The sequence below is a fragment of the Urocitellus parryii genome, chromosome X, assembly GCF_045843805.1.
Source record: "Urocitellus parryii isolate mUroPar1 chromosome X, mUroPar1.hap1, whole genome shotgun sequence".
Classification (NCBI taxonomy): Eukaryota; Metazoa; Chordata; class Mammalia; order Rodentia; family Sciuridae; genus Urocitellus; species Urocitellus parryii.
In genome coordinates, this window is record NC_135547.1 from 30,846,102 (window position 1) to 30,959,164 (window position 113,063).

The 113,063-nt window shown below is 42.1% G+C and overlaps 3 protein-coding genes across 5 annotated transcripts; 2 read left to right on the forward strand and 1 right to left on the reverse strand.

Annotated features, from left to right (window-relative positions):
• The first annotated feature begins 3,411 nt into the window (after nt 1-3,411).
• Nucleotides 3,412-75,662, forward strand: Septin6 (septin 6). 3 transcript variants are annotated; one of them, XM_077793575.1, is made up of 11 exons: nt 3,412-3,503; nt 19,040-19,154; nt 27,834-28,029; nt 42,273-42,459; nt 45,321-45,482; nt 55,036-55,132; nt 59,164-59,332; nt 62,580-62,712; nt 66,295-66,485; nt 69,483-69,527; nt 72,818-74,429. In XM_077793575.1, exons 1-10 carry the CDS (start codon nt 3,474-3,476, stop codon nt 69,484-69,486), a joined length of 1,284 nt encoding a protein of 427 aa, XP_077649701.1. In that variant the 5' UTR covers nt 3,412-3,473; the 3' UTR covers nt 69,487-69,527; nt 72,818-74,429. The 3 variants fall into 3 exon arrangements, with proteins under 3 accessions (XP_077649701.1, XP_026264857.1, XP_026264856.1); XM_026409072.2 differs by lacking the exons at nt 69,483-69,527; nt 72,818-74,429 and adding an exon at nt 74,680-75,662; XM_026409071.2 differs by lacking the exon at nt 69,483-69,527.
• A 6,773-nt stretch (nt 75,663-82,435) lies between these two features.
• Nkrf (NFKB repressing factor) lies at nt 82,436-97,946 on the forward strand. Its single transcript, XM_026409080.2, has 3 exons — nt 82,436-83,102; nt 93,573-93,703; nt 94,988-97,946. The coding sequence occupies exons 1-3, from the start codon at nt 82,837-82,839 to the stop codon at nt 96,946-96,948; spliced, it is 2,358 nt and encodes a 785-aa protein (XP_026264865.1). The 5' UTR covers nt 82,436-82,836; the 3' UTR covers nt 96,949-97,946.
• Nucleotides 97,947-100,626: 2,680 nt separating this feature from the next.
• Nucleotides 100,627-110,258, reverse strand: Ube2a (ubiquitin conjugating enzyme E2 A). The gene is made up of 6 exons (XM_026409070.2): nt 110,020-110,258; nt 109,795-109,875; nt 109,364-109,389; nt 103,358-103,447; nt 102,240-102,328; nt 100,627-101,872 (listed from the first exon to the last, which is right to left on the reverse strand). Exons 1-6 carry the CDS (start codon nt 110,061-110,063, stop codon nt 101,744-101,746), a joined length of 459 nt encoding a protein of 152 aa, XP_026264855.1. The 5' UTR covers nt 110,064-110,258; the 3' UTR covers nt 100,627-101,743.
• Nucleotides 110,259-113,063: the final 2,805 nt, after the last annotated feature.

Here is a 113,063-nt window from a genome sequence, read left to right on the forward strand (position 1 = left end):
CTCTACCACTGAGCCACAGCCCCAAAACCCACACAAGCTTTTATTTATTTATTTTGCACCAGGGATTGAACCCAGAGGTACTTAAACACTGAGCAACATCCCTGGCCCATTTTATTTAGAGACAGGGTCTTGTTAAGTTGCTTAGGGCCTCACTAACTTGCTGAGGCTGGCTTTGAACTCATGATCCTCCTTCCTCAACATCCTGAGCCACTGGAATTACAGGCATATGCCATGACGCCTGGTTCACACAAGCCTTCATATACATACCAGCACAAATAAAAAATACACACTGACACAATTGAAATACACAAATGTACCAACTTACATACATATTTGCATATGCCCACACCTACCCTCTCACATGGTAGACCTACACCAACAAATACACACATATATGAATAAGCACATGCCAACACACACACACATTGATACACAGATGAACACAGACACAGCTGACACTGACAAAGCACACCAATACATACACTGACATATATAAATGCACACCTACTCACACATCAACACCAACACACATATTGTTCCACACCCCATGGAAACTGGGAGGCCCAGGAAGCCCTTGCATAGCAGACAGCCAGTCTTGGAGGAACCAAATATATATATATATATATATATATATATATATATATATATATGTGTGTGTGTGTTATTGATTGACCTTTATTTTTATTTATTTATTCATTTATTTATTTATTTGTAGTGCAGAGAATCAAATCCAGTGTTTCACACGTGCTAAGCAAGTGCTCTACCACTGAGCCACAACCCCAACTCCCAGTTTTGAAGGAGACTTCAATATTACATTTGGGAGCTGGGGTTGTGGCTCAGTGGTAGAGTGCTTGCCTAGCAAGCACTAGGTTCAATCCTCAGCACTACATAAAAATAAATAAATAAAATAAAGTTATTGTGTTCATCTACAACTAAAAATAAATTTTAAAAAATTAAAAAAAAATACATTTGGATTCAGTCTGCCAGATCCAGACTTTGGCAAGGTTCTGATCATCTCTAGTGACACGTGGATTGAGTGGGGCACCTAGGATTCTGTGTTTTGGTGTCTCCAGTTCTAGGAGGGAAAGTACCAGGCTTCAGTAGGCTGGGAGTGCAAAGGAGCTCAGGGCACAGTGTGCTGCACTGTTGGGAGGCAGGGCAGGCAGAATACCAAGGAAGTGCCACAGCTCAGTGGCCACTTCCAGCTCTGCCCTCCCAGTAGTAGCTCTCCTCCCACCCCCAACCAAACCCCAGGCCCAGATCAGAACTAATGGCCTGTGATCCTTTCCCATTTACTTACATACCAGCTTTTGCCAGGGAAGACTCCTCTCCCTAATAGTTGCCCAGCTTGGAAGCAGCCAGTCACCTCTGACTTCCCACCCCCATCTGGTTGGGGCACAAGCCTTACAGCAGTTCCTCAAACTTTGCTCTGCTCCCTGGTATCACAGGCATCCCAATCTAGGGCCAAGCCCCATCCCCCAGGCCCTACCTCTGTGCTCCAGAGGGTCTCTGATACTCCATCTGCCCCTTTTCCTTGTCACCACCATCTGTGGGCCTGTGCCATCTGTCTCACAGAACTTCCCTGTACTAGTCCCTGATAGTGCCAAGCTCTTCTCTTTAGGTCACTCTCGGGTCTCCAGAACAATGATGGAGCACAGTGGGCATCTCCTGGATACTTGGCTTATATATACTATCCCTTCTTTCTTCCATCCCCTTTGCTTCACTTCTGAATGTTCTTCCGACTGTTCAGAAAACACTTAATCCAGTATCTTATGGATGTCAGGCCCTGCACTAAGCACTGGGGATGCATTTTGCAGATTTGTTGTTGCAGAGGTATAGGAGGTACATAAAGAGCTCTGAGAGAGTGTGAGAGCACTACCCAGTGGAGTCAAGTGTCAGGAAAGCTCTTCCTGTGGCCACTCCATTTCCTTGCCTCCCCTCCTTCTCCTAGATCTCCACTTCTGAGTCGGTTCCCTTCTTCCTCTCCCTGAATCCATCGACTCTTCTTTCTCCTACCTCTCAGCTGCATGAGCCTTGAGTGTCTTCAGGTTTATCTCCGCACTGCACAGGGCCCCCTGTATCCAGGGTTTCCTCCACTAGGCCTGCCCTCCATCCTGGGTCACTCTTTGTGATCAGGGATCCTATCTTTTTGAGGAGTGAAGTACAGTGTCCTGCCTTCCCGGGCTTTGGGCATGCCAAATTTGCCCCGGTTCTCGGGTCACAGGGAGCTACCAAGGGGCCAATCACAGGAGAGACGGAAGGACTTCAGGGCTGGAGAGATGCAGAATCAAAGGAGAGGAACCGGTAGCGGCAGCTGGCCAGGAGGAAAAGGAGTGAAGGCAGGCAAAGTCCCTGCCTTCGGGGATTTTATCCCCTACACAACGTCGGGCACCTTGTCCCAGGATAAATTAGAATTAAAGGGGGAATCAGGGGCGGGACAGAGCGACTAGGGAAATCTCCCCTTCACCTGCCCCTCCAGCCCACGCCACAGAGTTAGGGACCTTCTGCTCCTCCCATGAGACTCCTTTGTGGCCCCTGACACAAGAAGCTTGGGTAGTTTAATAAGCCTCTTCTTAAGCGTCTGGATAGAGCTGGGTGGGAAAGAGAGGCGTGAGGTCCACTGGTATTAAGCACCCAGGTGGTGAGCTCGGCTCCACGAAACTACAACCCCCGAGGCTTGGGAACCCCAGGGGAGGAGGGGTGCCTCAGGACCCTGGGCTCAGACTCCACAAGTCACAGCTCAGTTGCCGGGCCGCAGTGCGGCTGCCCCTAACCGCCCTCTCTCTGGGCTCCAATGTGGAGCTGCAGGTGCCGCAGCCACCCTTCCCTCAGCCTCAGCAAAGGTCCTGGGTCGTGGAGGGGGGTGGACGACAGTGGAGCGTTGAGACTCGAGCGGCCGGAGCTCCCATCCAAGCACCCTGGGATCTCTGTGCAGAGCAAGAGGGGAGACAGGGGTCCGGGAGGAGGGAGAGGAGGACTACGGAGCTCAGCTGCTGTGCTGAGCGCAGGAGGGGGGGAGGGGCGGGGGCTCCCTTCCAGTCAACAGGGTCTGGGGACTAGGGGATGTAAGGGAGAGCAGGGGGGTGTGACAATTCAGCAGAGGTCGGGACGTACCACGGAGCCCAGTGGCGGGGGGGGGGCAGAGGACGTGGTCACCGAGGGGAGCCCCCGCCCCCCTTCGCAGAGGCCTATGGCTAGGGTTGCAGGGAGAGCTGGAACTGGGCTAGCGGTAGGGGGAAGCGGCGCGTTAAATCTGCCCCCTCCCCATACCCTACTTCCGAAGGGGTGGGCGATAGAGGGGAGGTTGGGGTTGGAGCAGCAGCGAGGGGGCCCCTCCCTTGCGCCTCCCCCCCACCGGACTTGGTCGCGCCCGAAGTGTAACACTTTCTCTTTGTCGGAGGAGCTCTTCTGTTTCCTGTGCAGTAGCTCCCGTTGCGGCGGCGCCCGTGGCAGCCCTGGCGGACGCAGGAGCGATGGCAGCGACCGATATAGCTCGCCAGGTGGTGAGTGCCGGACTTGGGTGCCAGCGCTGGGGCCGGGGACCGAGGGTCTGGGGAGGGCCGAGGAGACTTGGCCGCCGCCACCTCCACCTCGAGGAGGGCAGTGGGCAGCATCCAGGAGCCGAGGCATGGCGGGACTTTTGCTCCCGAGGTCAGCGGCTTAGTTCCCTAGCCTGTCCTGCAGAACGGTGGTGGCGGGAGCCTGGCGGGGGGCGGGGGGCTGGCAAAGCCTGCGGGCGGGCCCCTGAACTTGCATGTCCAGAGAGCTGCGGTAAGCACCGCCGCCTCCCTCGCCGCAGCTGCGGCCCCGCGGCTGGGGCGTTGCCGAATGAATGGCCGCACCAGCCACAGAGTCCTCGGGGTCCCTGGCCCCCTGGCCTTGCTGCGCCCCAGCACTCAGCCGCCTGCTGGGACTCCGGCTAGCTCTGGAAGAGGGGCGCCGGGCTGGGGTTAGCCTGGGGCACTAGGCGGAGTGAGAGGGGGGCGGGGAGGTGACTGGCTGGAGTAGGGTTTCTCCATATGCATTACATATGTGACTGCGTCTGTGTGTGTATCGGTGTGTGCGGCGTGTGTGTGCACGCGCGCGCCCTCGTGCCTTCTCTGGGCAGGCGGCAGTGGCGCCCGGGGTTCTGTCTGTGACCCCAGATGAGTCTGCCTGTTTCTGTGAGTGTGCTCACCTCTATGGTGTGCGTCCATGCGTCCAGAATGCCTCAGTGTCTGCTTGCTCTGTGTGCCTCTGGGTCCCACTTCTGCGTCTGTGTGGGGTGCAGTTCGCTGGCCTGTAGGTGGCTGGCTGCGTATTTTGGCATGTTTCTCAGCGGGCCTCTGGGGGTCTGTCTCGGGTGCCTGTTCAGTGTAACTGGGCTTGTGTGCCAAAACCTGTGGAGCTGGCTTCTTTCTGTGGGGACTCAGGAAAATAAGTGTGAGACTTGCAAAAGCAGTATCGGCTCTCTTTTTGTTGGCAACCAACTCTGGGAAAAGAAAAAAAAAAAAGTCTTCATTTAAAAAACTGAAGTTTTCCATCCTGGGATGTGCAGAGAAATCATTGAAGTGACCTGAGGCTCCATGTTTGTTTTAGACCAGAAGTTTGGTTGTGCAAGGAGATGTTTCCATTTGAGAGGAACAACCTAGTTTTTCTATTCATCCATGGGTATCTAGGATTTTAAGAAGCCCATCAGCACCCTGAGTTGAGGCAGGGCAATGATGTAGAGGTAGGTCAAATCCCATGACACTAAATATCACATGATGAAAATATCTGAGCCACATAAAATGTTGTTAAACCTTGTAGTTTACTTATTTACGGAAATATTCCACACAATGCAGTTCTAGTTCAAAACAAAACAAAAAAACAAAAGAAACCACCAGCCTCTAGGTGTGTGGTGTAATTGAAATTGATTTGTTTTTAAAATCTGAATCTAGAATGTGATGGAATAAATTTATTCCACCTCTGTTCCAGTTTGGAAGGTCAGGATCATTTCTTTGGAACCTCCCTTACCCCCTGAACACTCCCAGAATAGAGCTCTTTATGCAGTCATGGTGTGGAAGATTGAGGAGTAGATAGAAGACAGTGCTCTGTGATGATTGGATTTGATGTAATTCTCTTTTCCACAAAACTGGCACTGTAATATTTATTGCTTTAGTGTTTTGAGGGCTTCTAGAGTGCTTTTCTGCCCCTTGTTACATGCATTTTAGAGATGGCATAGTTTAAGTAGAGGAAGTAGCTTCCTGGATTATGCTTGCTCCATCCACAGTGACCAAAAATGATACTAATGATCTTTTTTTCTTGCCAGATAATGAATTTGCATTGACCCTTCCATACATTCTTACCAGTCTCCCTTACCTGCAAAGGGGAACATTCCAGAAGGTTGTTTCACCTCAGGCACAACTCAGGCACTCCAGAGATCCTCTTTGTTTTGCAGATGAAGTGGGTAGGGGGTAGTTTATAGGTCCCTTGCTTTGCTTTGCTTTGCTTTGCATGGCTCCACTTTGCTCTGGCTGGTCTTGCCATACTGTAAGCTGGAGGACATAATTGTATGCCAGCTTCTGAAGCTGAAAGAGCAGCCCAAGCACTTGAGACCTTGTTATCGTGATAAATGGATTTCTGGGAAAACTGACGTCACTCTTCATGCCTCCCTCCCCCCAAGCCAGTGAAGCTCTTATTTATGTGTCATTTGTCTCTCTGCTCCCTTTTGTGTTTGCAAGAAGTTGAAATTCACAAGGGAAGATGGAATTAACTCAAGAGACCTTAGGCTACTGGTTGTTGCTGGTTTCTTCCATATGTGTCTAGGATGAAAAGACTAGAGAATAAGCCTAAGCCTAAGTGTGGTTAGCTTAGGAGTTCTTTTTTAATAGCCTTGAGACATGGTACCATGTGAGTAGTGTCCTGGTGTATGTGCATATGTGTGTGTGTGTGTGTGTGTGTGTGTGTATGTGTTTGGGTGTTCTTTCCAGGGTCAGTTGAGGGTCATTGTGATTAAACAGGCTGGAGAGTTGTTGTTGGATAGTACCTTTATTTGGCCAAGCATGCAACTTGGAAGTTCAATTCTTGTGTGCATAATTCAATTCCATCCCATTTGAATGAACACCACAAAGGATTCTGTATGACAGCACTATTTCTCTGCTGTGTCCATGAATATTTATTTGTATGACTAATGTGTCTAATATGATGGGTGGCCCTTGTCAACTATACCCCCTCAAAAAAAGGTGGTAGGCTACCAAAAAAGGTAGCTTCCTGTCTAATTAGAGAGATAAATTGTAGATACTGAGATAATGAGAGCATTATAAAAGATCCTTGAGGTGCTCCACCTCCACCTCCTGCCTGAGGTGGCTTGGGCTGCTATTAATATACACTCTGAGAGGTCACATGACTTGTCCAGGGTTATCTAACAAGACACAGTGCAGGTTCCAAAAGCAGCATCTCCTACCTCGTATACTGAGTTATTTCTTTCAGGGTTGCATTAGGGGTGGGCGCTGTAGGTACTCACCACAGGAAGAATAGTCTGGTTGATTCTCACTGGAACCAATCCCACAATGTGAACAATGTTGCTTTTCCCAGTGACAATCTGGGTAAAGGTCTTTCTCCCCAATGAAAGAATTTGTAGGGCCTAACTTTGCCCTACAAAATTACCTCGGTTGGCCTAGGGCAACTGTCCCAGAACAACTGCCCACCAATGAGGAAGAGGTTGCTGCTGCATTCTGGTTTTGCTATCAGGTGGCAGTTACCTTTTGATTCTCCTTGAAGCTTCCTGCCTCAGCCATCCCTACTCACCAAAGGTAATATTGTTCTTCGAGCAGGAAAAACAGGACCCCAACATTCACCTATAGCTCTACTAGGGATATAGCAGTGAAGAAAGTTCACATGGCTCCAAATATTAAAAATTGTCCAATCTAAGTTGAAGGCCAATGAGAAATCACTATACCATTTTCCAACTTTTCTGTGTGTTTGAAATTTTCCAAAATAAAAAATTGGGGGACCATTATAGTGCCCCCCAAATGCACATGGCCTCTTTCCCTCGAGAGTTCACATCTAGTGGTAGAGGTAGACACAAATCTCTATATAATTATCATTGTTCTAAGTGCTGCCCAGAGCTACTTCCTGCCATGAGGATTCATTACAAGTAGTCTTAATCCAGCAGTGTGGATGGATGCGGTGGGTGACAAGAAAGGCTTCAAATAGGAAATGGGCAGGTGCGAAGATGGGTGAGATCACACTTCTGCCACTAGGTTGGGAACATTTCATTTGTTAATTCACCCACTGTTATTTTCATTCATTCTTTCAACATTTATTTATTGGGCACTGACTCTGTCAGGCCCTGTGCCAGATGCTGGGATAGAGTGGTGGCCAAAGCAAGCAGAAACTCTGCCCTCCAGAGCTTCCAGAGGAGAGGTAGGAAGAAGCCCGGTTTCCTCTTCACATTCTAAATCCTGGAAATGTGAGTGTTAGCAGCGTGCTTATTACAAAACTGCATTACAGTAGAGTGATTTGTCTGTATAGTGTAATGAGATTTTGATCTGCAGTCATATGCATAGCATTTACTTTGTGGAGTCTCTGCTGTACATTTTCTATTAATTGCTGGCTTTGTTATCCAGCACAGCCCCTCCCTTTATGTGGTATAAGGGAACAAACCCATTGTATTAGCCTGAGCAAAACTAATTAGGGAGATAAGTCCCCTGGAAAAAGGTATTCCAAAACTAAATAGAACTGATTTCTGGACTTGCCTGCATTGCTGGATTAGCAAAGCCATGGTTTAATATTAGCATGAACAATTGAGAAGGGCTTTTAGTTGCATGTACTTTAAAACTACATTAAAGATAGATGGGAAGAAAGAAAGAAGAAAAGAAAGAAAGGAAGAAAAAGAAAGAGAAGGAAGGAAGGAAGAAAGAGAAGATACACCATGGATAGAAGTAACATGTTTCTTTTAACTGTCTCAAATGCTTCCATCTGTATGATATCATTTTCTCCAACAGCTTTCTAGAAAAGTATTACTGTTTTCTTCATTTTATGCATGTAGGGAGATCAAGTGACTTAGTCCAAAGTGTTAATGCTGGTCAATGGATGAAACAATGCTAGATGACACAGATTCCCTTTTTAAAAATGCTTGCCTTTTCCAGATGTTTCTAAGAAATTAAAATCCTGCCAGGCCTTCTCTTCCCCCTCTTCTCCCTGTACCCCTCAGTACCCTCACAGGGGTCAGAGAAGAGTATACTTGAGTGACCTGAAGACTGATGTTAAAGATTCTCAGCTTAAATCCAAGATAGCACAGTCACGGGTTGTGTGGGTTTTCTTTTTTTTTTCCCCTCTCTCCATATTGCTTTAAATAAAAATCTTGGAGCCACCAGCCATGTAATGATGGATTATTTTAAGTAACAACTGGAGGGGGGGCAGAATAAATTAGAAACACAGACCCTTCCTCCTCGGTTTGGCAGGAGGAGGCTTCTGCTGCCAGGATTTGAAATCGTGGGTTTCTCAACTGCCTGCACAGAGGAAGGAGGCCACATGCTCAGGAGGGTGAGAAATAATGTTATCCTCTCCTCCAGTGTCTTCTCATTAGAGACAACCATCTGCTGAATTGTGCACTATTCTCTCAGCTGGCCCTGGAGTTGGGACATCCCTTAGACCAGGAAAAGATTTGCAGGCCTTCTCAGGGACAGGCCTCAGGGTTCCGATTTCCCCTGCCAGGGCCCTCTCTGACCCCTAAAGAAGGCCTTGGGGTAACAGGAGCAGAACTCTGCTTTCACGGCCCTGATGAGGTGTGAGGTAGTGTTTGAGGTGTTTGGTTTCCTTTCACAGCAGAGGCCCCCGACTCTGAACACTGATGCTGAAGCAGGAACTGGGTTTTTTTTTTTTTTCAGATCCCCATTAAACTAGACCAGATGGAGGCAGAGGCAATTCAGACTCCCCTGAGGGTAGTTGGGCATTCACCCAGAGGCCTATGGGTAAATCTTTTCTTTTCTTTCTTTCTTTTTTTTTTTTTTTTTTTTAATGGATTGGAGGTAACAATATCCAGAACACCTAGAAAACTGGAAACTGCCTAGCTTGAAAGGAATCTGTCTACTTTTTGTGAGACAGTTGACTGCCATGGGCAGGGGTTACCTCTGGCCTGAGGTGGAGATATTTTACCTAGACAATGGCTTGTTGAGTTAGGTAGGCTCCTTAGTCCTGGGGCTCTTGAGTGGAGCTGGGCAGCTGGCCAGGTTGAATGTTAGACTGGAGTCAGAAGAGAGGAAACAGAGAAAAGTCTGGGAGACAGCAGAGAGGAGGGGAATAGGCTCTTCATGGCAGGGACTGCCTCAGTTGTCTTCTGTGGGCCAGGACCACCTGGGTCATGTTCCTTGACCTTTCTCACTCTTGACAAATACCAAACCACAAACCCCCAAGTCCTGGAATTTTAGCAGCAGAAAGAAATACATCTGCCACTTAAGTCAGCTTTTCCATTTGAGAGTGGCAGTCTGCTTGACAGGGGTCTGGATCCTAGCACCACTTGCTGCCACTAAATCACTCTGTGACTCGGGACCAGTCATTTCCTCTCTCTGAGTCTCTGTTTCCCCTTTCATAAAAAGAGTGGGTTGGAGTAGGTGATCTTTAAGGGCGTTTCCAGTCCTGACGTTGTATGTATGGTTTGGTTCTTATGCTTCCTAGTTCTCAAGCCTAATTTCTTTTAGGTTTTTGCTTCCTTCTGCTTCCGAATGAGGTGGCAGAAATGAACTCCACCCCTTCCCTGCTTTGACTCCTTGAGCTGGGTGGGGGAAAGAATTGAATTGTGCAGAAGGTGAGTCTATGCTTTTAGCTCAGCAGGGTCTCTGTAAGTAGAATAGAAACAACTCTTTGGATATTGTCTGTCCATGTAGGTATATATAGCTATTGTCTTCCAATAAAGGTACATGACAGCTGAATGTCTGTGGAATCCCACTTTAAATGCACTAGAAGAGCTGGCTATTTAATGGAATCCTGCTGTGGATCCTTTTATAGAATGAAAAGCCACTCTGGAATTTATCTTGTGTATTAAATCGGTTTCATCTATTGGCTTTGCCAAAAATGGGCCTTCCCCCCTGTATGGTAAGGATGGACTCTCCTTATGCTTCCCCAGCGTCCCATAAACTGCTCCCCCACTGAAGGGCATTTCTGAGGCCCCTTAGGGCCAGCTGCCAGCTTTTGCAGGCCTTGTTTCTTCTTGCTATGTCCCCCAAATTCTGTCTCCCAGTACAGGGCATTGAAACTATTCTGTTTCTTCTTAACCTGGCTTAATCACCATAAGGGACATCCTAGTATTTGAAGTATTGAGTGTATTGGAAATTTTTACTTCTTAAAAAAATTCTGGGGCTGGGGATATAGTTCAGTTGGTAGAGTGCTTGCCTCATATGCACAAGGCCCTGGGTTCAATCCCCAGCACCACCAAAAAAAAAAAAAATTTTCTGAGAATTTATTAGTGCTTTTGTGGTTCTTATGATAACATTGGAGGCAGCAGATGGGGCTGAGAGCCACCTGATTGTTTTGTTTTGTTTTAGAATGAGAATTTTTTAATATTTTTTTTTCAGATTACGGTGGACACAACATCTTTATTTTATGTGGTGCTGAGGATCGAACCCAGCACCCCGCACATGCCAGGCAAGCGCATTACCGCTTGAGCCACATCTCCAGCCCCACCTGATTGTTTTATCAGGACATTTCACTACACATTTTAGGATATATATATATATATATATATATATATATATATTTTAATATTTATCTTTTAGCTTTCGGTGGACACAACATCTTTGTTTGTATGTGGTGCTGAGGATCGAACCCGGGCCGCACCCATGCCAAGCGAGCGCGCTACCGCTTGAGCCACATCCCCAGCCCTAGGATATATGTTTTGACTTTTGGTTTACACGAATCTTTACAATTATAAGTTAATAATAAGTTACATCTATTATATGTAATAATAAGTTAGTATTAGAAGAATAACAGGGTTTTATTGTATCATTGGTAAAATAAATGTCCTATATGCAGTAAAACTTCCTGAGAGCTAAATGTTCTGCTTAACTAAATATTCTGGTTATCTATCTTTTTAGTTGTAGTTGAAGATTTTTCTAGAATATCTGAGGCCACTTCCTGCTTGGGAAAGTATCATCATAGAATCTCTTTTTTAAAAATAACTTTATTTTATTTATTTTTATGTGGTGTTGAGGATCGAACCCAGTGCGTCACATGCACTAGGCAAGCGCTCTACCACTGAGCTACAACTGCAGCCCTCATCACAGACTCTTTAAAAAAAACCCCAAACAACATTTTTCCAGACTATAAAACTAAAGCATGCATTTTATAGAAAATTTGGAAAAGATCAAACAACAACATCACATATAAGCCTTCTACTCAGAAGTAACCAGTGTCATCGCAGTTTCTCTTGACCACTGGGATGCTCCTGTGTGTGTTGGTGTTTTGTTTTGCTTTACTTTGATAAACGGCATTTGGTGAGGATTTTTTTTGTGTTATTAACTATCTTTAGAAAACATTTTTTCAATTGTTTAATATTTCATCATGTCATTGAATTGATGATTTTTTTGTTTGTTTGTTTTGGTACCAGGGATTTGAACCCAGGAACGCTTAACTACTGAGCCTTATCCCCAGCTCTTTTTTGCATTTTATTTAAAGATAAGAGTCTCACTGAGTTACTTAGGGCCTCTCTTAGTTGCTGAGGCTGGCTTTGAATTCATGATCCTCCTGCCTCAGCCTCCTGAGAGACTGGGATTACCAGTGTGTGTCACCACACCTGGCCCATTTTTATTTTTTTGTGACAGGGTCTCACTAAATTGCTTAGGGCCTGGCTAAATTACCGAGGCTGTACTCAAACTTGCAAACCTCCTGCCTCAGCTTCCTGAGCTACTGGGATGAATTGATTTTGAAGGGCTTGGAGATTTGCACTGTAGGTTAGTATTCAAGGCCAGAGATGGTGATGGAAAAAAAGGAAGGTGTGAGAGATTGGATCCACCACTAAGCGACTGTTGAGGCTACTGAAGAAAATCCACCTCTATATTTCTGCCCCTCACTAGCATTTGGATGGTCAAGGCCAGAGGAAAAAGTTTAAGGAAAACCCCATCATGGGTAATGAGTTCCAAACATTTCACTCTCATTCGTCCTTCAGGAGGACAGCTACTAACTTAAACGTTGAGACAGGAAATTCTCTATGGACACAGATGGATCCTTCCTTCCCAGAAGCCTCAAATACTGCTTGCTTACTCTACCACTAATGTTGGAAGAGAGGCAGTGGGGAGTGGGGGACAGCAATTGCCTACTTGGGTACTTTTGGGACTCTTTTATTTTCAGAATAACAGCAATGGGAGAAAGATGCACAGCTGGAAGCACCATAGCTTGTTCTTCTTAATATGAATCTTACGAATATTCAATTAAAAAACGAAATTGGTGTGCCCTCAGGGGAGGAGGTAGAAGGGAACAAGAGCAGCGTTTCTGTCTGTGATATGAAATGTGGTATAACGTATTTCAAAACCGCAGGTGACTGCAGATGAAGAGAAAACAGGAAATGTAATTGGGGAGGGGAGTGGGGGCTCCCCCAATTCTCATGAGCACTCTTTTATTTTGCCTTCCTTTTACTTCCTCTCAGACTCTCTGCATCCTAATTACCTCTGCTGCTAAGCCCAGTGAGCAAGAACTCTCCTTTCTTTTATTAAAAATGCTTTTAAATTATACAGGTAATGTGTGAATAAATTTGTGGTATAAAAGAATCAAACACTGCAAAAGCATGCTGACCACCCCCCTGACTAGGCCCCTGCTTCCATTTTCCTCCCCTGAGGTAGCCACTGTGTTTTTGGTTTGGCAGTTGTTTTTTCAGTTTCTGTAAATGTGCTCCTATACATTTATGTAAAAAGACACATGTACAGGCTTCTTGTGAATATAGAGGTTCATCCTGTGCTTCTTGTTCTGTTTGTATCTCAAAATATGTCTTGGAAGCTGGGTGTGGTGGCGCACGCCTGTAATCCCAGAGGCTTAGGAGGTTGAGGCAGGAGGATCACGAGTTCAAAGCCAGTCTCAGCAAAAGCAAGGCTCTGAGCAACTCACTGAGACCGTGTCTCTAAATAAAATACAAAATAGGGCTGGGGATGTGGCTCAGTAGTCGAGTATCCCTGAGTTCAATCCCTGGTATCTATCTATCTATCTATCTATCTATCTATCTATCTACCTACCTACCTATCTATCTATCTATCTTGGAGATATTCATATCAGTACATATGAACTACCACATTCCTCTTTTTTAACTTTTAAAATGAATATTTATTGTACAAATTATCAATGAATATTTATTGTACAAATTAATGGGTTTCACTGTGACATTTCCATATATTGCATTCCTCTTACTGGCTGCAGAATGTTCCAGAATATGCATGTATCATAATTTAGTTAAATATTTTCCCATTGTCATTTAGGGTTTTTTTTTCTATTATTTTTTTAATATTATATGCAGGGCTGTAATGAATTTTCTTTTTTTTTTTAAAGAGAGAGTGAGAGAGGAGAGAGAGAGAGAGAGAGAGAGAGAGAGAGAGAGAGAATTTTTAATATTTATTTTTTTAGTTCTCGGCAGACACAACATCTTTATTTGTATGTGGTGCTGAGGATCGAACACGGGCCGCACGCATGCCAGGCGAGCGCGCTACCGCTTGAGCCACATCCCCAGCCCTATAATGAATTTTCTTGTGCAGAGATCTTTGCACAGATATGTGAGTTTCTGCAGATTAGAATCTAAGAGGAGGTTTTAAGGTTAGGGAGATGTGCAGTTTACAAATTGGTGATTATGGCCTTTTTGGCATCTCATTTCAAGCCTTGAACATGGCATCACCTGCTATTCAAGATGACATCTTGAGGGTTTAGTATCAGACGTGCTGGGCCAAGTTGCTAGTTTCATCTCCTCTAGTGTACATTGTAGTCAAGGGAGCATTCAATTAACTGCAATCAAAGTAATCAGGACCTCAATTAATTAGGCCACCTTAAGGAGAAAGAGGAAAGAGATATCAGGTTTAGTGAGAGAGGAGGAAAGAAACTTCCAGGGGCTTTCCAGGGGTAAATGTACATTCCAGTCCAATGTCCTGTCTTTTTTACCTCTACATATTTAGGTCTGAACAATGAAGACAAATATTCATAATGATGACCTTGACATAGTTTAAGATTCATCAAAGCAAGAGTGCATGGTGCTCATTAGACAGGATTTCCTAAAATAGGAACTACACAAATACATTTTTGAAGCTTAACTATAGGGTTTGAGAAAAAAAAAAAAAAACGTTTCTGCTTGAGGACCAAAAAACCACATTAACCAGGTCCCATGTCCTCTAGTCCCCAGGCTCTTCAGTTAATTTAGGAGTAATGGACACTGGGCAAAAGATACAGAAGAAATAAGGATTCTAAAAGTCACCAGTGACCTTTGCAAAATCCGAATCAATGAAGTAATTCTTCTTGACTTTCTCTTTGGCTTCTGGCAACAGAGAACTATTGGGTCATCTTACTTTTCTGATCATTTTCTTCTCGTTGCAGAATCCTCTTCATCTTTCCATTTCTTACTCATCAACATTTCTTGTACTCAGTCTTTAGTTCTTTGATTCCTGTACTTCTCTCAGAGAGCACATCCAGTGTTATACCTCTCACTCCTAAATTTATGACTCAGTACTGAATGCTCTCTGAGCCTACAATCCCATATTGCTAACTACTTATTGGATTGCTTTTCATGGATATCTTACCATAAAAATCAAAACGATCTTATTTTCCTTAACACATAAAATGTTTTTCCAAATCCAAGAGAAAAGACAAACACCCCGTTTTTTTAAATGGGCAAAGAAATGACTAGGTAATTCACATACACAAATTCACATACACAGTTGAACAATGAAAACATGTTCACCCTCACTAATACAATGCAAATGAAACAACACAATGCTATTTTTCAGTGATTCAATTCACAATGGTTAAAAAGCCTATGAAACTTGGTGCTTGTGGGTAAACACTCACATATTAGAGGTAGACATAAATTTTGTACTATTCTCTATTCAATAATGTATCAACATGCACCAAAGTCTTTAAAATGTGTGAACCTTTTGATCTAGTAGGCTTCGATTCTAGGACATGATCAGAGATATATGCAAACCTGGAAGAACCAGTGTTATTATATTGAAAACTTGAGTATATACTAAGTGTCCAGCAATAGAAGATTGGTTAAGAAAATATGAAAAATTACTGCACTGGAATGCTATATGACCAATAAAAACAATTTTTTAGAAGCATGTTTAATTACTAAAAAAATCCATACTATATTAAGCAAGGTAATAAAAAGGGTATGAGTTCAGGTAATGAAAAGGAATATACAGCAGTATTCCTATTTTATTAAAAAAAAACAAAGGCATACAAAAGGCAAGCATAGTGGTGCACACCCATAATCCCAGCATTTTGGGAAGCTGAGGTAGGAGGATCACAAGTTCAGAGTCAGCCTCAGCAACTTAGGGAGACCTTAAACAACTTAGCAAGATCATGTGTCAAGATAAAAAACAGAAAGGGTTGGGGATGTGGCTCAGTGGTTAAGTGCCCCTGGGTTTAATCCCTGGTACTCCCCTCCCCCTCAAAAGGCATACAGATTGGAGGAAAATACATAATAAATATTAAATGATGATCTCTGGAGAGTGATTTTTATTTTCTTCTTTATGATTTCTGCAATGAACATTGATTACTATTATCAAACATACAACCTGTAAGTAGCTGAGCATAGTGGCACGTACCTGTGATCCCAGCGGCTCGGGAGGCTGAGGTAGGAGGATCACGAGTTCAAAGCCAGCCTTGGCATAATCAAGGTGCTAATAAGCAACTCAATGAGACCTTGTCTCTAAATAAAATACAAAATAGGGCTGGGGATGTGGCTCTGTGGTCAAGTACCCCTGAGCTCAATCCTTGGGCCCTAAACATCAGCAGCAACAACAACAACAATAACAACAACAACAACAACAAAAAAAAAACCTGTAAGTAGATTTTTTTTTTTTTTTTAGTAAAAGCTTTTTGAAAACAGAATGTTAGACATTCCCACTAACCAAGTTCTCTTTCCTGGCCTCTCTCTGTCCTTGCTGGTATCAATCAAGGTTTAGATCTTGAAGTCAGCTTTGTTTTCCCATTCCTTCTGCCCAGCCACTTATTGAGTCTCATCCCTCCTTTAGGGCATCTCTCAAATTTGTTCCTTTTTTGTGGATGTGGTGCTGGGGATGGAACCAGGGCCTCATACATGCTAAGCACACATTCTACCACTGACCTATACCCCCGGCCTCTTTCTTGAGTCCTAAGTTAAATCAGTTCACTTCAACCAGCATTTATTGTCACAGTACTTGGATGTCACTCTGTCAGTTCAACATTATTGGAGCCCTCTTCCAATGTGTATCCCTGCCCTAGTCTCCTGTTCCTCCAATTAGTCAAAGCACCCTGTAGCTGGAGTGATCTTTCATAAGCCCTACTTGTATCATGGCCCTCCCTGCTTAAACATACTCAAAATTCCCCAAGTCCCTTTGCCTAGGGAATACAGCTCATACTTTTTATTTTGCTATTCGGGACTCTTTATTTACAGCACTGTGCTGGGTGGGAGATAATGGTGGGCACATGGGAGGAGCTTGGCAAGTTTTTTTTTTTTAATACCTTTATTATTTATTTATTTATATGTGGTGCTGAGGATCGAACCCAGTGCTTCACACATGCTAGGCAAGCGCTCTACCACTGAGCCACAATCCCAGCCCCTTGGTAAGTTTTTGACAATAAAATATATCAAAGAATAAGGTGGGGAGCTTTCCCCACTGCTCTCCACTGTCTTTTGTTTGAGAATCCCTTTCCTCTTCTTTTGGCACTTGGATCCAGGGTTTTGGAGCACTTGACATTTCATGGTGCTGAATTTGGAGACAGGAAGAGGCAGCCAGAGACGATAAAATATGGCTCAGGAAACCTCAACTCTTGAGTCCATCCCAATTTCCAAGGCCTGCTATGTAGGAGGCTCCGTGGAGGAAGCATATTGCTTCTTAAACCCCTTCTTCCCTGCAGTGTTGAGGACTAAGAACTAAGCCTGGGGATCTTACATCTTACTGTTGGCTTTAATTAAAATGGAGAAGGGGAAACAGAAAGAGGTGAATGTAGAACAAAGCCCTGCGTGATGTGGGTCCTTCATGAAACTCAGCTGTCTTCAGGTGCCTTTCTGGGGCACAGAATACACCAACCTGACTGAATGATGGCATATGGTCGTCTGTCAAGAATGCTCCACTGGGAGTGTGTGGGGTGAGTTGTGTGAGGATAATGAACTCACCAGATGGCAGTAACCGGCACTAGCTCTTGAAGGATCTGATGACACCAGTGGAAGTGGGATCCCGAGCTGGGTGAAGGGCTGTCTGGGAGCCAGTTCTGATGACGACTGAGAGGCTCCTCCACCATCACAGCCCATTCCTTTCAGTGTGAAGCATGTGCTTATTATGGACCTAGTATGATAGCAGATCCAGCCAGTGTAAGAGCTTAGTGAAGACTGGAATGCTGGGGCAGGCCTCCTGGCACTAACCATGCCCTTTGGGATTGCTCTTGGCATCTTTCTGGTTACGGAAAGCCTGGTGCAGCCCCACCCAACACAAATGCTGACTCTTCCCATAGCCCATCATTCTTTGGAGCTTGCTGTCTCCAGCTTCCCTTCTCCTCCTTTCTCCCCCTTTCTTTCCCTCCTCTCCACTATGGCCATTGGCAGTTGGCACTCCATTCAGGCCCTTTCTGTCCTTCACTCAGGCTCTTTGGAAACCTGCCTTAGTTTGAGGCACTTCCTGTTTGGTAAAGCCATTAACTAACTGTAAGCAGCTTTGGGCCTTGCAGGCAAAGCAAAGGCCCTCTGCTTTCCAGGGCTGGGAGTGGCTTGGCTGACTCTTGTGGAGTGAAGGGAACCAGAGGGAACCTGGAGGCAGCTTCCTCTAGCTAGAGGGAGCCAGGGTGTTTTATGGCAGTATTGGTCAGCCCAGGATCCAAGGATGCCCTGGTCATTGCACTGTGAGGTTATCCTTGGATAACTGCTGTTGACTGAGCGGTTACCATGTGCCAGGGACCATACTAAGTGCTCGAAGAGCATTTTCCTATATAACCTGCACATCAGCTACTAGTTTCTGATTTTATTTTATTTTGGTGTACTGGGGAATGAACTCGGGGCACTTTACCACTGAGCCACATCCCCAGCCATATTGTGTATTTTATTTAGAGATAGGGTATTCCTGAGTTGCTCAGCACCTTGCTTTTCCTGAGGCTGGCTTTGAACTTGCGATCTTCCTGCCTTAGCCTCCTGAGCTGCTGGGATTACAGGCATGTGCCACTGTGCCTGGCTCTAGTTTCTGATTTTATCATGGGGAAACTTTGAGAAGTTAAATAACTTGTCAGAGGCCTCATAGCCAGAAGGTGGCCGACATAGGGCTCTAACTCAAACCTGCCTGATTTCAAAGTCTATGCCCCTTAACCTCTATGCTATGCTGCTTTTATAGGTTCTGGAGAGAGGATTAATTGCTATCTAAGGTTTTGGGGATATTTACTGACTACTTATGCATGTACTAAGCTCATTGCATGTATTAATTAGCATATCTGCATCTCCCAGTCACCTTTAAGATAGGACATATTGTCTCATATGACAGTTGTGGAAGGAAACCAAGTCTCATTGAGGTTACCCAGCTCATAAGCAATTAATTGCAGATTTAACCCAAGTCTGAGAACTTTGGGTGCCAGTGTTCTCTTCCCCTGACCCTGCCTTCCCACTCCTGAAAAGCCCCCTCTGTAGTTTGCTCTACAAAAGGGGTTGCGGAACTATGGTGATATTCAGTGTTAAGCCTAGAAGATGCCTGGGTTCTTGAATACATGACAGGTCATTTTGCTTTGAGGCAGGGAGTACCTGAAAGGACTGAAACTAGGGACCTGGATGGTTATTACTTCCTATCATGGAGAGCATTTGGATGGAGAACTGAGACCCAGATTAATTTTAAGCACATTTTGATTTTTCTCCCTCCTTCCCCTCCCAAATTAGGGTGAAGGTTGCCGAACCGTCCCCCTGGCTGGACATGTGGGGTTTGACAGCTTGCCTGACCAGCTGGTGAATAAGTCAGTCAGCCAGGGCTTCTGCTTCAACATCCTGTGCGTGGGTGAGTATTTCCATTGCAGGAAATTCTATTACAGAATATGGATCCTTAATGGCTGGATGTGGCTTTGCAGGTAATTAGGTTAAATAGTGTGTCATTCAGATCTAGTTGCAAGAGTGTTCCTCTCCCTCCATCCGACCTTCTTCTCTTATCCATCTGCTTATTTTTGTAAGCAGCCAACTGTAATTACTATGTTTTTCCTTGGCTGGACCAGAATATGGGGCCATACTTTGGGGGAAACAGAGCTGTGTGAGACCCAGTGGAAATTTTGTAAGGGGGCTGGCTGTCTCCGTTCCTGCTGTCAAGTTCATTTTGACTGCAGAAGACAAGAACCAGGACAGAATGGGGAGGGAGGTGATGGCTGAGGAAAGAAAGAGGCCACCTGCCTACCAGCTGCGGGCAGTGGGTTGAGTCTGTTGGTTCCTTCTGCAGCTTCTCTGTGCTCAGTACAATCTGAGCTCAAGTGCAGGCTCGCACAGCTGCGGGCAAGGTCTTCTGTTTCCCTTATCTGTATCTCTGTCTAGACCTTTAATCTCAACTGTGGGAGCTGCATCTTAGTGTCCCCTCCATATGCTAATCAAGGCACAAAGGGAATTCAGTAATGTTTGTGAAATGAATGGATGGATGGGTTAACTCTATAGCAGCCATTCATTATAGTTCTCAAATAGTTTCTCAGATTAGTTCTTTTGGACCTTACTCTGCAAAGTGAGCAAAGCAAGTAGTGTTTGTATTTTCATGGAACACATGGAGACCCAGAAACTTGGGGAGGATAAAGTGTTTATCTGAGACAACAGAGAAAATGTGGCTGAGCCATAATATGGATCCATCCCTTATCCCTCCCATTGCTCCTCTAACTGTTGCCAGCCACATCTCTTGAGAACACGAAAGCACTTTGGAAACCATTGAACACCAATCAAACAAACAAAAGGGACAATAGTTTCTTGATATTCTTAAAAAAATCCCAAATTTGCAAACACAATCGTAGACTATAATTTTCACCCCACAGTGCAGGAAAGTATACCTGCATATTTTCAGTGACCTCCTTAATGATTGTATAAACACCATAATAAAGTCAGTTTTCACACTGGCTGGAACACTCAAACAATTTCCTTAATTGCCTTTTCTTAGTTTTGTATGGAGTGTCTAGGGAACTCGTTCATGTTGTAGATCTGAACCAACACCAAACTGGATATTTTACTCTTTAATGTATTTAAAAATTTTTTTTTTCTCACTAAGTTCATTCTTTTTCCTTGGGCTCTTTATTTTTACTTCCAATCTGGGCCCAGCCATCTTTTTTTTTTTTTTTTGGTACTGGGGATTGAGCTCAGGGGCACTAGACCACTGAGCCACATCCCCAGCCCTATTTTTTTTTTTTTTTTTTGTATTTTATTTAGAGACAGGGGCTCACTGAGTTGCTTAGCACTTCACTTTTGCTGAGGCTGGCTTTGAACTTGTGTTCCTCCTGCCTCAGCCTCCCAAGCTGCTGGGATTACAGGTGTGCACCACTGTGCCCAGCCCCAGCACTCTTTTTTCAGGTCATTTTCTGTAAGAATCGCTGCATACTCAAGGACAAATAGAGAACAGCAAAGCCACTTCTGGATCTGAATGACAGGCAGTTAGCTAGGCTCACTCACTTGCTGAATGACTCATTACCACATATCAGCTTTGGAACCTATGAGATGAAAATATGTGCTTCATGGAATTACATATCAGGACTTAGGGTCCAGACCGAGGTTATTAACTCTTTAAATGCTGAAAGTCTAACTTATGGGTATGTTTAGGTGAGGTCAGGAGAGGGATACAAAATAAATAAAAGTCACAGTGATTGGCATCAAGAGCAAATGCTATCACATTCAATATTAGCACTGCCAAATCTTTATTTAACTAACAAGAGCTCCAATCTTTAGCAGATGATGGACAACTTACTTCACATAATATTGGATTATCAAAATATTTCAGCACAGATGTATCAGATTCCCTTGGCATTTCTCCCAGAGCTCCATATGACCTGGGCTGAGAGATGAGAAGTGAAATGACAGACCCATCATAAGCAACCTTTCAACTAAGCAGTTGGGTGGTCTAGTAAAGCCTTGGGAGGGAGGCCATGTGAATCAGAATGGTTCTTTGGTGGCAGAAGTGTAGGGAAATTTGACATGTGGATCACAGCTCCCCTGGGGCTCAGAGGAAGAGGCAGCCAAGCTCAAGACAAAGTGAGTGGGAGAAATAGTACCCCCCTCCCCCCTCTTCTGTTTCCTACCTAGACATTGTACAGCTACAACTGCTTCAGTATGTACCTGCTGGGATGGAATCGCTCAAGTGCTGGGATGGTCCCTTCAAGAGGGGTAGGGTAGGAAAGAGGACCCTATCATCTGTAAGGAGTCTCAGGATATGGCTGCCCCAGTATTTACTGTTAGACCTGCAGGTGCAACCATTGGATAGAACAGCTTGGACTGGGTTAATTTCATTCTTTATCCCTGACCCAAAAAAGCCTACGACTCATGCATCTTACTCTCTTGCTGTGCTTGTAACCCTGTCATTGCTCAGAGAACCCACAATTTGGACCAAGGTCATAAGTGGCTTAGAGTGGCTCTGAGGTTGCAGTCTCAGCCAGCTATAGTGCTGAGTCCTGCCACTGACTTGGCGAAGAGTCCATAGCTTGGCTGTTGAAGGTGATCTTTCCTCTTGCTTGGGGTGACTGTTGGGTTTACTTCCTTAACGACTGCTATAAAATGATTCATAGAATATGGTCCCCTAAACTATTTTCCTTTCTTTTCTGATAGAGCATTCTCACTATAAAATTATGGTAGTGCTACCTTTGATTATTAACTGAGATCTAGGATATTGTTCACATTATCATTTAATTTGGTGTTGAGCTCTGATTGTAGCCCTATATCCAGCAGAGTAGGCATCCTACGTACATATGTGCATATATGTGTGCATATGCATGTGTATATGTTGAGATTGAGAGGGCGAGTATTTTTATGAATCCAGAGCCTAATTTTTATGTCAGGGTACCAATTAATGGCTCCCACAATTATTATTTTGGGCTAGAAACATGGACATGAGCATAATATGACTCCTCTCCAATAGATTTGCTAGGGTTGACAATAATTACTTAGTGGGGTGAAGGTCCCCTCTCCCTACCAAAATTATATACAAATCCCTTGGCTTTGGAAATCTTGAGGATCCCATGATTGTAGATAGAGTACAAGGGCCTTAGAAGAACCACTAGAGCCAGCAAAACAAATGTTCTGGGGCCCATTGCTTTGCACTGCTGGGAAAGGGCCCCAAAGAGATTCATCCATCTAAATGAGCAACTGTAATGGCTGTGAGGAATACAAAGGGTCATAATGATAATATTTACTTTGAAGCTGCTCAGGATTCCAGGCTCAACTGGGTTCTGTCGGACTTGGAAAAAACATATACAAGAGAAGCAGAATTCCAGCTTGCTACAGGAGGAGGGAAAGGGCAGCTAGCATTCTACCTAAGTCAGGGGCCAATTGTTTCATTCCTGTGTCTCTGGAAAGACAGTTGCTCACCTAACAGACTGGCTGCAGTGGTCAACTTTTTTTTTTTTTTCTTTTTGCAGTGCTGAGGATTAAACCTAGTGAGCTATATCTCTAGCCCAGCAATGATCAACTTCTTTTTTTAAATTTTTGTACTGAGAATTGAACCACTGAGCCACATCTCCAACCCTTTTTAATATTTTATTTAGAGTCAGGGCCTCTCTGAGTTGCTTGAGTTGCTAAGTCACTGAGATTGGCTTTGAATTTGCCATTCACCTGCCTCAGCCTCCCAAGTCGCTGGAATTACAGGTGTGTGCCACTGTGCCTGGCAATGATCAATTTCTAACAGGCTATTGCAGGGGAAAACATGATGTGGTTTATAGCATCTGTTGATGTTCTTGGTGTTATTACTCCCACCATACCTGATTTTAAGCTACCAACACGACATCACTGCATGTGAGTTTGGGAAAAGATGCAGAAAGCCAGAAGAGCTGGCTTTAACACACCACAGTCTGCCAGGACTCTACAAGATCAGGAAGGAGAAAAGGGCAAGGTCATAAAGCCAGGCATGGCCTTGTCCCTGTCCATAGGCTCCTCTGGCCAACTGGAGTTCCTGAAGCATTTCCTTTTGGACACCTCCCTATTGAGCCCAGAGACATTTCTCTTGGTTTAGTCCAACATTCAGAGCTGGAAGCAACTGCAGCTCCATTACAGCAGGGATCGAGGCTGTCTTGTTCATCGATGTATAACTGTGCCTGGCTCCTATTAGAGGCTTTTAAAATACTTGTCAAATGACTAAATGAACAAACATATTATGCCTATGGGCCTCACTAGAATATATTGGTTAAAAGCATAGGCTCCAGCGTCAGTCTGCCTAGATGCAAATTCTGGCTCTGCTACTTATTAGTTTGTGACCTTGGACTGTTAATTCCTCTGCATTGTATAGGAAAATAAGATGTGGAGGGGTGGCTGAGAACCTGTAGCTGGTGAGTGGCTTGGCTAATCCATCTGTTAAATGAGGATAAATTGTAGTAGCTTGGGGCTGGAGGTGTAGCTCAATGGTAGAGCACTTGCCTAGCATGCAAGAAGTCCTGAGTTTGATCTCCAGCACTGAAAAAAAAAAAAAAGAAAGAAAAAAATATATAATCTACCTTAAAGACTTGTTGGGAGGAATAAATAAGAAAATATATGGAAGCTGGGGACATAGCTTAGTGGCAGAGCTCTTGCCTGGCATGTGCAAGACTTAGGATTCTATCCTGAGCAATGCAAAAAAGAAAAGAAAATATATGTATTTATTTACAGCAGTGCTTGGCACAGAGTAAGTGCACCATAAACAATAGCTATTATTGTCACTCCAAACTTCTCCTTTTATAGGAAAAGACACTGGGACTCAGAGAGAGGAAAGGGCAGAGCCAGCTCAGGTCACGTGGTAATTTAGTGATAACCTGGCTGGGACCTTTCATTTCATAACATGCAGGACTTAATTGCACAAGGTGCCAGAGGGTGCAGATATTGACAGCAACTGAGGAAAGGGGCTAAACTTTTCTTTTTTTTTTTTTTTTTTTTTTTTTTTAGAGAGAGTGAGAGAGGAGAGAGAGAGAGAGAGAGAGAGAGAGGAGAGAGAGAGAGAGAGAGAGAATTTTTTTTTTTTTTTTTTTTTTTTTTTTTTTTTTTTAATATTTATTTTTTTTTAGTTCTCGGCGGACACAACATCTTTGTTGGTATGTGGTGCTGAGGATCGAACCCGGGCTGCACGCATGCCAGGCGAGCGCGCTACCGCTTGAGCCACATCCCCAGCCCGAGAGAGAATTTTTAATATTTATTTTTTTTAGTTCTCGGCGGACACAACATCTTTGTTGGTATGTGGTGCTGAGGATCGAACCCGGGCCGCACGCATGCCAGGCGAGCACGCTACCGCTTGAGCCACATCCCCAGCCCCTAAACTTTTCTTTATCACAGTGGCTTTTAACCCAGGATGGGGAGATCAACATCAGATTGTCTCAGGGAATATAATTTGAAAAAGCATGTTTCATTCTACATGCCTTAAATTAATTTATCAAATTAATTTATTTAAAAAAACTGTTGTCTCTAGAATACTATCTACATTAAGCAACATGAGACAAAATCTTCTTGAATGATGGAACATGAGTTAAAAAGGGCTAATAGAGGCTGGGGTTGTGGCTCAGTGGTAGAGTGCTTGCCTAGTATGCGTGAGGCATTGGATTTGATCCTCAGTACCACATAAACATAAAATGAAGATATTGTGTCAACATAAAACTAAAAAATAAAAATAATAAAAATATTAATAAACCCTACTATCTACTGTGAGATGCTCTGGGAGGGCTAGGGAAAGGAGGGGGCAATGGACCCTTCAGGACTCCTCAGGTTTCCTTCTGGAATCTAACTGCCAAAATCTCATCTTCCTGCAGGGGCTTGGAATCTGCTGCCTGATCCCAGTTAGCAACCTTCCCAATACTGGGCCTAGGGCTTCCATGGGAGGGGACTATATCCTAGGCTCAGCCTGGGTCTGTGCCAGCCACTGAGGGAGAGCCTCCCTCCACCCCCAGGCTCTGATGGTGACCTGGAAGAGAGTACTTGATAGTCACAAAGAGAGCTGGCTTGATTTTCTGCCCTCTTTTAATCTGCATTTATTGTGATTCCCTAGACACCCGTGAGTTCTTTTCCTCCAGACCTTCATTATTTGGTATCTAATTTTCACAACGCTTCTGTGCTGGCAGGCATCTGGGTGGTCATCTCCCTGCTGATCCTCCCTGCTGCCTGCCCTGCCCTGCCCTGCCTGGCCCCCATCTCTCCAGCTGTGTAAACAGGGTGGGTCCCTCGAGCTGCAGAGGCCAGGAGTAGGTACTCTTGTGAGTACAGGAAGATTTCTCTTTGAGAATTCTTGGGATGTGGGAGCCAGCCAGCCCACCATGGGTGCTAGGGAGATGGGACCTATCATTGTCTAGGAGCTGCAGAGCATTCAGCAAGGAGCTGGAGGGACAGAAGAGGGGGTGGGAGAGGGGTGGACCTGGAAAATTCATTAGGCAGGTACAAAGATAGGCTAAAATGTACCTCAAACCTCAGTCCCCAGAGGGGAGGGAAGTTAGAATGAGGCAGCCACTCTTTCGTTCCCACCTCAGAGGTGCTGGCCTCATTTCCAGTTGAGCTACATCCATACATTGGATAGCGTGGGGGTGATATTTTCTGCTGCTTGCCCAATTCTGCTGCCTCCCATGGCAAAGACCCCACCTTCCCAATTTTCCTTGGGGCCTCAAAACTAACCTGTTCCTTTAGGGGAGGAAAACAAAGGGGCCTCTTTTTTGGAGAGTCTTTGATGCTAATGGGTATAGCAGAGACCCTGCCTGGAAACATGATCAGTGTGAGCAACTTTTTCTGCACCCCTGGCAATCCACCATATTAGTCAGACCTGGCTATGAAATTGGGCTAGGGATCTGATAACTAGGCTGAATTGAATGTTCTTGTTCTATCTTTCTCTCCGCCATCCCCATTGAAAGCTTGCATCAAGCACCTCCTGCATTTCATAGCTCATTATTCAGCATAAAAAGGCTTGGAAGATACAAAGCTAGACACACCCAGAGGGTGGAGAGGAGATGGAGCATTTTTGGTTTCCAATCATGCAGCTCTAACCCAAGCCCAGGACATCTTGCAAATGTGTGCTGTTGGTCCCAAGGGGAGATCTGCCAGGCCAGAATGTGCCCAGTATAAACTCACTTCAGACTGTGAGGAGAAGTCAGAGCTTGCCCGCCCCCAGGTTGGGGAGGTAGATGGAAAGAAGTGGGATGATGCTAGCAAAGTAATAGGGTGGTCTTAGGTGTTCAAAGGGCACTTCCAGTAATTAAATACTGGCTTTTATTCCTGGGATTCCTGAATTGTTTGGGGTGAGGTGGGGGAACAAAATACAGTCTGGATCCATGGAGATTATAAGTGGTTTTAGTGCCTAACCCTGCTTGTGGCTTCATATCAGATTCCTGCCTAAACCCCATTTTACCAACTTCCCCCACAGCTTATGGCTTCTTGTGATGTCTCATTCCCTAAAGATGTCTTGGCTTGAGGTAGCAGCTTGATATCCCCCAGTCTCCCAGGAGTAACCTTTCTGCACTTTACCAGTCTGCCATAGCCCTTCCCCCTTCATCTCCCTAGTGTGAAATTCAAGACTTTTGGAATTCCAATAGCTTAATTTATTAGTATCCCTCATACTGTTAGTTAAAGAAATAAGTGGCTGGTTTATTTTATATTTAAGGAGAATAATAATTTGTGGCCTGTGAAGTTCCCTCTCCATTAGCTAAAAATTGTCTTACTGAAAGCTCAACCTGGCTGGGAGGATGGTAAAACCAAGGAAAGATCCACAGTCACCCCACCCCACCGGAAGACACATCCAGGACACCCACAGAGCTCTGGGCCTCTCTGGGAGATGAGGCAGACAGAGTCTGGGTGGGGATGATATTTGTTTGACAAGGGATTGTGTTCCTTTTAAAAAAAATTAAAATAATCTTTTAGTTTTTATTATAAAAACAATAGCTGGGAGCTGTGGTGCATGCCTGTCATCCCAACAATTTGGGAGGCTGAGACAAGAGGATTGCCTGTTTGAGGCCAGCCTGGACAGTTTAGCAAGACTCTGTCTCAAAATTAAAAACAAAAGGGCTGGGGGAATAGTTCTCTGGTAGAATGCCCTGGGTTCAATCTCCAGTGCCAAAAGAAAAAAAATTTACACATGTTCCACTTAGGCAACTTGGAAAATACAGAAAAGCATAAAGAAATGAAAGCCACACATAATCCCACCACCTGGAGAAAACCATAGGTAAGAGTCTATTGTATTTCTTTCCAGCCCTTTTCTAGGGATAACAATCTCTCTCCATCTGTACCTATAGCATTACTTTTTCTGATTATAAAAGCAATACATACTCAAGATAAAAATTTCAAATAACAGGAAAAAAGAATAAAATGAAAATTCCCCCAATTCCACTATTGTGAAATGACTATTCTTGCTATGGGGCACATTCCTTTAGGTCTTTTTGATGTAACTGAGCTCATACAGTCTATGTACTTCTATTTATTGTTCACTTACTATTTTGTCATGTTTATTTCCCATGTTAGTAAGTAGATATCTGCATAATCACTGTGTGAATGGACCCTAATTTATTCTTTCAATTTTCAGGAGAGACAGGTTTGGGCAAGTCCACCCTCATGGATACCCTATTCAATACCAAGTTTGAGGGGGAGCCAGCCACCCACACGCAGCCTGGTGTCCAGCTCCGGTCCAATACCTACGACCTCCAAGAGAGCAACGTGGGGCTGAAGCTCACAATTGTTAGCACAGTAGGCTTTGGGGACCAGATCAACAAGGAAGACAGGTAAGGAAGGCAGTGAGTGGGGTGGGAAGGTTGGTGGGGGTGAGGCACAAGGAGGAACTTTCCATGGGCGTCTTGGAGAAAGCATACATGCTGGGGCCCAGCCTCTTTCAGAATGGAGTGGGCAGATGGCAGGCTCCTCACAAGCATTGCCCCTGCCCACGGTCCTTATCTATAGTAACTGTTCCACTCCATATGCTTTGCCAAAGGAAGAATGTTTTCCCAGTGTATGGGGTGGAGGTCTTGATGCCATTTAGCAAACATTTATGGAGCTACTACCTTGTGCCAGGTACTGCTGTGCTCTGACAATCTGAAAAGGAATAACTTTGTCTCTGCCCTTGAGGTGCACATGGGCAAGACCAGTTTTAAGCAAATAATTTCCATGCAGAATGGTATGTTCTGTAAAGGACAGGGTACAGAGAGGTAAAGGACAAGTTTCAGTGAGACCACAAAGGTGAGAACAGTTCCATGTGGGAAGGTCAGGCAACAGAGCATGTGCTCCCTCTTCTGTCTCTTGAAGGAGAAACTGCTTTGCCAGACAAGCAAGGATTGGGGGAGAAGGGCATTCCAGGCCGAGGTAACTTTGTGCAAAGGTAAAGTGTTGCAGAGGATTCTTATATATTCTAGGGAACTGCAGCTTGCTCTGTTTGGCTAGACAGAGGCAAAGTAACTGTGAAGCTGATGAAGCTTAAGCTTCAGAGCCCTCACATCACAGGCCCCTTCCAAGGCCCTGTGACTAATTTTTACTCATAGGGTTGTATTATTATTCTTGGAGGGCCCTTTAAATTGTGTAAACATAGGGCCCTTCAAACTCTGGTCTGCCCTTGGGCTACCAGTTTGGAATGAACTAGAGAAAAATAGGGGAAATGAGCCTGAAGAAGAAAGAGGGTACCAGATCCCAAAGGGAGTTATAGAAAGTACAAATGTGGTGCCATAGAAAGATTTTTTAAAGTATATTTTTATTTGTAGATGTACACAATACCTTTTATTTATTTTTATGTGGGGCTGAGGATTGAACCCAGTACTTCACATGTGCTAAGCAAGCGCTCTGCCACTGAGCTACAGCCACAGCCCCTGTTGCAAGCTTTTAAGAAGTAGATTGAGCTGGGTGTGGTGGCACACACTAGTAATCCTAGTGGCTCAGAAGGATCATGAGTTCAAAGTCAGCCTTAGCAACAGCAAGGAGCTAAGCAACTCAGTGAGACCCTGTCTCTAAATAAAATACAAAATAGGGCTGGGGATGTGGCTCAGTGGTCCAGTGGTTAAGTGCCCCTGGGTTTAATCCCCAGTACCAAAAAAAAAAAGAGAGAGAGAGAAGTAGAATGATGTAGTCTGATTGGCCTTTGAAACAAGTCCCTTGGGATAATATGAAGAAATATTAGGGGATTGTTGTACCAATGAGTTTGAGGCAAAGGGGAAATAGTTGCTGAGGTAGGGAACAGGAGAAAGATTTGATAAACATTGAATAGGTAAAATTAAAGGAACTTGATAGAACTTTGATGTGGGGTTGTGAAGGGAAAAAGAAGAATTTAGAATGAGGCCTGAATTTCTGGCTTTGGAGACTAGATAAATGGTGGTGGTATTCATAAGATAGAGAAGATTAGAGAGCCAGGTTTTAAGATAATTAGCTATAAATTCAGTTTAGACATGTTCAGTTTGACCTTTCTGTGGAATATCCAGATACATTATAGCCTTCAGTGTTAAGCAGTATACAGAGTTGGAGGTCCAAAGAGAGTCTAGGCTGGAAATATAGATTTGGCTTATCAGGGTGTATGTGTTACGTTCCAACAGTGGACATGTGTAAGATTGCCCGGGAATCAGAGTGGAACTAGAAGGATGCTGGGCTAGGAGTTTCAGTTTTTACAGATTAAGGAAAAGACCCTGAAAGGGGGCAAAACAGGAGAGGTAGGAGGAGAGCTGGGTGAGAATGAATGATTCGAGAATGTGTGTGAGTGAGGGGTGGGGTGACACTTAGTGATGAGGGCTAGGGTCTGGTAGAGGGTGTGGGTTGGGCACCATCTGGTTTTAACCAGAAGTCATGTGGCTATCACATGTGCTCATCTCAGAAAATATAATTTATCATTTTGAGTAGTATCTGCTCATCTTTTGAGGATTCTCTTGCTTCTTAGGTGAACTGTATCTTAAATTCTCCTGTTTCTCCCTTAAAGCTACAACAGCCATACTCCTGTCCTTACACTGAATAAATAGACATAGCTTCTTAAAACTTGGAGTGAATTCTGTTTTGCATTTAAAATTCTAAAAGAAGGACACATCTGTTTTTTTTACAGGCTTGTTTATTGTGCTAATCTTCTTTGGTTGAGAATAAATTAGACCCAGAGGGAAAGGGGATATATTTGGGTCACAATCTTGAGTGCTTAATCTCAGGGCAGATTTTTCAGGAACTCCTTAATTAAACTCTTTCCTTCCTTCCTTCCTTCCTTCCTTCCTTCCTTCCTTCCTTCTTTTTTTTTTTTTTGGGAGGGGGTTAGGGATGCTCGGCTACTGAGCTACATACTCAGCCCATTTTATTTTTTAGGTCCTCATTAAGTTGCTGAGGCTAGCCTTAGATTTGCAATCCTCCTGCCTCAGCCTTCTGAGTTGCTGTGATTATAGTCATGCACAATGTCACCCAGCTCAATTAAATTTCTCACAGTTCTTTCAGTTACATGTGTACCTAACAGTGGACAATGCTTTAATAATGATGGCTTAAAAGGGCTGAATGGATACCGCCCCTTAGAGGCTAATATCCTTTCATTATATTTTTTAAAAAATTCTTATTTTCCCTGATTATAAATATGATACATACTCATAAAAATCAAACTAAACAAAATCAAATATGTAGAAATGAAAAGCTTCCCTGAATTTGGGGAAGCAGGGTGGAAAGAGTTACAGGGATTTGTAATAAAAAGCAGTGTTTTGTACATGCCGCCAGGGCCATTTTAGCACAGATATGTCAGTGCAGCTGCATTGAAACAGTGCATCAGAATGCCCTGCTTTATCCAGGTACATGCTTAAGATGGGAAGAGCAGCAACTAAGACTGGATCCTTGGAAAGCTACCATTTAAAGAATGCTGGAACCACACACAGTGGTGCACGCCTGTAATTCCAGCTACTCTGGAGGTTGAGGCAGGAAGATCCCAAGTCTGAATTGTGGCAATTTGGCAAGACCCTATCTCCAAATAAAAGAATCAGTGGTAGAGAGCCCCTGGGTTTAATCCCCAGTACCCCCCCACCCCCAAAATGGTGGAGACTGCGAAGATAGGCTGAAGATGGGGTACCTAGGAACTTACTAGGCTTTGTGTCAGACAGACCTGGGTTCAAATCCCCTATTGTCATATTACCCAAGGACCTGGAGCAAGGTACTTAAATTTATAGTCTCAGTTTTCAAATCACCTGTAAAGTGGGGATGATGATGATAATAATCCTTACCTTAGAGGGCTATGATGAAGCATGCTTGACACGTATGGCATAAAAAAATACTTAAACAGTGCCTGACTCTGAGTAACTACCTAAGAACACAGGTATTGTTAAGATCATGATTTTTTTTGGTAGTACTGGGGATTGATTCCAGAGGTGCTTTACTACTAAGCTACATCCTCAGCCCTTTTTAAAATTTATTTATTTTATAATTTTTTTTTTAGAGAGAGAGAGAGAGAGAGAGAGAGAGAGAGAGAGAGAGAATTTTTTAATATTTATTTTTTTAGTTTTCAGCGGACACATCTTTGTATGTGGTGCTGAGGATCGAACCCAGGCCACACGCATGCCAGGCGATCGCGCTACCGCTTGAGCCACATTCCTAGCCCCCCTTTTTATTTTTCATTTGGAGATAAGGTCTTCCTAAGTTGCTGAAGCTGGCTTCAAACTTGTGATCCTCCTCTCAGCCTCCCAAGTTGCTGGGATTATAGGTGTGCGCTACTGTGCTCAGTTCTGACCATGATTTTTATTGATAGAGGAATGGAGGGGGGTATTATGTAGCATATGGGAGAGAATTATTAACCAGGAAAATAAGAACCAAAGAGTTTTCTTATTTTGATAATATGAAAATTTTGGCAATATGAAGGTCATTAGTACATGTAGCAGTAATCATTCCAGGGGAATTGTAGGTATAAGCTAGATTTCCATGATTGCTGAGTGAAAGTGAAGTAAGGATATGAAGACATCAGGATAGCAAAAAGAAGAATAGAACAAAAAATTGAGTCCAAGATCAGATCCATATTTACATGGAAATTTAGTATATGTAAGTAAGCAGGCAAAGAATGGACTATTCAAAAAAATGATGCTGGGAAAACAGGCCATCTGTTTAGAAAAAAACAAAATGGGACCCTCTCACACAAACACTACCCACAAAAATAGATTCCTGTTGGACTAAAAACAAATTCTAAAAATGTAGGGAGAAAAAAAAGTAAGGAAAAAGTGTCAGAGAATATTTTTATAACTTTGAGGGTAGAGAATCTTTTCCAGGCATGATACAAAACCCAAAAGTCATAGAAGAAAAGACAAATGTAAATTCATTTAAAAAATACTTTTCATTATTTTTTAATTATTATTATTTTTTTAGTACTGGGGATTGAGCCCAGGGACTTTTAAACACTGAGCCCCATCCTCAGTTCTTTTTATTTTTATTTTGAGACAAGGTCTCACTAAGTTGCTTAGGGCCTTGCTACCTGAGGCTGATCTGAGTTCCTTCTGCCTCAGCCTCCTGAGCTGCTGGGATTATACTCAGGGAATCACACATGCTAGGCAAGTGCTTTACCAGTGAAACACATCCCCAGCCTAGTACTTTTATATATCATAAATAAAATTAAAAACAAGCTAGAGATGGGGAAAAATATTTGCAACCCACATAATAACACAAATATTTTTTCTAAAATGTAAAAGGAACTTCTACAATTCAATGAGAAACAAACTATTAATTGACAAAGGGAAATACAAATGACCAATCAACATGTAAAATGATGCTCATTCAATTTCCCCAGTGATTTAGGGAAATGCAAAATAAAACAATGACTTTTTTTATCCATCAGATTTGCAAAAATAAAAGATGGCATAACATTCCCTAACAAAAAGTATTTCATTCATGTTTGTGGGAGTGTAAATTGATGCAGAATTTTTGGAGGGAAAATTTGGCAGTATGTATTAAAATTAAAAATGTGAATAATTTATGACCCAACAGTTCCACTTTTAGGTGTACAGAAGAACAATTGCACATGTTCATTAGAAGCATACAAAAAGGATGTTCACTGCAGCATTGGTGACCAGGTTTAAAGAAAACTTAAAGATTATAATTTCCATCAATAGTGCAATTAAATGAACTATATAGTTCAGCCATATTATGGGATTGTCAACTTTTTTTGTAGTAGGGGTTGAACTCAGGGGCACTCAACCACAGAGCCACAACCTCAGCCTTATTTTGTAATTTATTTAGAGATAACATCTCTAGGAGTTGCTTAGCGCCTCCCCGTTGCTGAGTCTGGCTTTGAACTCGGGGATCCTCCTGCCTGAGACTCCCTAGTCTCTGGGATTATAGGCATGTATCACCACGCCCAACCAAACTATGAGATTGTATTTGGCAGTTTAAAAGAATGAGGTAGATCCTATGTACTCACATGGGTAGAGCTCCAGGTCAAACAACCCACACATCTCTTTTTTTTTTTTTTTTCAGGTACTGGGGATTGAACTCAGGGGCACTGGACCACTGAGCCACATCCCCAACCCTTTTTTGTAATTTATTATGAGACAGGGTCTCACTGAGTTGCTTAGGGCCTTGCTAAGTTGCTGAGGCTGGCTTTGAACTCACAATCATCCTGCCTCAGCCTCCCAAGCCTCTGGGATTACAGGCATGTGCCACTGCGCCCAGCTCTTTCTTTTTCTTTTTTTGTACCAGTGATTGAACCCAGATGTTCTTAACCACTGAGCCACATCCCTAGCCATTTTGATTTTTATTTGAGACAGGATCTTACTAAATTTCTTAGGGCCTTGCTAAGTTGCTGGGGCTGGTTTTGAACTCGTGATCCTCCTGGCTTAGCCTCCTGAGCTGCTGGGATTACAGTTGTGCACCACTGCACCTAGCTACATCTCTCTTTTTCTGTATTTAAATGCATAGAAAAGGTCTGGAAGGATAATCAACAGACTGAAAACAGTGATTACTCTGAGGCAGGGAGAACATATACATGTATCGCTTGCATAATTAAAAATAAATTAAAAAGAATGAAGTTTTCCAAAAGGAAGCAGATAAAGTGGGTGTAGACTGTTCATTTAAAAAGCTTGTCTGAGCTGGAAAAAAAGAGGAGATAAGGCAGTGTGTAGGAGACAGGGAGGTGAGGGGTGACTCCTGAGAGTGGAAGAGATGATGAGGGCTTAAGCAGGAACAGAAACTTTGAGGATTTGAGGGAAAACATCCACAAGACTTAGTAACCAAGTTGGTGTGGATGATCTAGTTCAGTTTATCAATTACTAAATGTTTGCTACCTGCCAGGTATACTATAAGGTGCCAGGTATACTGTAAGGTGCCAGAGATGGGAAGAAATAAGGCAGTCTGTAGTCAAGGAGCTTGAGGCCCAGTGGAAGGGATAAATATGCATAATGTGGTTTGTATAGTAACAAAGGAAATGTGGAAGGCGACTGTGGGAAGAGAAAGGGCAGCAACTGGTCAAGCCTGGTGGTGGGATTATTTGGTGTAGGTGGCTGGGAGGAGAGAACAGGTGATCAGGAAAGGCTGAGTTAAGTCTTAAAGTCTTGCAGGATGAGTACAGATAACCAACTGGCATACATTGGGTATTTGGTACATATTTGTTGAATGGATGAATGAAAGAAATATACATTGGTGGGGGAAAAAAAGAGAATACCAAAGAGAATACCAAAAGTATTAGCCGGGCGCACGCCTGTAATCTCAGTGGCCCAGGAGGCTGAGACAGGAGGATTGTGAGTTCAAAGCCAGCCTTAGTAATTTAGCAAGGCCCTAAGCAACTCAGTGAGACCCTGTCTCATAATAAAATACAAAATAGGGCTGGGGATGTGGCTCAGTGGTTGAGTGCCTCTGAGTTCAACACCTGGTACCAGAACAAACAAACAAAAAAACCCTAAAACAAAAATACTCCCCAAACTGAGAATATCCATTGACTGTGTTAACTAGCATGCTGCTGTGGATAGAAAACACTCTACAATGTCTTGAAGGGTGAATGAGACATTTCAAAAAAATTGAGTTGGTTTTTCTTTCAGGAAATTTCCACTAAATATTTATTAAGTACCTATTGTATGCCAGACAGACCCTGTGCTAGGTGCAGAAGACAAACTTGATGACATGGGGGAGGAATTGGAGAGGCTCTGGATAAATTGCAGATTCTGATCCTTTGGGTCTGGGTTGAGGCCCCGTGAGTCTACATTTCTAACCAGCTCTCCGTTGACGTGGGTTTTGCTAGCCCAAAGACCATGTTCTGAGTGGCAAAGGTATAGACAATTTTTTTTTGAATCATGGTATAGGAGTTTCATAAGGCCCAGTGGAGTCGGTCTGGAAGGAGCAGAACTCCAGGAAAAGGAGTCCAGTGCAGATAGCAGAATAGGGATGTATGTAGAGGAAAGAACAAAAGCGTGCAAGAGTGGGGAGAGGGTAAATTGGCTGTTGTCACTTTTGGCGCTGTTCCAGTAGATCAGACCATGTGGTCTCTTGGCTTTCGTGCCTAAGATGGTTGTGTCGGAGTACAGTGTCTGTGACCAGGCCATCAGGGGCGACTTTGGTAGTTGTGTCTGCAGAGGACATGGGCACAAGGGAGAAGGAAGAGATTAATATTCCATGTCTAGGAAATATGATAGGAAGATGGTAATGATTGAGGCCATGGGAATAAGTAAGACTACCCAGGGACATTGTGCATATAATAATATGTAGGAGGACAGCAGAAGATAAAATCTCAGGCCAAGAATTTAGCCAAGGCAAGTGAGAAAGAATAGTTATAGATGTAAGAAGAGGCAATGATATCAGTGAAGTTGAGGGACAGTATTTTAAGAAAAAACATTTAAGAAGGATCGATATTACCAAGAAAGAGACAGGAGGATTGTGAGTTCAAAGCCAGCCTTAGTAACTTAGCAAGCCCCTAAGCAACTCAGTGAGACCCTGTCTCTAAATAAAATACAAAATAGGGCAAGAAAGGTGACAATTGAAAAATATTGATGGGCTGGGGATGTGGCTCAAGCAGTAGCACACTCGCCTGGCATGTGGCCCGGGTTCGATCCTCAGCACCACATACAAACAAAGATGTTGTCTCTGCCAAAAACTAAAAAAAAAAAAAGAAAAAAAAACGAAAGAAAGAAAAGAAAGAAAAATATTGAGAGGTAACTTAAAAGGAGGAAAAGTTTGAGAGCTGGGTGTGGTGGCACACACCTGTAATCTCAGTGGCTCCGGAGGCTGAGGCAGGAGGATTTCAAGTTCAAAGCCAGCCTCAGCAACAGCAAGGCACTAAGCAACTCTGCGAGACCCTGTCTCAAAATAAAATACAAAAAAGGGCTAGGGATGTGGCTCAGTGGTTAAACACTCCTGGGTTCAATCCCTAGTTACCCTCCACCCAAAGAGGAGGAAAAGTTTGTTTTGGCTCATGGTTTCAGAAATTTCCATCTGTTAGTTTTGTTGCTTTGGGGCCTGTGGTGAGGCAGAACATCACAGCCCAAAGTGCATGGTGGAGAAAAGCTGATTACCTCATGGTGGCCAGGAAGCAAAGAGAGAGAGGAAGGGATTCCCAACATCCCCTTCAAGGGCACATTCCCATGACCTAACTTCCTTCCCCTAAGCCCCACTGCCTACTGGTTTCATTACGTCCCCAAAGTGTCACAGGCTGGCACTCATACCTTTAGCAAAAGGGCCTTTGGGGTCATTTAAGAATCAAAGAGCCAGGTGTGGTGGTGCATGCCTGTAATCCCAGCAGCTCTCAAGGAGGATATCAAGTTCAAAGCCAGCCTCAGCAAAAGGGAGGTTCTAAGCAACTCAGCGAGACCCTGGTCTCTATAAATAAAATACAAAATAGGGCTGGGGATGTGGCTCAGGGGTCGAGTGCCCTTGAGTTCAATCCTTGGTACCCCCCTCCAAAAAATAGAAAAAGAAAAAGATTCAAACCATAACAAATGGAATATTTAGGCAGACAACTGAAAAGATTTAAACAAATGGTAGTTCTATAGGTAGCCAATTTCAAAATAAACAATCCAGAAAGCTTTAGACTTATAAATCAACAATAACCACTTAGAAAGCATTATGGAACAGAAGACCCAATTCACAGAGAAAAAAATTCCTTACTATACCCTACCCACAAGATCATACATAATGTGGCTCCTGCCACCTTTCTTGGCTTTATCTCCTACTATTCTTTTCTGCTGTTGTCAGGTGAATTTCACATAACAAAATTAACGATTCAAGTGAACAATCCATTGCCATTTAATGCATTGACAACCATCATCACTATGTATTGTGCAGCCACCAGCTCTATCTAGTTCCAAAACCTTTTCCCACACCCTGAAAGGAAACTCATTAATCAGTAATTCCCCATCCCCATCTGCTTCAGCCCCTGCTAACTACTATTCGATTTCCTGTCTTTATGAAATTGACTAGTCTAGGTGCCTCATACAAGTGGAGTCTTACAGTATTTGTCCTTGTGTCTGATTATTTCATTTAGCATAATGTCTCTAAGGTTCATCCATGTGATAGCATTATTAGATTTTTTTGTATGGCTGATGATGACCTGTTATGTGAATAGTTATATGAGAGAGCCATGGAGAGATCCAGAAGAAGAGCATTCCAAGTAGAGGGAATAACAAATGTCATCTTTATAGCTCAAGTATCACATCCTCAGAGGAATCTTCCTTGGTCACTGTATTTATTTATTTATAAATATTTTTGGTTGTAGATGGATACAATACCTTTATTTTATTTATTATTTTAAAAATTTTTTTTAGTTGTTAATGGACTTTATTGTCTTTATTTTTATGTGGTGCTGGGGATAAAACCCAGTGCCTCACATGTGCTAGGTGAGCACGCTACCACTGAGCCACAACCCCAGCCCCACCTTTATTTTATTATACTTATTTTTTTTAATGCAGTGCTGAGGATCGAACCCAGTGCCTCACAATGTACTCTACTGCTGAGACACAACCCCAGCCCTGGTCACTGTATTTAAAATAGCCAAACCTCCAGTTGTTTTTTATTTCAATAACAGATTTTTGTATGTTCGTAGAGCATTTCACTATCTGAAATGAATAAGAAGTATTGTCTAGATCAGAGGCTTTTTTTGTACCCTTGGTCCTTTTAGTAATCTGGTATGGCCTTTGGGCTCATTCTCAAACTAACGATTTTAAATGCTTAAAGTATATCAGTTGTACTGAATAAACAGTTACCAAACTATATTGAAATGATGATTTAGTAATCCATGTGTTTCTTTATTAATTTCTGAAATAATATCTATATACAGCCTTATTGGTTATCAGAATTGAGGAGTTGTGATGAATATAAATGCTATCTTAAGGTACTTGCAACCACTGGAATAGGAATTATGAACAGTGATTTCTATTGGTTATGAAATCACAGATACTGCAAAATATTACTACAGATTGTTACCTACATTTAGTTAGACATTAGTGATAAGATGTATTTTCTTTTTTATATTTATTTATTTTTTTAGTTGTAGTTAGACACAATACCTTTATTTTATCTATTCATATGTGGTCCTGAGGATTGAACTGAGGACCCTGCACATGCTAGGTGAGTGCTCTACTGCTGAGCCACAACCCCAGCCCATAAAATGTATTTTTCTTCCTATCCAAGTTCATGGATCCTCTGAATTCTAGCCATAGACCCTTGGAGGCTGGGGGACCCCAGGTTAAGAACACATTTTTTTTTTTTTTTTTGGTACCAGGGATTGAACTCGGGAGCACTGAACCACTGAGCCACATCCTCAGCCCTATTTTGTATTTTATTTAGAGACAGGATCTCTCACTGAGTTGCTTAGGGTCTCACTTTTTGCTGAGGCTGGTTTTGAACTCATTATCCTCCTGCCTCAGCCTCCCCAGCCTCTGGGATCACAAGCATGAGCCACCACACCTGTTAGAACTCATGTTTTATAAGGGAAAATATGGAGAGTAGTGATGGGGAGAGGCAGAGTCTGTTGGAGCTGGGTTTTGTTGGAGGTGGAAGAGATCATAGATCAGGAAATAAAGAGCTAGAAGAAAGATGCGCTCTCTGTTGATCCATGAAACTTGAGTGTGGGACATGTAGAAATGTCCATTTGAGAAGGATATGAGAAAAGTGTCATCTTTGAAAGACTGTCAGCTACCACTTAGAGGAAGGAAGCAGTTGATGAGGAGTTTGCCTATGGGAATAAGGATTTTGTTAACCATGGCAATGAGCACAGGGAAGCGTGGGGCAGAGATGACCACCTTGGGAAGATGAGCCACTGGGGGTGGGTTTGAGGGAGTGCAGAGCAGTTGGTGGAATTCTTACTATATTCCAGGTAGCAGGCTAGACATTGAGGATGCAAAGATAATTAAGACAAAGATGAATCACCCATGTCAGATTCCTTTAAACCAAATCCTGGTGGTTGATTGGTTGGTTGGGCTGGTCTGATCCATGTACCTTTCCATAATCTGAGAGCCAGAAGCAATGGTTGTAAGATGGGCACAGGATATCACTAGAGATTCATGGGGGGAAAAGCTAAAAAAAAATCCTACTCTTTTTATTTCCTCTGTTTCCTTTTGTGAAGGAAAAGATGCTGTAAAAAGAAAGAAAGAATTTTAAAAAAAGGTTATATAATCGAGAAAAAGATGAAGCAGTGCCATGATCAGATAATTCAGACCAGCCAATCATCTAAAAATGAGATAAGCCTAGGGAATGCATCCTTCACCCTCACTTGAAAATCTCCTGGAATCTTCTAAAGATCTCTGCTGCCAAGAGATCCTTTGATGCTATTACCCTTCAGAATTGTGTTGGCTCAGAGGGATCAAAGGAAGAAAACAAAGACTATATTTTTAGATTTTTTTCTTTGCAGCTTCAGAGATACCCTGCACCTGTATCTCTTCTGTATTTGTAGCTCTCAGAATCTAGGATTCTGTGATTCTGTTTTAAACACTGTTTTCCCCTTCTCTACTAGGGGGCTCTTTCAAAAAGGCTTAGGCTAGAGGCTGCTGCAGGTGGGAGGCATTGGTTGGACCCAGCTCCTCCTCTGATCATGTTCCCTTCTGGCAATGGTATCTGCAAACTCCCTGCCCTGGGCCCAGGGAATGTACCTCTTCTTCCCTGAAGGGAAGCAGCCCCTCAGAGAAAGAGGCAGTGCCCAAACAGGGGAGTTGAGAAGATGGGCATGGCTGAAACTATGCTGACCTAAATAGAGCAGAAAGAGGCTATTGGGATGGCAGGGTTGGCCAGGGCAGGGCTTGGGGCAGGGAGAGAGGGAAGCTTCCAAGGAAGCTCGGGGCGGGGACCAATGGAGGGCTAACTATTGTTTAAGAACCCATGATGAGCCTGTAATCCCAGCTACTCTGGAAGCTGAGGATTGCAAGTTCGAGGCCAGCCTGAAAATTTTAACGAGACCCTGTCTCAAAATTTAAAAAGGAGCTGGGGATTCAGCTCAGTAGTAGAGCACTTGCCTAGCATGCACAATGCCCTGGGTTCAATCCTGAGTAGAGGAGGGGGATCTTGATGAGACATAGTGGTCACCTAGAGGTGCTGTGCATGGAGAATCAATGAGCTTGGCCATGCATAGACGGTGTGTGCATATTGGGGGGGGGTCTCTTTACTAAATTTTGTCTGAATACTTAGATTCGTGTGTGTGGTATTGAATCCAGGGCCTGGCACATGCTAGGCAAGTGCTCTACACTGAGCTACACCCCCAGCCCTGAATACTTAAATTTAAAAATCACAACTTTGGAGGAATTGAAAACTGGATCTGGGAGCTGAGTGGGGTATTCCATTTAACCTAGCAAAAATGAGCAAAAATCCCACAATGTTCTGACAGAATTTCCCAGCAGGGGATGGAGGAGAAGCCTTGTGGATTCAGCTCTCACAATAGGCACAGTGAGGGGAGACGCAGGAAGCAGACATGGGCCCAGCATGGAGGAAAAGCAACCCACTCACGGAATCCACCAGTGGGTTCCCATTGCCTCAGGACCATGGAAGAGAGAGGAAGTGTCCTGCAAGACCCTGCCCTTCATGAGGACACAGATGAGTTGAAAGAACAGAAATCCTTGTGAAGTAATGGCAAGCAATCCAGTACCATTGTTTTTTCTTTTTGCGTATGGGGATTGAACTCAGACGCACTTGACCACTGAGCCACATCCCCAGCCCTGTTTTGTATTTTATTTAGAGACAGCATCTCACTGAATTGCTTAGCACCTCATTGTTGCTGAGGCTGGTGTTGAACTGGTGATCCTCCTGCCTCAGCCTCCTGAGCTGCTGGGATTACAGACGTGCGCCACCGCACCTGGCAGTACCATGGTTTTATAAAGCTATTGGGTCACAGAAGGGGTTTCTAGTATAAATGGGGAAGTCTGTAGGACAGAGTTAGGCATTAAACTGAGCCCTGAGGTGTAGGATGGGAGGATTGGGATGAGGAGAGAGAAACAAACCTTCTAGAGTGAAGGCGTACAGGTGGGCATAAATTGAGCTTATGCAGGGACCAAGAAGGTGGCCAGGCTGACAGGATTGGATGCCCACTGAAGAGAGATGGAGAAATCCAACTAGATGAGGGAGAGTCAGATTACAGAGTTCTTTTACATTTCTAAAAGAGATAGTGTCTGTTTTAGTCAGCTTTTTTTGCTGCTGTGACTAAAAGATCTGACCAGAACAAATGTAGAGGAGGAAAAGTTTACAGAGGGTTTCAGAAGTCTCCATACAAGAGGGCTGGCTCCATTCCTCGGGGCTCTAGGTGAGGCAGAACATCATAGCAGAAGAGTGAGTGGAGGGAAGCGGCTCACGTGATGATCAGCAAGCAGAGGGAGAGAAAGACTCCACTCTCCAGATACAAAATATATACCCCATAGTCATGCCCCCAATGAACCTCTTCCTCCAGCCACACCCCACCTGCTTCCAGTTACCACTCAGTTGATCCCATTAGGGATTAATTCACTGATTAGGTTAAGGCTATAACCCAATCATTTCTCCTCCAAACCTTCTTGCATTATCTCACACATGAGCTTTTAGGGGACACCTCACATCCAAACCGTAACAGTGTAAAATCCAAGTTTTTGAAGGGGTCTAGCTATTTCCTTGTTCTCTCTAGCTACAAGCCTATCGTGGAATTCATTGATGCGCAGTTTGAGGCCTACCTGCAGGAGGAGCTGAAGATCCGAAGAGTGCTGCACACCTACCACGACTCCCGAATCCACGCCTGCTTGTACTTCATCGCCCCCACAGGTCATTCTCTGAAGTCTCTGGACCTAGTGACGATGAAGAAGCTGGACAGTAAGGTATGGAGGCAGGTGGAAGGACTCACTCATACCCATCTCTTTATGCAATAGATGCTGAATTCCAGGAGAGGTTTTATGGAATCATTATCCTCTCCCTTGTTCTCTGTTCCTCCATAAAATGATGTTACCGGCCTAACTCCTATGTCAAATGCTTTGTCATCCGGGTTCTCATCACCAGGGGCCAGTTTGTCCTGAGCTGTCTATCTGCCCTAATCCCTCTTGGAAATCAGGATCAATGCAAGGGAAATGGCTCTCCAGGTCCAGAGGCAAAGGCTTTGGCCATGAAACAGTGTTTTTTCATTGTCCCAGAATTAACCAGCTTATGTTTGAATTAAATATGTAAATTTGATTTGAAAGGTAATATTGTAATAGCAGACTTTTTATTTTCAGTGCTGGGCAATCAAACCCAGGGTGCATGCTAGGCAAGTATGTTACCACTGAGCTACATCTCAGCCCCCCCCCCCCCTTTTTATTTTGAGGCAGGTTCTTGCTACATTGCCGAGGCTGGTCTGGAACTTTTGATCTCTCTGCCTTAGCCTCCTGAGTTGCTGGTATTAGATATGTACCACCACGCCTGGCCTGTCGTCCCATTTCATAGAAGAGGCTCAGAGTTCAAGTGACTTACCTGTTGTCATATAGCTAGCTACTGGAAGAGTCTACATTTGAATCCAGATCTGTGGTACTGTTTTATATTGCCTTTGTGCCTAGAAAGATGGCCATGGCGGGGCTGGGGTTGTAGCTCAGTGGTAGAGTGCTTTGCTAGCATGTATGTGGCCCTGGGTTTGATTCCCAGCACCACATAAAACTAAATAAACAAAGGTATTGTGTCCATCTACAACTAAAAATATAGAAAGAAAGAAAGAAAGATGGCCATCCCCTTTTTTCTTATCTTTTCTTTTTCAGGCATTCATTTCTTTTTTCTTTTCTTTTTTATGGGGGGGGGAGGGCACCAGGGATTGAATTCAGGGGTGCTTAACCACTGAACCACATCCCCAGCCCATTTTTATATTTTATTTTGAGACAGGGTTTCACTAAGTTGCCTAGGGCTTTGCTAAGTTGCTGAAACTGGCTTTGAACTTGTGATCCTCCTGCCTGAGCCTCCTGAGCTGCTGGGATTACAGGTGTATGACACCACATCTGGCTTCAGGCATGCTAGGTTTTTTCCTAATATTTAGTGTGTGCCAGATACTATGATGAGTTTTTTATGTGTATTATTTTATCTTTCTGATAATCTAGCATGGTGGGTACTACTTATTCCCATTTTAGAAATGAGAAAACTGAGGCATAGAGGCAGCAAGTAGCTTGCTCAAAGTCAGACAACTTGTAATGGGATTTTGACCTCGCTCTCTGACTCTAAAGTATTTTATTTTACCAAAATCTAATTTACATATAGTCTTTTGGTAGCATATGTACTAAAAAAACTGAATTTCAGCTATAATCAGAATAGGAGCAATTTTTTTTTTCATTTTTCATAGCAATGAGCTCACTGCTCATGAATAATAGGCTGCTCTGGAAATGTCACCATGCCGGGTATGCCCCTGTGTAGGGCAGCAGTAAACCATGTGGCTGGCAGCCTAGTAGGTGGGCTGCATTAAGTAAGCAGTTTCTGACATATGTTTATAGTGTTCTGATGGGGACTTGGCAAAAAGTGACAAGGCCGATGCTCTGTCTGCTGTTCCACCTTGGCAAGGGCTTTGACACCCTTCTTCCATCAGAAACTTCAAAGAAGGTGCCTCCATGATCCAATCTTTCTTTGGCCCAGCATCTGAAGCTCTGTGTGGTACTAGCCTTCTGAGTTACTCCTAAGCCAAAGTGCAAAGGAGGCAGGATTCCTCTTCCATATCATATCTAGAACTCCCAGATTCCCTATTTAGAGCCCAGGCTCTGAGCAGTACTCATGCTGCCCCACTGGTATCTGCTGGCAGGAACGACTGCACTCTTGTTTTTTTTTTTTTTTGTACCAGGAATTGAACCCAGGGGCACTTAACCACTGAGCCACATTCCGGCCCTTTTCATTTTTTATTTTGAGACAAAGTCTCGCTAAGTTGCTTACGGTCTCGTTAAGTTGCTGAGGCTGGCTTTGGGCTCCTGCCAGTAAGAGAGCCAGGTGTGCAACCTCACCGAGCACTGCCCTTGCCTCCCTTACCTGCCATCTTCCATGTGGTTCCCATTTGGGTCCATAGCTGGCTGGGGCTAACCTAGTCTGGATGGATTGGGACAATTTACCATTAGCAAGGTGTGGTCACCCCCCCCTTTGTCAATCATAGAGTCTCAACTGTCATCTTTCCAATTATCCCAGCAGTGACCTTGATACCAAGATATCCCAGAGCTCAACTTGGACCTGAGGTGGTTGACTTTTATGGACTTGGGAATAAGGCCAAACTTGGATTTGAATCCTAGTTCTGCTATCTACCTCTCTGTGACTTTGGACAGGTCACTTAACCTCTATGCTTCAATTTGTCACTGGTAAAATAGTCATAATAATACCCCTTAGGGGGTTATTGTCAGTATGAATTGTCTTAATCCATGTAAACACTTAGTTCAGTCTCCAGCACATAGTAAATACTCATTATTGTTTAATATGTTGTTTTTTAAAAAAATATATATTTAGTTGTCAATGGACCTTTATTTTATTTATTTATTTTTATGTGGTGCTGAGGTTGAACTCAGTGCCCCACACATGCTAGGCAAGCACTCTACCATTGAGCCCCAGCCCAGCCCAGTATATTGTTGTATGGCTACAGCAGTGACTTGTCCTGGACCAATGGGTGATCTGCTCTCTCTGGCAGCTGGTAGAAGGTCATGTGGCTATCAGTTGGCAATTACCAACAACGATTCCACTTTGTTTCTTCTTTCCCTAGGTGAACATCATCCCCATCATTGCCAAATCAGATGCCATTTCTAAGAGCGAGCTAACAAAGTTCAAAATCAAAATCACCAGTGAACTTGTCAGCAACGGGGTCCAGATCTATCAATTCCCCACAGATGATGAATCGGTGGCGGAGATCAACGGAACCATGAATGTGAGTTGGATCTCAAGGGTTTAACTTTCTTTTGTGCTCTATTATTATTACTTTACAAAATAACACAAAAAATAACAGTGAAGTACCCTCACTAGCCATCTTAGTATAGTTAACCCTTGATGACCTGAGTCTCAGATATTTATGAGAAAATCCAGAAACGAGTCAGCTTTTTTCTCCTAGTGGTGGCTGCTGCAAAACCTCAGAGATTCAGTGATTAACAGCCAGTCTGAGAGAAAGGAAAAGGCTGACTCCAGGTGGAGCATGGAGCGTGGAGCAGGGAATTCAGACCTCTTAGCTCATCTTCACGATGCGACAGGCAGCCCCTGTGAGACTGCAGGAAATGCAGTCTTTGCAGTCTTTGTCTCTGACCAAGACAATGCATGCAGGAAAAAAAAAAAAAAAGCTGAAAAAGTTAGCTAGCTTCAGAGACTCAGGGATAATCTGTACTCAGATAATCAAGCTTTCTGTCCTGGGAAGAAGAATGATATATAGCCTCCAATTTTGCTGGTGACTAGGAAGATGTTATTTTTAAGTATCGGGGTTATGCTTTGCTTTATTAAGTGTGAATGAATAATAAAGAAAAGATTTGTCCTCTTTTCTCTCCTCCCCCACTTCCCCCTACGAGAGGAATGAGTAATAAAGGCAGAGAGTCAAACAGCTCCTCATGCTTCTTTACAATGTGTTGATGCTGTTGCTGTGAAAGCTTCAATGTTGTGATTTTAAGAAGACAGCTAATAGCTTTCCAAAAGCCTCTGCTTTGGGAACAGATTTCTTTTTCTCTATTGAGAGGCATCAGTTTTTCCTAATGACATAATGCCTGGGGATAGCCAAATTCAGGAAAACCTTGTAATAAAAACCATTTTTAGAAAACTTTCCTGCTGCCACTGCCCTCTAAGTTATCATTACAGCATCAGCTGCACCTCCTATGAATTGGCCAACAAATTAGCATAGCAGGGCTGCGAGTCATTGTCTCGCCTGACTTCCTGTCCATCAGTGTACCCGAGATAGGTTTGTTATTAGAAGTCCCTCATCATCTTTGACAAATGTGGCTCAAGGATAAGGCTATGTGGATTGCGGTAGGTGGAGCTATGTCCTCTGTGACCTGATGTGGGCATGGAAAAAATTGAAAAGATTAGTGCTTGTCCTTGCAAGTAGTCAGGGCGTTTTGATGGAAAGTAGGTTCTGTTACGATGAGAAAACCTGAACGGGTGGCTAGCCTGCAGAAAAATAGGAGCCTGGAGAGAAGTATTGTCTGGGTGTCATTGGAGCTGGTATCTGGAAGCATGTAGTCACCTCAGGACAACGGCTCCCATGGGTGTCTTCCAAATTCTGATTGATTCCCTAAGTCACCAAGGAGCCTTCAGTCTTATGGTTTGCTTTGCTGAGAACAAATAGGGCCTATAATTTCTCACCAATCTCAAGGTATCACACAAAACCATATCTAACTACATTATAGGTTAGTGGATTAGGAATGACAATCCTCCTGGGACCTAAAGCTCAGCTCTGACCCTCTGCTTGAGCCTAGGGCAGGTTCAACCTCAAGGTTGGAAAATTCCTATGCTATGAAGCAGCAGTTCTAAATCAGGCTTTTTTTTTTTTTTTTTTTTTGGTGATGCTGCGGATGGAACCAGGGCCTTGTGCACACTAGGCAAGCACTCTACCACTGAGCTACTCCCTCACCCCTCAACCAAGCTTTTATGGCTGTGAATAGGTTATGGGTCCCCTGGTATTCATAACAGCCTAGTGTTAGCCAGTGTTTCACTCTGAAAAACGAATTTGAGTAGATTCAGGGTTGTTCCTATAACAACTGCTCATCATTCACCCTCTGGCATTCCACCATGCTTTTTGAGTGGGAAAGAGAAGGGTTGCTTCTTGCTAGTATGCCTGGAATGGGCATGCCCCTGGGAGGGGTCTACAATGGGACTCCCTATGCTGGGGTAGGGGAGAAACAGGAAGGAATCACCACTGCAAAATACATACACTGGATTGCTTAGCCTGCCTGCCCCTGGAGCAACCATGTCAAAAGTCCCCAGAGTCTTTGGACAAGCCATTTGTGTTTGAAGCTACATCATCGCAGTCCTGGGCTTGGCATTTGAATTCTGGGTTTCACTCCAGCCCCACAGTCTCAGCCACCACAGCCAATTCTCCTGGGGAGTGAGTGGATTGGAAGAAATGGAGGAAACCTCTTCTTTAAGTGGAGAATATCTTACAGCTGTTCTGTTGCTTACCACTGGGGATTTTATTGGCTCCCCCTTGCCTTTTTGGTGGCCCTAGAAAGCCTTATTTCAGATTGAGAGGGCAAAAAAAGGGAGAGAGAGATCTCATTGCATGCTACTTTCAACCTGTGCTCTGATCTCCCTCAAGGTTTGATACTTTCATATTAAAAATTGCTGTAGGGCTGAGGGTATAGCTCAGTTGGTAGAGTGCTTGCCTTGCATGTATAAGGCTCTGAGTTCAATCCCCAGCACTGCCAAAAAATTGCTGTAATGTTTAAACTTAATGTTCTTTTTTTTTAAGAGAGAAAGGGGGGGGGAGTTTTTTGATTATTTTTTTTTTTTTTTTAGTTTTTGGTGGATACAACATCTTTATTTTATTTTATTTTTTATGTGGTGCTGAGGTTCAACCCAGCGCCCCTCGCATGTCTTGCGAGCACGCTACCACTTGAGCCACATCCCCAGCCCCAAATGTAATGTTCTTTGTGTTTAAAAAATATTTTTAATTGTAGATGAACACAATACCTTTATTTTATCTATCTATCTATCTATCTATCTATCTATCTATCTATCTATCTATCCATCTTGCTGAGGATCAAACCCAATGCATCACAGGTGCTAGGCAAGTGCTCTGCCGCTGAGCCCCAGCCCACTTAATGTCCTTTGAATGGCTCAAACCATGGCCAGGTACCAAGCAATGGGCCTAGTTTTGGAGCTAAATTCAGTTAATTGACCATTTGTGAGGTCTTAGGTTTGGTTTCCACAAAGGCATTTGACATTTAGCCCCAGCAAGAGCACATGACTGACCAATGGGGTCACAGGGAGATTTACAGGCACAAGCCCATCCCTTTTGAGACAGCGGTGGTATTTCCATTGTTTGCATGCACTTTTTCAGGAGTCATCAAGAGTTGACTTGAGAACAAATTAAGCAATGTTCTAGTTTAGCTGCCAGCCTGCAATGGGGGCAAGCATAACCAGCTACACATCAAGGAAACACTGTCCACTCAGGGAGGAAGCCAGTTGAGATTATACAAAAGCCTGATGCTATTTCATGGGGCTAAAGAGCATTCATCTATTCTTTCAAACGTAATGAATGTGGTGGAATTAGAATAAAATAAGTCATGCCAGGTGGATCATTAAACACTTTAAAATATACCAAAGGTAGCCATGTGACTATAGGGGCAGCACTGTGGTTTGATGGTGTCCCCTGAAAAACTTGTGTTGCCCATGTGATAGTTTTAAGAGATGGGTGACTCAGGAAATTGAAGTGGAAGGATTGCAAAGTTCAAGGCCTGCCTCAGCAATTTAGCAAGATCCAATCTCAATTTTTTTTTTAAAAAGGGAGTGGGGGCGTGGCTCAGTGGTAAAGTGTTTGCCTAGCATGCAAGAGGCCCTGGTTCAGTCCTTGGCACCAAAAAAAAATTTCTTTTTAAAAGACTGTGTTAAAAGCTCAGTATTAAAGCACCCCTAGGTTCAATCCTCAATACTGCATACTGCAGAAAAGAAGAAGGGGGAGATGTGGCCTTTAAGAAGTGATTAGCCTAGAGGGGCTGTTCCCTCATTAGTGTTCGATGTGGCATTCAGCTAGTGTATCCTTCGACTTTCTGCCATGTGAGGATACAACAATAAGGCCTTCATCAGACAACTAAACCAGCCAGTGCAAGTTTCTGCTCTTTATAAATTACCCAGTCTCGGGTATTTTGTTGTAGCAGCACAAAACAGACTAAGACAATGAATCTGGGAGTAGTCTCCAAAGGGGAGGCTTTAGGCTATCTCTTGGAGCTCTGTGTTTGGGAGACCTGACATCTGGGGGCACCTCATCAGAGGTCTGGTGACAGAGTTACACAGGCTCCTGAGCCTGTCTGTGAGTCAGCAGCAGCATTGCCTTGCTGCTATTGGAGTCTCTTCCTGGGTCCACACAGAAAAACTGTTACCTGTCAGTCACCTACAAAAACCTGAAAAAAAAAAAGGAGGAAGAGGGCTGGGGCTGTGGCTCAGTGGTAGAACGCCTGCTTCACGTGTGTGAGGCACTGGGTTCGATCCTCAGCACCACATAAAAATAAAGATGTTGTGTCCATCTACAACTAAAAAATATTTTTAAAAAGGAGGATGAGAAAGTTCAGCTACAGATTTGGGTCCCGTTGGTAGGATCTGGAGTTTGATTGGGGGATTTATCTTCTCCCCACCGTGCTTGACTCCGTTCTGGTTATCATAGCCATCTGTCTCTCAAGAGCAGCAGGGCAGAAAGTCACAGTCTGGTTCCCCATGATTTCCTGCCTGTCATGGTTAGCTGATTTCCAGCAGATGCTATGTAGCCAGGAGGCAGAGCACAGGCCACCCTGGGTGTCTGGGGGAGGCTGACAGCCAAAGTGTGGTGGCCTCACTGATTCCTGGGAAGACCTGGGCATGGGGGTTTGGGGCCTGGGTGGCTTGTTTAACCTCTCTGTATCCCAGTTCCCACTGATCAAAAATTAAGTTTATAATTGTGACCCAGCATTCAGAAATTATCTCACATATACTTAATCAAAACAGTGTTTAAAAAAAATACTTGGTTTTAGTTGTAGGGGTACACAGTATCTTTATTTTATTTACTTATTTATTTTTATGTAGTGCTGAGGATCGAACCAGTGCCTCACATGTGTGAGGCAAGCACTCTACCGCTGAGCCACAACCTCAGTCCCTCAAAAGAGTCTTTGATGCCAGTTGTAAAGGAGTAGGGGTGGTTGGGAGGCCTTGGAATTCAGTTTGGTGGAGGCTGTGTGTTTTCGAGCAGGCAGGGAGTTACAGGAATCAAACGACGGCAGTTTGAGGAAGAGGGGAAATAATTGACCCTGTCATTCTGACTGACAATGTCTCTTGATTAAAAATAACAGGCTCAAGGGAAGGATGACATTTTCTATGCCTGTATTTTCTTCTTGGGTTTTTTCCTCCTTCCTTCTTGAGCCCAGAGAAATGCCTCTCCTTTCACACACCTTCCTCCTCAATCACTTAGAGCTGAGAGCCCAGGATGAGGGACACAATGTGATTTCTCTTTCTCACCTCCTCCCTTGGTCTAGCCCTCTGCAATCACTGCCCCTTGGCAACTTTGTCATGTTGTTGAAGCTCCTAACATTTCTGGATCCCTGAATAGGGTTGAACTGTGTCCAGCTGGTCCCCCTCCCCCATAAAGCCAGCTGGTACAGGTTGGAGATGCTCAGACTATTGGATAGCATTTTCAGGAATTCAGTGCTCCCCAGATGCCCCAGGTGTCTCATGCCCAATTACTCTGTTGCTACACTGTTTTCCTAATTAGTTTTTTTCCCCCAATACTGGGGATTGAACCCGAGGGCACTTAACCACTGAACCACATCCTCAGCCCTTTTTTATATTTTATTTAGAGACAGGGTCTCGCTGAGTTTCTTAGGGCCTCACTAAGTTTCTAAGGCTGGGTTTGAACTTGGCGATCATCCTGCCTCAGCCTCCAGAGCCACTGGGATTATAGGCGTGCACCACTGCACCCGTCCTCCTAAATGGTGTTCCCAGTAAAATTTTTTTTTTTTTTTAGAAAGAGAGAGAGAGAGAGAGAGAGAGAGAGAGAGAGAGAGAATGAATTTTAATATATATATATATTTTTTAGTTTTCAGCAGACACAACATCTTTGTTGGTATGTGGTGCTGAGGATCGAACCCGGGCCGCACGCATGCCAGGCGAGCTCGCTACCGCTTGAGCCACATCCCCAGCCCCTCCAGTAAAATTTTATGCACATCTTTTTTCTTTTTCTTTCTTTTTCTTGGCAGCATTGGGGATCAAACCCAGGGTCTTGTGTAACACCACTAGTCCATTCTTGCCTATCTTTTGTTATATTTTTTCCTTGATATCTTACATTATTGTTGCTGAAATATTTTCCACCAGCAGCCCACATCCACCTTCCATATCCATGACTTCCTCTTTCCCTCTTTCCTGTGTCCCTATTTCAGGAACAGTCAGTGGACTGGGAAGGGGCTGGGGAGTAGCTGAGATAGGCAGCTGAGAGAGGGACAGGGTGAGGGAAGAGCAGCTTCAACAGCTGGCTGAGCACCTTGGGGAATGTGTGGTTGTTGTGGAGCTGAGCTCTTAATGAGATCCCGTGTTTTCCTGCTTTGAAGAACATCCTCAGGGTCAAGAGCTAGAAAAGAGTGGAAATGAAGGATTGGCTATAAGATCAGCATGCAGATTAAACAATTGAGCAATAGATTGGCTGTGGGTTTCCCAGAATTGAACTGGCTCTTATAATCTGCCCTAGCACAACTAGTTTACTCCAGGTTTAGAGCTCTTACCTCGTAAGTGGGAGCAAGCAGCAAGTAAACAAGGGGTAGGCTTTGAAGCTAGAGAGACCTCATGTTTCAGTTAGGTTTTGCATCACTGTGTCCAAAAGTCCTGGCAAGAACAATGTAGAGGAAAAGTTTAGTTTGGCTGGCTCATGGTTTTAGAGGTTCAGTTTATGGTGGGCCAACTCCTTGGCTCTGGGCCTGAGGTGAGGCAGAACACCATGGAGGAAGGGTGTGGCAGGGGAAAGTAGCTCAGGATATGGCAACCAGGAAGCAAAAAGACAGAATGTATACTCCAAAGGTACATCCCCAGTGCCCTACTTCCTCCAGCCACACCCTACCTGCCTATAGTAACCGTCCAGTTAGTCCACGGATCAGGCTACATCTCATAATCTAATCATTTCATCTGTGAACAAAAGCACTGTCTTACACATGAGATTTTGGGGACATTGCATATCTAAACCATAACATTTGGGCTCCACCTTTAGCTGTTCCCTTAATATTGTGTGCCTGCCAGCAAGTCAGTCCTCTGGGCCTCAGGTTTCTCATCCATAAGATGGGAGCAATGAGACTACCTACCTTGTACTGTGAAATGCCAAGCACCTGATACATAATGCATAGAGTTTAATATATTGCTCTGGCTAATACTAGTTTTATAGCAGGTAACACTGTTAGAATAATTGCTACTACTACCTATGCTGCCTTTTTTTTTTTAAGTACTGGGATTGAACCCAGGGGTGCTTTACTACTGAGTTACATCCCCAGTTCTTTATTTATACTTATATTTGGAGGCAGGATCTCAGTAAGTTGCTGAAGCTGGCCTCAAACTTGTGATCCTCCTGCCTCAGCTTCCCAAGTTGCTGGGATTATAGGCATGTGCCACCACGGCCGGCTCAACATTTTGTTGTCTGTAAGGCCCAGCACATAGTAGCAGCACAGTAAACATTTGTAGAACAAACAGGTAAAAATATCTGAGACCACAGCCTGTTTTTGACAGGAGCCTAAGAAAGCTTGCTCCAGTGGGCCCTTTACCTTTTGGTGTAAAGCCCTTTTGGGTACAGCCATGCCTGGTCTCACCTAGTTTGTAAACAACAGCTATTCAGATGTTCCATCTGGCTAAGGATGACTCCTACAAGCTGGTCAGCTACCTTGGAATGGGGCATCCTGAGTGTTTCCCAGGCCCTATGCTGGGACAGCTCCCTCTTCTCTGACCACAAAGACTCCTTGCTAGCCAGCCCTGATCCTCATCTCCCCTGCATACTCTGAGCTCATATCCCTGACCCTACTTTGCCTTCTTTCCTTTCTCCTATTCCTGCAACCTGACCATCACCACTCAAGAAACACTAAATCACCTACTATTTGCAGGGGCCCAGATCATACATTTGAGCTCTTGGTCATATATTACCTTTGCTCATCCCTGGGGCTGAACAGATCCCAGTGTCCTGTTTTCCAATCTTGAAGAAAGAACTTGGTGGACTCAACAGAGAGGATTCGGACATTTTATTACATGTTCCTTGGCAATGGCAGGCCGGGGTACAATGGAGAAACTGCCCTGTGCCTATAAGCAGAGGGAATTTGTAGGATAGGCTGCATGCCTACTAGGCAGTGGACTTCTTCAGATGTTTTATGAGTGTATTCTTTTACTTTACAACCAAGGTCACTCTGCTTTGATCCTCATCTAAAGACTGGAGCCAAGGGGAAGTGGCCAGTTTCCTCTCTCTATTTCCTTCATTATCATATTCTTTAGAGTCCTTCTTATCTCACATCTCACTGTGTGGAATTACAAGCTTTCCTAGGCACTGATTAGTGTTTACCTCAGCAGTCTTCTGTGATTTTAGGTATGTCATTTGGCCTTCTCCCACAAGATTTTAAGCTTCCAGTGGTTGAGGGAGTGTGTTGTCCCCTTTTTCTTCTTTTTAATATTTTTTTTAGCTGTTGATAGACCTTTATTGATTTATATGCAGTGCTGAGAATCGAACCCAGTGCCTCACACATGCCAGGCAAGTGCGTTACCACTGAGCCCCAGCCTCAGCCCATCTACTTCTTTGCTTACCTTGTAACACTTAAAAGAGAAGCCAGCAGTTGTGAGCATGTGGGTGAATACTTGGTGACTTGCCTTCTAGGCTCAAGGGATCAGTGTGAGCTCTTGGTCCAGGGAAGGATGAGAGGAAGGACAGTATACCTCTGTCAGCCTTGTGGTTTCAGGGTGTAATCTCTTCTGGGGGCTCTCACTCTGTGGGAGTGGGGACGACCAGTGAAACCAGCCCCCGTAGTTCTCCCTTATCTTCTCTATCCACACCCAGCCTCCTCTTCCTGCTCACCCACCTTCCAAAGTCTCTTTTTCCTATAGCAACTGAAAGTGAAGAGCTTATTGTTATGGTTTGGATATGAGATGGCCCCAAAGGTTCCTGTGTTAATGCATGAATGTTCAGGGGTAAAATGATTGGGTTGTGAGAGCTATAACCGCATCAGTCCATTCTAGTTTGAATAGACTGGGTGGTAACTATAGATAAGTGGGGCATGGCTGGAGGAAGTGGGTCACTGGGGGTATGCCCTGGAAGGCCACAATTTCCCTGTGCTACCCCCACTTCCTGGCTGCCATGAAGGGAGTGGCTTCCCTCCGCCATGCCCTTTCACCATAATGTGCTACCTCATTTAGGGTGCAGAACAATGAACTTGGCTATCTATGGCCCTCTGAAACCCCAGTTCCCTCCTCTAAGTTGTTCTTGTCCAGGACTTTGGTCACAGCTCTTCAAAGCTGATGAATATACTTGCTAATCCATGTATCTGCTTATTAGTCTGCTTATTTTCTCTTTTTCTTCCCTATGACATTTGGCATGCCATTGTTATCTTGTATTGTGAATTTGGGACCAGCAAAGGCTAGGACTAGGCCTCTTATTCCCACACAGTTCAGTGGGTTAATCAATGCCTTTTGATAATGACAGCTGTGAGGGCCATTGCAGAATGAGGTCCCAGAGATGAGCAGCAGTTGTATTGTGGGATGCTCTATGACTTTCCTCTGGAGTTCTGAGTGGTTTTTGCCTTCTATTTCAGGCCCACCTTCCCTTTGCCGTCATTGGCAGCACAGAAGAACTGAAGATAGGGAACAAGATGATGAAGGCACGGCAGTATCCTTGGGGCACAGTACAGGGTGAGTCTCTAGCAGACAGGCTGCACTCAGGGAACCCCTTCTGTCTGTTCCTTTGCTTGTCCCCAGTCTCTGAATAACAAGACCTTAACTTGTCCCCAGCCTGTCCGCATTCAACTTGAGTCTCAAATCATAGGGGTCACTAGCAGGCAAACTCTGGCTCCATATCTGGATTTTCTGATGTGAACAGTCTCCCTTTGTTTCTCATGGAGAAAGCACCCCTAAAAGAAAAACAAATAGACATGGATCAAGGAAGGGGGGAAGTGTACAAGAAAGGACATGTTCTTGCCCAGAGGTACCAGGAGATGTGTAAGAATGTTCACAGAGTTGTTATGCCCAATGACAAGTAATTAGGAACAGCCTGATATTCATTAAAAATAGACTGGATGAGGGCTGGGATTGTGGCTTACTGGTAGAGCACTTGCCTAGCACCTGTGAGGCACTGGGTTCGATTCTCAACACTACATATAAATGAATAAATAAAATAACGGTCCATCAACAACTAAAAACATTTTTTAAAAATAGACTAGATGAGTGTGATGGTGCACACCTGTAATTCTAGCCACTTAGGAGGCTAAGGCAGGACGATGGCAAGTTCAAGGTCAGCCTCAGCAACTTAACAAGGCCCTAAGTAACTTAGCGAGACCCTGTCTCAAAATAAAAAATAAAAAGGGCTGGGGTTGTGGCTTAGTGGTAAAGAGCCCCTGGGTTCAATCCCTGGTACCAAAAACAAACAAAAGTAGACTGGATAGCCTGCACCATGCCTGCCTAGAATCCCACCAGGCCAGCCTGGCAACTTAATGAGACCCTGTCTCAAAACAAAAGGGCTGGGATGTAGCTCAGAGGCAAAGCACTCTTAGGGTCAACCCATAGCACCACAAAAACAGTAGACTGGATAAATTGTGACTTATTCATATAATGGGATATCATATAGCAGGGAAAACAAATGAACTACACAGTTACATTTTGATGAATGAATTTCAGAAACATAATGTTGAGCTAAATAAATCACAGAAGAATACATACTGTAGAATTCTGTTTTGTTTGAATTCCAAAGTAAGAAAATTAAACATGTTATATATATATAAAAAATATATATATATATATATAAAACATTTATATTTTAGAAGTTGTTGGACACAATACCTTTATTTTCTTTATTTTTTGTGGTGCTGAGGATCGAACCCAGGGCCTCACACATGCTAGACCAGCGCTCTACCACTGAGCCACAATCCCAGCCCCAAACATGATACATCAGATATAAGAATTTGTACATAAGTGGTAAAACTATAAAAGAAAACAAGATAAACCCTAAAGTCAGGATAGTGGTTAAGACTCATTGCCAGGGAAAGCTGGGGAATTAGGAGTGGGGCATGAGATCAGAAAGGGGAATGCAGGTATGCTTCTAAAGTATGGATACTCTTTAAACTGGGTTATAGAGACATCAGTGCACATTTCATGTCCTCTTTGATATGCATGTATAATGCATGATTATTTCACAATTTAAAAGCAGTCAGACGTATTATATATGCTCAGGAAAGTTCTTTTTGTGGTCTTCCTGACAAATGTTAAGTTACCCTCAGGGCCAGTTGGTTCAGTAAATAAGACAAGGTCTTAGGGCACTGCCATGGACTGAAGAGGTGTCTCTGGTCCTCAGAGTTGACAGCTATAAATTGGGCCACAGATTGCAGGGGCACTGTATGAGAGGGTGGCAGATTATCCGTAAACTCATCCCTACTGCTTGGCAAATAAATAGATAAATAAATAATTTTTTTTTAAAAAAGGAGTAGGTGGTGAGTTGACCACATAGAATACAAAGGCTGGCATGTTTTAGAGCATGCAGAGACCCGCTAGTGATAGTTGGGGACTAAACCCAGGGCTTTGTGCATGCTAGGCAAATGCTCTATCACTGAGCTACTCCCCCAGTCTGGATTTTTTAATAGGTAGGACAGGACTGGTTATCAGAACTGTGCTATGTTTTGCTCTTCCCTGCCAGTTGGGGCTGGGAATGTTCTACTAGGAGCATTAATAAATGGTTTCTGGACTACCAGTCTTACCCTGGGAATGGGTATGTGGCCTGTGATATAGGAACCTGAGGTGAGAGAAGAGAAGCCAGCAGACGTGGTTCTGATAATTTCCTTCTACTTGGACAACTCCACACATAACCAAAACTGGGTTCTTGAATGTTTTTCTTGTCAGTCCGAGACTGTTCAGTTTTCATTTTTTTTTTTTTTAGGTGCTGGGGATGGGGCCCAGGGCCTTGAGCATGCCAGGCAAGTGCTCTGCCACTGAGTTATACCCCCAACCCTGACTATTAGTTTGAATGAGGATGATGTTGCATATTGCTTTAGCAACTTACAGGGGCCTTCTGACTGACTATCAGGAATCCTTGTCCAGATTTGGAGAAGCAGGTGGCATTTAGCATGGTCCCAAGAAGTTGCCTTACTGATTCAATTTTTTTTTTTTTTGGTACTGGGGATTAAACTCAAGAACACTTGACCACTGAGTTGCATCCCCAGTCCTATTTTGTATTTTATTTAGAGACAGGGTCTCACTGAGTTGCTTAGCACCTCGCTGTTGCTGAGGCTGGCTTTGAACTGGTGATACTCCTGCCTCAGCCTCCAGAGTTGCTGGGATTACAGGCATGAACCACCATGCCTAGCTGATGCAATTTTTAATATCAGCTTATGTTCTGTGACAGCAGAATAGGGGGTACTCCAAAAGCAACAGACCTTAAGCAGGGGGATTATGTGGATCTATCTGGGCTTTGGAAAGATTTCTCTGATGACTACAAGGAAGTCTGCTGAAAGTATTCATCCTATCACTCCCCAACCCCTTTCTGTTCCCACTGCCCTTTCCCAGACCTACAAAACAGAATCTGAGATGACTGATCCTGTTCATCATTTCAGACACCACCCCCCTCCCATGTTTAGGCCAAACACCACCATCCAACACAGCAGAGCCATGTCTGGAGACATCTTGACAAAGCGCTGCTCATGACCTTCGGTTCCAGCCAGAAATCCACTTTGCTGTGATTTGGTCCACATCTCTGTCATTCTTGGCCACTATCCAAAATGCAGACCTTTGCCACACTCTCTCAAGAAGGGGCCTTTTTCACTGAGGCCAGAAAGTGGGGTTCACTTTCTTCTAGTCATCATTGCTGCTCATCAGGCCATTAATTCAAACACTCCTTCAAAGCTTCTGCCATCCAAATGGGCCACCCCTGAGGTCCACCCCTGGTTGTCACCATCATCTACTGATACCCTGGCTCTTTCCCCTTATTCTTTGGAGACTTGGCCATCTGGTCATAGCCTTTGCCTCCCCCCTACATTGCCTGGGTTTGTATCCTAACTCTGTAACACACTACTTATATAACCTTGTGAAGCCACACGGAGACCTTGCAAGGACAGTGTTCCTCATCTGCCTGATAAACTCTTATTCTTCTTTCCAGAGTCATCTTAGGAGCTGTCTCTTTGGTGAAGCTTACGCTCTCCAAGGAGTTTGTAGGACCCCTCCCCCACCACCTTCTGGGCTTCCATTTTACTCAGCTCTACCTCCATTTTTATAATTTTTGCATTGTTTAGTATTTGCCTATTTACATCTATTCTTCCACTAAACTTAAGCTCCTGAGAACAGGATTCCATTACTTTGTTTCTGAATTCCCAGGGCCCCATACCGTACTAAGAACAGAGATTCCACAAATGTTTATTGAATGGGTGTACATATGCTGTTGTCCACAAAGTGGCACAGGGTAGACAATCCTGTGATAGTCTGATTGGTGAATTTGGGTTGAGATGCTACTGAACATCCTTAGATATTTTTATGGCATTCCAGTTTTCCATGACTGCCATTTTTGTGACTTTCCATTTGCATTTTCAGTTCAAAAGCAAATTAGGAGGTAAATTCACAGGTTCTATCTACACAGATTGCAAGGCAATGTCACTGTTGGGCATGTTGCCTTTCATTTCGTCCATTTCTGCTTCTGCTGGCCTTCCTTTCAATATCCTTTCAATACCCCAATCCCTGCTATGCAGTTGAAAACGAGGCTCACTGCGACTTTGTGAAGCTGCGGGAGATGCTGATTCGGGTCAACATGGAGGATCTGCGGGAGCAGACCCACACCCGGCACTATGAACTGTACCGACGCTGTAAGCTGGAGGAGATGGGCTTCAAGGACACCGACCCTGACAGCAAACCCTTCAGGTACCACCCCCAACAAGCCAGGCCAGGCCAGCCCAGCTCAGCCCACCCAAGTGATATGGAAACCTTGCCCTGGAGAATTGACATGGGAAGCCAGACATGGGTTCCTCCTCGCAGGAGGAACAGAGGTCACTCACTCACCAGTTCTGTTTGTTCCTTCCTTCTCAGCGTCTGTGCACCAGCCAAGACAGCTGCAGTGGGACAGGCTTGGGAAACACTGTGACCTATTGATAGGTGTGAGGGAAGGGAGGGGACCCAGAGGGACAGCCTGGCTGATCTCTCACAGCCCCCTACCCCCACATCCAGTCAACTGTGGGGGAAGGGATCCCTGAACTGGGGCCCCTCCCTATTCCACAGGGTGGCAGTTAGTAACTGTCTTCTGCCCTACTTTCTTCATCAGGCTTCTGTTGCTTGGGCAGGCCTCCAGTCTGTTCTTTACCCTCCTTGCCATTCTCAAAACCAGATAGGAGGGCTAGGAATATTGCTCAGTAATTGAATGCTTGCCTAGTGTGTGGGAGGCCCTGGGTTCCAGCCCCAGCCCTGAAAACACACACACACACACACACACACACACACACACACACACACACACCAGATAGGATTAAGTAGCAGTCACTTTACCCATATTGATGAATGCAGATTCTTTATTTACTGTCCTTCATGTTTGCATTCAAGTGCAAGTTTTGTTTTGGCCACAGGATATGAATAATCACTGGCATATTTCTTAAATCAGAATCTCAGATGCTTTCAGAGAAGGAGAATGTTTCTAAAAGCAGTGTTTTATGCAGATGGGAGAGATAGACCAAGTAGAAGCACATCTGATCTATATGCAAAAGCCCTGTGTGTTAAATTACCATGTGGTGCCCTTTATGTGGCTCAGTCTCCTTTTAGGAAATGTCAGGCATCAATAAGCAAATGTAGGGGATATTTGTGAGAGAAGGCAGCTTTCCAAGGGCCTCTAAGTTCCTATAGTACCTGTTTGCAGCAGAAAAGTGGCCTGGGGCAAAGCCCAGAAGCCTTAGTTCCTAACAGGGACAGACTAGGAAAGGTCACTGGAGTCCCTGGGGTGGAGGAAGGAGAGCTTATTAGCTTTCTGTTCTGATGAGAGCTACCTCAACTGCTTCTTTCCTTTGCCTCCCACAGTTTACTTCTGCATCTGTGGAGTAGGAAGTGTGCCTCCACCTGGCAGCTCATTCCTGGAAGGACCTTTGCTCCATCCTTTCTTTCTTTTTTGCTTTTCTTTCTTTTTCTTTTTGGTACCAGGGATTGAACCCAATGGTGCTTAACTACTAAGCCACTTCCTCACCCCTTTTTATTTAGAAACAGGGTCTTGCTAAGTTGCTCAGGGGCTCAGTAAGTTCCTGAGGCTGGCCTTGAACTTGTGGTCCTCCTGCCTCAGCCTCCCAAACTGCTGGGATTACAGGCATGCACTACCATGCCCGCCTCATTGTGAGTAGTTCTGTTTCCGTGTCTTCATCCTCTTCACTCCTCTTCCACTGACCCCTTTCCACATTGCCTGTAAATATTCCCACTCTAAAGAAGTTCTCTCTTAGCCCTGCTCTTCTTCCTAGGTAGCTCCTGCTCTCTCAAGAAAGTTGGCTCTGGGGCTGGGGTTGTACCTCAGTGGTGAATCACTTACCTAGCATGTGTGGGGCCTTGGGTTTGATCCTCAGTACCACATAAGATAAATAAAATAAAGGTATCATGTTCATGCACAACTAAGAAAATATATTTTTTTAAAAAAAGGTGGCTCTTACAGGAAGGAGAGTCATTCTGTATTTATGGCTCCTCTTCCTCTTCTCTCATTTACTTCCTCAACTCAATGCAGTCAAAGAGGTTCCCAACACCCCACGGAAGTGCTTCTCTCCAAGGCCAGCAATCACTCACTGGTAGCCAATTTCATTGTGGCCTTAGAGTCTCATCTTCTTTGATCTCAGTGCTTAACATTTGATGCTATTCCCCACTTTCTCCTTCTTGAAATATTGGCTCTTCCAGTAATGACCTGGCTGGTTTTATTCCACTTTCTCTTACTACTCCCTTGTCAGTTACATTTGCAGGCTCATGTTCTTCAGCCTATTCCTTTAAATGTTGGTATTCCCCCGGGATTCCTTCTGCTTCTTTCACTCCATTCTCTTTGTGGCTGGTTCCTTCTACTTTCATATTCCTAATTACCACCTCAAAGTGGATGACTCAAAAACTAAAATCTTACTTTTGAGTTCTAAACCCTTTGATCCAACTGCATACTGGACATTTCCACTCAGACATTCCACAGAGGCCCTACCAAAAATGTGAGTTGTCCATAATCTAATTCATCTCCTTTCTTCTTAAACATACTCCTTCCCCAGTGTTCCCTGTTGCAGTTCATGGAATCACCTTCTACCTGGGTGCACAAACCCAAAACCACAATCATTTTGATTTTCTTACGTCCTGGGAGTTCTGCTTCCTTTACTGCTCCTCTACCTCCCTCCATTCCTTACCACCCCTTAACATGCAGATCCCACCATTTTTTACTTGGATCATTGGAAGATCTCTCCTTCACAATACAGCCAGAGTGGACTTTCTCATGGATCCAGTCAGTTCTCCTGTTTAAAACCATACAGTAGATACATGTACAGTTCTTGAATGGAGCATCCAAAGCCTGTCCTCTTCTACCAGACTCGGGAACCTCACCTCAAAATAATTTCAGTCCAGGGGCAGAGGCCTTAGCCCAGGCATCTCCCACTAGACCCCAAGTTCCTTGAGGGCAGGAATGGTGTCCAGATGCTCAGTGATTAGCATAGTGTTAATTAGTACCATGTCTAGCACATGGTGGAGTCTTAGAAAGTATTTGTGGAAGCATTGAATTAACATGGTCAGTTTTAGACCAGGACTTGGCAGCATAGTTCCATGGGTGGGCCCAAATGAATAGACAGGAGATACAGCTTCTGGTCCCACCTCTGTCTCCAACTAGCCCTGTGATCTTCAGTGAGTAACTTCACCTTTCTGGGCCTCAGTTTCCTCATGTGTGATATGAAGGCATAAAACCAGATTTTCTAAGTCTCTTCAGTTGGCCAAGGCCAACTTTTTCCCCTCAAGTAGCCCTACGATCCACCGTCATGTGCCGAGCCAGCTGCCTGCTGCTTTGTGGTTCTATTTTTGCATCTCTATTAAAATTGGGGGAGGATGAAGGAACTCAGGGAGGATGGTTGGAGACAGTTTTCATCAAAGAGCCCCTCTGAAGGCAGAGGGATTAACCTGACCATGCTCGCAGTTTACAGGAGACATATGAGGCCAAAAGAAATGAATTCCTAGGAGAGCTACAGAAAAAGGAAGAGGAGATGAGACAGATGTTCGTCCAGAGAGTCAAAGAGAAAGAAGCGGAGCTCAAAGAGGCAGAGAAAGAGGTAAATGGGAGCCTGGGTGCCAAGCAGGAAGGGAAGGGAGGTCCATCAGGGTGTGGAAGCACATGACAGGCTTCACCCTGGGTAAGAGCCTTGTGGCCTCTAGGCAGGAATGGAGCACAGCTTCTGAAACCCTACCTTGGCTGGGTAGAGCTTTTTTTTTTTTTGGTACCAGGGATTGAACTCAGGGACACTGGACCGCTGAGCCACATCCCCAGTCCTATTTTATATTTAGAGACAGGGTCTCACTGAGTTGCTTAGCTCCTGACTTTTTGCTGAGGTGGGCTTTGAACTCTATCTTCCTGCCTTATTCTCCCAAGCCACTGGGATTACAGGCATGCACCACTGAGCCCTGCTAGATCTGTGTCTTTTTTGCCTTTCACCTGAGGCTGAGAGGTTTTCTCTGTGTTACCTAATTCTCCAGAGCCTTGCATGCGATAATGGTAGCCACTAGCTACATGTGGTTACTTAAGTTTCTTGAACTTCTAAAATTTCATTTTGTGGGGGATGGTAGTGGGGATTGAACTCAGAGGCACTCAACCACTGAGCCACATCCCCAGCCCTATTTCATATTTTATTTAGAGACAGGGTCTCATTAAGTTGCCTAGTTCCTCACCATTGCTGAGGCTGGCTTTGAACTTGAGATCCTCTTGCTTCAGCCTCCCAAGCCACTGGGATTACAGGCATGTGCCACTGCATCTGGCTGAAATTTCATTTTTAATTGACAAATGATAATTGTATACATTTATGGGATACAATGTGATGCTTTAGTACATTGTGGAATGATTGGATCAACTTATTTAACAAATCTCTCATTTACTATACTTATCATTTTTTTGTGTGGTGAAAGCACTTAAAACCTAATCTTTTTTAAAAAAATTTTTTAATATTTATTTTTTAGTTTTCTGCTGACACAACATCATTGTTTGTATGTGGTGCTGAGGATCGAACCCGGGCTGCACGCATGCCAGGCGAGCGCACTACCACTTGAGCCACATCCCCAGCCCAAAAACCTAATCTTTTTAGCAATTTGAAATATACAATAACACTTAAAACTCAGTTTATTACTCTCATTAGCCATATTTCAAATGCTTGGTTCTCATGCAACTATTGGCTATTACTATTATTAAATATCTGGGATTAAGGGCTGGGGTTGTGGCTCAGTGGTAGAGCGCTCACCTAGCACATGCAAGGCCCTGGGTTCAATCCTCAGCACCACATAAAAATAAAATAAATAAAATACAGGTTTTGTGTCCAACTACAACTAAAAATATTTAAAAAAAAAATATCTGGGATTCAACCCAATGGTACTTAACCACTGAGCCACTTCCCTGGCCCTCTTAATCTATCTATCTATCTATTTATTTATTTAGAAACAGGGTCTCACTAAGTTGCTAAGGGCCTCACTAAGTTGCTGAGGGTAGCCTCAAACTTGTGACCCTCCTGCCTCAGCCTCCCAAGTCACTGGGATTATAAGCATGTGCCACCATGTCTGGCAGCTAGTGACTATTATATTGAACAACACAGATACAGAACATTTTCAGTATCACAGAAAATACTGTAGAGCAATACAGGTATAAAGTCCAGCCCTTGAGGTTAGGGCTGATTATTTTCCCTTTCCTGGGAGTTCAGAACTCTATAGGGACAACTAATGACCTGTGCCATTCTACTTTCTCTGATGGCTATGGGGAAAGGTAGTTTCAGGTGGTCCTAGATAATTTGCTAAAACCTAACACAGGGACAGATGGGGCATTTCCCTGTATACTTGGGTATTCTGTTCCATTTCATTTTATAGTTTATCTGTCCAGGCCTAGCAAGTTTTTAAACTAAGGTTTGACAATCCTTCCTAAACATGTAGTTAGTTCTCTAAGCCATGACCTGGCCTCCAAGGTCTCCCCTACCAATCCACCTCTGCCTGACAGATTAACTGACCTCAGGTACGTTTGGTCATGTCAGCTACTGCTTTGCATCTCTGGGCTTCAAAATCCTCTACCATGGGGCTGGGGTTGTAGCTCAGTGGTAGAGCGCTTGCCTCACATGCGTGAGGCACTGGGTTCGACCCCCAGCATCATGTAAAAATAAATAAATAAAATAATGATATTTAAAAAGCTTCTACCATAAAGAAGAGAAACATTTAATTACTTCCCAAGTCTCTTCCATGTCTAATCTGCTATGACTCTCAAGGGTTATCACCAAGCCCATGGAAAGGATATTGATTTTATTTCAGTTTCACTTTTAAGAAGAAAAATATCACCCAGCCCTTTTAGGAGGAGAGGCAAGGGGATCTCAATGATAAATGAATAAAAGTTGCAACAAACAAAAGCTAGGTTAAACTGATAGGCAGCCCAAGTGACCCCCTTACTCCAAGTGACTAGTAAAAACCATCTTACCACACCTTACTAAGTGACAATTCCAAATACCCACAGGACCCAGAATACTGACCTTCTTAATGTGTGGCAAGTGCTACAGAATCCTAAATTCTCCCCTGAATCCTCCAAATAAGGTGAAATTCTGCTTGATCTGCTCTTACTTTATAGAATAGTTTCCACATTCTAGTTTGTGACAGCTTATGGTTCTTTTGTTTTGTTGTGGTGCTGAGGATTGAACCCAGGGCCTTGTGCATGCAAGGCAGAGCCTATGGTTCTTGCACCTGATCTGTTTGTCACAGTGACATAGCAGAATATGCTTGTGGTTCTTTAGGTCTCTGGTTCTATTCAGGTTTAGTTGAGCCTCACCTCTGGTTAAGATTAGGGTGTCCGCACTCATTCCATTTTATAAGATCTTTTTATCTCCTTTCATAACCAAAGCCAAGTATTTCCTTAGACCATATTTATCATTGCTGCAGTTTTCTCTGTGATCCTCCCTGATTGCAAGGGATAAGAAAAGTGGGGGCTCCTTACATATGGGAAGTCCTATTACATAATCCTCTAAAATTTGGTTTGTCTGGGCAAATGCTTTCATTTCTCATACCTCCTGTTTCCTTATAAAATTGGATACAGTAGCAGAACCTACCTCATCTGATTGTTGTAATAATTAGCTGAGTGTGGTGGTGCACACCTATCCTCCCAGCGACTTCGAAGGCTGAACAGGATTTCAGTTTCAAAGCCAGTCTCTACTACTTAGCAAGGCCTTGTCTCAAAATAAAAAAATAAAAAGGGATGGGGCGCTCTACCACTGAGCCTTTTATTTTTTATTTTGATATAGAGTCTCAATAAGTTGCTTAGTGCCTCACCAAGTTGCTAAGGCTAGACTTGAACTTATGATCCTTCTGCCTCAGCCTTCTGAGTCACTGCTGTTGCAGCTGTCCACCACCATGCTTGCTATGGGGATTCTTTTTAACATAATGTTGGATGACACAGAACACACTGTTCCTTGACCATTTCAGAAGCAGAGATTTTGAGATAAAATACCAGGTGGAGAGAACTGCTTACAGCAGTGTGCCTTTTGATACCATCACGGCAATACCTGGCAGAAATGTGTCCTGTGGTCCAGGGGTCCTACAAAGTTGCAGCCTTGCCAGTCCTCACTCTGCTGGGTTGGAGGCTACCTTGAGGGACTTTTTTCTAATCTCTGTCTCCATGACAGCTGCATGAGAAATTTGACCGTCTGAAGAAACTTCACCAAGATGAGAAGAAGAAGCTGGAGGATAAGAAGAAATCCCTGGATGATGAAGTGAATGCTTTCAAACAGAGAAAGACGGCGGCTGAGTTGCTCCAGTCTCAGGGTTCCCAGGCTGGAGGCTCACAGACTCTGAAAAGAGATAAAGAGAAGAAAAAGTAAGTAGCAGGCTTATCTAGGGTGGTGGTTCCTTTTTCCTTCTGAGAGGTTGAGGGGGCTAAGGGCTGGTGACCAGGCATGAACCACATGCTTTTAGACTAATTTGAGTACCTATAACTGGTCCCCATGGAATCTTTGGTTTCCCTGTTTGGAGAATTGAGTGTAGGGGAGGGTTGGGTCCCAGAGGTTCAGTTCCTCTGTTTGGGCTACTTAGAAAGACTCTGCAAAAGGGAGATGAAAAAGCAAGGGAAAGGAGAGGAAAAGCAAAAGGAATGTGAGAGAGTAGAAGGGAGGAAACAAGGAGAGATGTAAGTTGTAAGGAGTGGAAGAAAAAGGAAGGGCGGATAGAGGGTGGTGGAATAAAGAGAATCTTTTAGCAGATGCCTCTGGACACCTCCGCCCCGCTCCCTACCACAAGGAGCTTGGACCTGATGTTTCCAGGCCTGCTTGCTCGTCCTGTATCTGAGGTTGCCCACGTTTCCATGCCCATAGTCCAGCTTTCACCTGCCTCAGTTCTCTCTAGCTGCAGCCAACAGAATTTAACTACTTCCACTGAAGGCTGCATCCCAGCCCCTATTTCCCACCCTTTTCTATCCCTTCCTGCTGGCTGCTTAGTTGTGCCCAGCCTGGGGTACTGAGAACTTAGTGGGGAGCCTTCAGATGTTGGCATCCTTTGAGTGCCCCATCCTCAAGCTGGGGAAGTGACTGAAAAACGAATCTGTCTCCTCTGGTACTTAGGAAAGCAGGATCAAATGTGCTCCAGGTTACAGTGTGTGTCAGTAGTCCTGACCCCACCCCTTCCTAATAGTCCTGGTCAATAGTCAATGCTTGCTAAAATTACCCATTCCTCATCTCAGAATCAGAGAAGAGAAAAGCTTTTCCAGTCAGACCATACAACACCAAGAAAACATCCAGCAGTGAGTGCTCTTATGCTCTCTGGTTGTTTGTATAGTGCAACCCAAGGAGCTCCAAGATGGAGTGTTTAGCAATGTCCTTACTAAATAGGACTTGCAAGGTGTCCATGGTCATTGCCTTCTTTTATTTTTTATTTTTTTTAAATTTTTTAAAAAATATTTATTTTTTAGGTGTAGATGGACACAACACAATACCTTTTTTATTTTTATGCGGTGCTGAGGATCCAACCCAGGCCCCGCCCGTGCTAGGCGAGTGCTCTTCCGCTGAACCACAATCCCAGCCCCCATTGCCTTCTTTTAGCCACCCATTCCTGGACTTGTCTGTTGGATACTTGCCAAAAGGAAGAAACATCTTCCTTTCCTCTGTGCCTGGCTTATTACTTAGGAATAACACAGTGTACAACTTTGCATAACTGTGCCTTTGAATAACTTCGTACAATTGTAAAACATTTCATATTTGAAGGCACTCGCTTTTGCAATCTAATTTTTTTCACACTGGACTAACAAATGTGTCATTTGAAATCTAGAGATTTTCATTACTGAATCTTTTTTTTAAAATATTTTTTTAGTTATACAAGGACACAATATCTTTATTTATTTATTTTTATGTGGTGCTGAGGATCGAACCCGGGGCCTCACATGTGCAAGGCAAGTGCTCTGCCACTGAGCTACAACTCCAGCCCCTGGTTGTTGAATTTTAATACTATATGTCAAAATTCACTGATTAATGAACTTTTTGGTATTACCTGTCATGGTTATATTAGTTGTACCAGCAGAAATGGATGCCTTCTTTTTGTGTGCGTATGTGTATGTGGTGCTGGGGATTGAACCCAGGGCCTCACACATGCTAGGAAAGTGCTCTATAGCCCTGAGCTACACTCCCAGCCCATTTTTAAATTTTATTTTGAGACAGGGACTTACTAAGTTGCTGAGGCTGGCCTTAAACTTGAACTCCTCCTGCCTTAGCCTCCTGAGTAGCTGGGATTACAGGCATTTCCAGTATTTTAAAAATTTTTGTATTAGTTGTTGATGGATCTTTGTTTTTATATGTGGTGCTGAGAATTGAACCCAGTGCCTCACATATGCTAGGCAAGCACTCTACCACTGAGCCACAACTCTAGCCCATTTCCAGTTGTTTTTAAAATATTTTTTTTAGTTGTAGTTAGACATAATACCTTTATTTTTTATTTATGTGGTGCTGAGGATTGAACCCAGGGCCTCACACTTGCAAGACAAATGCTCCACCACTGGCCACAGCCCCAGCCCCCCATTTCCAGTTTTTAAGATCAGAAAAATTACCTTTGGGGCTCTAATCTTCTGCCTTTGTAATCCCGTGGTATTTGTTAACTGTATCCCTGGGGCAGTTGCCCACTTGCAGGAATTGGGAGATAATGTATTTTGCTCAGAGGACACTGACACTAAATAAATAATAATAAATAATAAATATTCCCCTTTCAAAATGTTTTGTGAGAACTCTCCTCAGACCAGGCTTTCTTCTTACTGCCTCAGATTATCTGACTTTCCCCCAACCCAAACAAAAGACCCTGTATAGGGAAATACCTCTCCAGTCTCCAGAAATATTTGGGGTTGGTAATGGTACCCATTTCCAGTTCTGAGATGGGTGAAAACCTTGCTGGGACGTGGTACCTCGTATGAGCAATAATGGCCTAAAAAAATAGCCAGTCCTCTTCCACACTCCAAAATGTATAAGTAAACCCAGGTCTGGGCTCCTTATATAATTCCATGAACAATTGATTAACTTCTGGAAGACCCACCATTAGACCTGTGCCACTCTGCTCCCATCATGATGGTGGCGGCAAGTTTTGAGGATAGAAATGGTGGTAGTAGATTTCTTCTCAAGAGTGGGCAGGTGGATCTAGTAGAGTCTCATATTCAGGAGATCCTTTGGCTGCTATTAGAAAGATCAAGAAAGAGTATCAGTGTTTGAGGGGTGCCTACCAGTCCACCCTTCCCTTTGCCCCTCCCTGCACTCCTAATCTCTTTTGATCTCTAACTCTTCATTGTGTCAACTCATAATAGTTCGTGCTCACCCCACCTTCATTAGCTCTTACTGTTTTACAGTTAACTCTGCTGTTTGCTGCATGCTGCATGAGACCCAGGGTCCTGGTAAGCTTTATTAACTCTAAGTAGAACTGGCAGTGGCTCCTAGAACATATCTCCCCAAACCCCACACCCCTAACACACATATCTAATCATAAAAGAAACTACTTCATTAGATTAGCTGGTTTCCTCCTATGTCTTATGATACGATGAAATAGCCTGGGGTGGTTTCAAGCATATATGTGGAATGTCTGCCTGCCTGCCTGATGAAAAGGGGGGCTTTTGCAGACTTTTGCTGATAGAACAGCTGGGTAGCATAGATGTGATCAGTATTTGAGGTTTCAATTGTGGCCTTCTTTCTTTCTTTTTTTTTCTTCTTCTTCTTTTTTTTTTTTTTGATACTGGGGATTGAAACCAGGGACATTTAACCACTGAGCCATATATATGCCCCAGCCCTTTCTTTTTTATCTTTTATTTTGAAATAGGGTCTTGCTAAATTGCTCAGGGCCTCGCTAAATTGCTGAGGCTGGCTTTGAACTTGTGATCCTCTTGTTTCAGCCTCCTGAGCCGCTGGGATTACAGGCCATTTTTTTTTCTTAAAGATACATAATCATTACTTTCAAAATTAACTGGTGATACAAGAAACTGTCCTACAGTGGCATAGTCAGCATTAATCCCAGATTTGGAAATGTACAAAGCTGATGTAAACTTGGTTCTGTTTCCCTCTGGTGGCTGTTTCTTATCTGAGGAGTTCAAGTTCTCCGTTTTCCTTTTGGCTTTCCCCCAAAACCGTAATCAAAGAGGAAGAAAATGAAGAAACATAGATATTATAGAGGTGGTCTTACATTTAATTCTACAAGTACCATCTTCATGAAAACCTCTGCTAAGGAAGGGGTATCCTTTGGTAAGGATTCCTGAGAGCTAGGTGTTATATCTAGAGTAGTAAATAAAGCTGTCCCTGGTGTCAAGTAGGTCATGGGAAGGCTGAAAGCAGTGATTAAGCACCTTCTATCTACTTTGCTAGGCTCAGGTAATGGAGGAACAGGAATATAAATATTTTTCATTTAACATAATTAGGCTTCTTATTATTTAAAAAATCTTGCCATGGAAACTTCCAAGCGTGAGCACAAAGAGAGAGAATAGTTCACTGCAGCCTTATGTACCCACAATCTAGTCACCAAATAAACCATCAACATAAGGCCAATTATATTTCATCAATTACCCCAGACCTGCTGAATTATTGTAAGGCAAAACCTCTGTCATTTTATGTGTACATGCTCTAGTATGTATTTCTAAAAGATAATGACTCCAAAAAAATAATAATAATAGCCACACTCCCACCATTATCACACCTACAAAATTAACAATAATTTGCTAACATAAAATGTCTATTTAGTGTTTGAAATACCCTGGTTGTCTCGTAAAGGCCTTTTTTACATTTTGTCTGCTTGGACTGGAGAATATAAAATATTGAGAAGACTTCTCCCTGCTCACCCATGCAGTTTATGATTTTAGATGGAGAGCCTGCTGTTAGTCACCAAACTGATTGCTGTAGCTATTCCACTGGCAACTTCAAGCAGCTGGCAAAACATCCTACTTTCAAGCAAATCCCAAAGAGACAGTCCATCATAGAGGCTTCTGAAACGTAAGGCCCATGAAATCGGGCCAAACATAATGATCCTAAAAAAACAATGAAATATGTCATGTATATCTAAAAGGAACAACAACAAAAACAATGAAATTATTTACTGTCTATCTTAACGGCAAGTCTCAGTGCCCATGCTAGTTGACCAGAATTAAACAGCAACTCCCCATTTGTGCCTAGCAAAGTGTCTGAGGGCTGAAGGTATCTGGGTGGTGGGGAGCTCATAATTACTAGGTTAGGACCTAATTAAGAAGAGATTTTTAAAAATACTTTTCAGGTTGTTGATCTTTATTTTGCTATCTGATGCCACTACTGCTGTCAAACTGGGTTATGTCAGTATAGGAGAGAGAAAGCATGTTCCCAGGAGCCAGTTCAGTATGAGCTCAAGGCACTCTAACATAGCTATATTCTAAGTTATCCACTAGTCATCATGACAAACAATTTTCTTCTGATCACCCCCTTTTTGGGTATATTAATCCACCCATTCATTAACCCAGCTTCTCTTTTCATTTTTAGTTTGGGCTTCCCATAGATGCACCCTTTCCCATGCAACACAACTGAGCCTCCCTTTCTCTAATTTCCCTTTAACATGTCTCGGGGGACATATGCACCATGCCCTTCCCTCACTTCTGTGAGAGTTTATAGAAGCCTGAGAGTCAGAGGATGGTTTCTGGCCTCTGGTCAAAAAGTCAGCAGTCACGTGACTCAGAAATGCATCTCAATTCCTTCTCCTAGGACCTCCAGTCATCCATTCTTCCCACTATCCCCTTCACATTCCTTCTTGCCATTCAGAGGTCCCATCTGCTACTCTTTGCCACAGTTTCCCTGTTCAAACTCTCATTGCTCCTTGTTTCCCTTAGGTATTTGCATCCACCATAGCTGAGTAAGCACCAGTCAGCAAAGCTGTCCCCTTAGTCTCCTGTGTCCCAGTCGAGGTCTTCCCTGCCCCCTTCACTAACCTGAGAAGCCACAGCCCCTTTTTAGAGAGCTCCAAAAGGAGTCCAGCCCTTTGCAGTTTTTATTCAAAGTAACTGCAGTCAAACTATCTTAAAAGCCATGAGTTTATTTATACCAAACCCGGAAGCATGAAACACAATTTCTGAAATAAATAGCATAAATTTCCCCTCTCTAACTCTGGGTACCTGACAAATGCAGAAGGGAGAATAAACCTGAATATTATTACCAGACTAGAATCTTGAAGGATAGACTTATAAGATTCTTCTAAGGAATGTTCGCATCTCCTTGGTCATTTCCCAGGGAACTCCATGCCATCCTAATAAGGCAGGGCAAGTAGCAGAGATAATAATCCCATTTCATAAACTGGAAAGCCAACTGGTCGAAGACTCAAGAGCTTGAATAAGTCTTCTAGTCTCTTTGGTGAATATGAGGATGATCGTAATGTATGTTTTGTGCATGTCCCCAGTAAGAACATGCAAGCTTATCAGTTGGAGGGAAGAAAATAGGTGTTGTGCCTTAGAAGGTCCTTACCTTTAGGTCTAATAATTTGATGTTTAAAAAAATTTGCCCTAATTTTTATAATGGGTCCCATCTAATAGTGGCTTTGGGAATCCCTCTGAAATAGAGAGCCCTCTCTTGTCAGGGTCATGAGGCACAATGACCTTTGGTGCTTGGGCAGTGACAGAGTGAAAGCTGGAGGCGACCTAGCAATGATCTGTGGCTAATATGCCGTCTCTCTGCCCTTCCTTTGCAGTAATCCATGGCTGTGTACTGAATAGTATCCCCTGCTACAGCTGGACTGGACTCCACTTAGCCTTTTAAGCGAAGGTTCCTATTTTAATTGACAGCTTTCCTTTGGGGTGCCAGGCAACCGGGCATTCCACCCCTGCTGTGTACTTCAAGCCCCACTTTTTTTTTATTTCTTCAACTTGCTCCTGCCTCCCAGTCCCACTGACACCGACAATGACCTTTTTCTTTTTTCTTGTTTTTTTCTTTGGGGGGGGGGTTGTTTTATGATCACAGAATCAAGAAGGCTATGCCAAATTTCTAGGCCTTTTTGAAGTGTCAAAAAAGAGGAAGGGATTTCTTTATTCAATAACATATTACTAAATAGTAGGAAGGAAAAAAACAGCAGAAGAAAGTAGAAAAACTGAAAAGCAGACATGCATAGGCTTTTCTCTTGTTGATAATGCAAGAACTCACTTCTGTTATGTATTGGTTGGTGAGTCAAGGATTGGTTAGTGGTCAGAGGCCAGCAAGATGGTGATGCTGCCAAAGCACATACTAGTTTCTTGGGAAAATTCAAGTCACAGTGGAGCATTTTAGGAGACACAATACTTGTTGGTAAAAACGAACCACCACCATCAAAACCCTCATAAACAAAAACCAAAGAAATCCTCAGCAGTAGCTCAGAGTTAGGGCTGTCAGGTCTCCTTGAGAAAGACTCCTTATTTACAGCTTTGATGTTCCTAAATCCACCTTTGAGGTTACCAACCAGCAATCACCATCCTTCTGGGTAATTCTGGGCATTACAAACAGGAGGCCCCCTCATTTGCATTTGTTTACAGATTGACCACTTGAGGCTTGAGGATCTCAAAATACTTCAAAAGTATTAAAGCCACATTGCCTTTGGGAGACCTTCAGAAAGTAAGCAGGTATTTTATATAAAAGGGAGAAATTTGGGTAACCCAATGATCTGTGGCTAATATGCCACAGGAAATTGAGACCCAGAGAAGCAAAGGGAATTGCCCAAAGTCCTGCTGCTGTTTCTTGGCAAAAATCAGGCTAGATTCCTTGTCATCTGTTTCACCGAGGGATTCAATCTGTTTATATATATTCCTGGAGACAAGGTCTTTTGATGTTCAGAGAAACCAAATCGTCAGTGTTAGAGGACCCTAGAGTGTGTTTTTCCTCCATAGAAAAGCATGAGGATGGGGCAGGTGGGGGCTGCGAAGGAAGAAGCTCCAGGCCAGCTCCTTAAAAATAGTCAGTCAAGCCTTTTAAAAGCATCCAAATGCTTGTTTCCTTGGGTAGTTTTTCTCACGTAGACATTTTTCCCCCTCTCCACTGAAAAGGCTTGTTAATTAGTACCATTGTAACTATTTTTAAAAAAATACCCTAAGTTCTCTGTTTACTTCTGGTGAAACTAAACCAGTCATTAGAAATGGCCTGTGCTTTTCTTTTCCCAGACTGGAATGGAATGGCTTTCCTGAAACACACACACACACACACACACACACACACACACACACCCTTCATTTCTTTTAAGCCAAGAAGGTTGCTTTCCCCAGCTGCAGGTTGGATCACGGTTTTTGCTTTGTTGTTGTTGTTGTTGTTGTTGTTTGTTTTTATCATTTAGCATTCACATGTGGCTGTTAATATGTGCTTGTTTTTAATTAAAACAAGAAGCTTTAAACTGGTGTGTGGTGTTCTTCAAACCTTCTCCACAGATTTTCCCATGGTGATGGCCCCTCACTGACCCCATTTCTAACCTGTCTTCTCCAAGTGTAGTCTGTGCTACCTCAACACTGCCCACTCCCCTCCCCATCTTACTTTGAATGTCCTTTTTCTTTGGCTAATTTCATGTTTTCTTTCTCTTTCTCTCTCCCTCTCCAGCTTTTTTTAATCTTGTCTTCAGCAGCTGCACTAAGTCTAAAGGAGAAGACTGCCATTATAGAAGAGTTAGGGTTCCATATTGTCTCAAACCAGAAATCAACCAATTCCCTCTCCCCTAAACTGTGTGCACTCACATGTGCACACATGCACACACACACATACCACTCAACAAGTGTCCATGTGTCCCTGTGTCCAGGCAAGAAGCTCTCTTTTGACTTACATGGTATTTTAAATTGGAAGTGTCTTGTCCTAAACTAACAAGGCAGGAAAAGACTCATCAGAGCTGGAAAATGGACCAAATGTAACCTCAGAGAGACAACTACAGGACCACTCACCCAAGTGTAAGTGACTGGGGTAGGAGACCCCAGCTGTGGGTGCGGAAGTGCTGTTCACAAGGTTTCGAGTTTTTATGTTTTTCTTTTGCAACAATTCTCTGGTTCAATGGGTTAACTGTCTCTGGCTATTATTAAACATTTTTGAACATGGAAGAGAGAGTTGAGTGACATTTGCATCTTCTCCAGCATTCACAGGCCTTCTGCAGACCCCAGCAAGCGGGAAAAATGGATCCACTATCTAATATTCAGGCGGAGAAAGGAGAGAGGAGAGGGGATTTAAGCTTAGTGAGGGCAGAATCATTCCATTCAAACTTCCAAGGCCATTGGGGGCTTTGCAAGAGGTTTCTGTTCAACCTGGGATCTGGAAAGAGAGGATAAATCTGCCTTGAATTCATTGGTTTAATTTGCATCAAAATACCGTGTGAGTGTGCTCATTCCCATATATCCCTACCACCATCACTACTGATCCACTGTCCAGTGTCTCTTGAGAGAGCCTCTTTGCATGTTTTTCAGAATCTGTGTTTTTTCTTTCTTCTTTGTTCTTTTTGCTCAAAGGTGTGACCAGTCACTACCCCTCTGGGGGCTTTCATTTTCCAAGAGAAACATCCCAGAACCAGCACTGTTTAGCTTGATACCTTTCTAATGTCCATGTCAATTTTCAATAAAATTCAAAGAAATGCTAAATGGCTCTGTGATCTGATCCTAAATTATTAGGTCATGTGGCTCACCACAGTTTGCCTTAGGAAGAGTGAGTGGCTGCTTCCCAAATGGATAATTTGAGAAACTCAGGGGAGCCAGGAGCCCATGAAATCTTCCTTGGTGGGCTACCACAACACCATCTTTCCTCCATTTGAGCCTCAAATTCCCACTGGGGCTGGGTGGATATGAGCAGGGAGTTTTCTACTTTATTAGCATGGGTTTAACTAATCAGTTGACCTAATTATCATCGGGATAACAGATGAAGAAAGTGGAGTGCCCCATCCTATGGAACAAGATTCAGGTGAGTTTAATTCTAGAAGGAAAATAACTCTGCATGTCTTCTTTCATTTAATCTCGTGATACAAACGTTCCCCCAAATTCATGAATATGACTGTTCTTTATGACCCAGAAAGCATTCTGTAGATAGTAGGCTGTATTTTAGGTCTACCAGAGAGGGAAGCCTCCCATTCCCCCAGGAATTAAAGTGGGCAAGAGGGAGAGTGATCACTTTACAGAATTTGGTTGCAAACGAGGTGAGGCTTATTTCCTTCAGGCTTTTTTCCCCTAATAGCCAGGTGCTGAATGAAGACTGGACTAGCTGTTCTCATCCTTTGTAAGGAAGTCTGGAGGCCTCTGCAGGATACCTTAAGAAACAACATTGGCCTGTTTCTGCGCTTTTCGAACACTAGGGGGCAGCCGAGTGAGGCCATAATCGCCTGTGACGTCACAGAGCAGAGGCATGTTCTGAGGTGTGGAAAAATACAGACTTGAGCCAGAAGGACTTGCTGTGTCCTCAGAGGCAAGTTGTTTTCACAGATTCTCTAGAAATGGGGTATATCATTGATTCCCTCGTACAGGCGTTATGAAGACTACCTGTGCTAACGTAAGTTATAGACTCGGTTATTCAATAAAGGGGATCCCTTATTAAGGATGGAGTTTTCCCTGCACGAGAAAGTATTTACCTTAGGGTCCTCTAATCCCAGGTTTCTCAATCACAGCACTATGGAAATCTGGGACCAGTTAATTGTGTGGGGCTCCCCGGTGCATTGTAGAGTATTTAGCAGTATCCCTGGCCTCTACCCATACACACACACACACACACACACACACACACAAACACAGTTGTGACAACCAAGAATGCTTCCAAGAGTCATCCCATGTTGAGAATCATTACTTTAGTCTGAGGGTCAGCAAACTTTCTGTAAAGGGCCAGTTGGCAAATACTTTGGGCTTTGTAGACCATATGATCTCCACAACCATTCTCCTGTCACTATAGCAGGAAAATAGCCATAGATACGGTGTAAAATGATGAATTTGGCTGTGTGCCAGTAAAACATTACTTTAGATGCTGAAATTTGGATTTCATATATTTTTCACATAGCATGAATTACTTAATTTTTTTTTCAACCTTTAAAAATGTAAAAAACGTTGTAAGCATACGAGTCATACAAATACAGAAAATGGGGCCATATTCCACCTGTGGGGCGTATTTTGTGCATCACTGAACCTAAAAGTGCTAGAAGCAACTGGCCTCTCAAAAGAAATTTGAAATGAAGACAAATGATGAGGGCTGGGGATGTGGCTCAAGCGGTAGCGTGCTCACCTGTCATGCGTGTGTCCGGGATTCGATCCTCAGCACCACAAACAATGACGTGTCCGCCGAAAACTAAAAAATAAATATTAAAAAAAGAAAAAGACAAATGATGAGTTTTAATACAAGGTAGTGGGGAAAATTGGTTTGAATTTACTAAAATTTTCATAATATTTTGCTGGAGCATAGATGTGGGATATGGGCCTGTTGTGGTGACCAGAGCCTTCTCCTGAGGTGGAAAGTTGCTGAGCAGCTGCAAATGCCATCATTCATTTCTAAGGAGAGAAACTAAATCTCAAATACCCTCAAAAAGGCCTATCAGGGCTCCAGTAGTAAATGCTCCAGTAGGCAATGTCCTTTCCTATTGGAAATTCCCCACTTGGGAAGATTTGCCTTTGCTAAAAGGACAGCTTTCTTGCAAGGCCATTGTTTTTTAATGTGGGCACTCCTTGAAATAGTTACACATTAGGACAATAGTATCTCAAGTGATTTTTGGCACCTTCCATCAGTATCCATCTAAGACTTGAACTACCTCTATGCTTGTTTGACTTGGACTTTAGAAAGTCCTTGGCCTATTTGGGTGTGCTGGTGCACACCTGTAATCCCAGTGGCTTGGGAGGCTGAGGCAGGAGGATCACAAGTTCAAAGCCAGCCTCAGCAACTTATCGAGGTCCTAAGAAACTTAGCCAGACCCTGTCTCAAAAATTTTTTAAAAAGAGCTGGGGATGTGGCTCAGTGGTTGAGCAACCCTGGGTTCAATCCCCAGTACAGGGGTGGGGGGGGGCAGTTCTTGCCCTAGGCACAATACCTACAGAAAATCATGGCAACTAAGACAGAACTGGAGTCAAATTTTTTACCTTGGTTTGGGGCTCAATAAAATCTTTGGTATGAGATCTAGTTAGACACTGCCCTTAAGGAATATTACAGACTGGCCTCCTCTTGTCTACTCAATCATATTTTCCAATAGTTCCTAACCCCTATTCTCCATTCCAGGCCATTTAGTCTCTGCACAAGCCTCTCCCATAATTATTCAAATTGCTGTCTCTGTATGTAATATCCTCTACTGATTTAAAATCCTCCCTTTGAGGCTTATGCCCTGCTTCTCCATGCAACCTTTCTTAATCTCATCCACCTATCCTGATTTCTTCTCCATTTTCAAAATTCCTAGTTGATCTTGTATAGCCTCCTCTGCTTCTTGTTTGAGGGACTTCCCTCCTTGAGAGATGTTAAACTTCCTAAGAGTAAAGGCATCATTTATAGCCTCCCAGAGGTCCCAGTAAAGGGCTGAATAAAAAGTGATTAAGAGGCAGCTTGATTTATGTTCTTGACCAGCACAGGGAACTTTTGTGTTTTCAAATGATTTATTTGAAATTAAGTATTCTCCACCCAGATTCACCAATTGATAACATTTGGCCCCAATTCATTTATCATTTGTTTTTGCACACCATACATACAGATAAAAAGGATTTTCTTTTACATAACCACAGCTAGTTATCAACTTTGGTAAATTTCACATTGTTAACAATATTTTTTAATGTGTTGATAACATTCTATGTGGGCATTTTCCCTTGCAGTACAGGATCTAGCCTAGGATCACTTTCTTTGCTTTTTATGATGTTGATCTTTTTGCAGTCCTATTTTAAAAAATACAATCTTCTTATTTTGAGCCAATTTGTTGCTCAGTTTCTCCATTATATAGTTACTAGCCTTTCTTCTACTTCCTTATTACTAATGAACAACCTGTGGGGAGAATTATAAATCCATGCAAATATTTTTCTACTCATCAAAAATTTCCCCCTGGATTTAGCATCTATTGATAATTCTTGCCTGAATTCATCTGCAAAGTGATGATTTTCCAACTCTAGCCCTCCTTCCATATCTACCACAAGATCCTCCCTGTCTCTCACTTATTAATATATTTTTGCATTGCTGGGAATAGAACTCAGGGACTCCTGCATGCCAGACAAGCAGACTACCACTGACCCATATCTCTAGCCCTCTCTCATTTATTTATTTTGTACTGGGGATTGAAGCCCGGGGCACTTAACCATATCCCTAGCTCTTTTTAAAATTTTCTCTCTTGAGAGAGGGTCTTCTAAGTTGCTGAGGTTGCGATCCTATCTTAGCCTCCCAAGTCCCTGGGATTACAAGCATGTCACAACGCTCCACTCTCACACCTTGATCTACGTGAGATCACTGTGGACTTAAGGCTTCCTATTTTTTCAGTGATTTCTAATTCATTACTGTCCTTAATTGTTTGGGCACTCAGGTTACCCAGGTTTGGCCAGTGGGAGCTCCTGGTTAGTGTTTTTAATCCATAAGTAAACATTCCTCAAGAGCATTTGTGGTGCAGAGTAGTCAAGAACTCTGGATGATCTAATTTCTGGGATAGTTTGTGGGAGTGGTGCGTGGTCAGGCTACATGTTTCCCTCTCTTTATTACTTACTGAATCCCCCACAGGAAATGGCAGGGAAGGAAGCTGGGGGCAGTCAGTGGCGTTGTGTGTGTAGTATAAAGACAGTGGCAGGATCCTGTGTTAGAGGAGGAGGATGGATGGGGAGGAAGTTGAATGATGACAGTTTTCTGTGTTGGTCTAGAATTGCAGTGACTGCCTTTGTCATCTCTTTGTCCTCAACATCTCTTTAATCTTTATTCAGATGCTCCATTTCTGTTTGTGTGGGGAGTGTCCTTAACTCCTGCTCACTGAGAAATCATCAGTGGCTTGTGAGAAAGGAATAGGCTGAAATAACTTAGCTGAAGATTTTTTTTTTTTTTATCCGAAGGATTATCAGGGAGAGAAGGTCATGTAGAGACAGGTTATCGCCGAGTTGCTTAAGGCATAGCTAAATTGCTGAGGCTGGCTTTTGAACTCGCGATCCTCCTGCCTCAGCCTCCCAAATTGCTGGGATTAAAGGTGTTCGTCACCACACCCAGCAGAAAGATGTTGTTTTGTTTTTGTGGTGCTGGGGATTGAACCAGGGCCTTGTGCATGCAAGGCAAGCGCTCTACCCACTGAGCTATATCCCCAGCCCAGATGTGTTTTAATTACAATTCTGGCTTTGATGAAGATTGGCAGCTTAGTCTGTGTTTCAGCCCATTTGTACTTTATGCATACCTGAGTCTAGATAACATAAAAAACAGAATTTGGGGTTGAGGATTTAGCTCAGTGGCAGAGCACTTGCCTAGCAAGTGCAAGGCCCTGAGTTCAATTTTTGGCCCTGGGGGGAAAACCCAAATCAGAATTTTATTTCTCAGAGTTCTAGAGGTTGGGAAGTCCAAGAACAAGGCACCACCAGGTTTATCTGGTATGGACTGCTGTCTAAACCCAAGATGATTTCTTGTTGCTGCATACTTTGGAGGAGAGGAACATTGTGTCCTCATGTGTTCATTTGGCAATTGACCAAATGCTGCATAAAACATGTTTTACAAATCCCTTAATTCCATTTATAGGGGAGTAGCCCTCACAGACTAATCACCTCTTAAAGGCCCTACCTCTCTTTTTCTTTTTTTGTTCCAGGGATTGAATGCAGGAGTGCTTAACCACTGAGCTAAGTCCCCAGCCCTTTTTATTTTGACACAGGGTCTTGCTAGATTGCTTAAGGCATTCCTAAATTATGGAGGCTGGCCTTGAATTTGGGAGCCTCCTCCTTCAAGCCTCCTGAGTTGCTGGGATTACAGGCATATGCCACTATGCCTAGCTAAAGGCCCTACCCCTTACTGCCATTACCTTAGCCATTAAGTTTCAACACCTCGGTTTTGCAGGGAACATAACCATAGCAGAATGAAATTAATCCAGTTATAAAACAACAAGTCACCTTGAAAATGTGTACTCCAAGAAAATGTATTTCATCAGATTGGGGTAATGGAGGAAACATTCATTCATTCAATTCAACAAATATCTATGGAGTGCCTACAGGAGCCAGGTGTAGATGATAACAGCAAATACAAGTGAGTTCCCTGCTCTCCTAGAGTTGACATTCTATTGTAGGAAAGACAGCCATACTGTTTTCAAATAAATCCAGAAGATGACACCTGCTCTGAAGAAACAAAACAGGCCAACACAATGACAAGAATTCAGGTGATCTGAACTATGATCTCATCGTTGTTACCTCTCTGGCTTTATTTTCCCCATTCATACAAGAGGACTTGAATTTATATCTAAACTTGCTTCCTAGTATGGTATTCTTGACTTGATGATTCAAGAGCTGTCCATTACATCAATAAACATGAATGTTTACCATAGAGAAACAGACATGGAAATAATTATGAAATGGTGTGAAAAGTCCAGCTTTTCTCAGTCCAAGAAATATGTCATTAAAGGGTTTAAGAAGATAATGGGCAAAACTGCCGCATCTGCTAGTCCTACTGCTGGTGTTACATTTAATTTTAGGCCAAACTACTTTTCCCACCAAGATTGTAATCTGCACAGTGATTTAGCTATTTACTGCTATGCAGCTTTTAAAACTCATCTTTGAGCCACCTTTCTCCTTTGTAATATTTTACACTTTTTTGTGTGGTTTTGGGGATGGAACCCAGGGCCTTGGGCCCACTAGGCAAGTGCTTTACCACTAAGCTACCTCCCCAGCTCCCAGGTTTTAAATGGACACATACATAATTATCTAATCATGATTAGAACTCTAACTATTGGAATGGAGTAGAGAGATAAAAGGATTGGCCAGAGAAGTGGTATATGAGTGATTTTCTTTGCAAGTGTTTCATTTTTACTACCTTTTCACAAAGTTAATGATGTATGACGCACAGAGATTTTTCACTCTATCACCTAAAGAAAAGGTCCTTTGAAGCGCTAACGTTAAAAAAAAAGTGTAAAATCCATTCCAAGCCTAAATTAACGCTAGAAATCCAGGAGGAAAGCGTCAGATGAGCTATTATTACCAACAATTACCTGAGGGCACCTTCCAGGGACTTAATGGAACTAGATTCTCCAACCTCAGAGAACCTTCTTAACTCCCATCCAGGAGTCCCCGCCCTCTAGTCACCACGGTGCGTCAAAGGCCCATAGTCGTCATAGGAAGGGTAAAAAAGTACGTCGCGCGAGATTCTGCAGCGAGATTTCGAAGTTAGGGAACAGCCGCAGCGCCTGCGCACTGGCCTCACAACCCCGGGGCGGCACGCGGGTAGGTAGGCTAGAACTCAGAGGAGGGGAGCAGAACGTGCTGGTGTCGTTTTTATTATTTTTCCACTCCTCGCTTAGTGCGGGGGTCCAAGAAGGTGCGGAGCACTCGGACTGACTTGGCCTCCACAGTGCGCGTGTGAGTGCGGAGGTAATTCTCCTGCTCCACGAGTTGGAGTGCAGCTGGCGTGCGCCCGGCGTCGGGACGTGAGCTCGTGCTCCCCTTTTCTTTTTAACGTTACCCCCCACGCACACATTCCAGTCCCCATAGAGTTGTTCTTCCTGCCTGAACGCTCCCCTTCTCACCCGCTCCTCCCACCAATCCCCCGTTCTTGTGGGCTAGCTAGCTCGCGAGCAGTGAGCGGGTGCGTCCCTAGGGTCTCTGCTTGGAGGCGGAGAAGATGGCTGGAGGACGTCTGCTGTTGGGGGGCGACTTCCTGTCGCCGCCGCCGCTGCCCCCCCTCCCGCCGCCGCCGCTGCCGCCCCTCCCGCCGCCCCCGCCTGAGCCAGTGCTAGAGCAGTGGCGCTATAGCCACGAAAGTGACTGGCAGTGGGCTCTGCGGCGTAGCTTCATCTGTCGGCACCTGCATAGCTATCCTGGGGCTGCCCTCGACCAGCTCCTCGCGCTTTCTGCTGCCTGGACCAACCACGTTTTCTTGGGCTGCAGGTGAGAAAGGTGTGGGAGATTGGGTTAGGGACCAGAACGAGTACGAAGTGGGTGATGAGGGTTGGATTAAGGACGAGGTGAGATTGGTGATGGAGGTTGGGTTAGGGTCAGCGGTGGTGGTGGAGAATCGGTGATGGTGAGATAGGGCGGGATGCGGTTGATGGTTTGGAGGTTGGAGAGAGGTGCGGGAGGATATCAGAGGCTTAATTATTGGTCTGGGGGTGGGGTGGGCTACTGTGGTGGCAGGGAATGACCTAACAGGGGGTGCAGAGATCAGCAACCCCTCCAGGACCAGGGATGGCATGAAGATAATGCTGCGTCTAGAGGGATATTATTGAGAAGTGGTCGTTGTGGTTGATGATGGTTTTGGAGGACGTGGGAAGTGATGAATAGCAGAACCTAGGACCTGCGTAGGACCTTCCAAGGATGCGGTATCCGCAGAGAATATTCGATGGGTCTGCGGGGGGGGGGGGGAGGGTAGAAGACCCTGCGGTTCTAATCCTGGTCTCCTCCTGACCACTCTCTTCTTCCATCTCCATTAGATACCCCCCCTCTACTTGCAGTCCCCCACCTGGGTTTTACTGTCTTCTGGGGAGGCGGTATGTGTTAGGTCTCTGAGACGCAGTGTCAGCCTTGCTTGTAGATTTGCGCATAATGTGTCTGGACTCAAACAAAGAAATGGATATATCTGCTGTAAAAATTGATTGCCCTCTTTTACTTTAGGTATGATAAGAAGGATTAATATTTGGCTTCTGGATGAGGTTTTAGGGCTGTTTGCGTGTCTATGTATTTCTTCTTGCGCAGTACCTGGTGGCTTCTGAACAGGCCTCTTTGATAGCTCTTTGCATTCAATGGAGACTGCAGTATGGTTACAACGCAGTTTTTTTTTCTTCCTTGGAAACAGGCTATTTCGACCTCTGTCCTTCAGAACCCCCAAATTAGCCTTATACTTGACTAACCATTCCTTTGATAGACTTGGGAATATGCTTATTTTGACATTCTTTCCTAAAAATCAATTTTTTATTAGGAAGGATGAGAAATTCTGGAAAATGATTAGAGCCAATTCAGTTCTAGGAATGACTATAAAATATGCTGAAAATAAGATTGTTGAACATGACATTCAACTATGATACCTTGCTCTTATCACAGAAATTTATGTTTTCCATCTCAATTTCTACCTCCAGAGATAATGATTATTCACTGGAGGAACTGGTTACTACTGGGAAACCTTGGTAATTAAGCAAGTAAGATAAACCCAATTGACCTTCACCTTGAACCCTTGAACAGTGTTGTTCTTGCATTTGAAAAGTTTCCTTATAATCGTATAATTACTATATAATCCTCAATATCACAGAAGACTTGGGTAATTTGGATCCTTAAAAAAATTTAAGTAGGGAAGGAGAATAATCATTCTTTGGGTTAATTATAAAGCTTACTTTCCCACTGGAAGGTAAGCTTTTGAGGGGAAAGAGATTTTGCTTTCTTATTCACAATTTCATCTTATACAAATGAGAATATTCCTAGAAAAATGCCTGCTACATAAAAGGTGTTCAATAATTGTGTGAGGAGTGAATGGATGTATACAGCTTTGTAATGTACAACACATTTTAAATATTTATTTCATTTAACAACAACTTTGGCAGTTAGGTGTTGTCTCATTTTTACAGCTCAATTGATGGAGGCCAAGAAGTAAAGTGACTTTTCTAAGGTCCCACAGTTGGTAATATTCTGATGTCCAGTATGATACTCTTTCCACTGGGAAATAGCTGTCATATTTGGGAACGATGGACCAGAGATGAAACCAAGTAACTAACATAAGCCATATCATTTATTTCAGGATTTTATTCCAAGAACAGCAGCCTTATACATAACCTGGGCATTAACAAACCAAGCCAGTGGTTGTTGGCATCAAAAGCTCAAACATCCAAGGATGTTTTGTGTGTGCATCTGCATATAGTATATATAAACTCATGTTAGGTTGTAGTTATGTCAGTTCAGTCAGTAGAATAATTACCATAGCATTATCAAATAGCTTAATTGAAAAGCAATATTTGCATTGTATCTGATAACTTTAGATATAGATGAAAGGGAAGGGCCAATAGAGAATCTTGGAAGCCAAGGACCCAGTGCAATAGCCAGGCTTTATATTAGATCTTGTCTTCAGGTGGGTAAAATCTATATTCTAGTACTTGTTGATGTAGGTGAAGCTCCTATTTTCTGCGACAGAATACTCTTCTTTTCTCTCAAATGAACTGACTGCAGAATACATAGTGACATAATCCTTTCTAAGCTTCAGTTGTTAATTTGTTATTCAAGGCTCGTGATTTAACATCTAGAAGAGATGACGAAGAGTAGCAAAATAGGAACCCTTTGCCCTTTTTCTCCTTTGGCAGAACTATTTGTGTTCATTTGAATTGGGATTGAAATTGTTATAATTTAAGGATAACTTTGAAAAATCCTTCATCATAAGACCAAGAGAGGAGAAGCACAGATTTGCAGGGAGGCAGCCCATATTTCATTCCTTTTGGTGATAGTGGCAGTTTCCATGGAATAAGTTTGAATATCTTCTTGACTCTGTAATTGTGCTTTTCACATTTAAGTATGTCAAAATCACCTGTTAGGGCAGTTAAACCACAGGTTGCTGGGGGCTTTTACCCCAGGGATTCAATAGGGTTGAGGAGGGGACCCAAGAATTTGCATTTCTAACAAGTCCCCAGAGGTGAAGCTGATGTTGCTGATCCAGAGACCCAGCAACACTGCTTTATAGGATAAAATAAAGCAGTGTTTTCCAGTCTGCTTTTAAACATTTTCCCTTGTTGTCTAGGCAACCAGGAAGCTCAAATAGCTGAAATTTTTTCTCTTTTCTTGTTTGTCTGCTTCATGAAAGCAAACAACACAAAAGGAATTTAAAAAATCAAACCCAAAATCTGTGTCAAAGGTATCAGTAGTTGAGATTGTAGGTGCCCTTTCCTTTCTTCTATATTTTAATTATCAGGTAATGCAAACATTACTTTTCAATTAAACTAATTGATAATGTTATGGCAGTCCTTCTACTGACTGAACTGAATTAAGTACAAAGTAAAAAGATAATTTTATACATATTACATTAAGATTTTTTTCTGCAAGCAATATTTAAGATAATGTCTTGTGGCTAATGAAAAATTGGTACAGTCTTCTAATTAATTACATATACAACCCTTGAATAATTTTCATATAAATGCCTACAAATCTGTGTAATTTTTATTTATAAATTGTAGATAATATTTATTTGTTTGTTTATTTCACAGCGCTGGGGATCCAGCCCAGGGCCTCATGTATGCTAGGCAAGTGTTCTACCACTGAGCCACACTCTCAGCTTTATATATGTATATTTAATAGAGCAGAATGCTTGGTTACCTGGAACATTCAGTTTTCCAACCTTTCTTGATCAATAGGACTAGAAGCAGAATCCTGGCCTGTTCATCTTTGATGAAACATTAATTAATGAATATGTCTTAGAATGAAACCAAATTTGCCCCCTTGATTATTTGTTTCTTTTTTTTTTCATCATTGATATAGAATGAGACTGGTTTTTGGAAGGTACATATCAGCTGGACTTATGTTATAAAACTAACTTTGCACATAGCAGGTAGAATACGTAAATCGCCAGCTAATGAAGCGGGAATGGAAGCACTTGAAAGATTTATCAGTCATAAGTATCTGTTACTGAATATTAAATTACAGGTGTCATTGTATAAATTATAATGGTTTAGTTCTTGTAGCCATGTGTACATATATGTGTATATATATTTTATATATTATATATATATATATATATATATCTTGATATAAGATTCATGAAGACAGGTGTTTCTGTCCACTAGAAATCATCTTTTTGTATGCTAGACAATTAAATAGCGTCCTGACTTCCAAAACCTTGGTATATTATAAGCTTCCTGTGAGAACCATAAGACCTATTGAGGTTCTTTGATTTTCTTTTAAGTTCTTACAACCAAATGGGTAATCTAACATATATAAATACACAATATGCATGAGTCTTAGAATTACTACATTAAACTTTTCTTGTTTTAAAATTGTTTTTCTTTTTTAGTTGTCAATAGACCTTTATTTTATTTATTTATTTATATGCGGTGCTGAGAATCGAACCCAGGCCTTACATGTGCTTGGCAAGCACTCTATCAGTGAGCCACAACCCCAGCCTTTCATTAAACTTTTCTTAATGATTATTTACATTATATATTTCTTTCTTTTTTTTTTAAGTTGTTGATGGACCTTTCTTTTATTTATTTATATGCAGTGCTGAGAAGCAAACCCAGTGCCTTGCACATGCTAGGCAAGCACTTTATCACTGAGCTACAACTCCAGCCCCAATTTACATCATATTTCATAATATAGAATACCCTATAGCCTTTAAAACTCATGTGGTAGTGGGGTGGGGCTGTATCTCGGTGGTGGAGCACTTGCATAGCATGCCCAAGTCCTTGAGTTGAATCTCCAACACTGCAAAAACAAAATAAATTCACATGGTAGTGATATGAAGAAGCAGCTTATGATATAGTAGATTAAGAACAAAAACCCCACCAGGTTGCAAATCAACATAGATGATGATCAGTTAGTGATTGGAAAGGGTATGGAAAATACAGAAAAGAAACAAAAATAAACCCCAAAATGTTATCAAAGGTATTAGGGTTGGGATCATAGGTACTTTTCTTGGAGGATTTTCTAAAATTTTTGGAATAAAGATGTAATTTCTAATACACTATGAAATCCTAGTGGTCGTCTTAAAGAATCTAACTTAATATTTGCGTTATTCTTTGAATAGTCACGTGTTAGATACTGTATGATCTTTTCATTCTTATTCAAGCTATCCAGGCTTCTTTGGTATCATTATTTCCTAGTAAAGAACAGAGAATCTGACTGTGTTGGCAACCTACGTGAAGTCTTATTTTTTTTATAGCCTACGAGAAATGTTGAATTTTGTGATAATTTTAATGAATAGGGAATAATAAGTAGGTAGAATAATTACCAGTGCTGGAAGAAGCTTGAGAGAAAAGTGTGAATAGAGCAATCCCCAAATGCATTGCTCATGTGCACTGTATGACAAGGATACCATTTTCAGTTACACACCATACTTGGATATTCAAGTTCTAATTGAAGGCCTGGAGAATTTTAACTGGAATTCAAGGTGAGTGGCTTGGATGTACTACCAGTTTTGGTAGCAGTATGAGATTATCGGTTTTAAGAGTTTCAGTCTTCATCACATTTTCACACTTGATCTTAGCCAAAAGGCCGAGAAGCGATACAGCCTTCATCACATTTTCAAAGTCTTATTTTCATTGCATACCTTGGCAATTGGACTCCCACATCTGAATGGGAATGTATGGTGTTTTAGACTATACTTTATGATGTTCAGATAATAAGAAATAAAAATAAAATTGCTGTTGATATTTAAATACTGATGTTACCAGCAGCAGTTATCAGTAGGAAGTACAGTTATAATTCAACTAATTTCTAGTAATCTGTCCACAAAGGCCACCATATCTTGACTTGTACTTTGTGGGGAAAGACAGCTGATGGGTTTGGAACTATTGTGCTGAAAATGGAAAGTGTTACACTCTTTCAAAAACACCACTCTTTGATTGGGGATGTGTCTCAGTGTAGAGTTCTTGCCTAGAATTCTCAAGGCCCTGAGTTAGATTCCCAGCACCAACAGACAAACAAAAAAACCTCTACCTCAACAAATGTTACTTGCCCATCTAAAGCTATGACAGTTATTAATTTTCAGAACTTTCTTCTCAAATGCTGCCAGGAATCTCTTTTTTGGTACCCATGATAACAAAAATTTCACTTGAGCCCATGGTTGTGTTTCTCTGCTATAAAATGATATTGTCAGAAAACCAAGCTACTTCACAAGGAACTGTCTTTAGAATTGTATATTTAAAACTTTTTTATTATGGTAAATTTGAGACACATACAAAAGTAGAGAAGACTTTAATGAATCCCCACATACCCATCAGTGAGCCATGATGAACTGCTTTGTCATTCATTCTATCCTTATTTCATCTATCTTCCCCCTACTTTTTTGTGGGCGATAATCTGAAGTATATCTCAAAAGTCCTGATATCATTTCACCTGTAAATATTTCAGTATGTATCTGTATTAGGTAAGCTTTTTAAATATAGAATCAAAGTACCATTATTCATACTCACCAGAATTAACAGTAATTTCTTTAAAATCATCTATTGCCTCATTTATCTGAAATATCTTTTACAGTTTGATTCATGATCCAACTAAGGACTACTGGTGTATTTGATTCATGTATTTTCTTAACCTATAATCATTTCTCCCTCAGTTTATTTTTATACTATTTACTTGAAGAATTTAGGTTGTTATGAAGTGTTCCCTTATTCTGGATTTTGCTAGTTATATTGATGGTGGTGGTAAACATTTTTCTGGGAGTTAGGGATCTGATTAAGTTTAGTTTCAATTATTTGGAGGGCAAGAGTACTTTATAAATAGTGCTAGGAGGCAGGTGTAATGACACATGCCTATAATTCCAGATACTTGGGTGGCTGAGGCAGGAGGATGGTAAGTTGGAGGCCAACATGGACAACTTAATGAGATCCTGTCTCCAAATACAATTTTTAAAAGGGCTGGGGGTACAGCTAAACTGATAGAGAGCCCCTGTATTCAATCCCTAGTACTACACACACACACACACACACACACACACAGAGTTTCATATCAGGGAGCACATTTTTGATTGTCCCATTAGTGATATATATGTATGTTTTTTTTCAGTTGCTGATGGACCTTTATTTTATTTATTTATTTGTATGCAATGCTGAGAATCAAATCCAGTGCCTCACACATACTAGGCAAATGCTCTACCACTGAGCCACAACCCCAGCCCCCTATTAGTGATATTAAAATGATTTTTTTCCAACTTTCCAACATCAATTTTTTTTAAATATTTTTATTTTTAGAGAGAGAGAGAGAATTTTTAATATTTATTTTTTAGTTTTTGGTGGACACAACATCTTTGTTTGTATGTGGTGCTGAGGATTGATCCCAGGCCTCATGCATGCCAGGCAAGCACGCTACCGCTTGAGCCACATCCCCAGCCCAAACAACATCAAATTTTTATTGACATAATTGTAGATTTGTATGCAATTATAAGAAATAATATAGAGATACCCAGTACTTTTTTTAGAAATTTAAAAATTTGTTCTAATTAGTTATACATGACAGTAGAATGCATTTTGACACATCATACATACATGGAGTATGACTTCTCATTCTTTTGGTTGTACATGATGTAGAATCATACTGACTGTGTAATGCCAAGTACTGTTTACCCAGTTTCCCCCAGGGATAACCTTTTGCAAAATTGTTGTGTAATATCACAGCTAGGATAATGACATTGTCATAATCAACTGATCCTACTCACACTCCCTGAGATTTATTAGTATATGCATGTATTTAGTTCTATTCAATTTATCATGTGTAAGTTTTAGGTGTGTTCTTTGTTGTTGATTTTGTGTGTGTGTGTGTGTGTGTATGTGATGTTGGGGATGGAACCCAGGGTCTTGTGCATACTAGGCAAGTGCTCTACCCCTGAACTACACCTCTAACCCATGTGTAGGCTTTTGTATCCACCTCTACAGTCAAGATACTGAATATTCCCAACACCACAAGGATCTCCAGAGTTGTCTTGTTATAATCACATCCATCTCCCTCTCTATATATACCCTGTTGCATATATTATATATTTTTTTTGTTGCTGAGTAGTGTTCCACTGTGTGTCTTTATCAAAATGTAACCATTTACCTATTGAAGGACATCAGTTAGACTGGTTACTAATAAAGCTATTGTGAACATTCATATACAGGTTTCTGTGTGAATGTATGTTTTTATTTCTGTGAAATAAATGTCCAACAGTGCAATTCCTAGGTGGTGTGGTAATTGATGTTTAATTTTATATGAAACTTCTAAATTATTTTCCAGAGTGACTATCCATTTTACATTTCTACTGGCAGTTATCTGAGGGATCTGATTTCTCTGCATCTTTGCCAGCATTTGGTGTTGTCACTTTCATTTTGATCATTCCAATTGATATTATGGTTCTCAATTGCATTTTTCCAGTGGCTAATCATGTTCAACATTGTTTCATATGTTTGTTTTCAATCTGTCTATACTCTTTGGTTGAAATGTTCTGTTAATGTCTTTTGTTCATTTCAATATTTATTTTTGTCAAGTTTTGAGGAAACCAGATTGTTGTCAAGTGTGTGGTTTACAAATATTTTCTCCCAGTTTGTAGTTAGTCTTTTTACAGAGCCTGTCAGAAAGAGAGCAAAGGTTTTAAGTTCTGTTAAGATCCATTTTACCACTATTTCCTTTTTATAAATAATGCTTTTAGAGTCAGCTCTAAGAACTGCTTGCCTAGCCATAGATATGAAGATTTTCTCTTATGTTTTATAAAAGTTTTATAGTTCACATATAAGTCCGTGATGCATTTTAAGTTAACTTTGCATAAGATGTGAGGGTTTGTTTATTTTGTTTTGTTTTTGCCTACAGATACCCACTCGTTCCAGCATCATAAGTGGCTAAGGCTATCCTTCCTCCATTAAATTGCTTTGGTACCTTTGTCAGTCATTAGTTTTAGAATGTTTGTGTGGGTCTTTTTCTGGGTTCTTCCTCATCAACTTTTCATCAATACATTTAGTAGCCATTGATGATCATTTATTATTTTATTATGACTTGCAAAATGGTAGTAGTTTGTCATTCCCTTTGTTTATTAGCTGGAATACTTCTATAAAAGAGATTTTCCTCAACTCTTTGGTTGTTTTGAGATATGGTTTGTATAGGAAAATGCAGGATAAATGCTTGCTTTCTTCCTTTAATATTTACTTGTTTGCAGAATAATGACTTGATTCCTTCCATCCTCAAAAGGTGACCAATAATGGGTTTGTAAGTATTATGAACTTAGTAGATTTCCAGTGTATCTGATGTATTTTAATCCATTCCAATTATTGTTACTTTTTTTCCCCTTGAATTGGGGATTGAACCCAAGGGTACTTTACCACTGAGCTTCATCCCCAGCCCTTTTAATTTTTTATTTTGAGACAGGGTCTCACTAAGTTGCTGAGGGTCTTGCTAAGTTGCTGAGGCTGGCCTCGAACTTGCGATCCTCCTGCCTCAGCCTCCCGAATCGCTGGGATTACAGGTGTGCCCCACTGTGCCTGGTCAGTTATTGTTCTTTTTTTTTTTTTTTTTAAGAGAGAGAATCTTCTAATATTTATTTATTTATTTATTTTTGTTTTCGGTGGGCAACAACATCTTTATTTTACTTTTATGTGGTGCTGAGGATCGAACCCAGCGCCCCACGCATGCTAGGCGAGCGTGTGCTACCGCTTGAGCCACATCCCCAGCCCCAGTTATTGTTCTTATGATACTCAAGTTGGCTCACATTGCCAGCAGGAATCTATTCATATTGGCTTCTGGGTCCATTTGACACAACTCTCTGTGGTCTCTTATAGCTTCCTTGTTTCGAAGCACAAGAAGATCTCCCAGGCTCATCTTAGATATTTCCTGCCCCAGACTTGGAAATAGCCATTTCTCTAAAAACCCTGATTCTTTCAGTGAGAAATAACAATGACCACAATCTCTTAACACTCTTAATACTTCTATAAATATATAAATATAATTAACTTACATATAATACATTTAAGAAATGGAAAGTAAATCATGAGTTTATACTGATATTTCCAATTCAGATTACAGATAAAAATCTTGAGTAAGCTTTCTCCGTTTAATGTTTATATGTCTTATGCTAAAAAATCTTAATTCCTAATGAGTAACATTACATTTGATAGGTAAATATTTTAGAGCTGATTCTTTGTTTTATTTTTCCTAACAGTAAAAATTTTTTATTTCATTTAAAGCATTCTCTGATTTTCACTGAAATTACATTATTTCAGGATTTAAAAAAAATATTGTGATTTGTTATATATGACAGCAGAATGCATTATAATTCGTATTACATATATAGAGCACAATTTTTCATATATCTGGTTGTACACAAGATTCTTTGGTTTTATAGCCAACATACCCCATTAGTAAAATTTTGTGGGAGCAATGATAAGACTGGCTCATTTACAAGATTTTTTAAAAAACTACATCCATATACCACAGTGAATTCCACCTTTATGTATATGTATAAAGCACCGATTTTTAAAATGACAAATAAATAAAAGACCAGTAGAGTAGAGGAAAGGGCACAGGGGGAGGAAATAGGGGAGGGAAGTGGAAGTACTGGGGACTGAAATGGAACAAATTATATTCTGTGTATATATCAGAATGAATCCCACTATTATGTATAATTATAATTCACTAGTAAAAATATTTTTAAAAAGTTTTAGAAACTACATCCTTACCTGTTTTAACTCTAGGGTATATTAACTTAAATAGGTACAGCCCACGCTTGATGGAAAAAATTCTCCAAATGGCCGAAGGTATTGATATTGGAGAGATGCCTTCCTATGATCTGATGCTGTCCAAACCTTCCAAAGGTCAGAAACGCCACCTGTCAACATATGATGGTGAGTATACTGTTTCTGAAAGGTGGGATTTGAAGAAAGAATGTGGCTTTTTTTTTTAAATGATATGAGTGTGGTATAAGGTTTTAAATGACATTGTTTGTGACATATAGGTAAAATATTTTCAACTTAGTTATGTATAATTTTTAAGGATGCTAAAGAGAACTGAAAATTAAGCATACTAAAGTTATGCTATAATGCTATCCTTGAAGTCTATGCCATGGAACCTCCCTCTAAATAGAACAACCTTATCCTGTGATCATTTAAGCATCTCAGTAACTGAATCCTCTTGGATGGGTCCAGGAGAGACCCTCTCTCTACTGAGCATTGTTATAGGAGGAAGTACTGGTGTCTGATGTGGCCTCAATAGAGTTCTTCCATAGCTTTTAGTTTGGTGGTCCCAATAAATCATTAGTTTCTAGCTGTTGTTTGTTCTAGAAATAAAATACAGCAAACATGGTTGAGCAGACAGGTCAGAACTAAAGTTTTGTTTTGTTTTGTACTGGGTATTGAACCCAGAGGGACTTTACCATTGAGCCACATCCTCAGGCCTTTTTATTTTTTAATTTTGAGACAGGATCTTGCAAAGTTGCTTAGGGCCTCACTAAGTTGCTGAGGCTTGCTTTGAACTTGCAATCCTCCTGCTTCAACCTCCTGAGCCGCTGGGATTACAGGCATGCACCACTGCACCCAGCAAAACTAAAGTTTTGACGTTGAAAACCTTTGGAATTTTTTGATAATTTTTTTCCTCTGATTTTTGGTCACAATTTTAAAAGGCACCATCACAGACTCACTCACCTCTGATACAAAAGAGAAAGGTTTTATCAATGCCTCTGGTCATCATCTCTGTTGCATTAGAGCTGTCTGTTCCATTTGCAGTCCCTCAGTGAGATTTTCGGCACAGGGTGGTAAGAGGTTGTACTAGAACATCCTTCTAGAACCCTTCACTTTTTAGTAGAGGTGAGGAGTACATCTCACTTTTAGCTTATTTGATGCAAAATCATCTACCAGTCATGCATGGTGGTGACTTGCATACTTGATTCAATGGTATATTTCCTATCAAGAGTCCTCCCTTACACATGGAAGGACAGGGAGCATCCCTCCTTACAGTGGAATCTTACATTGATAGAAGTCCCTTCACCCAAATGACTTGTAGTTTTTATGATGGGACATATCTTGTACCAACAATGCAGCTTGCAACCATATTAATGGTTGGTACTATATTCCTGCTTTGTTCTTTTGAAATATTCCCATTTTAATGAATTGTAAATTTCACTCATTCTATAGGTCAAAATCCTCCTAAAAAGCAAGCCGCTTCCAAATTCCATGCGAGACCTCGTTTTGAGCCTGTCCATTTTGTAGCTAGTAGTTCAAAAGATGAAAGACAGGAAGATCATTATGGCCCTCAAACAAAAGAGGCAAATGAGCAAACACGTTTTGCCAGCATGCCAAGAAACAGCTACCAAGATTATACTCAAGACTCTTTCAGTGTACAAGATGGGAATTCTCAGTATTGTGATTCATCAGGATTTATTTTCACAAAAGACCAACCTGTAACAACCAACATGTATTTTGACAGTGGGAACCCTGCCCCAAGCAGCACACCACAGCAGGCAAACTCTCAGTCAGCTCCCGAGCCTTCACCTTCACCTTCCCAGACATATCCTGAGTCAGTGGTAGCTGAGAAGCAGTATTTTATTGAAAAATTAACAGCAACTATCTGGAAGAACCTTTCTAATCCAGAGATGACTTCTGGATCTGATAAAATTAATTATACATACATGTTAACTCGTTGTATTCAAGCATGTAAGACAAATCCTGAGTATATATATGCTCCTCTAAAAGAAATCCCTCCTGCTGATATCCCCAAAAATAAAAAACTTCTAACAGATGGTTATGCATGTGAAGTTAGGTGCCAAAATATCTACCTAACCACAGGTTATGCTGGCAGCAAGAATGGGTCCAGGGATCGAGCTACCGAGCTAGCTGTAAAACTCCTGCAGAAGCGTATTGAGGTTAGAGTTGTCAGGAGGAAATTCAAGCACACAATTGGAGAGGACCTTGTGGTGTGTCAGATTGGCATGCTTTCATATGAATTTCCTCCAGCTCTGAAACCACCAGAAGACCTGGTGGTGCTAGGTAAAGATGCTTCCGGGCAGCCCATTTTTAATTCTGCCAAACACTGGACCAATTTTGTCATTACAGAAAATGCAAACGATGCCATTGGCATCCTTAACAATTCTGCCTCATTCAACAAGATGTCAGTTGAGTACAAATATGAGATGATGCCAAATCGTACATGGCGTTGTCGAGTGTTTTTGCAAGACCACTGCTTAGCTGAAGGTTATGGAACCAAGAAAACAAGTAAACATGCAGCTGCTGATGAGGCTCTAAAAATTCTTCAAAAAACACAGCCCACTTACCCATCTGTCAAAAGTTCCCAGTGCCATTCAGGCTCTTCACCCAGAGGATCTGGAAAGAAGAAAGATATAAAGGATCTTGTGGTTTATGAGAATTCTTCAAATCCCGTGTGCACGTTGAACGACACGGCGCAGTTTAACCGAATGACGGTCGAATACGTCTATGAAAGGATGACAGGCCTCCGCTGGAAATGCAAGGTGATCCTGGAGAGCGAAGTCATTGCAGAAGCCGTTGGGGTGAAGAAAACTGTCAAATATGAAGCTGCTGGGGAAGCTGTGAAAATCCTCAAAAAGACCCAGCCAACTGTCATTAACAACTTGAAGAAAGGAACTGTGGAAGACGTGATTTCAAGAAATGAAATTCAGGGCCGCTCAGCAGAAGAGGCTTACAAACAACAAATCCGGGAAGATAACATAGGGAATCAGCTGCTGAGAAAGATGGGCTGGACGGGTGGTGGTTTAGGTAAATCTGGTGAGGGCATCAGGGAGCCTATTTCAGTCAAAGAGCAGCATAAGCGGGAAGGGCTTGGTCTTGATGTAGAGAGGGTCAATAAAATTGCCAAGAGAGATATCGAACAGATCATCAGAAACTACGCTCGATCGGAGAGCCACACAGACTTGACCTTCTCGACGGAGCTGACTAATGATGAGCGGAAGCAAATACATCAGATTGCTCAGAAGTATGGCCTGAAGAGTAAGTCTCATGGGGTGGGCCATGATAGGTACCTGGTGGTAGGTAGAAAAAGACGGAAGGAAGACCTACTAGACCAGCTCAAACAGGAAGGCCAAGTGGGGCATTATGAGCTTGTTATGCCTCAGGCAAATTAACATCTTACTCATTTTTTAAATGCCAAATGAGGCTGCTTTATGAATTAAAGAAATGCTACTTGTTCTTGTTGCAGAGTATTCATTCTTAACACGTTTCATCTCGTTCATATAGTGCTTTACTAGATATTGCAATCTGAAGAATTCTGTCCACTTGTAGTAGCTTAATCCAGCTGATGATATTGTGCAGTTACTGTTTGTGTCTTTGATATTGCTGTGTCCCTTGGATTTTAGTAGTTTATACAAGCAAGAACACACATCCAAATGGAATTTCACCCTGAGAAAGAAATTCACATTTTAATGGGCATAGCATAGCAATCTGCAACAATATGTAAAGTCGATATTGACTCCAGTAAAAGTACAGGTTTAATTCCAGACACACTGGAAATGTCAGATCATTTTGTATTATCTATTTTCATCTTTGTGTGAAGCCAGTTATAGAATGTTTAATAGTAAATTGTGCTGTATGTGTAAATGTCCTTATCAACTAAATGATGTAAAACTTTCTTAAAGTAATTTTAGTGTTCATTTATTTATAACTTCTATCATGTGATTTCCAAAATATTGGAAGTGATTTACTGTATCTTGTGATATATGGATTTTAACAAATTCTAGTCTTCATGCTGAGAGAGCCCTACTTGAGAGAGCAGTTGAAAAAGGTTCAAAAACCTTGATCCAGACTGAAGAAAGGAAGCTTGAACTGTTTGTTCTTGGTGCCTTGCAGAGAGACTCACAGCAACTCTCCATTGTAGCTTTCACACGGTTTGGATGTACCACACATCCAAAGCAGCCACATCTGTGGTAGAGCTTGGTAAACGACTGAAGATACAGTGGTGCTTTGATGGAAAGGTCAGTTGGCTGGTCCCTCTCTCAAAACGCTTATTAAGCCCCCAAAGCCAACTTTGTAACATATTTAAAACTGCTATTTTCGCTTATTTCTGGAATGTAAAAAAAAATGTATAAAAAGAATTAGTGTATGCTTCCTGAATAAAAAGGAGCCAAAGTTGGTCGAAATGGTGGTGCACTTATTTCTGGGCAGCAGCCTAATACGACACCTTGGGTCTTTGGAGAAGGGAGGTGGTGTTTGCACAAAATATTTCAACCCCAGAGCACCTGTGGATGAACTAAGTAATGACTTAGTAGATGGGAACTGATAGGAATCAGTCACTCATCACATTCCTATGTATTGACATGCTGGCTTCATCCAGAATATAAGCTGTTCACTTTTTTATGAGATTTTTGTGTTCGCATCTCAGATACATCAACTATAACCTCACCTATAACAACACAGATGAATATTGATGGTTAAAAACACCTCCAGTGAGATGATATTGAGGATGATTAGGTTATTTTACAGAGTCTTAAAACTTAGCACTGTGCTTGACATGTATTTGGCCTACAATAAACAGTAATTTGCTTTCCCATTTTTTACTTTTTGCACTAAGAGACTTCAGTTAAATGACTATTATCAAATATAAAGGAATTAGACTTACACCTGGATCTAAATTGTAGGTACCCACAGTAACTTAACAGTGTATGATGTTTGCTTCTTCACTGTCTTCCTTTCATAATGTTGATAGGAGAAATGATGTGTGCATTTTATTTTGGTATTTAACATTTTAACAGTGGCAAAGGGAACTAAAAGCTAAAAATCTTGGTAGATTTTTTTTTTTTTTTTTACCTAAAAGATTCTTGCCAACCTTGGGAAGCTGTAGTTCAGTTAGTGAGTTAGAAAAACCTGTATTTGATTCTCTAAGAGAAGCTTTGTAAATTACAAGATGTGAAAACTTGGGACTGGGGTTGTGGCTCAGTGGTAGAGTGCTTGCCTAGCATGGGCGAGGCCCTGGGCTCTATCCTCAGCACCTCATAAAAATAAATAAATTAATTAACAATGTTGTATCCAACTAAAAGACATTTAAAAATGTGAAAACTTGATTTCTCTTTTTTTCTTCCTAGAAATGATTTTTTTTTTTTTAGAGAAAAAAAGGTAGGGAAATGTTACATATATATCAAATTTCTTTAGATGAGCCTTAACAGATCAGAAGATTAATGCAGTTACAGTTAAGCCTTCCAAGTAATGAGGCCAAATATATATGAATTTCATTCCTGGTTTAGAGGGGCCAGATTTCCTAACTTTGAGATCAGCCTTGGTACTGATGCAAAATTAGAACAAAGTCACTTAATTGTGCTTGAGAATAAAATAATGTTGAGAAATGGGGTTGGCAAGAATGGGCTGCTGACAACCTTGCTGTTCCATTTTATCCCTTTAGTTGAAATAGCAGTCACTTTTAACCCACTAACCTTGCTGATAAAGCCTGTACAGTATATGAGCAGTTTTATTTGGATAGCTTAAATATGTTATACTGAAGAACTGTTTTCCATTTTATATATTTAGCACTGTCTCACATCTACTTTTTTTTTTGTTTTTCTCCCTCCCCTTTGATTGCAAAATGAATGGAAATATCATGCATTTCATTGGGGTTCTTTTTTTAGTAGTATACAGTGCATTCACTTCACCATGAGTAACCCCTGAAGCTTGAAATGAGTCCTAAATAAAGGACTCTAATTACAACTTTGGTTCTTCATTATATTTACTTCCCCACACCAGCAGGTGCAGAATGGAATACAAGTTTAAATATGACTGCAGTTTGATAAAGGGATCTTGCAAGTCTGTTTTTTAGTTAACTTTGTTATAATTCTCACATGCAGGCAGCCTATGGTGTTAACAATTGAAAAGAGGAAAAAAAGGCAATTAACATTATTCAAATGGGTAGTAATGGTGTCTTTGACCACAGATATGTTTTGAGAGGTCAGGTTGTTGGCTCTGTTATAAGGTTTTAAAAGGATTATCCCATGAATTAGATTGTTGAGAATAGTGTTTTTCAGGAGATATATAATATGACTAAATGTAATATTTAGGCTACCCAGCCACAGTAGGATACCAAATTAATTAAATGTTGAACTATCCACCAAATAAAAGACTAATGGGATTAGGCCTCAGAAATGAACCTGAGGGAAAATATTAAGCACATCTAAGGACATTGCTCCTAGACAATTCAATTAGTGTGTTCAGTGCAGATGGAGCTGCCCTACACTAAGTTTTTTTAAATATGCACTGTCTAAAATGATGAATGGGCTACGTACATAAGGACTTAATTTCATTTACCTCCCCGACAAATACTAAGACACTATAGTTTTCAGGAAGTCATTGTCCTCATCTCTTTAAAATGAGATGAGTTGCTCCTCAGAAGAAAGCAATTATGTTAAAATATGAGAGAGGACACCTTACTCCCAAACTTTACATGAGCTTTAAAACACCATTTTAAATAATAGTTTGGTACTATTTCTTTTTAAGCTTAGGGCTTTTTAAGAGGTAGAATGTCAGGATCAACAAGTTAGATCTTAGTCTCTTGGTAAATGCCCAGGTTTGTGTATTCTCTTCCCTTTGGTTGGCCATAATATACACTGGAGGAACTTTTTGATAATTTTCTATTCTGTGAAAAATTTTTTTTAAAACGTTAATATGGTTTTCTCCAACAGTGTCTACTTTTTACCTACCCCCAGAAATAGTATACTGTAAAACCATAATATTTATTTTAAAAGGGGGAATGACTATATATGAGATCCCAAAAGAAATTAATGCCAGAAGTTCATAGTAAGCTAAAATACACCTCAACAACAAAATTTTAAGGTTATTTTTATTTACAAGTCTTGAAAAATGTACATTTTTTACATGGGTTACTTGTGCAACATTAGACTTCAAACAGCAATAAATCCAAAAAGGTAACAATGAAACATTAGACAACTCACAAGCTTTGTATATCTAAAAGTGTAAATATCCAAAGAAAGATTGTAGACATAGGCTTTAAGGTTCTCATAACACTGAACGAGAAGAAACTAAAGCATGCAGCAATAACTCAAGATTTCAGTAGAAAATAGTTTGCCACATATATGTGCCCTTGAATTAAAACTAAAAAACAAGATGGAGGATTGTAAGTTTGTTTTTCTAGGGCAACACTTCTCCTTTAAAAATATGAAAGGATTTTCACCTTTCCCTAGCTCAAAAACTGTTGATTGTTTCCATTCCTTTGCTCCTACACCTCTTTAAGAAAAAAACCAAAACAAAAGAAACCTTAGAAGACCAATATTCTGAAACCTAACGTGTGTGAGCTGTTGATATCTTGCTAGGAGTAGATGTCAGTTCCTGCTGCGCTCCCTTGGCTGAAGCCTTCCAACATCTCTACCAGTAAATACCATCTTGTAATTCATATTACAAGACATTAGCATCAAAGAACTGTTTACAGTGGATTTGTTTCCCTGTCCTCAAACAGGCTGGCTGTATTCTAAACACATTCACATCTAAGTCCCAACACAAGGGAAGGACCAGCCAGTATGAAAACACTTTGGTAATCATTCTGTTAATAATAACATCCTGGTCTTCAAACTATACATAAGAACCATTTGTATAACAATGCATCTTAAAAGCTTAGTGTAAAGTACAGTAACACAAATAAATGCCCGAAGGCTGGAGATGAGATACAACAAAAAAAGAGTTAAGCATTAGTAATTTTTGCAAGTAACCCAGGTACAGTACATTTGATTTCATAGAGCGTGTTTTCTGATGTTCAACAAGAGAGTAGAAGGGGTAGGAAAAGCTTGGCAAGGGAAGATGGAAACAGCAGAACAGCTATTTTGCTTTTAATAAAGTAAATGTAATGACATTGAGGAATAAGAAGGTGATAAACACATCAATATATATTTTTCTTATGCCCAGCCTCTTCCTTTGTTCCACCTTCAGTCAACAGTCGCGCCAGCTCTGTTCTACTATGGCAGAAACACGCTTTTCATATTCCCGCTTGTTCTCCTGGTACAGCTGAGCAGCTTGGCTGTTTGCAGGACTATTGGGATTGGGTTCATCCAATAGAGACTATGGAGAAAAAAATTAAATATTAGTTCCTTCTTGCAAAAAGTTATGTGTTCAGGACAAACAGCTATTTTTTCAGGTAATAACAATGGAATTGTCCCAAGGAACTACTAAATTTGCTGTCTTTTAAACATAACTGTACTAACCTAGAGTTACATTAATTGTGAGTAGTTAAGCAAATACATGAGTAGCTAGGCAAATACACATGTGGCAGGGCTTTCTGTTGATTTGGGGTCTTAAAGGCCTACCTTTTATCTGTAAAATAAGCTTTAACCAAATATAAATAAAAAGGTCTTAAGTCATGACTTTCGAAAAACAACTTGTAGTGTAAACACTTCAAAGGTCACAGTCACATTAAGGAAAAATTCACCTGTATGGATGTTAAAATGGAAGACACATCATAGGTTGGACTCCAACGGTTCTGAAGTATATCCAGACATATACTACCATCTGCATAGACTAAGCATAGAAACAAGAATGTTAAACATAAGACCATGAAAGTTTTAACGTTATAGTCAAGACAGAAATAGTCAAAAGCAATACTTTGCTTTTGAAGCTTAAAAAGATTCCAAGGCTGCTTCCCAGCTAACTGCCTAAAAAGATGAATCATAATCATTACTAGTGAAATAATCAGGATGATCCGGGGATATCAAAAATGACTGGTACAAAACTGAAAGAAACTTCATGTTCCTTCTTCTGAAGACTGCCCTATTATCCAGAAAATCATACACATTTTCTAACAGGGTCTCTATATAGCCATAAAATTGTGAGAAATTCATTCTATTCATTCATTCCTCAAAGTCCTATTTCAATCTGCTGCCATCTTTAACTTCCCAATGAGAGTAAACTACATCTCCTGTGTGAATGATAAAAGGTAGCTCAGAGTTCACAAGATTTCATCTTGTCTCAAAGGTAAAAAACATCTGATACCATGAAAAATACTTTAATAGTCTAAATAAAAAGGCAAGCTATTCTAAACTTACTACTAGGGGGAAAAAAGCAAAAAAGTTGGAATCTTACAGAACTATAGCACTTTTCCATCAATATTTCAACAATAGGATCTAATATTCAGTAGGTTGGAGTGGGTTTGGGCATCTGTATTTTTCATACTTTGTGGTAATTCTGACATGCATCCAAAAGTTGAAAATTATTGTTCTACATGCTAGGAATGATAATTACAACACATGGTTACCCCAATGTGGCCTAGCATTAAAAGGAAACTTCAATAGCATCCTTATTTTTGTTTAATAAGTTAATGCCAAATTGTTAAAATTATGAGGTGCTTAACCTCTAACCAAGGGAAAGTACCTTCACTGCTTCAATTCTATGACTACAGATCAAGATGGCAAGGGACTGAGTTCAAATTTCAGGAAACGGCAAGATGCCTAAGCAAATACCCAAATACTACAGATAAATAAACAGAAAATGTTGAATACCACCACAATAAACATTGCAATCATTTAAAACACTATCAAAAGTGATACTTGCCATTTGGATGAAACATCTTAGAGACAAATCTAACAGTAGGTGGTTTATTCGGATATTCTTCAGTGAATTCTATTGTAAGTTTAAATGTTCCTGTAGTTAGAAAAGAAAGGATTAAGAAAATGTATTTATCACTTTGTTAAACAGTACTTTATTTAATACAATGTAAGTTTTTTCAAGTATTAATTGAAATAATGCAAAGATGTAAAGAGGAAAGACAGATCAGATAAGAAATACATCTCTATTAATTGCTCTAAAGAAGGACAGATATTCTAAAAACCACCACCCAAAGGTGACTTTTTTTGTTTTGTTTTACCATTATTCTCTCCCAAACTAAAATACCTCCATCATGAATTCAAAATTACTGTCTGCAGGATAACTTTGGTCGCTGCATTTTGTAAATATGCTTAAAATAAAATGATAAAAAGCTGGCCCCCAAATTTTGCCTTTTTCCTTTAGAAGACTGAAAGACTTCAAATTCAGCTGCCATCTTTAATTCTCCAGTGATTTTAAATGTACTAGGAAGAATAAAAGCACAAAGAGTCAAAAACCAATGCTAGAAATACAAGTCTAAAATCAAGTTGTTTTTAAAATTAAGGGAATATAAGTATAAAAGTGTTCACTGGTCCCTTTTCATTTAATAGTGACTATATAATGAAAATTTAATTGAATCTAAGAACAGACTTCATAGCCCCTCTCCAAAACTCTTCAGTATGACTCATATAGAACTTCGCTATAAAATCAAGTTAATTATTCACACTAATGTAGGGAATTAATGGCAGAAACCATTTAAAAATTACATTTGCTTTATATCACACTCATAACTTCTACAAACCTATTTTTTCTCATGATGTTTGTTTGGTTTACTACTATTGAAAATAAATTACTTGTCTTGAATATGTGTTACCCTAAAATCCCAAAGGAGGTCCTAAAATATACTAAGTTATAGACAAATTGGATCTTACTCAAGAATTGTATGATATTTTGATCTGGGGAGATCATCTCCTTCAAAATGTTAAGTTGTGTTTGTTAAATAATTTCAAGAACACAATTGGACAACCTGACTAAAATCTCTTCAAGTAAACTTCCGAAAGACTGAAGTTATTATCTGGTATAAGGGAATACATGTTCTACTAATGTTAATCTAGTCCATTTAATAAATTATTTATTATAATACAATGGACCTAGTTTAGACAAAGCATAATTTATTACTGGCTCCTTCAGAGTCAGCAATTTATTTTCTCCTTGTTCCCATTAATAAGTTTATTACTGCTTAAGAAAAAAAGAATACTATCGCCATTCTACTGCTGTATCTATTACATAACAATCCCAAAAAGTTTGTTTTCTATTACAAAGCTCATAGGAAACAATTTGCTAACAAAGTTGCCCTTGGTATGAACATGTGTCCCAAAATTCAGAATACTTTAAACTGAAACATAGTGTTGGGGGATGGGTAAACTCAGTGGAACAGTGCTTGCCTAGCATGTCTGTGCAATGCCCTGAGTTCCATCCTCAGTGCTGCAAAATAAATGCAACATATTAGGGACATGTTATATCCCCCAAATTATTGTCACTCCAAAAACTATTTGATTTTGGAAGCCATATATGAGGATACTATGTATTATAACTAAGGACAAAAAGTAAAATATTATGGAATGGACAAACATACCATAGTCCATCAGAACATACTCCACCTTTATCACCACCTGGTCATTAAACCTTCCTCCTTTTGAGGAAGAAAGCACAGTCCTTCCTTTTCAGTAGTACATATAACATGCAGGAAAAAGTAGAAGTGGTAAAGAGTCAAAACTTTCAGCTTTTGTATCTCAAGTGTAAAGACATCAAGATCAATGCTGAAATCTGGTTAAAGTATAGGTAAGTGACTGATAACCAAGAAATTGCTCTAAAGTTGGGCAGACTTCACAGCATACCTTAAATCAAGACCATCATTAAATATGATCTCTAAAGGTGGTAAAACCTAACATTAGGAAAGCATAAGCAAAATCAGAAGAGCACAGCGTTTGTAAAAGTACAAAATTTGTAGTCAGACAGACCTGGACACAAATCCTTGCTTTGCTACTAACTAGCTGTGAAACCTCAGGGACAGTGTTCTACTTGACTAAACCTCAAGTTCCTTGGGCTGGGAATGGAGCTCAGAGGTAGAGTGTTTGCCTAGCATGTACAAAGCCCTGGGTTCATCTCCAGCACCACCAAAGTAAATAAGAATAAACTGGAAAGTCTTCATATGTAAAGTGAGGTTAATAGTAGCAGTCACCACTCACCACAGCATTATTGAGCTTTACTTTAAACAAGGTAAATATGCATAGTGCCACAAAATAAGTGCTCCATAAACATAGGAAATTATTTTAACTATAATTCTAAAGTCTTAAATCTCAGTAAGAAATATACAGTTAATGAATTCAGATATCAAATAGTGCTTGCTTTCTGGCATACAGCAAACTCTCATGGTTAAATGCAAGTTGAATATACATGTTGTTGGCTCACAAATTTCTTGACTTGAGCTTTCTGCCTAACACTTGCCTTGAAGTTCAATAAGAAGTATATCAAACACCTTTTAAAGCAGCTTTTAATATTGAGAAGTAAAGCAACCTGTTTATGTCTACCTGTACATAAGTTAAAACCAAATTCTTATTGAATGTACACATTAGAAAGGGGATACTTCATACTTTTAGCCACATTATTTAATATCACACCCTCTTTAGTACAACCCTCAGTGCAATTCCTGAGACCTAGACAAATGTTATGAAATTCAAAACTCTCAGAATTAATAGTATACAATTTGAAATTACTGCTTACTCTCAAAGTATTTAGAAGGCTTTAAAATAACTGAAAACTTGGGCCTCATCACTGTTGTACCCAATTTCTACTGGTTTTGTTCATTATTATTCAATGTTTTGAGGAAGCCAAAACATTGTAGGGAAAGTAACAACCCATCTATACATAAAGAACAGGAACCTAAAACTAAAAAAAATATATTAAAAAAAAGGGCTGGGGATGTGGCTCAAGTGGTAGTGCGCTCGCCTAGAATGTGTGAGGCACTAGGTTCGATTCTCAGCACCATATAAAAATAAAATAAAGACATTGTGTCCACCTAAAACTAAAAAATAAATATTAAAAAAAGAACAGGAAAATTGTATGAATGTGTTAAATGGCTAGTATATGGCAATAAAGACTAACAGGATTGAACTAGAGGTTGTATCTTTTGCATAAAAACATACACAAATCCAAATTTTTGAAAATACATGTCTGGCCAAAGAAAACCCCCCTGCAGGTGTTTTCTGCTATTTGGCTAGTACTCTGTGACTTTGCCCAAGGGCAAAGTAAAGCACATGTAATTTAAAATTTTTTTGATGACTGAAAATTATGATTTTTAAGATAATACCCTAAACTCTTTCATCACAGGATTTATTTGAAGAACACCCTGAGTGGACTCTGATTTCATTTAAAAAAATAGATTTACATTTGACTTCTTAAGAACACATGTATTATGAAAGCAAATATAGTATCTTACCATGTCTATTAACAATTTTTAGATGATATAATGAATATTATATTCTATAATTTGTATTCACTAATATATACCAAGACATTTTGATGAGGAAGTATTTCAACCCAATGTTTTGGTAGTGTAAGTTCTTCAGAACATACTTTAATTACATGAAGTCAAGTCAAACTACCTTTAAGAATTCCTTAAGATTTCCTCTATTTAGGGCCTGGCTGTCCCAGAAACTTCTACCATGTGTGAATGGTTTATAGGAAGAAGCAAAAGTAGTTTGAGGGTTCTTAATATGTATAAACACATTGGAAATTACAGTAAAGTCAACTACGTTTACTTATCCATATCAGTCTTTTCCTTAACTATAAATTCCCCAACTATAAATAGGGGTATTCATAAAATAGTCAAACATATTTTTTACAGCAAGTTCTAGGCATCTGTGGAGATCAGACTCTTTGACAGAATGAATCTAAGAAGGCTACTGTCATTTAGCCTGAGTAATTCCTTTCAGTAATGCCAGAATGGAGATACACATCATCAAAAATAGAGTCAGTAATGTCAAAAGGGACGGTCCAGGTAGATAATGGATTCCATAAGTACCTTTTCAATTCATACCACTTAAAACAAGAGAAGCACCCTTGAAATTTTAAGTAGCCAACCTCCAACAAATGTACTATTAATAAACTGTGCCTAGCATAAAACAGTCTGAATAAAATGAGGGAAAAAGACAATGAAAACACAGCCTACTAGACCTGAAGCAAAAACAGTTAATCTGCATGCAAAGCTTAAGTGTAAAAAAATTAGCACCAGTCAGGAGTGGTGGCACATATCTGTAATCCCAGTGACTCCAGAAGCTAGGGCAGGAGGATCACAACTTCAAGACCAGCCTCAGCAACTCAGTGAGGTCCTAAACAACCTAGCAAGACCCCGTCTCAAAAAATAAAAAGGGATGTAGTTCAGTGGTTAAGCATCCCCGGATTCAATCCTCAGTGCAAAACAAAACTAGCACTAATCTAGTAGAGAAAAATTAAATCTAGCTAGTTCTTGCACCAATCAGTTCAAATGATTAACTGTACCAAAGTAATATATCCTTAGGCTCCCTCCCTTCCTCCTATCATATCTTTTCATCAAAGCACTGAAGAACAGTGCTATTTACCCAGGGGGTAAAGTAGAACATAAGCTAAAAGTATTCAGGTGACTGTCCAGTTTCCTAAGGAAATCTGAGTATTTGAGGCAAATTATCAAACTGGTTGATCTCGACTTACCTCACAGCATTTTGGGGACATTTTGGGCAGCATCAAAAAGCAATCCACTCCATAAGTTTATTTTATGTAGTTTGCAGAAATGTTTTTGTTCCCATCTTCAAACGGAAGGGTGTGTGTGTGTATGTGTGTATGTGTGTGTGTGTGTGTGTGTGTGTGTGTGTGTGTGTGCATGCATGCTATGTGACCAAAGGAAGATAAATCATTGAGAAAATAAAAGATTCTTTTCTTTTTTATCAATTTCCTGATTGTGATATTGTAGTATAGTCATTCAAGATGTTACCAAACAGGGGTTTATTGGGGAGATAAGTGAAAGATATACAGGGTCTCTACTAGTAGTTCTTCCAACTGCATATGTAAATTATCTCAAAATAGAAAGTTTTTAATTTTTTGCAGTGCTGGAGATCAAACCAAGGGCCTCACACATACCAGGCAAGTAATCTACCACTAAGCCACATCCACAGCCCTCAAAATAAAGAGTTTTTAAAGAGCAATTAACATTTGTGTTTTTAAACATTAAACCTAAATAACTTTTAAAAAAATGTGTCTATTGGTATATGTAGTACCTTCAAATAAGTTGGACACTGGTCAAGAGGGTACAATTAAAGCTAACCGCAATTCTGAAGCTGCCTTGAGTAGTGATCATAAAGTCTTTTAAAATTCATTTAAAATCAAGAAACAATATTATACTGAAATTAGGCATTTAAGGCCGTCTTAGAGTAGTGAGGCTGGCAGGCATTCAACCTAAGATTGTAGAGACAGATAATTATGTGTAAGGGATTCTTGAATCAAGTCAGCATCCAACACACACATATTAAGCACCTCCTGAATACAATTCCTGCCCTTGGGATAGAATCCTGAACGAGATGATCTTTGGGAGTCTCTGCTGATTGTCAGCAACTGGTTGGCTTCATATTAATTCAGTATTTCTAATGAAGAGCTGAATTTGGCAGGATCACAGCCCAAATCTCAGAATTCTTAGTACCAGTGCTATGATACTCCTTTTAACAAGTGATCGCCTTACTCAGATTGTTTTTAAAAGAAAGCAAGAGAAAAGGTGCAATTCTAGTTAAGCAGACAAGTTCCAAAACAACCTGCCACACATTGGATTCCACTCAAGCCTTTAGTAGGCAGAAGCAGATTCCTAAGTAGGAGGCACTTGCAGGATGACTGGAAACCCCTTCCCCGGCTGATCAAGCTCCTGAAAGGTGGGTAAAGAAACTCTCTTACCATCCTCAAATGGGGTCCCTTCAGGCCTGCAACACAGAGAAAACTAGTCAGTTCCCGCTTAAAGGATTCCCTTCTCCCGGTTCATTTTAAGGGGATGGCCATCCAAGGTCTGCCATCCCTACCTCTGGTCAACCACCGGCTGCCTAGGTTGAAAACCACTACAAGTACACATTTTGGGCTCAGAAACACAGTGCAGGCCGCCGCGCCTAACCTCCACCACTCCCCACCCCGCCCCCCTAGAACTCCAAACGGTTCCCCCGGCAGCGGGAACCAAACTAATCGAGGCACAGGCTCCGGGGTGGCGCCTAGGCCCGACCAAACCCAAACATTTTCCCTTTCACCCTCCGCCTTCTTAAGGGGCCTGACCCGGAAAGCACACTGAGATGGTTGGTTTCCCCGATCCCTCGCCAGCACCGGGAACGCAGACTCACCCAAAAATGACCGCGTTCCAAACCATTATGTTGTTCTCGGACGGAGCCCCACTGACTCCAGCCGGAGGATCCTCCTGCAACCTTTAGAGACACAGACAGGGGCCCCCGAGTCCGGCACTCGCGTCCGCCCTCCGCTACCTTTACCCCACCCCACCCGGTCCGCCTCGGGACCCGCCCTGTGCCCCGGCGGGCGGACCCCGGCCTCCGCTGTCCCCGACGGTTTACCTCTTGAAGTCCCGCATGAGGCGCCGCCGAGCCGGGGTGGACATATCTCTAGCAGGGTCAGGGGTGGGGCATACACCAGAGTCTCGGGTCCCCGCGGTCGGTAAGGAGGCCGAGGAGACCGAAGAAGCTGAAGAAGATGTGGAGGAAGCACCCAGAGGAACAGCACTGCCTCTCCGAAGTCGAGGGTCGGTCTGGCGCCGGCTAAGCACCACCCCGGAGTAGACGGGGGCTGAACCAACCTGAAAGGAAAGGGGGGGGGTGGAACGCCTTACGCCGGACAGGCCATACCAACACGAGCCGGGGGCGGGGGGGAGAGCGAAAGTTGCTTATGTCATTAAATCCCAGCTAGGAAGCAGGGAGTGGTTCCTGGATGGTCAAGGGTGAGAGGCAAGCTTCGGGACAAACGAAGCCTACAATTCACAAGGATTTAGTGGTGGAACGGGTCTGTCTCTACTTGCCAATTCGAAGACGAACCCTGGGAAGTTTTCTGCTTTTTTTCTTCCTTTTTCTTTTAAGACCATATCATTTATAAAGTGCACACTCTGGCTGGGGTGGGGAAAGGAGTAGAGGAGAGGAGAAGACCACCAAATCCCAAACTAGTGGAAGTAGGAAGGCAAAACCGGTTCTCAAAAAGCGGGAACTCTAGGGTACAATCTCAGGCAGACATAGGAGACCCGGATGGGAGTGTGCGCGGGGGGGGGGGGGGTGCGGGAGGGCGCGGGGGGTGTGCTGGGGGGGTGGGGTGGGAGTGGGGGGTGCTGGGGGGGTGAGATAGGGTGGGGGTGGGGAATTGGTTAAGATCGTGGAAAAGGAAAAGAATAAATCCGCCTTGACTATGAAAGGAGGCCCAGGGTCCCTTTTATATAGAATGAATGTTCAGGATTGTGATCCTAACATTTAGGGGTCAGTGATTACCCCAAAGCCGAATAAAATGCCATTTTGTGTCCTCAGGGACAGAATGGGAGCTTGAGGCAAGTACAATATGTTTTTTGTTTGTTTGTTTTGTTTGTTTGTTTTAGTTCTGGGCACTCACAATTTGGCTCTGGAACCACATTTCCCCCTTGGCAGTTCAACAAACCAAGCGGCTAGTATATGTTCAGAAGAGTCCAAGGTATCCGACTGCAGAGAATTGGAAGGATAGTGGATCTGGAGTGAAAATAACAGTAAGATGTGCGTGGAAAAGCTGCAGGTTTCAGGGAGGAGTCACAGTTAGTACGTGGACCTGCAAAAGCAATAACATTTTTAAAGAAGAGTTTTTAAAGGTCAATTCAAAATAATTTAGAAGGTAGGAAAAATGCTCATTTAAGAATTATAGAAAATATGAGAAAGGTAGGCTTAAGACATGGACAGTTTTGAATTTCAAGCTAATGGATTCCTTAGAAGGTGGTTGAACAGGAAAATGACATCATTAGAGCTGTGCTAATCAGAGATTGGCCCCAGGAGAGCAGCTAGCCTACTCTCGCAGCATTTTAGGTGAGAGATACTGAACCAGACAATGCCAATAAAGGAGTGGATGGGATGAATGGAGAGAACTTGGCAACAGATTGACTGTGGAGGCTAAGAGAGTAGCAGAAATCAACAATATGCTAAGTCCCAAGATAAGTGGGAATTCCAAGGTTCCATTATCAGGATTAGCATATAGAGGGGGAGGGGTCAAGTTTGGAAGAGGGAATTTTGAGTAGGATTTATGGAGTTCATGGGACTGATGAGATATCTACATGAAGATGTCCAGGAGGAATCAGACATGCAGGAATTCGATTTTAATATGGGAGTAAGGAGCCACTTGACAATGGTAATGATTGTAGCTGCTGCTTAACACCAGGTATCTTCATGGTCAAGGATTTGTATTTCCCATTAACTCCAACTTATCAGTTAAGGCAAGTCTCTCTAATAGCATCATATAGCTGTGGTGGGAAGTGGATGCCAAAATAAATTTAAAAATCCTTTTCCTTGCATGTAGGAATTTGCAATCTACTAAACACATACATATGAAATCAACAAAAGCAAGATGTGCAAAAGCAAAGGAATTTGTTTTCTATCACAGATTACCACAAATTGTAGGTCAACTCCAGTTTCTTGCAGTTATAGGACTAAGGTCCCTATTTCCTTACCAGCTCACAAATGGGGACCACTCTCAACTCCTAGAGGCTACTTGCAATCCTTACCACATAGTCTACTACTTGGAAGATGGTTGAGCAAGGAATTGAAATCATTAGAGCTATGCCAATCTCTCAGCAACAGAGAATTTCTTTTCCATCAAATCCTTCTCACACTTTGAATCTTTCTCCAGTGAGAACCCAGTCCACTTTGAGGGCTTACCTGATTAGGCCAGGCCCACCCTGGATAATCTCCCTATCTTAAAGTCATCTAATTTGGGACCTTAATTAAGTCTTCTAAATAGCTAAGTGGTAAAGCACTTGCCAGCACTGGCAAGGTCCTGGGTTCTATCACAGCACTGCAAAACAAACAAATAAGTAAATAAAATCTGCAAAAGCTGGGTGTGGTGGCACACGCCTGTAATCCCAGCAGCTCAGGAGGCTCAGACAGGAGGATCTTTAGTTCAAAGCAAGCAAATTAGCATGGCTAATGGAGAGGTTCTTCAGCCTGGAAAAATGACAGTGATGGAAGTTAACTAAATACCTTCAAATGCATGGATAGGTAATTTAGTATTTTTAAAGTGGAATTTAGAATTTTTTAAAAATACCTTTATTTTATTTATTTTTGTGTGGTGTTGAGGTCCCAAATTAGATGATTTTAAGATAGGGAGATAATCCATGATGGGCCTGGCCTAATCAGGTAAGCCCTCAAAGTGGACTGGGTTCTCCCTGAAGAAAGATTCAAAGTGTGAGAAGGATTTGATGGAAGAGAAATTCTCTGTTGCTGAGAGATTGGCAGCCCAGTGCCTCACATGCGCTAGGCAAGTGCTCTACCACTGAGCTACAACCCCAGCTCAGTAGTTTAGGTTTGATGGGCAGCACTTCTAAGAGTTGAGCATGAGAGAGATATATTGAATAAATCCTATTGAGAAGCAGCACACACTGTCC

What these genes read in the sequence shown, in the direction of transcription:
- Septin6 (XM_026409071.2), top strand. Translation starts at nt 3,474, where the DNA reads ATGGCAGCGACCGATATAGCTCGCCAGGTG. An exon ending in CTTCAACATCCTGTGCGTGG is followed by an intron (nt 19,155 to 27,833) that starts GTGAGTATTTCC and finishes TTCAATTTTCAG; the next exon opens with GAGAGACAGGTTTGGGCAAG. An exon ending in AGAGATAAAGAGAAGAAAAA is followed by an intron (nt 66,486 to 72,817) that starts GTAAGTAGCAGG and finishes CTTCCTTTGCAG; the next exon opens with TAATCCATGGCTGTGTACTG.
- Nkrf (XM_026409080.2), top strand. Translation starts at nt 82,837, where the DNA reads ATGGCTGGAGGACGTCTGCTGTTGGGGGGCGACTTCCTGTCGCCGCCG. An exon ending in CACGTTTTCTTGGGCTGCAG is followed by an intron (nt 83,103 to 93,572) that starts GTGAGAAAGGTG and finishes TAACTTAAATAG; the next exon opens with GTACAGCCCACGCTTGATGG. An exon ending in CCACCTGTCAACATATGATG is followed by an intron (nt 93,704 to 94,987) that starts GTGAGTATACTG and finishes CTCATTCTATAG; the next exon opens with GTCAAAATCCTCCTAAAAAG.
- Ube2a (XM_026409070.2), bottom strand. Translation starts at nt 110,063, where the DNA reads ATGTCCACCCCGGCTCGGCGGCGCCTCATGCGGGACTTCAAGAG. An exon ending in CTCATGCGGGACTTCAAGAG is followed by an intron (nt 109,876 to 110,019) that starts GTAAACCGTCGG and finishes GTGTCTCTAAAG; the next exon opens with GTTGCAGGAGGATCCTCCGG. An exon ending in TGGAACGCGGTCATTTTTGG is followed by an intron (nt 109,390 to 109,794) that starts GTGAGTCTGCGT and finishes TCTGTGTTGCAG; the next exon opens with GCCTGAAGGGACCCCATTTG.